This window comes from Hevea brasiliensis, chromosome 9, assembly GCF_030052815.1.
Source record: "Hevea brasiliensis isolate MT/VB/25A 57/8 chromosome 9, ASM3005281v1, whole genome shotgun sequence".
Taxonomy (NCBI): Eukaryota; Viridiplantae; Streptophyta; class Magnoliopsida; order Malpighiales; family Euphorbiaceae; genus Hevea; species Hevea brasiliensis.
In genome coordinates, this window is record NC_079501.1 from 33351696 (window position 1) to 33495874 (window position 144179).

The window sequence follows — 144179 nt, forward strand, 5'->3', positions numbered from 1 at the left end:
ATAGTGCAGTGAATAGTAACCCGAAACACAAAATTTTGAGAACGTCGAATTTAACACGTTAGAGCTAGGTAAATGTGAAGTTAAGTTTATTTTGGATTTATTTTATGTTTTATTAATGAAACATTTTAAAATTGTGTGTTTCAGTTGAAAAAATATCGGAAGGAACTCGAGGAACCGAGTCGAGGCTAAAGGACGACTCGTTTGAGGTTTGTGCACAATATTACTATGCTTTAAAAAAATTCATTGATTAAATGAATGAAATATGCATTTTATTGTTGCTTTGAATTGCTGAAAGTATTGTGACCTTACTTATGATGTTTTGATTCAAATTGTGAAATTTATTGTGTATATTTGAAATGATAATGTTTAGCAAATTGTTAAGATAAGTTTTAAAACCACAGTATCATGACCATATATTTGAACACCTCACTAGCACGACTAGTGGGGGTAATTAGTTTTGAATTTTGATTCCTTCTCTGGAGAAGTGTTGAGGTGTGCCAGTAGAAGAGGATGTGAATGGATATCCATATATTTGAGCTAGCTAGCCTTGTGATATGATTTCTCTTTAGCCTCTGGCTATTGAGATTCATGTGATTTCTCTTAGCCTCCGCTATTGAGATTCTATTTGTTTCAATGGCATGATCTAACTGTGGGTTTTATGAAATGTGTTTTGATACTTTGAAAAAAAATTGGTTTACATGAAAAATCATACAATGCATGATTGTATAAAATTTTCATTTTTAGTCAAATTTTGAATGAATGTGCTTTAAGTTTTGCATAAAGATTATTTTAGTATATTGTGCACCATCTGAGTCTTAGTACTCAATGATAGCTTTATTCATTGCCGCAGATACAGAGATTAGAGGAGCACAGATCGAGTCACTGAGGTGTGTGAAGTCATCACTTGAAGTCTTCGGTATAATTTATACCCTAACTGTAAATATTTCTTTTGATGTATATATTGCACATAAATGTATGGACATGTACATGGGTCTTGAGCAGCTTGTACAAAGTTTGTATAAAAGTTGTAATAAATTTTAGTTTGGACTTCCTGAATGTAAATTTTAGTATGATGAATATATAAATTGTTTATCTTGAATGGAATACGAATAAATGATATTGATGGACAGTATTTTGAAGAAATTATTGAACTTGTGAATTTGAGAAATTGATTGAGATTGAGTTTGAAATTGAAGTAGTGGTTGAGAAAAACTTTTAGAAGTGCTTTTTACAGGTATTCGAAGAACTGTTTTCTCAAAATACAGAGGAAACTCTGTCAAAATTTTTATAAAATTTGCGGAAAACTAAAATGGCCAAAAATATTAATTAGTTTTAATTTCAACTAAATGTTTTAAATACTTATTTGAAATACTCACCACTTGTCAAAGACAAGAAAATTGTTTTAAAATCCCTTGTAGGGTACTTAATGAGTTATCGGTAGGTGAAGTTCGGTAGTTCATTAGGTATTCTACGGGATCATGTTATGCCTTACAGAGGGTAAGGTGTGACATGTTTTAGTGGTATCAGAGCAAGTTTTTGAATTATGTTTTAAATTGTGAATTTGTGTTTTTCTTTGTTAAGTACAACTGCTCAATGTCCATAATTGTTACATACAGTGCATTACATCATGAATATGACCTAATGGAGGGAAATCTCCTTGTGTTATTTGTTCAGGAGATACCCTAACTTCAGACTAAAATGGAAGAAGGAGATCGCTCAGTTGAGCAGTCTGTTGAAGCTGAGGCACAAGGGGAAGCCCCAGCTTTACCGAATGTCGTGGGTCAAAGCACAGCCACAAATGCCGCAAATTCTCGCAGTTCGCAGACAGATAGCGGCAATGTTTCAACAAATGGTCGGGGGTATGCTCGCCAAGCTCCACCCCAACCATCTGTGGCACAACCATCGCCTCCACTGCATGGGCTTTGATAAATTGCTAAAGTATGGGGCTGCATAATTTAAGGGTACAGTGGACCCTTTAGAGGCAGAGCAATGGCTTGAAAGAATGGACAGAGTATTTAAGAAACTGTACTGCCAAGATGAGCTGAAGTTTGAATATTACGGTCGCCATCGCAAGGGGATGCGTATGATTGGTGGAAGACCATCCCCACGGCTTGGCTGAACCACGATCTTGACACAGGATGACTTCATCGAGAGTTCGCATGCAAATACATCCCAGATGCATATGTGGATCAGATACTGCCAGACTTTTTGAGTTTGAAACAAGGGACTCGAACTGTAGCAGAGTATGTACGAGATTTCTCAAGGCTTCGCCTCTATGCTGGAAGCTTCGTCTCCACCCCCCGTGTGAGAGGCAAGAGGTTTGAGTCAGGGCAAAGACAGAGTCTGAGAATGCAAGTTGTGGGTTTCAGACATCAGAATTTTTATGAATTGATCTCACAAGCCTTTGAATAATAAAGGATATAATCAGAAGTGGCAGTTAGGAAGGGTTCACAAGAGAAATCAGAAAAAGACAAGGGGGAAAAATCAGTTGAACAGAGTTCTGGTGCTACCTCTGGAAAAAGAAAGAAGTTTAGTGGACCCAGTAGGGGTCGGGGTGGAAGATTTAGTAGAGGCAGATTTTTCGGACAAAGACCCCATAGGTCTGGCCAGCCAGCGCTGTGGGTTCACACCGCCTCACTGTGAGACTTGTGGCAAGATTCATGGGGAGTGTTATTGGGCCACTGAGCCTATTTTAATCTGCGGAGGCAAGGGTCATTTAGCAAGAGACTGCACTAGTGCTCCGAGATATGGTCCACTCCTACTACGCCGAGGGATCTATTGCAGTCCCGCTCCTGCAGGTTCACGATCAATTGGCAGAGGAAGAGGCAGAGGTAGAGGCACTGCTTCAGGCAGTCAGGGCACAATTGGTCAGTCAGGACAAGGAAGTGCTTCAACCAGAATCTACGCAATGAAACAAATGAGAAGAGGCCGAGACTTCGATGTGGTAGCCGTACATTCTCTATCTCTCGATCAAGAAGTATTTGTATTATTTGATCCGGTTCAACCCATTCATATGTTAGTGCTAGCATAGTTTGTTCACTTGCCGCTCCATGTGTGCAAATGGGTTTTGAAGTGCTAGTAACTAGTCCGTTAGGACAAGAGGTCCGGTCAATGAATCTATAGAGACTGGCCCTTTGGTGATCCAAGGACATGTTTTCTGTCGATTTGATTGAAATGCCCTTTAGAGAGTATGATATCATCTTGGGCATGGATTGGTTAGCGAGCATCATGCTATGATTGACTGTAGATCAAGACGATCACTTTTGGTCTCCTTTGTACGGTGATGTGGTAATACACGGGAGAGGCATTTATCGCCATCAAACATCATTTCGGCTGCACTAGCTAGAAGGATGATTAAAAGGGTGTGAAGCATACTTGGCACATGTGATAGACACCCAAGTAGGGAGTCCAAAGACTAAGGGACATCCCTACGATATGTGACTTTTGGATGTGTTTCTGATGAATCGCCAGATTACCTCGAGAAAGAGAGGTGCGATTTGAGATTAATGTTATGCACAGTGTGGACCCAATCTCCATAACGCCATATAGAATGGCACTGCAGAATTGAAAGAGTTGAAAGTGCGATTGCAAGAATTGCTTGACAAGGGCTTTATCCGCGATGTGTCACCTTAGGGAGCACCGGTGTTGTTTGTAAAGAAGAAAGATGGCACTCTCCGCTTGTGTATTGATTATCGGCGATTGAATAAGGTGACAATAAAGAATAGATATCCATTGCCCGCATTGATGACTTGTTTGATCGGTTGAGGGGTGCAATGTTCTCCAAAATTGACACGAGATCGAGTTATTATCACCGAAAGTACAAGAGCAAAGTATTTCTAAAATCGCCTTGAGAACCCGCTATGGCCATTATGAGTTCTTGGTCATGCCATTCGGGTTAACTAATGCTCATTTGCTTTTATGGATCGATGAACACTATTTTCAGACCATACCTCGACCAGTTTGTTGTGGTATTCATAGATGATATATTGGTCTATTCGAGGAATGCGTAAGAGCATGATAGACATCTGCGGATTGTATCGCAGACTTTGAGGAGAAACGACTATATGCCAAATTGTCGAAGTGTGAATTTTGGCTGAAAGAAATATCTTTCTTGGGGCATGTAGTATCGAAGAGGGCATTAAGGTAGATCCAAGTAAGATTGAAGTCGTCCTTACTGGAGGCCACCCGAAATGTCACGGAGATTCGCATTTTAGGTTTAGGATACTACCGTCGATTTGTGAAGGGATTCTCCATGTTGGCATCTCCATTGACCAAGCCGCTTAGAAAAGATGTAAAATTTGGTGGACGGATAAATGCCAGTGAGTTTTGATGAATTGAAAAGATGTTTGATCAAGCTCCAGTCCTTACCTTACCTACTCGGGTAAAGAATATACGATATATAGTGACGCTTCTCACAATGGGTTAGGTGTGTATTGATGCAAGATCGAAATGTCATTGCCTATGCATCACGCCAGCTAAAACCGCATGAGAGGAACTATCCAACACATGATTTGGAGCTTGCAGCTATTGTGTTTGCTCTTAAGATCTGGAGGCATTATTTGTATGGGGAGAAGTGCTACATCTATACAGATCATAAGAGCTTGAAGTATTTGGGCACCCAAAAAGAGTTGAATTTGAGACAGAGGAGATGGTTAGAGTTGATAAAAGACTATGATTGTCTGATAGACTATCAGCCAGGGAAAGCTAATGTTGTGGCTGACGCCTTAAGTCGTAAGACTATGGCAAATCTACAAATTACTCCTTTGTCTTTGGTACATGAGTTGAGATCATTACATGCCAGTTTAGAGATTAATGATGATGGGCAGGCAGCAGTTGCATGGCATGTACAGCCAGTATTGATTGATCAGATTAGAATGGCTGCTCAGAATGATCAGAAGTATCAGAAGTTGATGGAAGAAGTCCAGCAGGGCAAGAAACCAGAATTCTCAATCAGAGATGATGGTCTATTGCTACACCAGGGCAGAATATGTGTTCCTAATGATGTCAACTTGAGGCAGATCATTTTGAAGGAAGCGCATGAGTCTCCTTTTGCCATGCACCCTGGTGGCACAAAAATGTATAGAGGGCTAAAGGAGCATTACTGGTGGATGGGTATGAAAAGGAATGTGGCAGAATTTGTATCCAAATGCCTAACTTGTCAGCAAGTAAAGGCAGAGCATCAAGTACCCGCTGGGTTGTTACATCCACTACGATGCAGTGGAAATGGGAGAGAATAACGATGGATTTTGTGATGGGACTTCCGAGGACACAGAAGAGTCATGATGCAGTATGGGTCATTGTTGACAGATTGACTAAATCTGCTCATTTTCTGCCAGTCCGGATGGACTACAGTTTAGAAAGATTGGCCAAGTTATACATCGATGAGATTGTGAGATTGCATGGAGTGCCAGTATCTATCGTATCAGACAGAGATCCTAGGTTCACTTCTAGATTCTGGGGTAGTCTTCAGAGAGCCCTAGGAACTAGATTGAACTTCAGTACTGCATTCCACCCACAGACAGATGGCCAGTCTGAGAGGGTAATTCAGATCTTGGAGGACATGCTACGGGCTTGTGTGATTGAGTTTGAGGGTAGTTGGGATACACACTTGCCTTTGATTGAGTTTGCTTATAACAACAGCTATCAATCAAGCATTGGGATGCCTCCATATGAAGCTTTGTATGGCAGAAAATGTAGAACCCCGTTGTGTTGGGATGACGTGGGTGAAAGAAAGATGATTGGACCCGAAATTGTTCAGCAAACTGAGGAGAAAATCCGGGTGATCAAAGATCGACTTAAAGCTGCATCAGATCGTCAGAAGTCCTACATTGATTTGAAGAGAAGGGATATTGAGTATGCAGTGGGTGAGAAAGTTTTCCTCAAGGTTTCTCCTTGGAAGAGGATTATGAGATTCGGCAGAAAGGGGAAACTGAGTCCTCGTTTTATCGGGCCATATGAGGTTCTGGAAAGAGTGGGTCCTTTGGCATATCGTTTGGCACTACCTCCAGAGTTGGAGAAGATACATAATGTCTTCCATGTGTCTATGTTGAGGAGGTATCGATCAGACCCATCTCATGTACTACCAGTAGAGGAAATAGAAGTGAATCCAGACCTCACATATGAAGAAGAACCCATAAAGATTCTGGCTCATGAGGTGAAGCAGCTGCGGAATAAGCAGATACCGTTGGTAAAAGTGCTGTGGAACCATCATTCGGGCCAAGAAGCTACTTGGGAACGAGAGGAGGACATGAGGAGACAACACCCACAGCTATTCAGAGATTGATACCAGGTAAAATTTCGAGACGAAATTTATTTAAGGGGGGGAGAATTGTAACACCCCTATTGGTATAGCCTGGTATATTTCACTGTTCCGGTGACCGGTGTCGGTCCGGACAAATAAAGAGATTAGAGCCACACTTAAGACAACATGAGAAGCCATAAACACAAATAATTAGTAATGTTTAATTAGTTAACTACAAATAAGAAAAACAGAACATAAGAGGTTAAACGAGCCGAGAGTCACAGCGATGAGTGACCTCCTCGGGAACGACTGCGAAGTCGTTTTAAACTCAAATTTCGAACCGTAAAAAGTGACGTTGCGGTCCTTAGGACCCTTATGGACACAGTGGAAAAGAGAAAATCACGAAAAAGAAGCGTTAAGTCGGTCAAATAATTAGGTCGAGGAGGAAGAAATATTGGATTATTTGCAAACCGGGATGAACCGCGAGGGCAATTTGGTCAATTGACCCGAGAGTGACTCTAACCTAATCACAAATAAAATCGGAGAAAAGAAAATTTCGGAATCGATAATTAAATTAAAGAACTAATAGAAAAATATAAAAAAAAAGAGAGAGGAAAATGAAAAAGGTGATGACATCATGCATGACCTCATGCATGATGCCATAAAAAAATTAATTAATTGAATTATTAAATTAGATTTTTATGGTCTTCCATAAGCCAAAATTTATAAAAGAAAAAGAAAAGAAAAAAAAAATAAAACACAAGTCTTCTTCTTCTCCAAAAACGTCACTCACTCTCTCCCTCACCCTCTCCCTCACTTAAACCACTTAAACCACCATTAAAGCTCATTTTTGAGCTTAAAGAACCAAAATCCAACCATAGAAAATTGTCCTACCATAACTAGACTTTGTTTGGGCAACTAGGAAAGAAGATTCAAGGAAAAGAAAGAAGAAAAATTTGAAGAAAAGGGAGAAGAAAATTCTGCACACAAGGTTAGTATGTTAAACCCTTCATTTATCCATTCAAATGCATATGTGAGGGTTGGAAGTGAGCTTAGAAGTTATGAAATGAAATAAAAACATGGGAGAAGGACCAAACTGAAATTTGGGCAGCTTGAGAGGAGTATGATTTACATGAATTTGATGCATTAGAATAAGTTTAAAAGCTTTGATTAGTGAATGGTTAAGGTTAAGTGCACTAGTTGTGATTTAATGCATGAGAGGGAAGAGCTAGGGTTTGAATGTTAGGGTTTTGAGGCAAAATTTTGTAGAAATGCATAAATAGCATGTTTAACCTATTGTGAAATGAAATAATGGTCAATTATGACCAAATAAGTTGTGTGGGAATTGTTGGAATAAAAATCAAATTCGTAGGTCAATGGTCATGCTGCTGGCAGCATGACCAAACCCACTTTGAAGGACCAAAACTCAAATTTTACAAGTCCAATTGATATGCTACCAATTGGAGATGAAAATAGACATAAAAGAGCACAATTTTCATTAAGGAACCATTGCCAAAAACTGACCAAAACTTGGTGAAACAATTGACCAAAGTGAGTTGATAGCAGGCTGCCACTGCACTAAACTGACCAAATGAACAGTAACTGTTCATTTGGTCATAACTTGAGCTAGGTAGGTCAAATTGACCTGAAATTTTACCAGCAATTAGATATGATATAGACCTAAAACTTTCATGAAGAACACTAACCCAAATTATGCCATTAACTCATTCAAATCATTGAGCAAAGTTAAAATTTCTGTACTGAAATTCTGCAGATTTTTAGTTGAGCAGCAATGTTTGGATAGCTATAACTCTCTCTAGAAAACTCGGATTTAGGCGATTCTTGAACCGATGGAAACCTAAGACATAGTACAACATTTCATATGAAGAAAGTGAGACCAAATTATGAACTTAACTTGATCAAACAATTGACCAAAGTTGAACCAAAAATCTGACAGCACCTAAATTGCAGTATGAACAGTGCACGTGAACAGTAAACTTATTTTGGCCATAACTTGAGCTACAAAACTCCGATTGAGGTGATCCAAAAATGAGAATACACTTAAGACAATAAGGAACATTTTCTATGAAGGAAGTTTTGTCAAATTCCAACAGTAGATCGACCAATGGAATAGTGCAACTTCGGAGAACCGAAACCGAAAATTGGCAATTTTGCCAAAATGACCTAAGCTTTAAACAAATGACCAAAACCAACAAGTTTGGTGACCAAAATGTGGTATGTGGGTGAAGTTGGAGTTCCCATACCTATTAAGCCTTAGAAAGTCAATAATTTGACTTGAATAGTGCAGTGAATAGTAACCCGAAACACAAAATTTTGAGAACGTCGAATTTAACACGTTAGAGCTAGGTAAATGTGAAGTTAAGTTTATTTTGGATTTATTTTAAGTTTTAGTACTGAAACATTGTAAAATTGTGTGTTTCAGTTGAAAAGAATATCGGGAAGGAACCCGAGGAACCGAGTCGAGGCTAAAGGACGACTCGTTTGAGGTTTGTGCACAATATTACTATGCTTTAAAAAAATTCATTGATTAAATGAATAAAATATGCATTTTATTGTTGCTTTGAATTGCTGAAAGTATTGTGACCTTACTTATGATGTTTTGATTCAAATTGTGAAATTTATTGTGTATATTTGAAATGACAATGTTTAGCAAATTGTTAAGATAAGTTTTAAAACCACAGTATCATGACCATATATTTGAACACCTCACTAGCACGACTAGTGGGGGTAATTAGTTTCGAATTTTGATTCCTTCTCTGGAGAAGTGTTGAGGTGTGCCAGTAGAAGAGGATGTGAATGGATATCCATATATTTGAGCTAGCTAGCCTTGTGATATGATTTCTCTTTAGCCTCTGGCTATTGAGATTCATGTGATTTCTCTTAGCCTCTGGCTATTGAGATTCTATTTGTTTCGAATGGCATGATCTAACTGTGGGTTTTATGAAATGTGTTTTGATACTTTGAAATAAACTTGGTTTACATGTAAAATCTTACAATGCATGATTGTATTTAATTTTCATGTTTAGTCAAATTTTGAATGAATGTGCTTTAAGTTTTGCATATAGATTATTTTAGGATATTTTGCACCACTGAGTCTTATTACTCAGAGATAGCTTTTTTTTGTTTCGCAGATAGAGAGATTAGAGGAGCAGCGTGAGATTTCTTGAGGTGTGTGAAGTCATCACTTGAAGTCTTGGGTATAATTTATACCCTAACTGTAAATATTTCTTTTGATGTATATATTGCACATAAATGTATGGACATGTACATGGGTCTTGAGCAGCTTGTACAAAGTTTGTATAAAAGTTGTAATAAATTTTAGTTTGGACTTCCTGAATGTAAATTTTAGTATGATGAATATATAAATTGTTTATCTTGAATGGAATACGAATAAATGATATTGATGGACAGTATTTTGAAGAAATTATTGAACTTGTGAATTTGAGAAATTGATTGAGATTGAGTTTGAAATTGAAGTAGTGGTTGAGAAAAACTTTTAGAAGTGCTTTTTACAGGTATTCGAAGAACTGTTTTCTCAAAATACAGAGGAAACTCTGTCAAAATTTTTATAAAATTTGCGGAAAACTAAAATGGCCAAAAATATTAATTAGTTTTAATTTCAACTAAATGTTTTAAATACTTATTTGAAATACTCACCACTTGTCAAAGACAAGAAAATTGTTTTAAAATCCCTTGTAGGGTACTTAATGAGTTATCGGTAGGTGAAGTTCGGTAGTTCATTAGGTATTCTACGGGATCATGTTATGCCTTACAGAGGGGTAAGGTGTGACAAGGCCACCCATAGAGGGGCTTGAGCTGGGGCCCCCTAAGCCGGGGTGTGACAATAAAAAGGCGCCTTTTATTGTCACACCGGCACAGCTCAAGCTCTATATGGCCTTCTTCTGTGCCCTTCTAGAGGCCGGACCTGCGACTCACAAGGTACTGTCCGCTTTGTGGAATTAAATCCCTTCGCTTCTGCAGAGCTAGGATTCGAACCCTTATCACTCACGGGTTTGCTTCGCCTCTCACCAATTGAGCTGCAGCTCAATTGGTGAGAGGCGAAGCAAACCCGTGAGTGATAAGGGTTCGAATCCTAGCTCTGCAGGGCGAAGGGATTTAATTCCACAAAGCGGACAGTACCTTGTGAGTCGCAGGTCCGGCCTCTAGAAGGGTACGCTGGCAAGAAGGCCACCCATAGAGGGGCTTGAGCTGGGGCCCACTAAGCCGGGGTGTGACATAATGAATGATGTATTAGCTTTGACACTCTGAGCTTATTAATGCGTTTCTAACATACATTAAAATATTTCACGTTTCTCATGATTGTGTACACATAATAATTAGAGTGAATGATAACAAGAAAAAGTGTTTTAAGACATTATTATGGACCATGATGTGATATACATATATCTATTATGAACCTACGATGATAAGTTGCTGGTGTTGCGGTATATGAAAGGGAGTATATGATTAAACAATGTACAACTGCCATAACCCACACTTGGTAGTTTATCATAACACGTTAATTATGAAGTACATTATAGAAAGAATTTGTTTATTTTATGTGCACCTAATGTTTATATTATTAATGTTTATATCACTTGATTATCATGCTAAGTGAGAGAATTTAAGATTTTGACCAATTATTAAACTAACCGAATGGGCCAAATTCATTTAACGTGGCCCGATCAGTTTAATAAAAACAAATCCTAATCGTACATGGGTTACTTGAAGGACGTACTAGATTAAATCTTAAAACTACCCATAAGGTTATACACATTCTCTTTTATAAAGTTTGAGATATTAAGGTTATCTTAAGAATGCCTTCCATTAATAAAATTTTGTGTGTGAATCAAAATAGGTCAAGAGAGAGAAATTAGTTTATTTAATCAAATAGTCTCTACTAATTATTGGTATGGCTTAATTGAACTCTGCATCTGGTGCGCTTTGTAGATCTATGAGAATTTAATTTATTCAAGATCTATTATTAGGATGATAGTTCAATCTTATGTTTATGACTCACATCAGGTTTATGATTTATTATAATCTATTAAGAATATTTTGCACCATCATGCACCATTGATCCAAATTTCAGACCAAACCAACACTCTTAAATCCACAATTTGCAATATCAAAATTAAAACTCAATGATATGAAGAAAACTTAGGCACACAAAAACCCTATTAAAAAAATTCTTAAAACCTCAAAGAATGACAAAGAGCCAAAAAAAAAAAAAATTAAGAACTGGATATTAAGGAATTACTTGTGAGCGATCCAATTAAGAGCTAGTGGGACATGTTTGTGCTGTCCTCTTCCTTTCTTATGCTTCTTATTAGTTCGCACAAGCAATTGAACAAAGAAATGATAACAGAGAAATAAAGAGATTCGAGAAACATTTTTTTGGGCTAACTTTCATATATATATGAAGGATTTTTAGCAAGATAAAAAGGAATGGAAGAATAATTATATAATTGATTTGTACAATTATTTTCGTTGGAGAGTTTTTGCAATGAAGGAGAAAAGGAAAAACAAAAAATAGTAGCAAAATGATTTTTTTTTTTTTTTGTTCTTGAATTCACTCTAACAGATAATATCGACCGATCCGAAGAAGAGGAAGATTCCATCACCCTTAGATGTCTTCAAAGATTGTTTAGAATGAGTGTGTGAGAGAGGGTGTTGACTCATTTTTTAAAAAAGTATAAGAGCCTTCCAATCAATGTTTAGGCCCATAAGTATTTGATTATGGGCATGAAAGGAATATGTTTGAGATAAGAATAATGTGTCCCTTATAAGATTTTGGACACTCCTCTCTCTTAAACTACCTTTTAAACATAAGTTAGGCCTATACCATTTTCTTAAGATTTACCATCCACCTAATTACAACATTTCCCATTCTTACATAGTAGCTAACCAACTTGCACTTCTATTGGGTAATAATTTGGCAATTTAATTAACATTGGCTCACAATTTGGCAATTTAATACATTCTTTAGCATATGTATTATCACAACTTAAATCAATTAGATTCCTTTATTGTAGTTCGAGCTTAACTCAATTACTTGTCTCAAACTGTTTATATTATATAAATAAGTGATTTCTCACTATAAACAAATTAAACTTAAAATCAATTACAATTCATTAATATTATTATATTCAATTAAAATTTAATTTCAATTAAAATAATTTAATCTAAAAATTTAATTTAAATTCAAATCTAACTTACAATTTAATTTAAATTTGAATATAAATTTAATTCAAAATAATTATTTATATTAATTCTAAATAATACTTATTAATATATTATTTTATAAAATAATTATAAATAAAATTAATATATTTAAAATAATTAATATTTGACGTGGAAGGTCAAGCTAAACACCTTAACTTAGCACTTCTTGGGAGGCACCCCAAGCTTTATCTTTATAGCTTGATGAATTTTTCTTTTGTTTAAGTTTTAAAATTTTCAAGTTTTATTTTAGTTTTTACCCCATTCAACTCAAAAAGTAACATTTGTTTATCTTTTGTAGGTCATTTATGAAAATTGGGCAAATTTAAAGTTGTTACAAAAAGACAAGAATTGTAATGCAACTATCTAAGGGAAGAATTTTGCACTTTCGTTTTCCTGTGAACAATAACTTTCCTGAATTTTTGTCAAATTGCTTATATTAAAAATTTAATTAATGAAGCAAGTTCATTTGTATGCTTTTGTGTATTTGGTTGAATTCAACTTTAATGAGAATTAATTTTGATATTTTGGAATGATTTGAGCTTTATTAATGTGCCAAAACTTATTTGTTGCAATTTTGATTTTCTGCAATATAAAGAGTTTTTGTTTGAAAATGTGTTGTTTTCATTGCTGTTTATGTTGCTCATATAATTGCTAATGTAAGTTTTCTGGCTTAATGTGAGCTTTCGATGTTGCTGATGTAGTTGCTTGAGTTTCATTTAGGTTTGTTTTGATTTCATTAGCTGCATTATTCAATCTGTAGAATATTTTTGAATTTTAAGCTGTTTAATTCTTAATTTTTGCATTTCAGAATGTGCTATCTTGTTTTTGAGAGTTTTTGGGTTAAGTTTTTAGTTTTTCTAGTGTTAGTGTGCATAGGGTGTTTGCTGATGGTCAAGGTAACCTTATGGTAGCTTTTAGAGTGTTTTTAGTGAGTGAAATTTCAATTTTTAAGAAAACTAGCCAAAAGTTGCTAAAGATGTTGCTTACCCTATGTCGCTACCCAATGTCAACTTGCTTACCCTAAGTCATTTTATACATACCCAGTGTTAGCACCCCATGTCATCACTTAGGTTATTTTTCTTTAAAGCCTGATACTTTCTCTCTCTTTCATACATCTTTTCAACTTACTTACCCTGTGCCATTACATTCCCTTCTTCCTCCTTCCCCCGACAGTTATCAAAGGCAATTTAAGGTTGTTTTCTTTGCTATTTCATAGTAGGCACTAAAGAGTGGTCCACCCACAAACCCCAAAAATTCAAAAACTACTCCAAATCAACCATGGCAGAAGCACCCCATCGATCTCCATCTCTAAACCTTAACGCACCTTCTCATCAACCCTCTTCACCACCACCTACAAACCCACCCATAGGCAAATCCTAACCATTAGTTCTACCTACCCCAATTTCTCCATAAAAAACACCACTCAAAAGCCCGAATTTATAGTCTCCACCTGCAATTGCCCTACAAAACCCTAAACTATAATGGTCAGGCTCCAATCACTAGAGAAATTATTTGCTTTGGCCATAAACCTCACGGTTTTGTCCCATAGGTGGAATGGAGAACTTCCTTCCCAGGAGGTCACCCATCCTAGGAGTTCTCTCAAGCGAGCACGCTTAACCCTAGAGTTTTTCCAACTCTCCAGGCTATTCCACCAAAAGGCGCCTCTAATGATTTGTTTTTCCATTTTATATATCATTACTTTTCACTCCCATTTCAATGTGGGACGAGTTTCCCATCTTTCAGGGAGATTTTCACCTCGTCCATCCTAAGTGAAGTAACAAGTCACTGGCTCACCCCCTTAAGACTCGAGTGTCCTCACTCGACGCATCGTACTGAGGGAGCTTGTGGCTCTGATATCAATTGTAATGATCAGGCTCCAACCACTAGAGAAATTATCCTCTTTGGCCATAAGCCTCATGATTTTTTCCCATAGGTGGAATGGAGAACTTCTCAGGAGGTCACCTATCCTAGGACTTCTTTCAAGCTAGCAAGCTTAACCCTGAAGTTCTTCCAACTCTCCAGGCCATTCTATCAAAAGGCGCCTCCAGTGATTAGTTCTCCCATTTTATATATCATTACCTTCTACTCCCATTCCAATGTGGGACGAGTTTTCCATATTTCAGGGAGCTTTTTGCCTAGTCCATCCTAAGCGAAGCTACCAGTCATTAGACCTTACCAAATTTCTAGAATCATTACCAATTTTGCAAGAAATTTCTGAACATGTTAGGCTCAGAATTAGGTTCAGGTCCCTAAAATAAAGTTTTAGGCCTTTGTCTTACCTTTCCAAATCATTTTGTTTTACTCCAATTGGAGTTTTTTAGTAGAAGTTATGATCTAATTAGTATTCGAGTGTCAATTGGCAATTTCCTCCAAGTATAGGAATTCTAGGATTGAAGTTCCTAAATTATCCTAGCAATTTCCCTAAGTTGCATTAAGATTCAGGTTCTGATCAAAACATTAAAGTTGTAGTTTTAGGTCTTATGAAGATTTTGGCTTTTGAATCATTGCATTCGTAGTTTTATAGACTAAGTTATGGCATTTTGACCACAACTGGTCGGGTACCTTGAAATTCAGGATTTCTAGGTCAGGTTTGGTTCATGCAGATTTGATGGACTAAGTTTACCTAGCAATTTGAATTAGTTAGGGTCAAAACTAGGTCTCTTAATCTCCATGAAAAATGTTATACTATGTATCAAGTTTCCATGAGTTCAAGAATCAGGTCATTTGGAGTTTCCTAGAATAAGTTATACCTAATTTACTAAATATTGTTTATATGGTCATTTCTGGCCAAGTCCAGAACATCAATTCCGGATTCAAGCCTAACTTAGGGCAATTTGTGGTCAGTCTTTGAACAAACTTTCTTCATGTGATTTCTAGGATTATTTCTAATGTATAATCTCCAATTAGCCTCTCTCTAATTGGAGCTATGTAACTCAATTTATACTCATTCAAACACACTAGATACAAGCTGTCCATAATTTCCAACACAAGGACCACACTTCCAATTCATTAATTCACCTCACTAACCATATTCGTTTCACATTCAATACACATCAATTAGTCAATATTTGACCTCAAGAACATTGATCACACAACCTAGCGCAAAATCCCCAATTTTCCTAAAACCCTAATTAACCATTTTCTCAATTTCATGCAATTCATGCAATCAACTTATAATTCATATGTATCACCATAACTAAGCTAGAATTCAAGTTTAAATTCAATTAAACACATCAACCCTCCTTCCATACAAGTTGGCCGAAATTTTACCTCACTTATACATACACAATTTAATCATTTCTTCCTTCTATTTCTCATATTTAAACTCAAATTCAAGAATTAAAGAAGTAGAAAGGGTGGATTAGGCACTAACCTCACTTGAGAGATTTCCAAGCCTTCCAATTCTTCACTTTCTTTAATTCTTTTTGCCACCAAACTCTTGATCAAGGCCTAAAATCAATTTTTAGTGTCAGCTATGATACCCCATTGACTGGTTGCTTCGCTTAGGATGGACGAGGTGAAAAGCTCCTTGAAAGATGGAAAACTCATCCCACATCAGAATGGGAGCAAAAAGTAATGATATATAAAATGGGGGAACTAATCACTAGAGGCACCTTTAGATGAAATGGCCTGGAGAGTTGGAAGAACTCCAGGTTTAAGTGTGCTTCCTTGAGAGAACTCCTAGGATGGGTGACCTCCTAGGAAGTTCTCCATTCTAGCTATGGGATAAAACTGAGAGGCTTATGGCCAAAGCGGATAATTCCTCTAGTCATTGGAGCCTGGCCATTACAATTGGTATCAGAGCCAAAAGCTCCCTCAGTACGGTGCGTCGAGTGAGGACACTCGAGTCTTAAGGGGGTGAGCCAGCGACTGGTTACTTCACTTAGGATGGTGAGGCAAAAAGCTCCCTGAAAGATGGGAAACTCGTCCCACATCAGAATGGGAGTGGAAGGTAATAATATATAAAATGGGAGAACTAATCACTAGAGGCACCTTTTGGTGAAATGGCTTGGAGAGTTGGAAGAACTCCAGGGTTAAGCGTACTCGCTTGAGAGAACTCCTAGGATGGGAAGTTCTCCATTCCACCTATGGGACAAAACCGTGAGGCTTATGGCCAAAGTGGACAATTCCTCTAGTGGTTAGAGCCTAATTGTTACATAAACCTAGGATTAAGATTATAGCAAAGAAACATTTAAAATACCAGTCAGTGTATAAAAGGAAGCAAACCCCATCTACTCCTACTCAGTCTAGTGTATGGCCTCAGGTTTCTTCTTCAGAACCAATCAGCAAAAAGACAAGGTCTTTTGTTTATATTTCTACATATGAACTTGCTCCTCAGTCACCTACAGGACCTCAAACCACTCCCTTACAGCTTACTGAAGGTTCAACAGCACCCTTAGCACCTATAGATGACATTGAAGAGGTAAACTCCCCTTTGCCATAGGCTTTTAAAAATGTTGAGATGAAGCAAAAATATGAGAACCTAGTTTCTAAGTCAGTTCTAGCCATAAAGTATATGGATGATGAAATTTTAAAGGAATTAGGAATTTTTGATGCTGTATTTGAATATTTGGATGTTGTTAGTTGCAGAGAATTTGCTAGAATTAAGGAATTTGCTTACACAGATTTTATTTTTGAGTTTTTGAGTTCTTTGAAACTAGATTTCAAACCTGATGTGGTGGGGCATAGGGATTTAATTCATTTTAGGTGAGCTGGTGTTGATAGAGAATTAGACATGGGTGCTTTAAATGCGATTTTTGGTTTTAAAGATGAGGGATATAAGCAGATTGAGTGGCAGGACCAATCTTGCCAAATTTTGGAAAGAAGTAGCTCCATATAGAGACTATTATAGACCAAGAACTACTAAAGCTTCCAAAATTATGGACCCTATCTTGAAATACCTACACAAATTTATTTCATACACTGTTTTGGGTCGAGGGCATAATAATAGTGTAGTAGGTGCTAAGGATTTATTTTTATCGTGGTCTATGAGAGAGAGGAAGTCTTTGAACACTACCTACTTCTTAGCTAAACATTGGGATCAGACTATCAACAGGCACTCTACTTGCAGTATTGTGTTTGGAGGCTATATTATAGTTATAGCAAAATCATTTGGCTTTTTAGTTACTCCATATAATCTGATTCCAGTGTCTGAGGAGTCATTTATTGATGGCACAATGCTGCTACATATGGATTTGTGTGAAAAAAAGGGGTAACACATATGTGTTGATAGGTCAACCTAATAATGCTAGTGGTTCTACAATCCCTGATGCTCATCCTACAGCAGGCCCTATGTAAGAACCACAAGCACCTTTTTCTGTAGCATAATAGCCTAAAGCTAAAATTTTATCAGTTTTGAAATCCTTTGAAGCCAAAGTGGTTGTGTTGTCTGCATAACCACTAGAACCTACAGCAAATCTAAGTGATATTCTTGCTGCTTTAAGAGTTTTAAAGAGCAAAGTGGATGCTTTGGGTAAGCAATAGCTCAAGTAGGAGAAAAGGTTGAAGAAAAGGTTCACTTCCTTCAAAAAGAAGCAAAAAAAGCATAAGATTAAGATGCTAGAACTTTACAACAAACTGGCCCAATCCTATAATAACCTTTATCAATGGGGCCAAGATATGTTCTAGCAAATGAAGGACTTGATAAAGAACCTGTACCCAACTTATGAGCATTCTGAAGACTAAGATTCAGTAGCTGAAGTAGTAGCAAAACTTAAAGCAGTAACTCCAATAGATCCTACAGCAGATTAAGCACACTAGGAATTACAGCAGTAGGTACAGATGACATTATTTATTTTTAGTTTTAGTTTTTAATTTTCTTTGCGATTTGTTTGTTAGTTTTAGAACTTTTGTGATGGTTTTTACAACTTTTTAGTTTCATTTTATGTTGATGATTATGCTTTTGGATATATATTTTGGTTTGTTCTATCTATGAGTTTGTTTATATAGTTGTGAATAAATGTTTTGAATACTTTTATCTTTTAGATTTCTATGTAAATATTAGTTCTATTTCAAATTTCCAGAATTTTGTTTTACTATTTTTGCACTATGCTCTATTTAGTCATTATTTTTGTTGAAGTTGATGAGCAGTAAAGCTTTATTTGAATTAGACATGATGAAAATCATCATTAGGTAATAGCTGACCTTTTGTACTTAAGCTTATGGCATGCTATTATTGCTTATGATATCGCTTACCCTATGTCACTACTAACACTGGGTAAGCAACTTCTTAAACTTTGCTAATCCTTACATTTGGGAAACTTTACATAGTTTTCTCTTTGAAATACATTATTAATATCTTTTTGAGCTTAATTTTGAATTTCTTGTGCTTACTTAGATTCAATTCCCAATTATACATATTTTATGAATTAATCGGTTTATTCAATTTTACTCATCTTTTTGTTTTTTTCAGACATTAAGGACAATGTCTCATTTGAGTTTGGGGGTAAGGGTAAAATTTTTGCAAAAATTTTGAAATTGTTAAGCATTTTCGTTCATTAATTGCATTTCATTCATTCATACATATTTAGCCTCTACACTTATATCACACCAACACGCATACACTTGCATATAGTTTTCATATAGAATGCATTTAGTTTTTATTTAATTTATGCATTCATTTTAGAAGCATGCATATCATAAAAATAAATTTTTACCTTGTCCTTAGAGGAGTGAGAGTTGCTTTGAAGAGCAATTGAGCTTACCTTTAGAGTTTTGATGGACTGAATGCTCTAGATAGGTGCAAGGTTATTAGATTCTTGCCTTAGTTTATGTCTTCTTAGCCAAGGGCCACCCAATCAATTGCATTGAGTTTGAGTGCTTAAAGAAAGCTCTAGGGTAAGAAGTAGTTAACTATGTCTCACCAATCCTAAAATAATCCTGTTAAACCTTTCAAGATGAAATCCTTGCATGCACTTGAGAAAGAAATGACCCAGGCATTCTTTGAATTTCAAACCCACATTTTAGCCTTAGCCAACCTCATTTAAAATTTCCCTTTAGAAACAATTTGAGTCTAAATTTATTTCCTTTTCTTTCTTTGGTACCCACATTATCCCCTAGCCATAAACCTAAACACTTACCTATCCTTCACGAGAATAATTCTTTAAGTGATAGATACACTATAAAAAATAAAAATAATAATAATAATAAGATGGGAGAAGTAACTAAATTAAAGAGGCTAGCAAATTCAATCATGGTATGTAAAGTAATGCACCACCCAAGTACACAAAGAAATGAGTTTGGTGGATGAATTAACAGGGACAATTATAATTCAAAATCAATGTTATTTATGTAGCCCTTCTTAGATCTTCAAAATTATATGCTAGCACTGATGATTTATTGTAAAGTTCTTTCTCCCATTTGATTTAATAAAAAAAAAAGAGAAAAATTATGTATCTTGATCTTTTAATAATTTGATTGTTCACTTGCTTTGTTACATTTATCTTTTCCTTGTTAGCCATATTATTACCCCCTTAGCTCCATTACAATCCTTAAAAATTCTTTTGATCTTTTGATAGTGTTTTGCTATATTAGTCAAGATTGGAATAGGAGGATTGTCTATGGGATTGGGATATTGTTCATCCATTCATTTATTTCTATTATCATTTGAGACACTCTAGTCTATGGATTGCTCTAGAGCCTATTTGAGTATGATTTCTTTTTGTACTTGATTGGTTTGGGTTTGAAAAGATGATAATTGACCCTAAGCTAAGTGGTGATAGCTTTGGAAGGATTGAATTCTTTGTACCTTGAAATTGGATATATGGTTTGTTGGTGGTTAAAGGTAAGCTTGAGAGCTTGGATAGGTAGTTTTCATGAATCTTAGGAAGGTACCCCAATTGCATAAATTATTTTTAATTTGCTTAAGGATAAGCAAAGGTTTAATTTAGGGGGAATTTGTTACATTTAACTTATATAGGCATTTTAAGATAGTTTTGCATCCATTTTTTTCCCTTATAATTGAGTACTTTTATGTTTTTGGCTTTATTTTAGCTAAATTGTTAATTTTAGTTACTTGATATTTGATTTTTGGATTTTTGATGTTTTTAATAGGTTTTGAAGTTAAAAGTCAATGATACATTAAGGGATGATTTGAGGAGGTTTGGATCTTGAAAAATGGAAAAGTTGAAGAAATCAAGTTTTGAAATTAAAACCTGCCGAGATTTGCTTCAGATATTGCTTATGGCATGTCACATTACTTAGCCTATGACTTTCGGGAAGTCGCAAGTCAAGCACAGTGAAATTTCAATATCTTCAAAACTTGCAACACAAAACCTACCGAGAATTACTTGAGAAGTAGCTTAAGATCCTGCTTATGGGATGTCGCGATGCTTAAGCTGTGACACGAGTTGTGTTATAAGTCAAGCGCAGCAGAAATTTAATGAAACATAAAACCTAACGATATTTGCTTAAGAACCTACTTATCCTTGCTGCTAGGCAATGCAGTGCCTAGATCCTTACTTAAGATGTTGCTTAGGAAAAGAAAATCTATTAAAGGGTACCTCAGAAGCGTGAAAAGGCATGTTGACTTGGAAATTTTTATACCTCATCTCCTGTGCACTCAGTTGTCCTTATCCTCTTTTAGCTTATTTTAGAGTAACTTTAGAGACCATATAAAATCATCATTTTTTAGTCTTTTCCACAAGAAGGAAGAAAAAGAAAAATGTAAGAAAAGAAAGGAAAAGAGGACACCATTAATTTTCTAGGCATCAATGGCTGCTGGAGATGTCTAAAAGCTACAGAATTCAAAGATTTTGGATTCTTCCTTTTGGGTTTTTCTATTTTTAGTCTATTTTCAAGTTTCTTTCTTCTTCTTCTTCTTCATCATCATCATTTTCTTTTGTAAATATTACCATGAGTGAGTAGAAACTTTAGATTTCAAAATTGCAAACTATGTTTTAGATTAATTTGTGGATTTGGACTAGTTTATTCTAGATTTTATATAAATATGAGTTTTGATTCTTTTCTTGTGTGCTTTATGACTTGCCTAATGTTAGATCCCATTGGGTCTAGTTTTTAATCTTTAATTAAATGACCAAAAGGTGAAAATCATTGATAGATAATCAAGGATTTAAACTTAAAAATACTTAGATTTAGAAATAAACTAGAGATTTAAGAGGATTCATTGATTGATTACAAAACTTAATTGGTTTTAAGTGAATCAAATATCGTACGAAAATAGGTTTGGTTTTCTTAAAATACTCTTTGGTTTACTTGGAAAAGATATCAAAGGATTTTAGAATCAATGACCTTCAAACTTTATTTTCTCTTAAATTTAGATAAACTAAGACAAATCCTAATTAATTTATGCATAAACCCTAACTTTAAAATCATTTTCACCATTAATTAGTCTTTGATTTTAATTTCCCATTGTTATTCAGTTTAATTTCATTTAGTTTAAGAGTTTACTTACTTTGCTATTTGCCTACTTTGCATAGATATATTAATTTTACCAAATTTATTTACATTTATGCTTCATTTTCATTATCATTAGCCCAAATAATCTCTTCATTCATAATTTAGTACTCGAACATAATTCCTTGTGAGAACGATACTTTACTTATCACTTTATTATTTGATATGACCCATATACTTGCGAAGTCCACATCACATTTGTCTAACAAAAAATAGCACAATTCAACTTCATAAAAATCCATCAAACATAAGTATGCATCAAGTTGCAATAACATCGAATCAAGCATATCACATCAAAATCAAGAATTTAATACTCAATGACCTAATCATGCACATAATGAATTTTATCAAGGCAATAAAAGATTAGACTCACTTGTCTTTGATGCATGCCTTTTCCCTTTGCTCTACCAAACTTGATCTTCCATTGTTTCTTATGAATAGCAAGCGTTTTTCTTTTCTTTTTCGTCTTTTATACATATAACCAAAAGAAGATAATACCAATCAAAATTTGAGAAAACATTTCAACTAAATTTGAACTAAAATTGAATGAAACTAAATGTGAATAAGACTTAAAGAAATAACAAAAAGAAAGGATAACAAAATTCTTTTGCTTGGGTTGCCTCCCAAGAGTGATTGTTTTAGGTCTTTAGCTAGGCCATTTCTTCCTCCTCATGGAGGTTCAAAAACATATTTGTCTTTTTTGCTAAGAGTTTTTTCAATGAATTTGTATTTCCATTTCTTTCCATCTATAGTGAAAACACTTGCTATTTTATTTAACATTCCTACATCATTATGAGAAAATTTTATTTGAAATTTAGGAGAAAAAGATTTTAGTTTAACTTTTGGAATCTTAAACTGAGATGGAAGTTTTTAACATTCATTTTGCTTAAGCTCAATTTTATCTTGCACTTTCTCAACACTATTTGTCACTTCATCATGCTTAACTAATTGTGCAAAATCCTTCTCAATGCTAACCTTATCAAAATCATTCAATTTAAGCTCACTAAACAAATTACTCAAGCTTTCATCAATAACTTCTATTCTAAAACATTCAACCTTTCCCATGGAAATTTTATAAGTACTAGTGACACTGAATTTTACCTCTTCATGCCTAACTCTAAATGTCAGTGCACCTCTATAAACATCAATTAAGGCCTTGCTAATGGCAAGGAATGGGTGCCTAAGAATTAGATATACATCTTTATCCTCCACCATGTTCAATATAACAAAATCTGTAAGAAAGATGAATTTATCAACTTTTATGAGCACATCCTCCATTGTACACCTTGGCATGACCATAGAGCAGTTTACTAATTATAGAGAAATAATAGTGGGCTTGACCTCTCCTAGTCCCAATTTCCTAAAAATTAAATAAGACATGAGATTAATACTTGCACCAAGATCACAGCTTTATCAATTTAACAATTGCCTATTTTACAAGGGATAGTGAAACTCCCTGGATCCTTAGAATTCAAAGGCAATTTGTTTAGGATAATGGCACTACATTCCTCATTAAGCATCACTTTCTCATAATCCTCCAACCTTATTTTCTTAGACTAAATCTTCTTAAGAAACTTGACATAATTAGACATCTATGTCAATGCTTCTGCAAAACATACATTGATATGCAATTTTTTAAACGCTTCAAGAATTTTAGAAAATTTTTATCCTCTTGGTGTTGCTTGAGTCTCTATGGAAATGGTATAGGAAGCATGTAAGGCTTTAATGGTTTTGAGATTTTCTCCTTTAACTTCCCTTCTCCCTTCTTCCTTCTTCTTATTATCAACAACTTCTTTTTCAACTTTCTTTCCCTTCTCTTTCTTTTGTGGTTCCTCCAATTGCTACCCACTTCTCAAATTAATTGCATTACATTGCTCTTTGGGATTAGTCTCTATGTTGCTAGGCAAATTACCTTGATTCCTTTCAGATAGCATGCTAGTTATTTGCCCAATTTGCACCTCTAAATTCTTAATAGTAGCTTACAGATTTTGTGAAGTCACATTTTGATTCTAGAAGTTCATCTTAGTATCATTCATGAAATTTTCAATTAACTTGGCTAAATTTGCCACTATATCCTCCAAACTTGATTTCTCCTCTTGGTGTGAGAAACCAGGTGGTGCTCTTCTCTAATAGTTAGGCTGCTGATGTCGTTGTTATTGTTATTGTTGTTGTTGTCCTCCCCATAAAAAATTTGGGTGATTCTTCCAAGCAGGGGTGTATGTATCAGAATATTAATTATTTTGTTTTCCAGAATAGCCCACATATTGAGCTTGCTTTTACACTAGTTGGAAGAATGACTCATCAATATAGCAGTCCCTTATTACATGTGGCCCAGCACAGTTCTCACATACAGGTGTTCTAGTGCTAGTGGTAACTGCATTCATTGACATCATGTCCAATCTTTTGGAAATGGAATCCATTTTGGCATTCAGTGTAGTAATGGAGTCAACCTTATGAACTGCAGCAGCTCTCCTTATTGTGTTCCTCTCATTAAGCCATTCATAACAATTACCTGTAAACTATTCCAACAGCTTATAACCCTCATTAATTGATTTCTCCAATAGAAATCCTCCTGCTGCGGACTCTACCTTGCTTCTAGTGTAACCATTCAACCCATTGTAGAAACTCTGAATCAACAACCATTTAGGTAATCCATGGTGTGGACAACTTCTCACCAAATCCTCAGATCTGTCTTCATAAAGTGTTTCCATATCCATCTAAGAAAACATCTGGATATCATTTCTCAGCTTCATAGTCTTGGCTAGAGGAAAGAACTTAGCCATGAACTTTTCTGCCAAATCTTCCCATGTTGTGATAGACCCAGGAGGCAAAGAATTCAGCCATGCTCTTGCTCTATCCCTTAATGAAAATGGAAAGAGTCTCAATCGAATGGCATCATCTAATACTCCATTAAACTTCAATGTATAACAAACCATGAGAAAACTCTATAGATGGACATTAGAATCTTCATTTGTTATGCCTCCAAACTGACATGCAGTTTAAACCATCTGAATAAGAGCAAGCTGCAGCTCAAAATTATTAGCTTACACTGGAGGTCTTGCAATGCTATTAGTAGAACCAAACACTATTGGCCTTATGTAATCCTGCAAAACCCTCTTTTAATGCCTTTGAACTTGCGGCTCTTGTTCATCATCCACCACTTCCTCAATCACAACTCTAGGATTAATGTCATCCATTTCAATATTAGCCTTTTTTTTTTCAACCTTCTTCCTTTCTCTAGCTTGTTTTCTATTTTCATTACAAGTTCTCTCAAATTAAGGATCAAATTACAATGCACTTGAGTCAACCAACCTTCTCATAAACTACCTGCAAATAACCAAAGCACAAACACAAAAATTAAAATCAACAAAGTAAAAATGCCTAGATTACTAATAAAATCAACTATTTTGATATTAAAGTTGCCAATTCCCGACAACGAAGCCAAAAACTTGGCATGCGTCTGTAAGTGCATAGAATCGCGCAAGTAATATAGTATGAGAAGATCTCGTTCCCATGAGAATTATCTTTAATTATCAAAATTTATGTTAATTTTACTAATATCTAGACGATCGAATCAATTTGAATGAAAAAAAAAATTGTAACAATTTAAGCTAAGATTAACTACAATTAAACTGAAATTAACTTAATTGAAAATTAACAAAAGAAACAAAGATAAGAGTTAAAATTCAATTAAAAAAAGGCTAGAGATTTTGACTTCACTTGACCCATTATGCAATTTTATTCAATTTCATCACACCATCAATTTAACTATCTTAGCAAGAGTAATAACATAAAAATATCCAATAATCCTTTTGAGACATTATTAAACTTTCAATTAACCAAAATAACCCAAATTTCCCAATAAGAATTATTTGATTAACCAAAGCATTGAAAATCCAAGTTAACAAAATACCTCGTAGTAATTAGCCTTAGTTTCCACTCTTAGCTAAATAATTAAATTAATGGTTGCTCTAACAAGACTCATAAAATGCTTCCCAGCCAAGTTGTGAATCAAGGATCATTCGAGTATTATTTCAACACCTAAAAGCATTAAAATAAAAAATAACCATTAATTGCTAAAATAGAGAAAATGGATCAAAATTGATAAATCACTTAGGTCAAGCTACATCAAAATCTCTAGCTAAAATATTTAGCTACTCATCATGTCAAAACTCAAAACAACCTTAACAAAATTGTATTTAAACATAAAAATAATAAATGAATCTCTAAACAAAGGTAGAAGGAAAGAAAAGAAAGAACTCCAAGAAGCTTGAAGACTTGATGAAAAACACTTCTCCAATCTCCTCAAAACTCCTCCTCCAAAAGCCTTTCTCCAGCTCCAAGATACTAATTCTAGAGTGTTTGGATGATAAAAACACGTTTCTCCCTTCATCCCAATGCAGAAATCCTCAACAACCCCCTATCTTGGACTCTTCTCCTTCTCTTGGTGAGGTGTCACAAGCTCATTGGGAGAGAAAATATCCTTAGACATCATCTCACAATTAGCCATGTGTATAGAGATGATTCCTATAGCTGGTCATGTGCCTTTCTTCAATCCCACGACTAATAGTGCAAGTTTCTTCAGTTTAGCAGGCAACTATGAGAATCTCACAGTTGGTGGTAAGATCTTTTGCCTATATTAGACTTTCTCTATTTTTCATCATTTTTTCACCAATTCTTGCATAAAGCAGATAAACTTCAATTACACAAAATAAAATTACTTTTAACTTAATTAACTATAACATGTAAATAAAAAATAATTAAAAAATTAAATATTTATATGAACTAATAAAATTTACTCTATGAGTATACTATATATCAAAGCTTTTTGGCTCCACTGATGTTCTTGGTTATTAGGATCAAAAGATACAGTCATGCACCATCCATATACAGCATAAAATTGTTATGACTTACAAGTCTCAAATAATATTTTATTTTTTTTCTCACTTACCTAGAGTGACAGGCCACTATTTAACAGATTCCACATTCATATAACTGCACGTGATTAATTCGGACAAAATTAAATTGAAGTTGAAATGTGTAGGATTAATTACTCTTAGTTAAACGTTTAGCATTTAATTGATTACAAATGAAATTAAGTGGTCACATTGAGTACCGAGTCAAAATTTGAACATTTATTTGAGCATTTGATCATTTATAAATGAAATTGTATAAAATTTATTTCATTTATAAATAAATATTAATGGATTTAGATTTTTATATGCTTGTATCAAAATAAAACCATTCAATTTGATTATATTTAAGAACCATAACCACTAAAAAAGAAACAAAACCATGGCATTTTATTTGGATCGGGTTGAATTAAATCTGTTTGTTTTTCCTTTTACATATTCCTAATTTTTCTAACTTTTTCATCTTCTTTTTCTTTTTCTTGGTCTTTTATAATTTTTTTCTTCTTTTTCCCTTTTTTTTTTCTTGAATTCTTTTAGCCATAGCTCAGCCAAGGCCCTGAATCTTGCAACAAGTACTTGGTGAACTCTGATATTAAGGAAAGAAATGCTGCTGGCAATCCATATATTACGGATAGTTCAAACGGAGAAGCCAATCTACCCAGCCTCTGAATCATCCCCAGGCAGCTCTGCAATCTTTGTGGAGCTGGCAGAAGTGAGTTGAAATGTAGAGCTATTATACTGCTGCACCACCAGGACAGATGCCGAAGTTGAAAAATCATTAGAAGTCAAGAGGTTGCCTACAGGACCCAGTTCAGGACATTCAACCCTTTCAGTCAAAGCTGCAGCTACAGGACCCTCAGGCATTCGACCTACAACGAACAGATTGCAGCGACAGAACTCCTTAACTACTTCAATAATTTCTTTTGCACTATTCACTTCTCTCTCTTCAAAAATGACAGAGTCGTCATCTGAATTCTTCTTGAAGCTAGCTAGAAATGTTTTATCAGCTGATTCCGATGAATTACTAGATTCCTCAACTATATCAATTTTGACCGTCTGCCGCATAATATCATTGCTTGCTGTGAAGTGAATGATAATTAAACTGATTCCTGGGTGCTCAGCCATTCTGGCTCCATAAACAAGGGCTTCACGATCATCATGTCCCCCCAAAAATAAGACAGTTACAGTGTAGGAAACATTGCTTGCAGATACATGTGTGCTTCCACCCAGCCCACGATCCACCAAAATCCCAACTGAGCATGGAGCGTGCTCAAGAACCCTCATATTGACCCAACGAAATTCATTTCTAGTTGTCTCTAATGTCCCATCCAACCTCTGATGCTTGTGGAACGGGAGGATTATAATTGCAGCCCTTTTCCTTTCCGCACTGGCGCAGATATCCTCGTGCATATCATGCATTGCTGAGATTGCTGTCATTGGACGAATAAACACACGGCTCAGCTGCCTAAAAGCCTCAAAAGCAACAACTACTTGGTTGGTATCAGACTGCTGCAACTTATTCCAAAAGGGAAGTCCATTCTTTCTTGCCTTATGGACCATAAGGATTGCAGATGTCCTCTCAGAAAGCTCCATAAGATGCAGCGCGTAGACACATAGCCCCTGCCTCTTCTCAGTTCCACGTGAAGCCTCAATGAGATTGATAATTGTAGGAATGTTCATTGTACTATGGAAACATGCCAAAATTCGAAGCTGATTGTCTGGGTCTTTTCTCTCAATTGATCTGTGCTTGTAATCAGCACTCATCTTTTGTTTAGCCGGCTTATACACTGCTAAGACTATAGGAGTTGTGATAAAGGTTGTGAAGATAGCCATTAGAACACAGATAGCAAATGTTTGATCATTCAGGACCTGCAAGGTATCAGTTTAAAAAAATTACACTCATGAATTGGAGATGTAAGAACAAATAACTTTAATCAATAAATTTCTGAATTTGAATTTACCTTTCGATCTTTACCTATGTTGAGGACAATGAGCTCCACCAAGCCTTTAGTATTCATCAAAAACCCCAGAGTTATAGCTTCCTGAACAGGAATTCGGCATAACAGAGAGACAAATACAGTCCCAATTATCTTTCCAAAGCAGGCTGTACATATGACTAAAACAAGTAAACCCCATGATTGAGCACCTCGAATTGCAGCTACATTGGTCTTCAATCCGCTAGAGACGAAGTACAACGGGAGGAAGAGACCGGATACAAGATCTTCAACTTTTTCAACAAGAGCACCAGCAAATGGTCCCTCTTTTGGGATAAGAACTCCAATTACAAATGCACCAAAGAGGGCATGAATTCCAATAGAATCAGTGCAGAACCCTGCTGCCAAAACAATAGCTAATGTAGCACAGACATAAATTTCATTTACTGGCTCACCCTGAGGACAACGATGCGCCATCCATTTAAAGACAGCGGGGATAACCGCTATGCAACAGATAATAAATCCAACCCCAGACAAAAGCACCCATAAAGATGTGAGGGGTGAATGCTCAGATCCAGAGAGGGCAATGGCAAGAGCAAGTAAAATCCATGCTGCAATATCATTTACGGCTGCTGCTGTCATTGCCATTCGACCAACATCAGTGGTTAAAAGCTTGAGTTCTGCCAAAATACGAGCCAAGACAGGGAAAGCAGTGATTGAAAGGGCCACTCCCATGAATACAAGGAATGGAGCTGCTTTAACACCTTCAGAGATAGTTTTACGGAGTAAAAATGATACTCCAATTCCCAACAGAAAGGGTAAGCTAATTCCTGCAACAGCTATGCCTAAAGCCTTTTTCCCCGTCCGTTGGAGGGACTTCAGATCTAACTCAAGGCCAACAAGGAACAGAAAGAAAAGGAGACCAAGATTGGCTAAAGTATCTAACACTGTGAGGCTTCTGGATGGGAAAATACTATTGAGATAGTGCTTGTTCCGACCCAGAGCTGATGGTCCCAGCAGTATGCCTCCCTATTCAAATAAGATTACAAGTCAGAAACCTTTTAATTTACATAAAGCCATGCGCCCAGTTTCTTTTGCATAGAAGTGGAAATATAATAAAATGCATAACACACTTTATGTATCCGCAATGATTTACCAATTATATATCCATAACTTTTTGTAGCATCCAAGTTGCTTTACTGATGCTTTGCATTAGAGATGCAAAGAAAGCATACATATACCATTCAAATTAAAGAACTAATGAATCATATAGAAAGCGTTTTAGTTGGACCGTGAACGAGGAGATTTCCTAATGCTTGCTGGTTTAGTGGAATTGAAATTTAGAAAAGGAAATAACACATGTAATTGATATCTAAATGACAACAGCAGATACTGCTGGCTGTGGATTGAGGTGTGAAGTCAAAAGTGCTGGTTGTCTGCTACATCCTTTCTACAAACACTCGAGATTGAAGCTACTTTAAATCAACTCATATGGCTTGTGAGCTTGTATCCATTTTTCTCCTATCTTGTCATTTACGGATTTCAACATCTAGTTTTACATGGTCAATTTAAAGAATGGCATGAAATCAACCTGTCCAGGAGCCAAGAATCATTAAGAGTGGAAATTGCAGGATTTTCTGCTTCCCCAATTATACAGAATTCTATTTTTAAAATCACTTTAAATCCCCAAAATTTCCCTGTTCCACTTACCGGTTAACCCGATTAAAGTCACTCAACAGAAAAAAAAAAAAAAAAAAAAAAAAAAGAGGAAAAGAAGGAACTTTGTGGGCTTCACTCTCTACCAAAATAAAGAAAGCGGAATTGTAAGTGGAAAATAACCGTAGTTTTCTCTGTAAATGTATGATGTGCTGTGATATTGTCGTGGCATTTATAATATGAAGATACAAAGCAAGTGGAAAATCTAAACCCATCAATGTGGCCACCATATTTTTGAAGGTAGATGTAGTGTAGGTGAAGGGGCCATTATGGGAGTATATAGTTGATTAAATAAAACGTAACATCATTGAACATGCTTGATAATATCAAGAAACAAAGTATACATGGAAAAAGTGAAAAAGAACTGCAACTGACATAAAAACAGATGTAAAGGAGGAGGGAGAAGGGACATACAACAATCTCAGCGATGACACGCGGCTGTCGCAGTGGCCTTAGAAGAAAAGCAAGAATACGAGTGAGCACAACCACTAGAACAATCTGTATGATGGCAAGTGGCAGTGCAAAATCAATAGGATTATCCCCCTGGAAGATCCCGTTGGATGTAGCTTTCATGGGTGTGGGACACGATGCTTCTGTTGCATTGGAAGCCATTTTTTCTTTTTTTCTTCTTTCAAATGATCACCAAGAAACACAGAAATTCACTGCAAGAAAAAGATTGATTTCTTAACTGAATGCCTTAATCAACCTGCACGAACATATCCCATAAATCTTTCACGGTTAGATGGATGGAAGAGTTGGAAATTTTGACTTTTCATCTAAATATAATTAGGCGAAGCTTTTCAGGGCTACTTTCATGTTATCCTTGCTAACATAAGGCTACCTCTCCAAGATTTATAAGTAAAACAGGATAAAAAATGAACTCGCATTATTCAATTCTTCCATACCTATTTATAGAAAGTTCTACCCTAATTTTTTGTTTTTCTTGAATTTTTATGTTCTAATTAAAGAAAAGGTTTTAAATTTTATACAGATGAAAGTAGACCTTGTTTATTTTCTAAGAAGAAACCGAAAATTGGATAAGTTCATCAAATAATTGTACATTTTTTTTTATCTTTCAATTTCATCAGTTTTAGTTTTAAAGAAGCAATTGCTAAGAAATTTGTGAAGCAAATATATTATATAAAAAAATCCTTAGAAATTAATAAGCATTACATGGAGAAAATGAAGAAGAAAGGTGGTATATTGACTTAAAAGGGCCACGAAACCAACTTTGATTCTCAACTTGTTGGCTTCCAATCCTACCTAAAGAGCGAAAAAATTGACTATTGTGATAGTTCTTGTATGGTAGGCTTGATTCAGTTCAAATATGTAACTCTAATGTGGATGCTTCTAGGGGAGTCATCCACTGACAGACAGATCGCATCCCACTTCACCCCATCATTTTTTAGCACTTATCAACCTTTAAATAAGCATAAAACTATACATTAGCCTACACCTGCACGTCTATGACCAAAGCAAAAGACTATTTAAAGTTATAATAGTAGCACAAGAAAAGAAAAAAGGCAGAGAGACAGGATTCCAAAGATTTTGCGGGTCAACGTGGCATTTATCGGATTCGATGAGCGGGAATTTTCTACCGTGGATTCCATGGTCAGCTGTTTCTTACACGAGCAATAGGGACCGGAGGGCATATATGTCATTCCAAAAGTTTCCATTCAACGTTCATTAATTTGAGATTTTATAATTTGAAAATTACTCCAGTTGAATTTTCTATGAGATTTCTAATCAGAAGCGCGAAAGGTGTGCTCTGCGGGATGATACAAAATTAAGAAATTAAACATTGTTTTGCTTTGTGTTCTGGGTAGCAGGAGGATTCTTTAATTTTCCTTTGTGTGGCGTCATGATGGGACGTCTGAATAGTTCAACTCGAATTATTGGTGACGGCCCATTACAAACTGAATAGTTCAACACCTTCAAAGTTTAAGCTAACACGCACAACACAAATTCATTCGTCCCATATACCGTCAAAAATTTTCACTTTGAAATGAATTTTACTTTTCAAAGAGAAGAAAACAACAGAGAGAAAGAGAGCAAAAGTATCATTTTCACATGCACAAATACTTTGGAATCACGAAATTAACTTTAAAGAAAAGTGGATCTAACATGGGTAATGTCAAATTCTAAGCTTTTTTCTTTGAAAGAAAGGGAGAAGGGTGGGGAGGGAGAGAGGGAGGAGGAGGGGAATGGAATCACCTGAAATTGCTTCGTAGGCAAGAAAATGGCACCCGATTTCTTTAATCGTCTTCGTTTTCTCTTCATCACTCTGTTTGTTCCTCCTTTCAAAAAATCAAGAAGAAGAAGAAATGGGAAGATTTGTAGACATATGGAGAAGCTTTGAAGAAGGTGTGAAGAGATTGCGGAGTGATACGGTTAAGGACCGCAAAATGAGCAAATGCCGTAAGTGCTATCGGCATCGACAGTGAGTCTCCTATCTCAAAATTACACTGCTACCCATCCAAGTCTAGCATGAATTAAACAAGGACTAGACAATGCTTTTTTCTTCTGTTTACCAGATAATTATTGTACACACCCAAACCCCAGCACTAAGAGATAATGGGGGAAAAAAAATTAATTTTTTCTTAAATTTGAAGAAGTGATATCCATGTAATATATTATATGTATAACGAGTGTACTGAATATATTTTATTTTTATTAAAAATATAAAAAAAATAAATTTTAGATAATTATATAACGTATTTATACTTCAAAAATATTAAATAATTATTTTCTTCTTTTTTTATTTTAAAGTTTTATACATCAACTTAAAATTTATTTTTATTAAAATTAGTTTTTGAAGAAAATATTCTTTGTTAGATAGATTAACATAAAAAAAAGGATTATTTCTAGATTTAGAAATTAGATATAATTTTCAAAATTGTATCATGTATTTTAGTTATGACATAAAAGTTATATTTTGATTAAATTAGAACCATGTAGTTTTATTATGTTATATTGTCTTTAAATTTGTTAAAGGAATGCCAACAATTTGTGGATAAGCACAAAATTTTTTATTCTTATACAATGATTTAATAATTATGATTTATGTAATTCTTACCTACACTCTCACCTAAATTAGTTATTTTTATTAAAATTATAGTGAGTCTCATATTACAACACATATTTATAATTTTTTATTAATTAAGTGTTTATATATTTTAGGATAAGTAAGAAATTTCCTTATGCTTTAATTTTTTATAGATTGCTTTACATGACTTCCACTATATTAAAAAATTTTAGTCTAACTGATCTTCAACTACAATTGGTAGAATAAAAATAATCAAAATCTACATCTAGAAAAAAAAAATCAAGAAAATTAGAAAATTATGTCATGATGACCAAATTAACATTTAGAATTATTTATTTATTTTTTGTGCATTTAATTAACTTTCTGACATATTGAACTTTTTGAATCATAAAAAATGCCAGACCAATAAAAATTAGATGACTTTATTGGTTTGTCCTACTTTTTCTAGATGTTTTGATAGGCTAGCGCACGTTTCTTCTCTCATATTAAAATAATAAATATCTTATAATTCATAGAATAATTAAATTTTTATGGGTATATAATATATTAAAAATTAAATTTATCGAAAATATTTTATAATTTTTCTTCTTGCTGGTGGTAATATCTAGAAAATACATGTCTGTCAGATTATTGGAAAAAAAATTATATTTAAATGTATAACTTAAAAAAATGTATAACCACATGACAATTGTGAGTTTTTATTGTCAAAGTAAAATATAAATAATTTGATAAACCCATCATGTAAGTACTGCGTATATTATAATATAACAAAATGGAATCTAAAAAAATGCAAAAGTAGTTGAAAGAACACATAAAGAAATATAAAATAATCAAATAATTAAATTAATTTCAGCTATCCAATCTTGATTTTTATAAATAAAATTTAATAATAGATTTACGTAATTTATCCAGATAATTTTATAAATATAATTTGATTTTGTAGGTTATAAATATTAAATTTAATTATTTTTATTAATTCATAAATTGTTCTTCTATTCGTAATTTTATATAAACTCTATTATAAATAAATTGAATAAATATATTTTTTTAATTTTGATATTTTTTCATATTAATTTCTAGTAATTCTCTCTTTCTTTCTTTTTTAAGTTGATTTTAATTGAATAAATCTTGAACACTATATTTCATGAAACCTTCATTGAAAGGATTGACCATATATGACTATTTTACTTTTATAAAATTAATAAATTAATTACAGAATTTATAGTTAAAATTTTCTGTTAATATACTATTATTTAACTTAAAGTGTGTGTATATTTATAGAAAAATTATAAATAAATAAAAATATTATTCTTTTTTTAATAATAATAATAATAATAATAATAATAATAATAATACCCAAAGTTTAATTCTAGCTAATGTCAATGTTTTATTTATTATTGACTTATAACTACTAAGAACGAAACTATCATTAAAAAAAAAGCACTTTTAACATAGGTTTATGTATTTAACAAATTTTTAAAAATAAATTATAATTTTAATTTCTAATAAATTCCTAAATTAGTTAATACAATCCTATGGTGTATTTTCAATTATATTTATTTATATTACAAATAAATTAAAATTCATAATCCTAATTTTATAAATATTTCTAAATATATAATATTAAATAAATTAAAATTTTAATTCTATAAATATTTATAAATATAGTCATATTTTTTGTTTGAAACAATATATAATATACGATATCGTTTAAATTGGAATTTTTGTAGGCATGCATGCCATGAACATGATTTTTTTTAATGTCGCAAGGGTTTTTGCGATCGCTTGGACGAACACTCACCGAAGTGGAAAAAGTAAGGAATTGCCACTTTAATTTTGAGGGAAATTAAAAAAAATCATTTGTAATAAAAATTTTAAAAGGAAACCACTTCGAAAACAGAAATTCTAAATTCGGGGTCCGTATGCGGGTGGGGAAGGTGTTAAGCACCCCACCTCGTCCCTTAATGAGAGTAAGCAGATTTAATATTATACTCTTTATAAATTAAAATTGATAATTAGGGGGTCGGGATGACAATGTTAATCATTTGTATAGATAAAAGGAATGTTTGATATTTCACTATTCAAGGCTGCTCCAGAACATGAGTGCATGAGATGACCCTTAGTGAGTAGGCGTCAGGTAGCGGATCTTTGTTTGGGGGTTACTTCGTATATTATGATATCTTAATTCGGGCTTTAGTTAAGAGAATTCAGGTAAGGACTTTCTCCCGATCTCTTAATGTATTTCGTTTAGAGTTTTTAAGCGAAGGATTTCGAATAAAAACTCTCCTCCGATCTCCACATATTTTATTAAAATTTTGGTTGAGAATCAGGTCAGAACTCTCCCCCGATCTCTACACATTTTATTAAAATTTAGCTGAGAATCGGGTAAGAACTCTCCTCCGATCTCTTAGAATATTTGATTTAAAGTTTAAGTGGGAGATTTCGGATAAGAACTCTCCTCCGATCTCCGCCTATTAAAATTTTTTACTGTGAATCGGGTAAGAACTCTCCCCCGATCTCTTAAAGTATTTGGTTTGAAGTTTTAAGTGAAGGATTTCGGATAAGAACTCTCATCCGATCTCCACATATTTTATTAAAATTTTGGTTGAGAATCAGGTAAGAACTCTCCCCCGATCTCTACACATTTGATTAAAATTTGGCTGAGAATTGGGTAAGAACCCTCCCCCGATCTCTTAGAATATTTGATTTAAAGTTTAAGTGGGAGATTTCGGATAAGAACTCTCCTCCGACCTCCGCATATTTTATTAAAATTTTGGTTGAGAATTAGGTAAGAACTCTTCTCTATCTCTACACATTTTATTAAAATTTGGCTGAGAATCGGGTAAGAACTCTCCTCCGATCTCTTAAAATATTCGTTAGGATCGCATATCATGAGGACTTTGAACTAAAGATTCTAGCTGAGCTGGGGCACAAGAAACCGGTATAGAGCTTCTCCTAACCCACAGAGCCTTATAACTAGAGGGTGAATACAAAACCAAACTTCTCACCGATCTCCTATGTGATCGCCTTATCAGAACTCTTTGGTTAGCAATATCCGATCTCTTTTAGTTATTAGTTCGGGGCTCGATCCTATCTCGATTCCCGCTGTATTATGTTATCTCCTGGGCTCATCTCATAGCCCGACCTCATTACTTATTTGTTTGATTTACTATTTGACCTATTGTTACACCTATCCTTTTTGTCATTTTTATTTGATTGAAAATTCTCACAATGGAACATTCCTGCTTACGTTCTTTTGAGTACTTACAAGCTGCCTGTGAATTAAACGTCTACTCTTGAAGGAAATGATAAATAAACGAAGACACAGGAAATAACTGTTTGACTGGACAATCTATTTTGAGATTTTAATGCAATTGAACATAGAAGAAATTTCAAAAGAAAGCTGGAGGAAATAAACAAGGGTATTCGAAAAAATGATAGTTTAGATGCTTACCTATAGGGAGTTAAGGAGATGGATGGAATGACTCCAGAATCCTCAAGTATTGCAGAGCTGAAAGCTGTCAGCCAAAAGACTAATGCTTACTTCAGAGTAACGGGAACCAGGTCAAATGCAGTTGAGTTGAAGCAACGAGAACCAGGTCAGAATGCAGTTAAGCTTGGAGAATAATATACTGATGTTAGGGCAGCGAAGACGAAAATGTACGAAAAAGGAAAAATAGTCTCACAGAGTAATGAACAAACACTGAAAATGAAGAATTTCAGGGTCCAGAACTCCTTCAAAGAAGATACTTAAGAAAACTGGTTTCTAAAGTTTCTCAAAAGCTCAGAATGGCAAAGTAGTAAGACTGAATCAAATTTCAGAGTCTTTCCACTATAATCACCACCACCTTTTTTTGCCCGTCCCTTCTATAGTATTGCATGCAGGTATTTATAGGGAACGGGTGATCATTATAGAGGGTCAGGATCTCATCAGGGGAGATGGAGGGTTTAGATTCAAAAGGACACAATCCAATGCCTTAGAATTAAAGAGAATCAAAATGGAGGGTTGGGATTTTATTCAGAATATCCGTCCTTTCTTCTCTTAATCCAACGGCTTAAGGTCTTGCCTTACAATGTCACGACCCAACCTATGGGCCGGACCGGCACTAGGACCTGGGCCAGCCTAAAGCCCCAGAGGCCCGTAGTAAGCCTAACTATTCCTTAACCCAACTCTAAGGCCCATTTGGACCCAATTTCAAGAATTTAATTGGACAGAGTCCGGCCATAAAGTGAACCTTTCAACGGGGAGTTTTTGACTCACCCGACCTGTAAACACAATATATAATCAATTGGGGAGCTCAGCTCACCCTCCACACACTCAATGTCATAAAAATAAATGGGAGCTCAGCTCCCTCATCCAGTCTATCAAACATGCATATAATAATACGTTTACAGGTCCAACATGATAATTATATTACAGACCCAAATCAAATAAATACTTCTAACACATGCGAAAATTCTAAGAGTTAACAGGTTTATGCAAACATTAATAAACGACCTGCGAGGGAGAAAAGCAGGTTAACCTCAAAAATATCCTCCTATGGCCTGGAAAAATATTGAACAGGAGTGAGCGTTTGACTCAGAGAGTAAAATATCAATTTTAACCATAATCTCTATAACTATCTAAAGCTAATGCACCCTGTAGATTGAAATACAACATTAGCAATATTTTCACATCATAACAGCAAAATGGTAAATTTGGAGCATTCACACACCTAATAATATCAATCATAATATATGGGAGCTGATCCCCTATACAGCTCTCTTAAATCCAACCTGTGCTAGCGAAGAACTCAAGCCGGACTTTCTCTTAATAAACCAAATTGGGGTCCCAGCGAAGAACTCAAGCCTTGACTACCCCCCAAAGGACCGGGTCCCAGCGAAAATCTCAAGCTGTGTCTACCCATCCTGTCCATAGCCAACACCACATCACACGCACGCCAACGCACGCATACTGCTCTAAATTACCATAACAACATCCATGGCATTTTAACAGTTGTGAATGCAACATAAAACGTGCTTAGAGTTTAACTACACACACACACACACACACACACACACACACACACACACACACACACACATATATATATATATATATATATACACATTATGCATGGGCATGCTTGAACATATAATAATATCGAAATTACAATTAAAATTAATATTTTACTCACAGACTTGACAACAGTCACTGTGGCGGCTGGGAGGAGGAAGAAGGCTGTCCCGGCTCACCTGATAATTTTATTATAATTATTTAATACAATTGACTCAATGCAAATCAAGAAAAGACCAAATACGTCCTAAGTCGTGCCGAAAATCCGGCAGAGTCTCCCCTATACCTAGGACCTACCCAACCTGTAAAAAGGGCTCAAAACACACTTCTATATTCACAACCCATATATCTACAACTCAATCACATTACACAGCCCCTCCTAGGCCCATCCAAACAGTCATCCATCACAATATGAAAAATTTCAATTTAGTCCTTATAATTGACCCTTTTTGCAAAAACCACCCAAATAAACTCTAAAAATTCTAAAACTTTGCCCCGCGGGCCTTAGCAATATTACTAGGCTAATGCAAAAAGAATCATAATTTTCTGAGCTACCACAAATATTTTATGAATTTTTAATCCCATTTAAGCACTAGAAAATTATGAAAAAATAAGGTTCGGGTTTACCTATGTCGATTCCGACTCTGGGGACACACTCGGGACATCTGACAATGGTGGGGTAGCCAAAATCTCGATCCAATTCGGAGACTTTTTGGCGATGGTCTGTTCGGCCGAAATTCATGACCTGCATAACTGTCGAATTTCTGCGAATTGAAGATACCTACACGAAGCCCACAACACGGGGGTTAGTATAAAATTTTTACGAAATTTTCTAAGCTCATTTAATACTCGGAAAAACACTACGAAGTTCCGTGGGACCCATCAAAAAACGGTGTCAGAAAAATTTGAAATTTATATTGCCACAAAGCCCTCGACGTGTGGAGTGCTCTGATACTCTCGGTTTTCTCATGGGATTCATGGTTTGCGAGAAATCTAGCCCAAAAGTCAAAATGGGCTAAAACTTCCCGGACAAAAATTGGACAAACCGCGTGATGAATTTTAATGTTCTTGGTGTATTTGGAAAGCTTTCGAGGTATAGATGGGTTTAGACAAAAGACCCGGCCCAATCGGTGACCGGATTGGCCGAATTTCTACCGGGAAGACGAAACGGCGCGCGCGCGTCGGGTGTTCTTCGCGCACATTTTCTGGCCACCTGAAACGTCGACCGGCCGTGGGGAGGTGGTGGGGAGGCGCGCCGGCGAGGTGGGTAGGCAACGGCGCGGCCTGGGGGTGAGGGAGGAGAGAGAAAATGGGAGAGGAAGGGGAGAGGTTGGGCGTGCAAGTGAGAAGGAGGAAGAAAAAGAAAAGGGCTGGTCCGATTCGACCGGTCCGATCCGGTCATGTTCGATTCAGTCGGTTTGATTTAGGATACAAAATTTTAAATTTTTACTCTGCCTTGGAATCGAAAACAAGGCCCAAAAATTTCGAAAAAAATTCTAGAAAACTCAGAAAAATTCGTAAACTCTAAATATATTTTTAGTTTTGCCACGTAGTCTTTAAATTAATTTTTAAAAATCATCAAAGTTTTATATTTTCGGGAAATCAAACTCGATTTTGAAAATTCGAAAAATTTCAAATAATTTTCTAAAATTTAAATAAAAATATTAATATTACTCACAAAATAATAAATTTAAAATTTTGGGGTGTTACATTCTTCCCCCCTTATAGAAAATTTATCCTCGAATTTTTACACAAGGCAAAATAAGGTACTGAATTATACATTGAATAGATAAGGGTACTTGCTACGCATGTCCCACTCTGACTCCCAAGTGTACTCTTCCATTGACTGGCTCCTCCATAAAACCTTAACCATAGGGATCTGTTTTGATCTTAACTGCCTCACTTGATAGTCCACTATGGCTACAGGTTGCTCCTCAAATGTCAAGTTTTCTTTCAGCTCTACTACATCCGACTGTAACACATGAGAAGGATCAGGAATGTATTTCCTAAGCATGGACATGTGGAATACAGGATGAACGTGGGAAAGGTTGGGTGGTAACTCCAACCGGTAGGCAACTGCTCCAACTCTATCAGTAACCTCAAAAGATCCAATATACCGAGGTGCCAACTTGCCCTTCTTTCCAAATCTCATGACTCCCTTCATCGGAGAAACCTTCAGAAATACATAGTCGCCTACTGCGAACTCTACATCCCTCCATCTGGGGTCTGCATAACTCTTCTGCCTACTGAAAGCTATTTTCAATCATTCCTTGATTAAAGGAACTATCTCTGAAGTGTACTGCACTAGGTCTACATCATGCACCTTCGCTTCTCCCATTTCCGTCCAACACAGAGGAGACTTACACTTTCTTCCATATAGTGCCTCATAGGGTGCCATCCCTATGCTGGAATGGTAGCTGTTGTTATAGGCAAACTCCACCAAAGCTAGCTGATCATCCCATTGACCTCCAAAATCCAAAACACTCATGCGAAGCATGTCTTTCAATGTTTAGATTGTCCTTTCGGACTATCCGTTTGTTTGAGGGTGGAAAGTAGTACTAAAGTTCAACTGTGTGCCAAGTGCCTCCCGCAACTTCCTCTAAAACCGAGAAGTGAATTGGGGCCCTCTATCAGATATTATGGAAGCAGGAACTTCATACAATTTGACTATTTCTCGAATGTAGAGTCGAGCGTACTGTGCCACAGAATATGTAGTCTTTGCAGGCAAGAAGTGAGCTGATTTAGTTAGGCAGTCTACAATTACCCATATCGAATCATATCCTCGCGTGGTACGAGTCAACCCAGTCACAAAATCCATAGTAATCATTTCCCACTTCCATTCTGGGATAGGGAGCTCTTGCAGCTTCCCTGACGGTCTCTGGTGTTCAAACTTCACCTTCTGACAAGTCAAGCACTAGGACACAAAGTCTGCTATGTCTCTCTTCATGCCATTCCACCAATAGCTATCTTTCACATCATGGTACATCTTAGTGGAGCCTGGGTGGACATTGTACAGTGTATAGTGTGCCTCTCGCATGATTTCATTTATGAGATTGTTCACATCGGGCACACATATCCTAGAACCTTGCACTAGGGCGCCATTATTGGCAAATCCAAACTCACCACCTTCACCCTGCTGTACTCTTTCTATGATCTTCATCAATTATTGGTCTCTATGTTGGGAAACTCTAACTCTATCTCGCAGGTCTGGTCTCACTGAAAAATGAGCCAACAATAGCCCCTCATTTGAAAGATCTAGGATTAGACCTTGATCCATCAACTCATGTACTTCCTCAATCAACGGTCTCTTCTCCACTAATATGTGAGCTAAGCTGCCAGAAGATTTTCTGCTTAAAGCATCTGCCACTACATTGGCCTTCCCAGGGTGGTACAGGATGGTGCAATCATAGTCCTTCAGAAAGCTCCATCCATCTCCTCTGTCTCAAGTTTAAATCCCTTTGTTGGAAGATATACTTCAAACTCTTATGGTCGGTGTATATCTCACACACTTCACCATACAGGTAGTGTCTCCAGATCTTTAGTGCAAAGACTACAGCCACCATTTCCAAATCATGGGTGGGGTAGTTCTGCTTATGCCTCTTCAGCTGTCTTGAAGCATAAGCCACTACTTTTCCATTCTGCATCAAAACACACCCTAAGCCAACTCTGGAGGCGTCACAGTACACGGTATATCCTTCACCACTCATCGGTAGTGTCAACACCGGGGCGGTGGTTAGACACTCCTTAAGATTCTAGAGACTCTCCTCACATTCATCTGTCCAAATGAATAGAGCATTCTTCCGAGTTAACTTAGTTAGGGGAGCTGCTATCCTGAAAAAATCCTGCACAAAACGCCTGTAGTAGCCAGCTAGGCCCATAAAACTTCGCACCTCAGTGACTGTTGTAGGCCTAAGCCAATCAGTCACAGTCTCAATTTTCTTGGGATCCACTTGAATGCCTTCACTAGAAACCATGTGTCCCAAGAATGAGATGCTTTCTAGCCAAAATTCACATTTTGAAAATTTGGCATATAGTTGGTGCTCCCTTAAAGTCTGCAACATCATTCTCAAGTGCCACACGTGTTCTTCCTCAGTCCGAGAGTATACCAAAATGTCATCTATGAATACGATGACAAAACGGTCCAGGAATGGCTTGAACACCCTGTTCATCAAGTCCATGAAGGCTGCTGGTGCATTAGTGAGTCTAAAAGACATCACCAAGAACTCATAATGACTATATCTTGTCCTGAATGTTGTTTTGGACACATCCTCATTCCTGATTCTCAACTGATGGTAGCCTGATTACAGGTCTATCTTGGAAAAGAATCTAGCTCCTTGGAGCTGATAAAAAAGATCATCAATCCGAGGAAGTGGGTACTTGTTCTTTACTGTCACCCTGTTCAGCTGTTTATAATCAATACACAACCTCAAGGACCCATCTTTCTTTCTCACGAATAAAACAGGAGCACCCCAAGGTGAAGTACTCGGACGTATGAAACCCTTGTCAAAAAGCTCCTGTAGTTGCTCCTTTAACTCTTTCAATTCTGCTGGTGCCATCCTGTAAGGCGGCATTGATATGGGGTTTGTACCTGGCACAACATCAATGCAAAACTCTATTTCCCTTCCTGGTGGCAATCCTGAAAGCTCCTCAGGGAAGACATCCATGAATTCTCTGATAATAAGAACATTTTCCATATTGACACCTTCCACAGATGTATCTCTTACCAATGCCAAATACCCTTGACATCCACACTTCAACATTTTTCTCGCACTAATTGCTGACACCAAATTATATGGAGCCACGCTCCTGTCACCATCAAAGCTAAACTCTTCCACACCAGGTATGTGGAAATACACCTTTTTGTTCCTGCAGTCTAAAGTGGCATAATGAGTTACCAATCAATCCATCCCTAAAATTACATCGAAATCTATTACTGGTAGAGGAACTAAGTCTGCTGGGAGGATCTTTTCATCCACTACTACTAGGCTACCCGAAAAAACCATGTCTACATCTATGTTGTCACTAAGTGGGGTAGCTACAGACAAAGGACATTCTAAAGTTGTGGGGTTTCTACCCAATCTTATGGCAAACACTGGGGAGACAAATGAGTACATAGCACCCGGATCTATCAAAACATGAGCCTCATAGGAACAGACTAGAAGAATACTTGCCACAACTGCATTGGAAGCCTGAGCATCCTGGTGGGTCAGGGTGAAAACCCAAGCTTGACCCCTACCCTGGGTGGCAGAACCCTGATACTGACTTCTACCTCCTGATCTACCTCCAAATCCACGTCCCCCTTGTCCTCGTACAGTGGCATCGAATTGCTGCCATCTTTGGAAGCACCAGGATACAACTGGCAAGGAACATTTGCAACAGAACCCTGTGACTTATCTGTGGCTCGCTGAACATGGGGCATTCCCTAGCAAAGTGACTTGGTTGGCCACACCTGAAGCATACTCCTGAACCCATCATACAAGGTCCTAAATGTCCTCTTCTGCACTGTGCACAAGGTGCAAAGGAGGATCCTGAACCAGACCCAGAATCGCTGTATCCCGAACTATGACCACTGCTGGATCCGTACCCTGGCCTGAACCCTCGAGGTTTGTGTCTAAAACCACTCTTCTTATTCCTACTTCTTCCTCTGTAATTACTCTGGCCACCACTATCCAGAGCACCCAGGTGGGGAACACTTGAAGAACCCTCTGCTCTATTTTTCTTTGCCCTTTCGCTGTCATCCACAGCATAGCTAATCTCAATCTGTCTAGCTCGATCAACCACCACATCAAAAGACTGGTCCGACATCATGGCCAGGTTTGCATACCTCCTGTCAAGCCCCTTTAGGAACCTCTTCACCTTCATAGTTTCTATAGCTACTGCTGTAGGGGCATACCTGCTCAATTCCAGAAATTTTGTAGCATATTCATCCACAGACCTACCATTCTGTCTTAAGGCCTCAAAGGCCCACTGGTTTTGATCACTGAAACTTTCTGGTACAAACCGGTTGATGAACAGTTCCACAAACTGAGTCCACGACAAACCCTCCATCCGAGGTAATATGTAGTCATTCATCCATTGTCTAGGCCTAGGCCCCATGACATGCTGTATACACTCTATAAGTCTTCTATCAGTCAACTGCAATTCTGTTCCTGCCTGTCTGCAAGAATCCAAAAACCGATATGCATTGTCTGACATATCATAAGTATCGGGCACCAACTTCTTGAAATTGATTATCTATTTGTAAGGTTCCTCTCTTGGTGCGGTGGACTACAGCTGCTGGGGAGGGTGGACCATATACTGTGCCATCATATTGATGGTTCTCTGCAAACCAGCTAGAGTAGCTACCATTGGGTCCATGGGACCCTATGCCATAAAAGACTGATCCTGAATTAGTGGCAGCTGCTCTTCTACTTGAGCAGCTCTAGGCCTCCTACCCCACCTCCTCAGGGTAGGCGCCTCATCCTGTGCTGACACCTCGTCAGGCACATCTGGTTCTGGTGTAGTGGCAGCTCTCCTGCTTCTACGCATTTTCCTGAAATTCAGCAGCATTAGCCCACAAAATTCAAAACAGCATGTTACACAGCTCTATAGACTCATATTACACACAATTATATGAAGCAAAAACTAGAAGCAAAGATGACAATGCAAGACGAATGTGGACCCTATTTTCCGCATGTGACTCCTAGTAGACTCTTCCCAACACTTTAGACAAATATTCCCTATGAATTTGGAACTTAAGCTCTGATACCACATTTGTCACGACCCAACCTATGGGCCGGACCGGCACTAGGACCTGGGCCAGCCTAAAGCCCCCGAGGCCCGTAGTAAGCCTAACTATTCCTTAACCCAACTTTAAGGCCCATTTGGGCCCAATTTCAAGAATTCAACCGGACAAAGTCCAGCCATAAAGTGGACCTTTCAACGGAGAGTTTTTGACTCACCCGACCTGTAAACACAATATATAATCAATTGGGGAGCTCAGCTCACCCTCCACATACTCAATGTCATAAAAACAAATGGGAGCTCAGCTTCTTCATCCAGTCTATCAAACATGCATATAATAATACGTTTACAGGTCCAACATGATAATTATATTACAAACCCAAATCAAATAAATACTTCTAACACATGTAGAAATTCTAAGAGTTAACAGGTTTATACAAACAATAATAAATGACCTGTGAGGGAGAAAAGCAGGTTAACCTCAAAAATATCCTCCTGTGGCCTGGAAAAATATTGAACAGGAGTGAGCGTTCGACTCAGAGAGTAAAATATCAATTTTAACCATAATCTCTATAACTATCTAAAGCTAATGCACCCTATAGAGTGAAATACAACATTAGCAATATTTTCATATCATAACAGCAAAAAGGTAAATTTGGAGCACTCACACACCCAGTAATATCAATCATAATATATGGGAGCTGATCCCCTATACAGCTCTCTTAAATCCAATCTGTGTCAATGAAGAACTCAAGCCGGACTTTCGCTTAATAAACCAAATCGGGGTCCCAGCGAAGAACTCAAGCAGTGACTACCCCCGAAGGATCGGGTCCCGGTGAAGATCTCAAGCCATGTCTATCTGTCCTGTCCATAGCCAACACCATATCACACGCACGCCAACGCACGCACACTGCTCCAAATTACCACAACAACATCCATGGCATTTAAACAGTTGTGAATGCAACATAAAACATCCCTAGAGTTTAACTACATATATATATACATATAAGTGATGCATGGGCATGCTTGAATATATAATAATATTGAAATTATAATTAAAATTAATATTTTACTCACAGACTTGACAGCAGTCACTGTGGCGGCTGGGCGAAGGAAGAAGGCTGTCTCGGCTCACCTGATAATTTTATTACAATTATTTAATACAACTGACTCAATACAAATCAAGAAAAGACCAAATACGTCCTAAGTCGTGCCGAAAATCCGGCAGAGTCTCCCATATACCTAGGACCTACCCAACCAGCAGAAAGGGCTCAAAACACACTTCTATATTCACAACTCAATCACATCACACAGCCCCTCCTGGGCCCATCCAAACAGTCATCCATAACAATATGCAAAATTTCAATTTAGTCCTTATAATTGACCCTTTTTGCAAAAACCACCCAAATAAACTCTAAAAATTCTAAAACATTGCCCCACGGGCCTTAGCAATATTACTAGGCTAATGCAAAAAGAATCATAATTTTCTGAGCTACCACGAATATTTTATGGATTTTTAATCCCATTTAAGCACTAGAAAATTATGAAAAAATAAGGTTTGGGTTTACCTATATCGATTCCGACTTCGGGGACGCGCTCGGGATGTTTGTCAATGGCAGGGTAGCCAAAATCTCGATCCAATTCGGAGACTTTTTCGGCAGCTGGTTTGTCTGATCGGAAATTCACAAACTCGGACAACTGTCGAATTTCCACGAATTGAAGATACTTACACGAAGCCCGCAACACAGGGGTTAGTATAAAATTTTTACGAAATTTTCTAAGTTCATTTAATGCTCGAAAAAACACTACGAAATTCCGTGGGATCCACGAAAAACGGTATCGAAAAAATTTGAAATTTATATTGTCGCGAAGCTCTAGATGTGTGGAGCGCTCTGGTACTCTCAGTTTTCTCATGGGGTTCACGGTTTGCGAGAAATCTAGCCCAAAAGTCAAAATGGGCTAAAACTTCTCGGACAAAAATTGGACAAACCGCTCGATGGATTTTGGTGTTCTTGGTGTCTATGGAAAGCTCTCGAAGTGTAGATGGGTTTAGACAAAAGACCCGGCACAATTGGTGGCCGGATCGGCCGAATTTCGGCCGGGAAGATGGAACGGCGCGCGCGCGTCGGGTGTTCTTCGCACGCGTTTTCCGGCCACCTGAAGCATCGGCCGGCAGTGGGGAGGTGGTGGGGCGGCGCGCCGGCGAGGTGGGGAGGCGGCGGCGCGGCCTTGGGTTGAGGGAGGAGAGAGAAAATGGGAGAGGAAGGGGAGAGGTCGGGCGCGAGAGGGAGAAGGAGGAAGAAAAAGAAAAGGGTCGGTCCGATTCTACCGGTCCGATCCGGTCGTGTTCGATTTGGTCGGTTCGATTAAGGATACAAAATTTTAAATTTTTACTCTGCCTTGGGACCGAAAATGAGGTCCAAAAATTCTGAAAAAAATTCTAGAAAACTCAGAAAAATTCATAAACTCCAAATATATTTTTAGTTTTGCCACGTGGTCTTTAAATTAATTTTTAAAAATCATCAAAGTTTTATATTTTTGGGAAATCAAACCCGATTTCGAAAATCCAAAAAATTTCAAATAATTTCCTAAAATTTAAATAAAATAAAAATATTAATATTACTCACAAAATAATAAATTTAAAATTTTGGGGTGTTACATACAAGTTGGATCCGAAGGCTGAGAATAAAAAGCTTTGAACCTGTCGTCTGCTTTTTGATCCAAGGGCTCCAGGTCTGTCCTTACAAGTATGATCAACGGTGGAGATCGAGGTGTACAGGACTGCCATAACTATTTTGGTGTCTGTCAGCTAGGTGGGCATTTATGCAAATGAGGCGTGCGGTGAAGATTTGATTACGACTGCTACACTTTAACTAACTCGGCTCTAATTACGAAGAGAGTTATTTGAAAGCTATTCAACCTCTCTGTGCTTCCCGATCTCTATTCCTTCCGACCTCTCTATTATGACCTTCTTTTTTTCCGATCTCTTCATATCAGGCCCCCCATCGCTTCCCGATCTCTCCCATTCTAGATTTTTCCTTTTTATCTGACTTGCCTTAGTCAAAGCAATTAATTCTTCAGTTACCGATGCATCCGCCTTGGCTTCTGCATGCAATAAATGGTCAGGCCCTATATATATACACCAACGAGAAATCCCCTTCACACTTTACTTCTCCTCCTTTAGTTTCTCCATTTCTCCAATTCTAGCGTCTCAGGTAATAATTCTGATTATGATGACTGCTTTTGATCTCTTTCCAACTGTTTTCTCCACCCTTCGCCTGAAAATTTATGATCTCAGTGATCAAAAAGCCATGAGGACAACATCTAATGACAATGAGAGAACCGGACTAATTTACCAATCAAGATCGAAAGTGACGAACGTGCCGATCTCAAATCAGTCTACTGATGTAATGGGTGGATCGATTTTGGGCAAGAGAACTACTAATTTCAATCTTAATGTCGGTGACTGCCTCTTGAAGTTCATTTGGCCCCTCACCGCATAGGGTGTCCCGATTGCAGCTCGGTTCTGGTCGATGACATCGACGATGACTCCGCTCACTATCATGAAAGTCATAGTCACTCTATATGAGCTGCACATCTATCTAATATTTGTGGCTGGCTTTCTAATCAAACACATCTTTTGATTCAGCCACAAGACTAGGCTTTAACATAGGCCATTATTATGTAAGATGTAGTGCTGATCTTTAGAGATCGCCCAAATGATGTAACCTGATATTTAAAGATTTCCCAATGATGTAATCCGATCTCTTGAGATAGCCCAGATGATGTAATCCGATCTTTTGGAAATGAAATGATATTTTATTTGAAGATTTTTATTTTATTATTGCATTAGTTTCTTTTTCGATCTCTTTTATGCATATCCGATCTGATCCCTAAACGAATCGCCATTAGCCGATCCATGATTTAGGAAGTTTGTTAGATCCGAAGACCTCGGCTAATCGATCTTATTTATTCGATTTTTTTATTCTGTTTCTAAAATCTTCTTGCGATGTGTCGAGAAAGCGGCTAGTTCCGCTAACCGATGCGTCGCTTGGGAGTTTGCGAGCATTTAATGCTCAGACGGGTATAAATAGGGGTGAGGTGAGTTAGTCATTTCCTTATGTCATTTTCAGAATCTCTCTTAGCAATCCCAGAGTTTTCTCTCATTTTCTCAAGTTTTTTTCGGCACCAATCACATTTCGGTAAGGGTTTTGATTCTCTTCTTGGTTAATTTCTTTTGTTTTCCCTGAAAATGAGCGGCGTTGAGGGTCAGAGAGCTGCTAGCCCGCCTTCCGTTCACATCTCGTGAACATCGAACGAAATTGAGGTAATTAGGCCAAGTGGATGACCTGAACCTTTTGCAACCTCTGTCCCAGCTCGTGGTCAGGTGGCTCAATCCAAATGGGCCTCTACTTCGGGGAAAGAAAATCTCTCCCTAGATGAATTGCCATCGGTCCTTAAAGAAACCGACCTGCAGTTTATTAGTCAAGAGTATAACCTCCGAGCCGACTCTTTTGAGCTTATACAATGCCATAGCAATCTCTGAGCCGATCATTTCTTTGAAGAAAATGATGTGATCATGGTGTATGAGGAGCAATTGAAGGCCAGGCTTCGGTTTCCCTTAGACGATTTCTTTAAGGCCATTCTGAAGCTTCATCATGTAAGCGTAGCCCAAGTGCACCGTAATTTATAGCGGATCCTAGTGGCTTTCAGAGGGTTATGCCGAGCCAAAAAGCTCGAGCCTACAGCGAAGGTTTTTGCTGATCTGCATAAGCTTACTCGTCGGAAGGATGACGAATACTGGTTCTTCCAAGCCAAGCCCAGCACTGTGGGCTTTTTACCGACCTCCTCTCTTCGCTGAAGAACTGGAAGAACCGGTTCTTTATATTGAGGAGCAAGATTTCAAATGGTTTCGAGGGTTTTCCATGCAGTTGGCAGTACCTGGTCCCTTTGGCTCCAAAAAAGATTACTTTGAATAGAGACAAGGAGGCCATGGTGAAGGAATTGAAGGAGCAGGCGGCCACCCATAAGTATTCTTACCCATATGCCATAATGGCCGAACTGAGGTGGTGGCTAATGTAGATGATCGTCAATGAGGACTATGAACTGCAGCTCTCTGACCTCGGACCACGGATCAGTATAACCTAAATCTTTAGCCTCCTGACTTAGGTGATCTCACTAATTATTTTTCCTTGCAGGAATGGCTGGAGGTGAAGGCACAAAGGAGAGCCGCAAGCGAAAAAAAGAGGTCTCCTGGAAGGTACGAGAAATGAAGATCATCGCGGCATCCCAAACGCTAAGGCAAGATTCAGGAGAAGTGCCGAGCTCTTCATCCCATCCTTCGGAACAACCGCTCCCAGAGATGGAGATCGCTCCTTCCCATTCTCGACAGGAAGAACCGCCACCTCCACCTGTTCCCTCAAGTGCTGAGGGAGGATTTTCTCAACCTACTGTAAGGACCCTTTCCCGGGGTGCCCAAGTCCTCATTCACTCTCTAGAAAAGAACCGATCAGTTCGGGGGAATCTGGGCTTGGCCAAGTTCTGGGTGCCACCATATACCTCCAGGATGACCAGAACAGGCTGACCCCAGATAGCCTTGATAATCCCTTGGCTCAGACGATGAGCTTGAGCGTAGAGAGCCTAGTGAACCAACACATAATCAGGGAAAAGGCTCATCTCCTGAGGCAGAAAATTCTGAAGGCAGTCCAGGACGTTGCTTCCTCCCAAGCCCAACTTTCATTCGCCTAGGACTATATCACTGAGATTGAGGGTCGGATGAAATCCTATGAGGACAAGATAGCCTAACTGGGGTGGGAATTAGAAGAAGCTCGGGCCCTTCGAACTGCCAATGTCACTCGCCTTACCGAAGAGATCAGAGTGAAAGAAGAAGAGGCTGTGATGAGGGAAGCTGGCACCTATGTGAATGCACATGGCGATCTGCTGGCCGAGCTCGAAAGGCGTTATCCCGGGGAAGACTTCTCCTGGATGGTGGATCTTCTCCTAGAGATGAAGAGAAGAGCGAGGAAGAGCCCGAGAGAGAGGGAAGGGATGAGAGAATTGATAATGTATCTAGGAAGCAGGCTGGGGGAGACCCTCCTGCCGAATGACTTATAAATTTTTATTTTGAAATGAATTGAAGCCCTTTCTTTTGTTCAATTTCTTGATGAGATCGGAAAGCGTCCCAATTGTAAGAGTACTTGATTTTTTGAACGTATTAGAAGATTAAACTTTAAAGCAACTATTAACCTAAGTATAAGAGATCGGAAAGACATCACTCGTGAGCATAAGATCGGACTAAGCCATGACCAAACACCGGGGTAAAACTTTAGAACATTAGAATTGGAAAGACTTAATTTGATTTCTTGAGGTTGGGATCATCATTAGACCGGACAGAAATCTTAACTTTATTTTAAGGAATATCTGGGACATTCAGGTGAGAAGCCCGATCCTAACATTAGCTAAATGAATTTCCACAATATTTATAAAGAGAGATCGGAGGCAAGACTGGATGGTCCGGAGACCCGTCATTTATTCAAACCCCTCTGATAAGAGATTGAAAAATAATTAACTAAGTGTGGGATCAGTTTATTTCATGGTCGAGCAATCGATGTGTTCGGAAAAGTCATTTGTGATCGAAAGACGTCGGCTAAGAGTCGATTTTAAAATCCCTTGACTTCGGTGATCGGCCAAAATATGGTGTCAATAGCTGCCCCTCTTTACATAATTTCTATTGAAGGGAATGAAATTTTCTCGTATAGGAATTATGTAAAGATTTAGACCCATATTTTGGGTGGTCGGAGTATGGAAAATTAGAATGCCGAGAATTAAAATTAATCTTGGATCTAGGAACCAAAGGTTGAGGGCAGGAAATTGAAATGCTAAAAATTAAAAATCAACTTGGATCAAGGAACCAGAAGTTGATGATGTGAAAATTGAAATCAACTTAGATCAAGAAACCAGAGGTTGATAACAAGAAATTAAAATGCTGAAAATTAAAATCAACTTAGATCAAGGAACCAAAGGTTGATAGCAAGCAATTAAGATCAACTTGGATCAAGAAACCAGAGGTTGATAGCAAGCAATTAAGATCAACTTGGATCAAGGAACCAGAGGTTGATAGCAAGAAATTAAAATGCTAAAATTTAAAATCAACTTAGATCAAGAAACCAGAGGTTGATAGCAAGAAATTAAGATGCTGAAAATTAAAATCAACTTAGATCAAGGAATCAGAGGTTGATAGCAAGAAATTAAGATGCTGAAATTTAAAATTAACTTAGATTAATGAACCAGAGGTTGATAGCAAGAATTTTAAAACACTGGAAAATTAAAAATGCTGATAAAGCAAAGCAAACCTGACGCAAGACGTTCTTCCGATCGAAGTGTACTTAACAATGTTTCGAAGATAGATGATTAATGGAGGACGAGCACCAAGACTTTGGCCTACAATTTCCTTCTCTTACTCACTTCCCAAGACACCCGTTCTGGTTCCTTTCTCATTTACAAAAAGTGCCTTGGCAGGTTTTCACTTTCTCATCTTTTGCTAGGAGCGCCCTTTCGAGTTTTCACCCTTAGTTTTCTTTTTTCTTTTTTTTTAGGCAATCGATCTTTTCCTGCAAATCTTATAGCAAAGTACATGAGGTTATCAATATTCAAATCCTAATCTTATGACAAAGTTTTAACAGATTAATAAAGCATAAATAAAGGTGTAGAAGAAAGATAAAATTAGAGTGTGGGTATATAAGAAATATAAATTAGAGTGTAAGTATATAAGAAAGATAAATTAGAGTGTAAGAATGACTTTATTATAGCTTGAGAAAAAAAAAAGGTACGATTTCAAAGAAAAAGGGTACGAGAATGGATCTCACAAATTCCTCGTAGTTAACTTTGAACTCCCTTAACTGCTATTATTTCAAGTAACATTTTGACGAAGATTCGTGCTGTGGTGACTTATCTCCTTTCTTGGTCTCATACTCCCTTCCTTATTTCTAAGTTTTTCTGGTTCTAGGGGCGCCCTTTTGGGTTTTCACCCTAAGATTTTTTTTTTGGCTCGCTTTTTCAGGATGCCCTTTTGGGTTTTCACCCTTCACTCATTTTGCAGAGAGCGCCTTTGCGGGTTTTCGCCCTCTTCCGCACATTTTGCTAGGATCGCCCTTTCAGGTTTTCACTCCTACATTTTTGTTTTTTTTTTAGGCATAATACCTTTTGACAGCATCTACATTTATGGGTCTTGGGAATTCTTCACCCTCCATGTGAGTCAAGATTAGTGCCCCGCTAGAAAATGCCTTTTTAACCACATAGGGTCCCTCATAAGTTAGCAACCATTTGCCCAGGGCATCATTTTGACTTGGGAGATTCTTTTTCAAAACCAGATCTCACGGTTGGAATTCGCGCGGGCGAACACCTTTGTTAAATGCCCTTGCCATTCTTCTTTGGTACAAATGCCCATGACATGCTGCTACTAGCCTTTTCTCATCCAGCAAATTCAATTGGTCCAACCTTGATTGGATCTATTCTGACTCATCGATTCCCGATTCTTTCAAAATTCTCAGGGAGGGAATTTCTACTTCGATAGGCAAAATAGCCTCCATTCCATAAACCAATGAGTATGGAGTTGCCCTAGTCGATGTTCTTACGGAGGTCCGATAAGCATGAAGGGCGAAGGGAAGCATATCATGCCAATCCCTATAAGTGATGGTCATCTTCCTGATTATTCTCTTGAGGTTCTTATTAGCGGCCTCCACTGCTCCATTCATATGGGGATGGTATGGGGAAGAATTGAGATGCCAAATTTTGTACTGGTCACATAAACTCCAGATCTTTAGACCATTCAAATTCTTAGCGTTGTCCGTGATAATTTCGCTGGGGAGGCCATGTCGGCAGAGGACATTATTTTTTAGAAATTTGAGGAATGTAGTCTGCGTGATGTGAGCATATGATGTTGCCTCGACCCATTTAGAAAAGTAGTCGATAGCTACCAAGATGAACCTGTGCCCGTTGGATGCTTTGGGATTAATGGGACCAATCACGTTGATGCCCCACATTACGAAAGGCCAAGGTGAGACAAGATTAAACAATTGATGAGGTGGGACATTTATCAGATCCACGTAGATTTGACATTTATGACACTTTTGAAAGTACTCAATGTAGTCTTTCTCCATAGTAGTCAAGAAGTATCCCCATCTCATGATTTGCTCGGCCATCATATGCCCATTAGCGTGGGTTGCGCAATTCCCCTCATGAGTCTAAAAAAGGATCCTCCTCGCTTCTTTTACATCTACACATCTCAACAATTCGCCATTGGAGCTCCTTTTGTACAGAATTTCACCGCTGGGGAAGTATCCCAAAGCTAATCTCCTGATCATTCTCCTTTCGTTTCTGCTTGCCCCTGGAGGATATTCCCTGGTTTTGACATAGACTTAGATACCATGATATCAGGGTTTACCATCAGTTTCTTCTTCGACCATGAAGCAATAAGCATGCCCACTCCTTGCTTTGATTTGCAACACCTGCGGCTCACCCCTTGCTTTGATTTGTAACACTTGCGTTGCCTGTCCCTCTTCCATCTAAGCCATGACAGCCAAGGTGGCTAAGGCATCGGCAAACTGATTCTTGTCGCGATTGAGGTGAGTGAAAGAAATTTCTTCAAATTTCTTAATCAATTCCAGTAGGTACTTCTGATATGGGATCAGCTTTGGGTCCTTGGTTGGCCATTCTCCTTTAACTTGATAAATGATCAAGGCCGAATCTCCATACACCTCTAACTTTATGACCTTCATTTCAATGGTGGCCTACAAACCCATCACACAGGCTTTGTATTCTGTGATGTTGTTGGTGCAGTCAAACCTCATCGGGGATACCAACACAGCTCCGATCCCATTACTAAACAAATTGACAGCTCCGTCAAAATACATTTCCCATACATCAGTTGGTTCCTTATTCTCGCTACCGACTACATTAACATGCTCATCGGGGAATTCGAAATCCAGGACTTCATAATCTTGGATCGGGTTTTCTGCTAGGAGATCAGCAATTACATTCCCTTTTACTGCCTTTCTAGTCATATAGATAATGTCATATTGAGAGAGTATGACCTGCCATTTTGCTATCCTTCCTGGCATGAATGGGCTTTCAAATACATACTTGATGGGATCCATTCGGGAGATGAGCCATGTCTTATGATTCAACATGTAGTGTTTGAGCCGATTTGCGGTCCAGGCCAACGCGCAACAAGTTTTCTCTAGGAATGAATACCTTGACTCGCAATCATTGAATTTCTTACTCAAATAATAAATGGCCCTCTCTTTTTGCCCTGTGTAATCGTGCTATCCCAAAACGCACCCCATCAAACTCTGTTGAACTGCTAGGTACAGAATCAACGGCCTTCCTGCCACTAGAGGGACCAATATTAACGGGTTTGATAGATAATGCTTAATTTTCTCGAAAGCCTCTTGAAAAACTGGATCCCATCGATTGGTGTTGTTCTTTCTGAGTAGCTTAAAGATGGGTTCAGCTTTAGCAGTGAGGTTGAAAATGAATCTCGAGATGTAGTTCAGCTTTCCCAGAAAACTACGCACCTCCCTTTCTGTCTTTGGGGATGGCATTTCTTGAATGGCTCGAACCTTGTCAGGATCTACTTCTATTCTCTTTTCACTCACTATGAACCCCAATAGCTTACCTGACCTAGCCCCCAAACACACACTTGGCTGGATTCAATTTCAGCTGATACTTCTTGAGCCTTTCGAATACTTTTCTCAACACTTGTACATGACTTTCTCCCTCTCTAAACTTGATGATCATATTATCCACATACACCTCCACTTCCTTGTGCATCATGTCATGGAATAATGTGACCATGGTGCGTTGATAAGTAGCTCCAGCATTCTTTAACCAAAATGGCATGACCCGACAATAGAATACCCCCTACTGAGTGATAAAAGTAGTCTTATCTTTGTCTTCTTCATCCATGGGGATTTGGTTGTACCCGGATGCCTCGTCAATGCATGAACATCTACCCAAACCCGCAACGTTGTCTACCAGCATGTCTATATGAGGGAGAGGGAAATCATCCTTCAAGCTCACCTTGTTGAGGTCCCTATAATCAACACACACCCTGACTCTTCCGTCTTTCTTTATTACCGGGACAACGTTGGCTATCCATTGAGGATATTTGACCACTTCTAGGAATCCAGCATCGTATTGCCTCTTGACTTCATCCCTAACTTTGAGTAGCGTGTCAGGGTTCATTCTTCTCAACTTTTGTTTTACTGGAATTGTCCCAGGAATTAGGGGGATCTTATGTGTCACTATCTGAGGATCTAATCCGGGCATATCGTTATAGCTCCATGAAAATATATCCAGGATTTTTTTGAGCAAACTGACCATACCCTCTAACTCTCCACTTTCCACAACCTTAAGTTCCTTCCTTATTTCTTTAGTGCCTAGATTTAATGTGTGCGTTTCATCCCCACAAGGCACTAGGGAAGGTTCATCTCTTTCACCCCTTTCTTCTATAAGTTCTTCTTCAAAATCACTTGAAGTATTGGCAGTTATGGGAGTTTTAAAATTAATATAAGGAACTTCTGAGTCAATTGAATTATTGGGTGTGAGTCGGTCAATGCTCCTAAAGAGATGAGAGTGAAGTATATTAAAAGAATGGATTTTAAGGAAAAGGGAATTGGATGCGAAATGCGTTATTAATTCGTTAATTCATTTATCATAAAAAAAGGGGTCCATTTACAATATTAAATTTGTCACCATGGATAAAATGATCAAGTGTAGATAATAAAATGTACTTTACTCGAGATTGAGCACATGAATGTCTTCTGCTGCCTAATTATCTAGCTCTCACCCATTAGCAATTGGTAAGATCAGGGCTTCATATAGGGAGTCCAGTTGTATGACATCAATGGACTGCTCTTCGGGAAATTCTTCACCTTCCACTGGATTCTCAATGGTCAGTTTGGTGAAAACATCTATGATTTTCGGGACAACTTTCATTTTCCCTATTCTTTGGTCAAACCTTTGATCCCAGAGCGTGTTCCTCATCCAGAATTGCCCATCCATAAGGGCATCTTTCTCATATCCTAGGCCGAAGTGGCCGATCTTCTAAATAGCCGATATGGGTTCAATAATTCCCTGCAACGCGGCGCCCAATCCCTTGCCCTTTTCATATCCGCTCTTAAGCATCACCTTTGCAACCATAGCCGTAGCCCCTTCTCCCCTCAGGGTAGCTTCTTGTAATTCTAGTGCCTAGAAAGAACTTTCCAAGGACTTTTCAATTGTTTCCACGTAAGAAATTGATTGCGGCTTGGTAACTAGCATGGCTTCCTCCCCCTTTACAGTGATGATCTTGCCGCCCATGATGTATTTAATTCTCTGGTGCAGGGTTGAAGGCACAGCATTTGCCGAATGGATCCAGGGTCTCCCCAGCAGCATGGTGTAGGCTGGCTCAATATCCATCTCTTGGAATGTGATGTTGAAAGTACATGCCCTGACCTGGAGTGGCAAATTAATGTCCTCGAGTACTTCCTTCCTTGTACCATCAAAGGCTCTTACCACCAAGGCACTTTGGCGTATATTTGATCAGTTAACAGGTAGTCTTATCAAGGTGACATTGGGCAAGACATTGAGAGCAGAGTCGTTGTCAATCAGAACCTTAGCAACTATACATCCTTTGCATTTGACAGTCATATGTAGAGCTTTGGTGTGCTTCAAGCTAGCCGGGTCTATCTCTTCTTCCGAGAAAGTGACAAAACTGGATACTTGAATTTGCCCGACTATTTTCTCAAATTGCCCCAGTGTAATATCGGAGTTCACAAAGGCCTGATCTAGAATCTTCTGCAAGGCCTGGCGATGCACCTTCGAACTCAGAATCAACGACAGTAATGAAATCTGAGCAGGCGTCTTTCTCAATTGTTCAACGATGTCATACTCACTCTTCTTCATTATTTGGAGTAATAATTCTTCCTCTTCCTATGGTTCAGCTGGTTCCCCTTTCTCAATTCTCGTGCCCCATTCTCCATGTTCTCTTGTGGCTCTCCCATTTTTACTTTCCCCTTCTTCTTTTCCTTCTCATCATTTTCGTAACACCTCCCACTTCAGGTCATAAATTCTACCTCTTTATCAGGTGGGGAGGAGTTAGTGGTCATGACAGGTTTTGGGTTTGATTGGGGAGTAGCTTCGTTGGAGGGTCCAGCATAAGTCATTTTAAAGTGCTCATGAGGAGCAAAACACAGTTTAAGAGGGGTTGTAGGTGGAGAATGTGTATAGTTGAGGTTAGGAGCTGAGGTGCTAATGGATGCCTCTTGAGTGAAGACTTGGAGATTGTAGTTTCAAGGTACTGCATGGGTGTTTGTGACTGAGAGTTGAGGCAGGGTTCGAATGACTGTTATGGGTGGCGGTGGTGTTGCTGTGCTGGGAGTAGAAAAGGTTAATCTGGGATGGGGAGTGGAGGCATTCTGGCCAAATCTGGTTGTGTTCACTTCACCCTCCAACCTCAGTCTCCGCTGACATCTTAAAGTTTTGAGTGACAGCATCCTTCAGACTTCCTGTTTGAACTCCTCATAATTTTGCAGCTCATGGTTAGTCGCTCCTCCGTTATAGGGGCATCCTGTATCACCTTCTGGCCCCTATGTCTGAGGGCAGAGGTAACCTTCCCTTACTGCCATTGCAAAAATTCCTCGAAGTGAGGAATCAGTCGATCTACCTCCAAGGTTGACCTTTCTTCTTCAGAGTCTATCATGTTCACGCCATTGCCCGTACCATGATTGGGCAATGGTTTTGAAGTGACATTGGGGAGAGAACTATTCTCTTCAATCTTTAGCCACCCATTTCTGATGAGGGCTTATACTCTTCCCCTGAGAGCTCTACAGTTGTCAGTTGAGTGCCCGAGTGCCCCACCATGATATTCACATCGGGCACTAGCGTCATACCACCTAGAATATGGTGGCTAAATCGGGTCCAGGGGAATAGGCACTATTTGATTTATACTGAGGAGGTATAGGTATATTTCACTAAGTGGAAGGGGGAGAGGTAGATCAGGATTTCTCGGTGGTCTAAGATTATTTTGGGGAGAAGGTGGTCTAGGTTGAACAGGTTAAGTAGGCAGTCTAGGTTGGTAAACTACTTGCGGTGGATATTGTGGGCAGGGGTGAGGATAATTTGGGAAAGGGGGTGGAATGTTAGCTATCGTAGGGCCTTGAGTAGGAGGGTATGGCGGAAAATTATTTTAAGAGAATGGAGGTTGGGTTTGTTGGGTGATGGAGTGTACATCACCCTCTTTCTTTTTTCCAAAACTGGCAGTTTTCTTTATAGGATTCTCAGTCAACTCCTGCAAACGTCCTAACCTTAAGTTAGCTTCAATTCTTTCACCAGCTTGGATGATATTTGAAAAGCTGTTGGAGGTGTTTCCAATCATCAGATTGAAATACGGAGCTTTTAATGTCTCAATGAACAGAGAGTAGAGTTCATTATCAGTAACCGGAGGATATACTTCTGCTGCTTTCTCTCTCCATCTCTGGGAATACTCTTTAAAGCTTTCCCTCTCTCTCTGCACCAGATTTTGCAGGTCTCTCCTTATGGGGGCGATGTCACAGTTAAATTTGTACTGTTTCAGGAAAGCATCGGCTAAATCTTTCCAGGAGCACAATTTGCTCCTATCCAGTTGAATGCACCATCTCAGAGTTGCCCCGAAGAGACTCTCATGGAAAAAGTGGACCAGAAGTCTGTCATCTTCTGTAAGGGCAGACATCTTGGCGATGTAAGTTGGCAGATGGATGCGGGGATCTGAATTTCTGGTATACTTATCGAAGTCTAGAACTTTGAACTTTGAACTTTGGTGGCACCACCACATTTGGTACCAATCTCAGTGATGATACATCTACTGAGCCGTACATATTCAGTCCCTCAATCCCTCTTAATCTCTCTTCTAAAGCAGATAACTTCTCATTCTCTCTTGTTTTACTTTCCCCTCCTACTGCATGAGCTATTCCCCCAGTTGGGAAATAAGGAGTAGTGTGGACTGGAGGGATTGGGATAGAATGGTGTAACTCGGCATTTGAGACAGCCGGGTAATAAGGAAAAGGTAAGTCATTATTTGGGAGAGTGGAATTGACAGTGATTGTTAGATCTTGAATGGGTGGTTGAAAAGTGAAAGAGGTTGAAGCTTGGTGTGAATCAACGGTTGTAAGAAGTGTGGGAGGTAGTAGCAAATTAGGTTCTGATGCAGGTTTATTTTGGGATATCTCCTTCATCAGTTTCATGAGCTCTGAGACTTGGTCTCTTAATTCGGAAACTTGTCCCTGTAGGTTCTGGACTTGTTCCTGGTCTTCCATTATCTTCTTTGTTCGAGACCTTGTTAAGTACACTCGTCTTGGTTGAACTACTTGCTCGGTCAGGCTTACTTTGCTTGGAGCAATGTTGATTGCCTGTGGGGAAAAATTGTTAAATGAATTTTAAATTCTGTGAAAATTAAAGGTCCTATCTTGGACAAAGGATACAGTGGCATATGAAATCCAAAAATGGAATCTTTAGAAGGATAATTGCATTAATTTTATCATGGCATTGCTTGATAGTCTGACAGTGAATGACTGGATCGAATACGTGTCTATGATACTTGTCCATATGACACATTCGTCTTTTCGTACAACCCTAGCGAGAATAGTTCCTATGTAAGTTATACTATTCATTCACATTTTGCTAAACAGTGGTCCAGAGCAATTCATTAATCAAACAGTTCATACATAGCATTCTTTACAATTGTCTAGGCTCAGGGAGACTTTTAGAATGCAATGGCATCTTTTAAGGTACTCGTAGAGTCTTTCTTCTTATCGGGCAGGGTTGAATGTTTTTAAGGCGTATTCAGATTCTGGCAAGAGCTATTGTTTTCCTTGCGCAATCATTCTTTTTAGCTGGTTAACATTTCTCTCAGCTCTTGATGTAGGGTTACTTACCTTTCTTTTTCTTTTCTTTCTTTAGCACACTCTTTTAGAATATTATTGATGAGCTGTGATTATTCCTTTAGTTCAAGCTTCTTCTTTTTGCCCTCTTGTTAATACTCTTCCATGAGTATCTTCTGGTATTCCATTTTCTCTTGCAAATTGCCATTCTGAACTCCTGCCTCTCTTATTGTACCTTGGAAGGAGGTCTTTTCCTTTTCCCATTGTGTTTCTTGTTCCTCAAATTTCGCCTTTTCTGTCGTCACTTCTTCCTTAAGCCTTTTCACCTCCTTTTTTAGGATTTGTTGTTGGTCTTCCAACTGCCTTATCTGTTCTAGCAATCATTAGTTCTCAGCATCCGATCTCTGCAGAGAGCTGACCAATTGAGCATTAGCTTCTTTTGAAAGAATTTTCTGATGAAGGGTGCTGCCTTTAGGTTCTATTGGTTCAGCAATTGGGTATCCTTGATCTCTGCTGGCCCTCCATCTGAGATAATCTTCTGTGGCTCTCAGCCCTTTAGGCGATCGTTCAATTATAGTAACGCTCTCCCAGGATTTGCGGAATACTTTCAATTCTTCTTCACTGCCGGGCTCATGGTAGAAACGATCTTGATGGAGTTCTTCAACCTTGATCGTGGATTGGGTTAAACCGAACTGCCTCATTACCAAAGCTGGAGTGTAACTCGTGTATCCAGTCACTCAGATTAAAGATACTGAATGAGTACTCCCTATACTGAACAAAATAGGCTGACCGAACGTCCATAATTTCCTCCAACAGTAGTTGTGACTGTTGAAGCTTAGAATCTGCTATTGCCATTGCAGCTCGTTCTTTGGACTGATTGCTAATCTAGCCATTTTCTCAATAAGCGGCTGGTCAGGATAGCAGGTTAACCCCTTAGTCTCTAGAGGACACATGTGATTGAGGATCCAAAGGTGTAGCAATTGAGAACAGCACTTAATAGATCCCCTACCTTGTCATCAATAATAAGTAAGAGTCAATAGGGTCTCTGCAAGGATCACCGGTATTAGGTTGACCTTTTGCTTTTCTACCACCCAGAACATTTCCATGACACTGCAAGTTATAATTCCCAAAGGCCTAGGAAATAAGATCAGGCCGTAGATCCCTAGAGCCAATGCCAACAAAGCTTGTTCCCATTGTCTGTTCTGGATGTACAGATCCAACTGCTTTTTGAGGTAGGTCCAATACCACCCATGTGTGTTTCCTTTGACAGTTTCTCTTGCCTTTGCTTCCTCAGCGGAGACCCCCAACATATGTGCGAACCATTTCCAAGTCTGCCTATGCTCGAGGTGTAAGTAGATCCGATTCTGTGCCTCATAAGGGATTTCTAGCAGCTACTGATATTCCTCCATGGTGGGGGTCATATCAACGTCATTAAAGGAGAACACCCTGTACTTGGGATTCCAAATTGACAGCATGGCTTTTAGCGCCGAAACTTGGACTCTGACTCATATCAAGGTGGAAATCCTTCCATATTTTTCCTCGAACTTTGCCTTGACATGATCGGAAAGCAATTTCCAACTGCTGGATAGACCCTCTAGACCAGTCATTCTGATTTTGACCTTGCTTGGATCTAATGAAGGTAACAGGCCCGTGTCTGACCCGGTGGCATCATTCTGTGGGAACTCTGAACTATGAAGTGGTTTGGACCATGGTCTAGCGTTCTGTTCCTGTCTAGGGACTTCTTCCTTTGACTGACTCAATGATGCCATGTTAAAGTTTCCGTTTATCCTCTTACAGACCCCAATTTGTAACGCCCGTAGAGAAAATTTGTCAGCAGAACAAATTTAGGTAATTTTGAATTACACTATTGGCATGGCAGTATCTATACACCCATCAAAGTAGGAAGGTGTTTAAATCATTCTAACAGTATGATTCAAAATTACCCTTATATTAAAAAAAATTCAAAAATACAAACAGAGTAAGGTAAAAGTAAGCATGTCCCTTTTTGTCCTAAAATAGGGAGAGTCCTAGTACCAGGTAAGTACTATCTAATTGGATAGTTCTATCTTACGAGGTAGTTTGCTACCACTTTCAGCTAATGTGATAGTTTAGCTCAAGGTCTAATTTTCTAAAAGCCACAGGTTCCCAAATCATCCCTACTGTAAATAGTAGAGCCCCATTCCACTACCATGATACTAACGGGAAAATTCCATGGGTATCATAGTAAATGGAACAAGTTCCAATCTGAGCAGAAGCCTTCACGGATACTAACAGGGTAAAACCCATGGGTACCACTACATGACTCCTTCCTATTTCTTAAAAGGGTAAGAAAGCCTAGGTATAGGGCTGAAGTGTGTGAGGACATTGTGTAAGTATTCAGTGTGTGGAGGGACACATTTACCTCTTCCCTTTATGGGTGGGGGGGGGGGGGGAAGAGTTTTTTGGATGAAGATTTCTGTGGGATAAATAAGAAAATCAAAACAAGCAAAATGGTTAGAATAGCAATAATTAATATATAAAGACTTTTGAATTTTATATGTTAAGCCCCCTAATTACGATTTTAATTTACAAGAGCACAAAATTAAATATACTTTTAGACCTCTAAATCGGGGTTAGGGTAAAATGTTCACTCCCCAATAGAGTCGCCAAGCTATCGCAAGGGTTTTTGCGATCGCCTGGACAAACACTCACCGAAATGGGAAAAGTGAGGAGTCGCCACTTTAATTTTTAGGGAAATTAAAGAAAACCATTTGTAATAAAAAAATTAAAAAGGAAACCACTTCGAAAACAGAGATTCTAAGTTCGGGGTCTGTATATGGGTGGGGAAGGGGTTAGACAGCTCACCTCGTCTCTTAATGAGGGTAAACAGATTTAATATTATGCTCTTTATAAATTAAAATTGATAATTAGGGGGTCGGGATGACAATGTTAATCCTTTGTATGGATAAAAGGAATGTTTGATATTTCACTATTCAAAGCTGCTCGGGAACATGAGTGCATGAGATGACCCTTAGTTAGTAGGTGTCAGGTAGCGGATCTTTGTTTGGGGGTTACTTTGTATATTATGATATCTTAATTTGGGCTTTAGTAAAGAGAATTCGGGTAAGGACTTTCTCCTGATCTCTTAATGTATTTCGTTTAGAGTTTTTAAGCATAGGATTTTGGATAAAAACTCTCCTCCGATCTCTACATATTTTATTAAAATTTTGGTTGAGAATCAGGTAAGAACTCTCCCCCTATCTCTACATATTTTATTAAAATTTGGCTGAGAATCGAGTAAGAACTCTCCCCCGATCTCTTAGAATATTTGATTTAAAGTTTAAGTGGGAGATTTCGGATAAGAACTCTCCTCCGATCTCCGCCTATTAAAATTTTTTACTGTGAATCAGGTAAGAACTCTCCTCCGATCTCTTAAAGTATTTGGTTTGAAGTTTTAAGTGAAGGATCTCGGATAAGAACTCTCCTCCGATCTCCACATATTTTATTAAAAATTTGGTTGAGAATCAGGTAAGAACTCTTCCCCGATCTCTACACATTTTATTAAAATTTGGCTGAGAACCGGGTAAGAACTCTCTCCCGATCTCTTAGAATATTTGATTTAAAGTTTAAATGGGAGATTTTGGATAAGAACTCTCCTCCGATTTTCGCATATTTTATTAAAATTTTGGTTGAGAATCAGGTAAGAACTCTCCCCCGATCTCTACACATTTTATTAAAATTTGGCTAAGAATCGGGTAAGAACTCTCCCCCTATCTCTTAAAATATTTGTTAGGATCGCATATCACGAGGACTTTAAACTAAAGATTCTGGCCGAGCTAGGGCACAAGAAACCGGTGCAGAGCTTCTTCTAACCCACATAGCCTTATAACTAGAGGGTGAATACAAAACCAAACTTCTCACCGATCTCCTATGTGATCGCCTTATCAGAACTCTTTGGTTGGAAATATCCGATCTCTTTTAGTTATTAGTTCGGGGCCCGATCCTATCTCGGTTCCCGCTCTATTATGTTATCTCCTGGGCTCGTTTCATAGCCCGACCTCATTACTTATTTGTTTGACCTACTATTCGACCTATTGTTACACCTATCCTTTTTATCGTTTTTATTTGATTGAAAATTCTCACATCAAAACATTCCTGCTTACGTTCTTTTGAATACTTACAAGCTGCCTGTGAATTGAATGTCTACTCTTGAAGGAAATGAAAAATAAACGAAGACACAGGAAATAACTATTTGACTGGACAATCTATTTTGAGATTTTAATGCAACTGGACATAGAAGAAATTTCAAAAGAAAGCTGGAGAAAATAAACAAGGGTATTCGATAAAATGATAGTTTAGATGCTTACTTGTGGGGACTTAAGGGGACAGATGGAATGACTCCAGAATCCTCAAGTATTGCAGAGTTGAAAGCTGTCGACCGAAAGACTAATGCTTACTTCAGAGTAATGGGAACCAGGTCGGAATGCAGTTGAGCCGAAGCGACGGGAACTAGGTCAGAATGCAGTTAAGCTTGGAGAATAATATACTGATATTAAGGCGGCGAAGACAAAAATGGACGAAAAAGGAAAAATGGTCTCACAGAGTAATGAACAAACAACGAAAACGAAGAATTTCAGGGTCCAGAACTCCTTCAAAGAAGATACTTAAGAAAATTGATTTCTAAAGTTTCTCAAAAGCTCAGAATGGAAAAGTAGCAAGACTGAATCAAATTTCAGAGTCTTTCCACTATAATCACCACCACCTTTTTTTGCGCGTCCCTTCTACAGTATTGCATGTAGGTATTTATAAAGAACGGGTGATCATTATGGAGGGTCAGGATCTCATCAAGGGAGATGGAGGGTTTAGATTCAAAAGGACACAATCCGATGCCTTAGAATTAAAGAGAATCAAAATCAAGGGTTGGGATTTTATTCAGAATATCCGTCCTTTCTTCTCTTAATCCAACGGCTCAAGGTCTTGCCTTACAAGTTGGATCTGAAGGCTGAGAATAAAAAGTGCTGAACCTATCGTCTGCTTTTTGATCCAAGGGCTCCGGGTCCATCCTTACAAGTATGATTAACAGTGGAGATCAAGGTGTACAGGACTGCCATAACTATTTTGGTGGCTGTCAGCTAGGTGGGCATTTCTACAAATGAGGCGTGCGGTGAAGATTTGATTACGGTTGCAACACTTTAACTAACTTGGCTTTGATTATAAAGAGAGTTATTTGAAAGCTATTCAACCTCTCAGTGCTTCCCGATCTCTATTCCTTCCGACCTCTTTATTATAACCTTCTTCTTTTCCAATCTCTTCATATCGGGCCCCCCATCACTTCACGATCTCTCCCATTCTTGATTTTTCCTTTTTATCTGACCTGCCTTAGTCAAAGCAATTAATTCTTCAGTTACCGATGCATCCGCTTCGGTTTTTGCAATGCAATAAATGCTCAGGCCCTATATATATACATCATCGAGAAATCCCCTTCACACTTCACTTCTCCTCCTTCAGTTTCTCCATTTCTCCAATTCTAGCATCTCCGGTAATAATTCTGATTATGGTGACTGCTTTTGATCTTTTTCCAACTGTTTTCTCCTCCCTTCGCCTGAAAATTTACGATCCCGGCAATTAGAGATTTATGAGGACAACATCTAATGACAGTGAGGGAACCGGACTAATTTACCGATCAAGATCGAAAGTGACAAACATGCCGATCTCAAATCTGTCTACCGATGTAATGGTGGACTGATTTCGAGCAAGAGAACTGCTAATTTCAATCTTAATGTCTGTGACTGCCTCTTGAAGTTCATTTGGCCCCTCACCACATCAGGCGTCCCAACTACAACTCAGTTCTGGTCGATGACATCGATGATGACTCCGCTCACTATCATAAGAGTCATAGTCACCCTATTTGAGCTGCACATCTATCCAATACTTGTGGCTGGCTTTCTGATCAAACACATCTTTTGATTCAGCCACAAGACTAGGCTTTGACATAGGCTATTATTATGTAAGATGTAGTGCTGATCTTTAGAGATTGCCCAAATGATGTAACCCGATATTTAAAGATTTCCCTAATGATGTAATCCGATCTCTTGAGATCGCCCAAATGATGTAATCCGATCTTTTGGAAATGAAATGATATTTTATTTGAAGATTTTCATTTTATTATTGCATTAGTTACTTTTTCGATCTTTGATATGCATATCCGATCTGATCCCTAAATGAATCGCCATTAGCCGATCCATGATTTAGGAAGTTTGTCTGATCCGAATACCTCGGCTAACCGATCTTATTTATTTGATTTTTTTATTCTGTTTCTAGAATCTTCTTGTGATGTGTCGAGAAAGTGGCTAGTTCCACTAACTGATGTGTCACTTGGGACTTCGCGAGCATTTAATGCTCAGATGGGTATAAATAGGGGTGAGGTGAGTCAGTCATTTCCTTATGTCATTTTTAGAACCTCTCTTAGCAATCCTAGAGTTTTCTCTCATTTTCTCAAGTTTTTTTTGGCACCGATCACATTTCGGTAAGGGTTTTGATTCTCTTCTTGATTAATTTTTTTTTATTTTCCCTGAAAATGAGCAGCACCGAGGGTCAAAGAGCTGTTAGCCCACCTTCTGTTCACATCTTATGGACATCGGACGAAGTTGAGGTAATTAGGCCAAGTGGACGACCTGAACCTTTTGCAACCTCCATCCCAGCTTGTGGTTGAGTGGCTCAATCCAAACGGGCCTCTACTTCAGGGAAAGAAAATCTCCCCCTGGATGAATTGCCATCAGTCCTTAAAGAAACTGACCTGCAGTCTATTAGTCAAGAGAATAACCTCCGAACCGACTCTTTTGAGCTTATACGACGCCATAGCGATCTCCGACCTGATCATTTCTTTGAAGAAAATGATGTGATCATGGTGTATGAGGAGCAATTGAAGGCCGAACTTCGGTTTTCCTTGGACGATTTCTTTAAGGTCATTCTGAAGCTTCATTATGTAAGCATAGCCTAAGTGCACCCTAATTCATGGCGGATCCTGGTGGCTTTCAGAGTGTTATGCCTAGCCAAAAAGCTCGAGCCTACAGCGAAGGTTTTTGTTGAGTTGTATAAGCTTACTCGCCAAAAGGACGATGAGTACTGGTTCTTCCAAGCCAAGCCACACTGTGGGCTTTTTACCGACCTCCCCTCTTTGCTGAAGAACTGGAAGAACCGGTTCTTTATATTGAGGAGCAAAATTTCGAATGACTTCGAAGGTTTTCCATGCAGTTGGCAGTACCTGGTCCCCTCGGCTCCAAAAAAAGATTACTTTGAATAAAGACGAGGAGGCCATGGTAAAGGAATTGAAGGAGCAGGTGGCCACCCATAAGTATTCTTGCCCATATGCCATAATGGCCGAATTGAGGTGGTGGCTAATGCAGATGATTGCCAATGAGGAGTATGAACTGCAGCTCTCTAACCTCAGACCAAGGATCGGTATAACCTAAATCTTTAGCCTCCTGACTTAGGTGATCTCACTAACTATTTTTCCGTGCAGGAATGGCTGGAGGCGAAGGCGTAAAGGAGAGCCATAAGCGAAAAAGAGAGGTCTCCTGAAAGGTACGAGAAATGAAGATCGCCGCGGCATCCCAGACGCCAAAGAGAGGTACGAGAAATGAAGATCGCCGCGGCATCCCAGACGCCAAAGAGAGATTCAGGAGAAGTACCGGGCTCTTCGTCCCGTCCTTCGGAACAACCACTCCTAGAGGTGGAGATCGCTCCTTCCCCTCCTCGACAGGAAGAACTGCCAACTCCGCCTGTTCCCTCAAGTGCTGAGGGAGGATCTTCTCAACCTGCTGTAAGGACCCTTTTCCGTGGTGCCCAGGTTCTCATTCACTCTCTAGAGAAGAACCGATCAGTTCGGGGGAATCGGAGCTTGGCCAAAGTTCTGGGTGCCACCATATGCATCCAGGATGACCGAAATAGGCTGACCCCGGATAGCCTTAATAATCTCTTGGCTCAGACGATGAGCTTGAGCATAGAGAGCCTGGTGAACCAACACATAATCGGGGAAAAGGCTCATCTCCTGAGGCAGGAAATTTTGAAGGCAGTCCAGGACATTGCTTCCACCCAAGCCCAACTTTCGTCCGCCCAGGACTATATCACTGAGATTTAGGGTCGGATGAAATCTTATAAGGATAAGATAGCCGAACTAAAGCGGGAATTAGAAGAAGCTCGTGCCCTCCGAACTGCCAATGTCACTCGCCTTATCGAAGAGATCAGAGTGAAAGAAGAAGAGGCTGTGACGAGAGAAGCTGGCGCCTATGTGAATGCACATGGCGATCTGCTGGCCTAGCTCAAAAGGCATTATCCTGGGGAAGACTTCTCCTGGATGGTGGATTTTGCTCCTAGAGATGAAGAGGAGAGCGAGGAGGAGCCCGAGAGAGAGGGAAGGGATGAGAGAATTGATAATGTATCTGGGGAGCAGGCTGGGGGAGACCCTCCTACCGAATGACTTGCAAATTTTTATTTTGAAATGAATTGAAGCCCTCTCTTTTGTTTAATTTCTTGATGAGATCGGAAAGCGTCCCAATTGTAAGAGTACTTGATTGTTTGAACGTATTAGAACATTAAACTTTAAAGCAACTATTAACCTAAGTATAAGAGATCGAAAAGACATCACTCGTAAGCATGAGATCGGACTAAGCCATGACCAAACACTAGGTAAAACTTTAGAACATTAGAATTAAAAAGACTTAATTTGAATTTTTGAGGTCGGGATCATCATTAGACCGGACAAAAACCTTAACTTTATTTTAAGGAATATCTAGGACATTCAGGTGAGAAGCCCGATCCTAACATTAGCTAAATGAATTTCCACAATATTTGTAAAGAGAGATCAGAGGCAAGATTGGATGGTCCAGAGACCCGTCATTGATTCGAACCCCTCTGATAAGATATCGGAAAATAATTAACTAAGTGCGTGATCGATTTATTTTTTGGTCGAACAATCGATGTGTTCGAAAAAGTCATTTGTGATCGAAAGACGTCAGCTGAGAGTCGATTTTAAAGTCCCTTGACTTCGGTGATTGGCCAAAATACAGTGTCGACATTTAAAATACTAAATATATCATTTTTTTTCTAGAAAAGCATAAATTTTCAAATATATATATATATATATATATATATATATATATATATATATATATATATATATATATATATATTTTATGGAAATCAATCAATCAAATATTGATAAGTTTTTTTGAACAAGTTACCAACCTTTTTAAGTAAAACATAAAATTCTGAACTTTCTTAGCCTTTTTTTTATACAAATCAATCAAACTTTGTTAAAAATATGAAAGTTACGATTTTAATTTAGAAATCATGAATTCCTAATTTTATTTTATTTTTTTATAAAACTTTATTTTGAATTACAGTAAAAAAAACTTAATTAAGTAGAAGGGGTTAAAAATTTCAAATTTATATAAACTCTAAAAAATTAATTTAATTAATAAAAAATAATATAATTATAAATAATATAAAAAAATTTAAAAGTATTTTTGTCTATTTAAAAATTTGCTCCCCTCATTCGTACGTTTATATATACTAGTTTTTATTTTAACATGCATTGCACGTTAATTTACTCGTTATATAAAATCATGATTTAAATTTTTTTATATAATTCTCTTTTAATTTTTGTATATAACTAATATTATCATAATATATTATTTTTAATAGCTAATTAAGTTTAGTTATTTATTAGTATGATTGTATTTTGTTTCTAATTAAAGCTAGTTCAAAAACTTATAAGAAAATAAAACTAATAAATTATATTACTTTAGTCAATTAAAATATTATAAATAAAATTCTTGAAATAAAAATTTTAATGCATATTACTTTAGTGATTAAAATATTATAAATAAAATGCTATAAACATATATTTAATTGTATTTTTTTATTTATTAATTTCTTATTTTATTTAATTATTTCTTATAAAATTTTATATTTAATTGAAGTTATAGTCTAAGTAGTATTAAAAATTTTAAATTTATTCAAACATAAAATTAATTTAAATAATAAAAATATAATTGTATTTAATTTGAAAAATGGAGGCCATTTTTGGCAAAACTAATCTCTTCCCACATTTATGTATAGCATAGGAGTACGTATTATAAATATATAGATAGATTTATTATAGATTAGGAATATCAATTTTTTAAAAAATAATAATATGTCATAGACTTTGACCAGAAATATGAAGAGTTCAACCAAATATATACAAATATAAATTAATCACTATTAAAAAAATTTAAGTATAAATTAATCACTATTAAAAAAATTTACTTCTTTGTAACAAAATAAAAAAAAAGGTTTCTTTCCACTACTTTCATTATAAATTAGCTACTGGCAATTTTTTTTTTGGTTGGAATAACTTAAAATTTTCTTATTTTATTTATAAAAATATTGAAATTTGAAATTTTTCTAAAATTGAATTATAATGATTAAAATGAGATATTTATGATTTTTATGTGGGATGAGAGGTTTGAAAAGTTAGTCGAATAACGCCAAAAGGAAAAACACATTCCACTTTAGAGATATCTATAAATGTGTGGAATGGTAATGAAGTAGCTAGAATGTAAATAAACTGATGATAAACATGTTGAAATTTGGGCTAGTGTAAAATGACTTGAACATATAAAGCAGATTGAAAGCATAACTTTGTTTCTCTGGTCTATATAGCTGTGAGAGATGATAGGGAAATTACCTATATAGTTGTTGAGGTCCACACTCGGTATTGTTGACTCACAATTCACAAAGCTGTAACGCATTTGGCATACATCTCCTTCCCTATTGTCAAAACACGGTAATAAATCTGTTGGGTCAGTTGAAAAGAGTAGTGCTAATACTCAAGCAGTGCAGAAAAACTTCGCAAAACCAACTGAGTCCATGCAAAATAGAAATGGGAAGTAACATATATCAAATGTGGTACCTTTCTTGTTTACCAAATTTCTTTTTTTTTTTTTAATATCAGTGCGAATTAAGTCTTATTTTCTCATTTTTATTCACATCGGTATGATATATTAAAAAATATTGACGCGGATGGGAACAATCAATGCATCCTAGGAGAACTTGTTTCATCTCAACTCCTTAGCACACCTTCACCTTCTCCAAAATACAAGAACACTTGGAAAAAATTCTAGCAAATCAATTTTCAAAGAAAACATGCCAAATGCTAGAAAACTAAACTATATTATTTGTTATTCTTTTTAACAAAGGATATATATATATATCTTCTATTTTTATCCTAATTCTAACAGAATTTTAATATAAAAATATTTTACTAAGCAAATTTCAAATCATTAATTACTATTAACTATACTTGCAAAAACTTAATTTAAAAGAAAAAAAAAAAACCTTCTATACAAACTCATGAGGAGATAATTTCATAAATAAATAGATTAAAGAACAATATATTTATTTATTTATTTATTTATTTATTTTCTCTACTGCAAAACCAAACAGATTTACAGTAGAGCGAGAGAGTGAGAGAGAACTAGCCATACACTAGAATTGCAGTGAGGAAGACAGCGCAGTGAGATCACTCCTACAGAAGGATGGGTTCAGAAGAAGGAGTAGAGAGATAAGAGTAAGAGAATGATGAGGTGAATCGGGTATGTGTATGGAATTGTAGAATCACACTGTCACTTACGAAAAAAGAAGAGAAAATGAAGAGAGAGAATGACAAAAAAGACAACAGAATCAAATGAATCAGCTTTGCCTTCCCTTAGCCAAAGGCTTCCCTATTTATTGGACGCGCAACAGGCCAATATACCATTGCCTCGTGTCAAACCATTGTGTCTTGTCACATACTTTATTCTTTATGTCAAATAATTCAAATATATAATTTTTTTTTAAAATTTCTCCTTTTTTAATTTTAATATTAAATTTATTTATGAATGATTCAGTTCAAAATGGTTGGTTGCTAATTATTTTATATTTAATTAGTAAATAATTATTTTTTTATATTTTTTTTAATTTTATTATTTATCATTGCCATCCTTCATATACTCCCTCACCATGTGGTTCTAATTTTTCTTAATTTTACATGGTTCTACTTTCTCCCCTTTCCTTTGTCTACTTTGTTTTGCTTGTCCCATCTAACAGTGACTTCGATTTAGTGGTCAGTTCCTTTTTTTAATAAAGGGGAATTTTTCCCTGTACAGCAAGAGATCATTAAACTCATAATTATAAAGAGGAATAATGTCTAATTTTTTTCATATACTTTTCAAGATAGCTTAATTTAATCCATTTTTTACTTTTGAGTTAAATTAGCCTTTAAGTTTCATTAAAGCTCAAAATAGTCCAACCATTAAAAAGTGAGATACACGCACCAATTAAACAAATATTTAATAAATTTTTATTTTTAATAATAAAATATTATTTTAAAAATAATTAATGGAAATTAAAAATAAAAAATGTTATTTTTATACTCTCATATAATTAAGTAAATTTATAAAATTAAAATTGAAATTGAAAACCAAATTTGTTATATTTACAAATAATTAAATTAAAAAGTATAAAAAATATTATATTTATATTTTAATATAAATAATTAAAATTCAAAAAATTATAATAAGTGTTAACTAACTAAAATTAAAATATAAAAAATATTATTTTCATATAATTACTTAAAAATAAATAATAAATAATAGTTTCATACTTTCATATAATTAATTCAAAATAAAAATAAAAATTAAAATTAATTATAAATAACTAAAATAAAATATAAAAATATAATGTTTATATTTTCATATAATTAACTAAAAATAGAAAAATAAAATAATTGTATTTATAATTAATTAAAATTATAAATATAAAAAACTCTATTTTATATTTTATATAATTATTTAAATTAAAATTAAAATTCATTATAAATTAAAAATATAAATTAAAATAAAAGAAAAAAAAAAAGCTTATCACGCGCCTTGAAAAGGCTGTGGATTTCATGCATTATAATTTTGGGACAATTTGAGCTTTAATGAAAACTTAAGGGCTAATTTGAGTCAAAAATTAAAAATAAGTTAAATTGAACTTTCTTGAAAAGTACAGAAAAAAATTTGGACATTATTCCAATATAAAAAAGACCAATTTAATTCAAATTTGACTCTAAATAAAAATTTTAATTTAGGAATTTTTAAGAATTAAATAGTAATTTAATTAAGGATAATAATAAAATTTTCTTTAATAATTTAAGCTACTCCTCATTTTCTTTCACACGCATATTTAAGATAAATTAATTAACCTATTTTGTCCAGGTTTTATTTTAATTTTTTTTAATAAACATAAATACCTCCTAGTTTACTAGAATAGACCTAATATACCCTTTATGAGGATAAAGCGCTTTAAGCGAAAATTTTTTTCCATTCACAAAGATTCAATATTCGACTTTGCTTAAAGATGTAGACCCTTTTATCACTCATACAAATCCGTTGGTTATTAAGACTTGAATTTAATTGGTCAAATTATGGTTTTAAGATTAATTATTTATGGCTATCAATATTAAAGGGTAAAAGGACTTTTAATTTGTTTTTATTTTGTTTAGGTTAATATTAATTTTAAAGATAATTAAGGTTTCGTTTGTATATAAAAATATTTTTTTATAAAAAATATTTTTTATTATTTAGTTGCAACATTAAACTAATAGCATATATATATATAAGTATTTAATTTTTTTAAAAATATTTTTTATTAATATTTATTCAAGTATTTTAAATACTAAAAATATAAAAAATATTTTTTAAGAAAATATTTTTATTTGTTAGCCTAAAATATCAAATCAGATTAGATTTATCCCACTAACAATTAATTAAAATATCAAATCAGATTAGATTTTTCCCACTAACAATGCCAGTTCTTCTCAAAATAAGTTCTTTTTAAGATCATTGTTTGATATGCTACTAAAAAGAAGTGCCTTTAATTCGGGGACATCTGATAATAAAAGGAAAGTATGGACATATTAATTAGAATTTATAAAAAAAAAATTAAGTTAGAATATAAAATTTAAATAATAAATAATAAGTTTGAATTTTTTTTAATAATGTTTAAATTAATAATTAAGAGAAATGTCTCAATCTTAATATTCACACCATTACGGATGTGCAATAAATGGTTATTATCGAGAAATTAAATCAAATCATTTAATTTAAATTTGTTTCTTTCCTTTTAGTTTTTTAGTTCAATTAGAGAAATTTAATTTTATTTATTTAATTAATTATTTAATTAAACTAATTGAATTGATAAAAGTTTAATATCCATATATAATAAGTTAAGAAATTACTATTTCATTTTATATTCTTTCTTTTTGTTTATAGATCCCTTATTACCCTTTGATTTATTCATTTGTCTCACTTTTAGCCTTTCTTAATCTCGAGACCTAGGGTTGTAGTCGTTCTTGTCATTGTCGCCAAATCTCATTCCTTGGTCTCGTGTGTCGCAAAATCTCCATCCTAAGTCTCATTGTACCTTCATTTCTCTATTCTTTCTTCTCTCTTAGTCACCCTCACTCAACCACTACTCCTTCACATAGAGACAAAGTCACAATCACCTTAAGTTATTATTTCTTGATTTGTTATTTTAATTTTTCTGAATTTGAGTAATATCATGTCACATCTATGTTTGGATAAATTCTATGATTTCTCTAATAGTTAGAGGAGAAGGACCAAATGCACGAGAGGGGTCCTAGTGCTCCTCTTGTTAGTAAATGTCTCTTGATATTTGGTGGTTGCAAAAAATCTTCAAATAATAATGATGAAGTGTATTACAATGATCTTTACACATTAATTAAGTGGCAACATCTGAAACTCATCTTCTACATGTGATCATTGGTATGAACCAGAAAAGAACCACAGAGAAAGAGAGATTAAGAAGAAAAAGGAGAGAACAGAGAAGAAACTCAGAAAGAGGAAATTCTCATTAACAACCAAAAATCAAGCATGCGCTACAAAGCATCAATTCAGCTGATTATAATCAACTATAAGAGTAATTATACTTGTCTAACATCTGCAGAAATAGTTATAACTTCCCCACAATTCTCACCCATCCTAACAACGTCTCTCTCAGTGGCTATCTGAAGAAGAAAAGAAGATCCAAAATGTACCAGATCATTTATCCATAACAAAACACCCCATATCATAATAATACCCTACTCTTAAAGAACTTCCTTGTCATCAAGGAAGGAACAAAGAAAATCGCATTTGAATACCATCTGCTCATTCCCTTATTGCATTTGTTAGAGAAGAATTACCCTAGTGAATAAGCCATTGAGTAATAGCTTGATTACCATGCTTCATAGTACATTTGTCTAAGATAGCTTGTGGAAGTGGGCTTTATACATTAGGCAAAGGGGGAAGAGTTAGAGAGGCAACAACATCAAAATGAGCAAGCTTAAGTAGAGAAACATAGAACACATCATGTATTTGAGCCCCATTTTGCAATTGAAGTTTATAAGCTACTTCTCCAATCTTATCTATGATTTTGAAGGGACCATAGCATCGGGATCTCAACTTGGTATGACTCCTTGGAATTAATAGTTGCATAGATGTCTTTACTTTAAGATGGACAATATCACTAATCTGAAACACCTTTTCAATGCGATGTTTATCAACTTGTGATTTCATCCTTTGTGCTGCCCTTTTAAGTTGTTGCTTCAGTAACTCCACTGCGAACTCCCTATCTCTCATGTAAATGTCAACAATAGCCACATTTGATTCACTAGGCAAATATGGAAGATGAAGTGGCGGAGGAATACCATAAAGAGCATCAAAAGGAGTAAGATGAATCGCAAAATGGTATGTAATGTAGTATTATACCAGAATTCTGCCAAAGATAGCTGTTGAGTCCAAGTGTTAGGAATCTACCCTGCCATACATCTCAAATAGTTTTCCAAACATATGTTCACTACCTCTATCTGGCCATCTGTTTGAGGATGGTAGGCTCTAAATAAATTCAGTGAAACTTCCTACAACTTGAAAAGGTCTACCAAAATTAACTAGTAAAAATGGCACCCTGTAAGTCACAATGGTAGATGAAAGACCTTATAACTTAAATACACTGTCTAAAAAGGCTTGAGCTACAGCCTTAGCAGTGTAGGGATGGGCAAGAATAATAAAATGTGCATATTTAGTCAACCTATCCTCCACTATCATAATGACAGACTTCCTATTGGACTTTGGTAATGCCCCTATGAAGTCCATTGTGATATCAGTAAATATGCTTTGAAGAGTGGGAAGTGGTTGCAAGGAACCTAGAATAGCTACTGTCTCATATTTATTTTGTTGACAAATGAGAATTTTTGATGTAATCCTTGACATTCTTCTTTAAACCTTTCTAGCTAGTCTTTTAGTTGTAGTAGAAACTCCAAAGTGCCCACCTATAGCTAAAGCATGATATAGCTCCATAAGTTTAAATTTCAATACATCATTGGAGCCAATGACTAGTTTCCCATACCTTCTAAGCATGTCCTCCTACCAAGTGAACTTAGGATGAGAAGCAAGATTGGCATGCAAGTCAGAAATTAGTTTTTGCATATATGGATCTATCTGCCAAGTTTCCTTAATAGCAGCTAGCAATTGATTAAGAAGCAAGTGAGCTATAATAGCATTAAAATTGACAATAGGTATCCTTGACAAAGCATCTGCTACTAAGTTTTCTCAACCTTTTTTTATATTGAATCTCATAATTGAAATGTTGTAATTTTATAAGCCACAACTACTGAGTTGGAGTATTCAACTTCTACTCCAATAAATATTTTAGGCTCTTGTGATTAGTTTTAATCACAAAGTGCCTTGGTAAGAAATAATGGGACCACTCTTTGATTGCAAAAAGAATTGCTAGAAGTTCCTTTTCATAAGTATACAATCTCGTATTTCTTACAGAGAGTGCCTTACTGATATAAGTAAGAGGGTGGCCACCTTGCATTAAAATTGCTCCAATACCTTCCCCCCATGCCTTTGTATCAACTACAAAAGTCTTATTAAAGTCTGGCAAAGATAAAACTGGAGCATGGATCATTAGATTCTTCAAATTTTCAAAGGACTATTGTTCCACATCAATATACTGAAATGGTCCATTCTTAAGTTATTCTATAAGCGGCTTGGCCACTTTGCCATATCTATTTACAAATCTCCTATAATAACCCATAAGCCCCAAAAAAAACTTCTAAGTTGCTTAATATTTTGAGGAATTGATCATGGTTATACCACTTGTACCTTTTTTGGATCAGTATGAATACCATCAACTGTTATAATGTGACTCAAATCTGCACTTACCTTATTTTGCAACCAATTGGTTATCCCTCAATATCTTTAATACAACATTCAAATGCCCCCAAATGTTTCTTCCTTGGATTTATTGTAAATTAGTATATCATAAAAAAAAAACCTTCCTGAGAAAGGGTTTGAATACAAAATTTATGAAGGACTAGAATGTTACAGGAGCATTAGTTAACCCAAAAGGTATAACTAAAAACTCACAGTGGCCTTCATGGGTGAGAAATGCAGTCGTAGGCCCATTCAATCTTCATTTTTACTTGCCAATACCCAAATTTAAGATCTATTTTAGAAAATATAGCATCTCCTCCTAATTCCTCTAATAACTTATCAATTAAAGGAATAGAAAACTTATCCTTAATTGTAATATTGTTCAAACCCTTATAATTAATGCACATTCTCCAAGAATTGTCTTTCTTTTTAATCTATACCATAGGACTTGCAAATGGGCTATAGCTTGGATGAATAACACCAGATTGTAACATTTATTTAACCATATTCTTAATAATAGTTTTCTATTCTGAAGCATACCTGCAAGGCCTTATATTGACAGGCTGAGATCCAGGTTTGAGTGGTATGCCATGATCATGAAGTCTCTGAAGAGGTAGACCTTTAATATCTTGAAAAACATCTACATGTTCAACAAGTAATGCAGACAATTTTTGTCACTTCTCCTTTTCATCTTGAGCAACATGCAACTGCAAAGAATTGCTCTTGTAATTCCCATTATACATCATAAATCCATCAGTAAACCTAATATTCAATACATTAAGCAACTATTTATTAACAAGGAATTGTTCCACTTTCAACAAATGAGGCACGCCTTCTATTGTAAAAGTCATTGTCAAAGAAGCAAAATTCCAGCCGATATCACCAAGAGTTTTGAGCCATTGAATATCAAGAATGAGATCATAACTTTCCAAGGGTAGAATGCACACATTAACTTTAAATTCTTATTTCTATACAATCCACTAGAAACCTTTACACAGTAAATTACAACTAAGCTCTTAACCATTGGCAACTTCAAACTAAATACCTGCAACTTGGGTAATTAGACATTGAAGCACAAGTACAATCTTCTCACTAAGGAAGTTATGAGCACTTCTAGTATCAATGAAAATATGCAATCTCTTCTTTCTACTAGTTCCCTTCACCATTATAGTTTGATTACTACCAGTACCCCACAAGTGACAATTTCCCTTCTTGCATAACACACTTTTCTATATCTTCTGCTGCCACTGCTTCCAACTCATCCTCATTAAGAACTTATTTTAATTACAACACATATAATTGTTTTTTCTTATATTAGTAACTCGGCATGCACTTTTCATCACACCAATAGCATAAGTGCTTTGCCCTTTTCTCATCAATCTCTTTATTGGTTATTTTTCCTGCAAATCTTGGTTGAGCTTGGTTTTGCGTCTAAGGTATTTTTGGTAAATTTGGGGTTAGCAAAAGGCCTTGATCCTTTGAAACAAAAGAATGTTTATTCTAAGAGAAGATTTGCAAAAGGTTATTTCTGGATTGGTTTGTGTTAGTAAAATTGTTGAAAGGTAGTTTAGATAAGGGTCTGGGCTTTTTTTGAATGGCAGTAACAATTAACTCTTACAATCTTATAAGGGAATATGCTTCAGCTAGAGATTTTGGTCTAAACATTCTCATAAGTATTTTTATTTCATTATTAAGCCTTGAAAGAGGGAAAAAAAAAAAAAAAACTAAGAGCTTGTTCTTTAGTATACTTGCCTTAGGGTACAATTCATCGATAGCATCCAGGTACTCATGTAATGTGTCAAACTATCTCAGGTTCATCAATTCAATAATAGGATCATCAAATGCATGACTCCCTAATCTTGCTCCCAATGCTACAACATACTCTTCCCCACTCACATAAGCTTTATTTCCTTTAACCTTCACAAATCCTTGATGCCACTGTATAGGCCTACCCTCCAAATGCAATGTAGCTACCTTCACACAATTCTCTGGAGCAATTTTCCCCACTTCAAAAAAATACTCCGATAGCAATAACCATCCCTCCAATCCATCCACATTGAAACGAGGAAATCCCAACTTAATGTAACTTCCATAAAGGTTTTGGTTTACCGATACTTCTTTTGGTGAAGTCCCAACACTTCCGCTATCCTTGTTTCCCATGTTCTCAGTATTTTGTTTACACATGCTTGCTATCAAACCATATCTTGCAATCTAGCTTTTTGATGATGCTTAGATTCAAGAACAAATGTAGTTACCCCCTTATGCCATTCTTGTGAATGCGTACCCTCAGCCATTTCCAAGGATCGATGCTCTGATACCAATTGGTATGAACCAAAAAAGAATCACCGAGAAAAAAAGATTAAGAAGAAAAAGGAGAGAACATAGAAGAAACTCAGAGAGAGGAAATTCTCATTGATAACCAGAATTCAAACATTTGTTACAAAGCATCAATCTAGCTAATTATAAGCAGCTACATGAGTAATCACATGTGTCTAACATCTATAGAAATAGTTATAACTTCCCAACAATTCTCACCCATTGTAGCAACGTCTCTTTTAATGGCTATCTAAAGAAGATCCAAAATGCACCGAATCATTTATTCATAACAAAATGCACCAAATCATAACAATATATAGCCATACTTGCTCATCTTGGAACAATAAAATCGTTATGATTGGTGGTGAAGTTGGACATGATTATTATTTGTCTAATGTACACATCCCAAATGTAGGCATACTTATTCTTGATATACTTATATATGTATACATAACACAAATGCATGCAAGGGTTAATTTTCAGGTTTTTTTCTAAAATGGTGGGAGCTAAAAAAAAAAAAAAGTGAATTGCAATATATTTGCTTAACAGGGGTAAATAATAAAAAAAACTAATCACAAAAAATTAAAAAAAAAAAAAAGTGGCCAGACGCGTTTAGCTACTTTTTTAATTTTTATTTTTTTTTTTAGCATTCTCCACCCTAAATTGCAACCAGCACCTGAGCACTGACACTAAAACGATTCTGATTGCAATTATTTACGAAATAATTAAAGAATATTAGGAAATAAATTAAAAATACAAATATTTATATGCAAAAATTGATTAGTATTTATTGTAGCAAATTAATAAAGTCAAAGAATTATATTAAATATATCATACATATTTTAAAATTATTATTATTTAGTATTTATTAATTTAACAAAATATTAAATTATGGTAATTGTTATGTGGATTTGTATTTAATATAAATCAATACAAAAAATATATTAATAAATAATGTTGAGATTAATTAATTAAAAATAAATGCAATGATTTTTTTTATTATTAAATTTAATATTTTATGAAATATGACATTAAATAATTAAAATAAGTTAAATAATAAATGCAATATATAAATATTTTAAATATAATTTAAATGTCTAATAATATAAAATTTTCATCATTAGTTTTTAATGGTTAGTGGTTATTAATTATTATTCAATGAATTATAATTGTTAATTATTATCTAAGTTGGTAATTAATCAATAAAATATAAACAAAATAAATAATAATTGTAACAGTTGTATGATATAACTGGAGACATAGTTTTTTTTTTTTTTTTTTTTTTTTCTTTTTTTTAGCTTATAAACAGATGCGAAACAATTAGCTAAAGACAACATTCATCGAATATAGGAATGACATTTAAAATATTTAAAAAAAATTCAAAAAAAAATATTTTATACAAACAAAGATATATAATTAATAACAGTACAATGAAAAATAAATAGAATAATATAAAAAAAAATAATAATTCCAGTGCTACAACCTGGCCACCTCCTCTATGCTCCTACCTGTTATGTCTGCGATATTCTGCGTTATGTTGCGGGTTAAGGTCATCTGGTGTCGACAATATTCAGGTTTTGTTTGTTGCATGCTTGACGATGGATCGACATAATCAGGTTTTGCGTTCTGCAGCATAAAAGAGGTGGTGGGGTTGTGGCACTTGAATTTTTTTTTTTTACATTGTTTCTTTATTTTTCATTGTACTTTTATTAATTATAAGTCTCTTTTTTTTATAAGATATTTATCTTTTTTTTTTATTCAATTTTTTTTAAATGTCATTCCTATATTAAGTGACTGTTGTCTTCCCCTAATTGTTTCACAAATGTCTATAAATATTAAAAAAAAAAAAATTATGTCTCAATGATTAATAACTACAATTCATCTATTAATAATTAATAAATACCAACTATTAAAAATTAATAATGAAAATTTTATATTTATTTTGAGCATTTTTTTAGCTATTTATTTTTAATTTTATTAAAATATATTTTTAATTTATAAATTAATTTCAAAATAAATAATTTATTATTCAATAAAATTATTTAAAATTAATTTTTAAATAATTTAGGTGTTTAATTAAAAAATATTTTAAAAAAACTTATTTATTAAAATAACAAAAAATATTGCGTGTTATTATTTACATGATGATATTAATGATATTTTTTTTAATTATTAAAATAATATAATTTTTTATTTGATCGAATAGATTTGAAATAAGTAGATAAGTTATAAGATGTATCTTATTCATAACTTTTGACTTATTTTAAATAATTTTGCTAACTTATAAGGTAAATCAAATACTAATAATTTAATTATAAATTCATACTTATAAATAGATATGATTTACTTATAAGTTAAACCAAGAAATGCTCTTCTAAAAAAAAACATTAGTAGCATGTGTATTTCTTGTATTTTTTAGGTTAATATAGATCTTTTATTTGAAAAATCTCTATTTGAAAAGGGTACAGGAGCATAGTTGTTGAATTACCTGAAGACTGATTCTTCACACTGGAAATTCGAACCAAAATTTTTTTAATTTGGTGCGATTCAATTATATCTTATATTATAATTTATTTTTATTTTCATAATTTAATAAATCAAATTTTTGGCTAGTATGGTTGATTGAGAATGGAATTGACTGAAATGTTCAGTCTTCCGTATTTCATCTCCATCCAAAGAATTAATAAACCTATAATTTACCTGTATTCATTAGTTAGATACAAGGGCAGAACTTTTTAGAGGCAAGGGATCATGGCGGCTATAAAACACACACACATATATGCGTGTAAACAAAATTATGAAATTTATTAATAGATGTAGAAGAAAGTGCCAATAAGATGAATAGCTAAATTAACCTAAAGTCCTCAGACAAAATAAATATAAATCCATTCCAATTAAGAGGGTGTTTGGTTTAATTTATAAAAAATCATTTTATAAGCATCTAATATTTATAAGCTAATATGAATTTATAAGTATTTTAAATTTTAAGCAGTTACGTATTTCATTAAAGTGTGAAAAATTACTGATAAATAGTTAATGAGTTTAGTAAAAAAGAACTTATAAGCATATTTATTATAAAAATGACTAAAAAAGATGTTAAATGAGATTTATGCTTAAATTTTTAATAAAATATTTAATTAAACTAGCTTATAAATATACAAAAATAAAAAATTAGGTACCCAATTTATTATTTTTAGCTTATAAAATTAACTTAAAAGTCTAAAAATTGAACGACATATTTATATATAACAATTTTTTTTATTTATAAGTTAGCTTATAAAACTAAAACGAATACTCTCTAAGCCTCAGCTGAGAGTCAAATCTGCACCATTATATTTTGAAGGTCTTAATGTTATCAATAATGCAAGAAGGAATCAAAAGAAATTATCATATTTGCATCATCTAACTAATAACAAATGTCAATAAAAAAAAAAATCTACAAGCTCCAAATCAACCAGCAATTAATATAAAGGGCGGATTCAGGTAAAAGTCATGAGTTCAAAAGAAAATCAAAATGCAAGAATAGAAGGCCACTTTCACCTACCAACACCCACTACTCAATCTTTTCAAAATTGAGGTCTTTTTTTTTTAACCTATATACTTATTTGTTTTTGTAAATACATCTTATATTTAAGCCCTCCAAAAAAAATAAATAAAATAAACTTTTCAGTTGCCCCCAAATGTTGTAAATTTTTTTCAATTGACTTACAAATGTTTTACAATTTTCTTTCTATATGTGTATTTTTATCCTATTAATGAAGAAAATTTTGATATTAGCCTACTAAAAATTAAAATATTCTATAATGACCTCATACTTTTTAAATTCTAAGTTTTATTTATGCATTTTTTTACCCATATATATATATATATATATATATATATACCTTTAACCCCTTAGACTTTAGTACATATGTCCTATCTTATACTTTCTAAATTGTCCTTTTATATGAACAACTTTTACCTTATTTATTAATATTTTCCAAAACTTCAGAAAAATTTTTGTAATTAGATGTCTTGAGTAGTCAGCCTGAATTTTATGAGAGTAAAAATAAGATAAAGATGGACATATTTATTTTATAAATACAATTATCTGCCTAAAAATTTTAAAGTTGAAATAATAAATTACCAAAAATTATTTAAGATGTTTAAGTGAAAATGATGATTTTATTGCTTACAGTTTCACAAAAGTTTTAACACTTAATATTCAAAATACAATATAATAAAATTTTTATTACAACTCAGTCATTACAAGCGAAATTATTCACAAGATATTGCAGATTGTTATTATTATTTTATTTTATAAAACTTAATTATTTAATGATAAAAATAAAATAATTATTAAATAAAAAATTTTATTTCCTGTTTTATAGAGATAGGTTTTTTTTTAATTGGTCTCAAATTATAATTCACTTTCTTTTTTAAAAAAAATATATTTTTATTAACAAATATACAATAATCAATTGTAAATCATCTATTTTTAGTGGAATGCATGGTAGAAAAAGAATAAGCAAAATTATTACTTTTATATATTGAAGTCAAAATCGTTTTTTGAAAAGTATATTTTAAATGTTATTGAAAAAAAAAATAATATGAAAAAGTTCTTTAATTATTTTAGAGTTTTTAAAACTAAAATATGAAAAATTTAACTTCAAATTAATTTTTAAAGTTATGTATAAAGTTATTATATGTTAATTTAATTCTCACTTTGTTGTTATTATAATAAAATATATTATCATAATATATAAATTATAAATTATATTTATAATTATAATTATTTTTTAATATTCATTTATAAATTTTTCCATTATTATTTCATATTCTTTATATATAATTTAAACAAATATATGAAAATTGAATTTAAATTAATTTATATAAATGTATTTATGTTAATATGTTTTCTTCCATTAAACTCTTTAGGATGTCTATTATGTAGTTTTTTTTTTTTTTTAAATAGTATTGCTTTGGTAATTTGGTGAGAAGTGGCTCATTCACATATTTACGAATGTCTAGTTTTAATGTTTGAATTCCATTTTAAGGAATTAAAATTTATAGAATATTTTAAATTCATTAGAGTGAAAATAAAATCCTAGTGCATGTGAGGCACATTCATTGAAACTATCAAAAGCAAAGCAACAAAGAGACAACCACACATGCTTCCACTGCCATACATGACTCACCAACTCAGTTATGACCATGAGAACTCCATTCAGATTGTTGCTCATTCATGTTCTGTGAATGTGGATGTTGAATTCTTGCTTCCGTCTTCATTAAAAGATAATTTAACTTTATGTAGAAAAGGGAGATTATTACCTCCCATTATAGAACCATTAGTTGTTACTAGGTCTAATGAGTTTCCATGGAATTAAAAAAAAAAAAAGTTGCGCTTATAACGTACCCCCAGCTCAATTTGACCTGAACTTTTTCTTTATAGCAATCCAATTGATGACTTAAGTCGTGGTCATAGGTGATGGTTGTGGATTCCACCAGAAATTAAATTAACTGAAATTATCAATTGTGAAATATTTTCTGCAATAAGTGGTCAATCCAGATCAAACCCTAGAGACTGAATTACTAAAATTTCGTGTACTTGTGTAATGGAAAAAGAAAAAAATAAAGTTTGGGTGGGGGATAATTTGCAGTCCAAAGAAGAAATCAGAAATTAGAAATCAGAAATTAAGAACTAAAATTAAATATAAAACTCTCAAATTAAACAAACTTCAGTCCAAGGTAATTCACATTTCAATGCATTGATTCGATCATAGACAAAAGAAATACAATCATCTCTTATTGAATACTTAACGTAGATTTACCAAACAGCGAGGTAAACCCCTAACTTCCCTATACTAATCAATTTGAGCACAGCACTCTTATTGACTCTAATTATTAACTGAATTGGTATTAAGCAATCCTCATCAAATTAATAACTGTTTTAAGAATAGGAAGTAGTTAAGCTGAACAATAATTTATAAAGCATAAATTATTTAATTCACCCTATTGTTTCCTTAGGTTATTATCGAAAACTGGGATCATAATCAATAAAACCTAATTGCTACTCATGTTCAATCTTATACAATAATTACGGATTATGAAGATGAACTAACAATTGATCTCATCAAACAATTAACTAATAGGCCTTTTTAGCAAATCATTCAATAGATCAAAGACAATGAAATCAGAAAATAATAGATATTCAGAAAGACATAAATTAAATTAAGAACTTGGTCTCACAAATCAAGCAAAAGAACTTGAATTGAGACACCCCTTACCCGTCTACAGTATAACCGAGTAAGATATGTCACACAGTGTACCGGAACACCCTATTTTATTTTAATCTTTTTTATTCTTCCTAATTTATTTCTTTCATAGTTATGAAGTAAAGTATAATTCATTTAAGTCATTTATTAAAATCATAAATTTATTTGAGGTTGCGCAAATTTTATAGAAAATTCGACAGAGTACCGACTAAAAATGGAGAAAACAGTTCTTCGGAACCTGTGAAAAACACTTCCAAAATTTTCAATTAATCCCAAACTCCATTTCATCAACAAAATCTCAATATTTTTCAATAACATTTCCATTTCTCAATAATTCATCTCATATGATATTCATGTAAGAGTCATAAATAAATATTCACTTTTTCATTCATAAAAACAATTTCTGCTATTTACATTAATACTAAAATACATTACATAAGTTTTAATTACATATGAGAAAATAAAAAGTAATTACAAAATACCCAAAATGAAACCTAGTGTCCTACCAATGCACTGACGTCGGTGAGGTGACACGGACACTATACAGAGCTGCAGATGATCTCACACAGTCTGTGGTTTACTAGGTTCTCGGTCGGTCTCTCCAGAACCTACGCGTGACAAAAAGTAATGCGCTAAGCAATAATGCTTAGTGGTGCCAATAATAAAATAAAAAGAAATAACAGAAAATAAATATGTAGTGCATGTTCTGATATCTTATACAGACAATTTTTCGATCATTATTGGTAATCTTATTTATTTTGTACTCATTATATTCATAATTTCATTAAATTTATTCACTTTCATTTTTTTGGTTGCCCAAGTAACCTATACTGGATGATTGGACTGGATAAACGGGTAAACTGGCACTGGGTATTAAGTGCCTCAGGCCGTCATACCATCAGTCACATATGTATCTCCCGGTGTGCAACAGAACAACTAATGAGCTGTAATAAATATTAGGCACAAGGCCAAGTATCATCACAATATCAGAATGGCTAAAAGCTATGAAATCACAGAATGGCATAATGTCATGTGCAGTACTGCTAACTGAACCCTATTGGCATGCCAACCTATCCAACCAATCTTGCTAGATGTACTAGGGCATGTTACACTTTTAAATTGTACAATTCTTGAAATTTAAGTTTAGGTGTTACTATTCATTTCATTAGTCAACTTAAATGTTGACTTTTGCATAGACAATAGGTACATTGGTTCTAATACTCTCAACATACCACATTTTGCATTCTAAAATAGTTGGTATTGGTTGCTAATACCATTTCTAAGCTTAGTGTTAGTTATTCAAAATTTTCAGATTTCAAGCCTCATATTTACTATTCCATTGATTATTTGTACAGTAGAAATTTAGCAAAATTGTCTTAATGAAAGTTGTTCCTTATTTTGTCTAGTTATATTTCTTTTTTTGAATCACTCAATTTGGAGTTTTTTAGCTCAAGTTATGGCCCAAACACCATAACTGGCCAGATTAGACAGAATCCAAAATTCTGGGCAAAACTGATTCTACTAGATTTGGTAACCTAAGTTTGGTTGGCAATTTAACTAGGTTATGGTCAGAATTTGGATTTGTGTTCCTCATGAAAGTTGTAGGTCTATGTCTTAGCTTTCTTCTGGTAAAATTTCAGGTCAATTGGACCTTTCTACACTGAGTTATGACCAAATGAATAGATACTGTTCATTTGGTCATTTTGCCCAGGTAGAATGCAAGTCATCCGGATTAGGGTAATTTTTAGGTCAACTTGGTTTGGTTTTCTGGGCAGGGTTTCTTCACCAAAGTTGTGCCATTATATGTCTAGTTTCATGTTCAATTGGCCTTGCACCAATTGAACCTATACAACTCCATTTATGGCTACCCAAACCTGCTGGACTCACAACCAGTCCTGCAGGTCACCAAGGGCAATATGCCTAAGGTCAACTTGGTTATCCTTAGTCACTTCAATTCCTCCTCACACACATTCAAATGGTCACTAATTGACCATTACAACATCATTTTGTGTCCAATTATATCTACTCACATATTTGAGTTTCAAACCCTAACCCTAACATTCCAAAGTTACATTTTCTTACACTAAACTCATAAACTAATGTTTTGAGTGATACAATCATATCAAGGGCAGCCCATTCACTCATTTAATCCAAAGAAACCATCAAGACCACAACAAATCCATGGCTACCAAAAATAGGGTAACACCTTAACATGTTTATCTTCAATGAACTTACACATATCCTAGCTCAAATTTGCATTCTAACAAAAATTTAAAGGAAAGAATAAAAGATTTGGACACTAACCTCTTTTGCTAACTATTCCAAGTCTCCAAAACTTCCTTCTTTCTTCTTATTTTTGCTGGCTAGAGGTTGTTCAAGATGCAAGATCACTTTTTTGTGAAGCAAGGTAGTGGTTTCAAGGTGATTTGGTGGGTGGTTCCAAGCTTACCTTAAGCTTTCATGGAGGTTGGGTTGGGGAAATGGGTTACGGTTGAAATGTTGAGGAAGAAAGGAGCAGATTGCTTTTCCAATTTTTGGTCTCATTTATCCTCTTTTATTAGTTAATAGAGTGGTTATCTAATGGGGATTGGTGGGTAAGTATTTAATGACATCATATGATGTCATAATTAGCATTTTTTTTCATTTTCTTTTCTTCTCTTCTCTACTCATTTTTATTTTAATTTTTAGCAATATTTATTCACATTTTATGTCATAATAATTATTTACTTAACTGGACAAGTCGGCCAAAAATCACCTCTGAAGGCAAAATGACCTAAATGCCTTCCGTTTGGCTTAACAGACTAAAATTGTCTGTATCAATTGAAAAATTTTTCTAAGCATTTTATTTGTATTCTAATGCCATAGAATCCTCAATAACCCTTTTTTGGAGTCCCAAAAATTATTTTATGAATTTTCCCCCTGGTTTAGGGCTCCTAGTTACGAGAACCATAACTTCTCACTGGATTACCCATTGCTAGGGCACCGGCTCATTTAACTTGGTTGTATTTTATTTTTAAATTTTTTTTAAATTTTTCTTATTAATATTTGAGTTAATTATGATTTTTCAGTTTAGTTTAAATATTTCTCCGGACGTTCTAGCTGTCCGGACCGACACTGGTCACGGAACAGTAGAATGTACGGAGTTGCTACAAGTAGGGTGTTACATGAATCCCTTGAACTGAATTAAAAACTTAACCACTCATGTTCATGGCTTACAGAAAAATAAAGAAAGATAAAGAAGAAATCTAAAAAGAGAATGGAGAATGAAAGTCTAAATTGGATGTGTTTTAGCTTCTGCCCAAAGACATATTTATAATAAAAAACCTAATCTCAAAGATAGGAACTAAACTAGGAAAAGTTTTGAAATTCAAAAGACAGATTTTCAGCCTGCATTCACATTTCTGAAATCAAGGTCGATTTTCAGGCTTGATTTATGGTGAAATGATTAGTTATGTGTGCTTTAAACTAGTGTCATGCATATTTCAAAACTTTATTTAATCTATCATGGCACTTTATAATATATAGATGCATAAATTGAGGGAAATAAAAGATTCAACTTAAAAATTGCTCCGCTATTTTAGTTAAGCAAACTAATCAGGGGTCTTCATGAATCTCATGTTGATTCTCAAGCCAAAAGCTAGCTAGGATATGAGAAAGGTACTTTTCTGAAGGTGACGGTTGCAAAAAAAAAAAAAAAAAAAAGTGGTAACTGTGATAAGAAAGAAGTACCAATTTCAAAATTTTTTTAAAAAAATCTTCTCTAAGATTTGCAAAGAGCTATAATTATTGTGCCTTGATAAATTAGCCTTTTGTTTTGGTATGTATTGATTTAAAATTTTATGAAACTTTAATTGTGTGAGCTTAATTGATTTCAAGCCTTTTGTTTTATGTTGGAAAATTATTGATATATTGGTATGGTGTTGATGGAATTTGTTGTGATGGTTATTACCTTACTTGCCTCTTCTTTCAAACTTTTAATCTTTTGTTAGAGAATGTTGTGATAGGGTAAAGTTAAGGAACTTCTAATTGGAGTTGATTGAGAATTTAAGTCATGCTTGAGGATAAATATGAAATAAGTGTGGGGGAATTTGATAAGTGCATAATTTATTAATTTTATTCCCATCATATTTAGTGTTTCTAGTATTTTTTTTATATTTAATTCAGTTGATTAAAATATATTTATCATTTAGGCATATTTTTAGATAGTTGTGAAATAATTGTGTTAACTGAAAAAATTTTCAGCATTTGACCTTTGCTATATTTTTTAGATGTTTCTAAAGTTATGGGTCTCCAAATTGATTGCTGTTTAATCCATTGAAAATATAAGATAGAGTACTTCAAATGATAAAAAAGGGACCAAATCCCAAATCGGTCTCCAAGGTTGACAAAATGAGCTATGGATCTATTGCAAAAGCCCACACTTGATTGTCAAGACTAGTTTTAGTATTTATTTTATATCTAGAGTTCCAGAGGTCCAAATGAAGCAAGCCCAAGCCTAATTGAACTTTAAGAGCCACCTCTACAACTTCTATGAAGGGCTGGAAGTAAGATAAGGCCATTTTAATTATAAAAAATGGCAATGAAGTCATCACTATGGGCTGGACCGTCTATCTGAACCAGTCCTGGTTTTTGGGCCATAACTTGGGCTGTAGACCTCGTATTTGGGCAAATGAGTACCCGTTGGAAAGCTAAGAAATAGGGCTACAAATGATTTATGCAGGAAAAAAATTGCTCTATGGTATGAAGAAGAGGAAAAATCCTTCATTAAAGTTAGTATTACCTTGCCTAAAATCTCAAAAATTCAATCTAAAATAGAAAAGTCATTTTAAGGACAAAGCACTTCTCTTCAAGAGTTAATATAAAATCATGAATCAAGCTTATAAGAATAATTTTTTTTTAAACAATTAAAAAGATTGCAGTAATAAATTTCTCCTCCCCCACACTTAAAACTTACATTGTCCTCAATGTAAAGCCCAAATGCAAAAGAAAAGGAAAAAAAATGGTAGAAAATAAAATAAGATAAGGGAAAGAAAACAAATCTAATTGTGGCTAACAAGCCACCCATGGCTTGCCTCCCAAGTAGTGCCTTTGTTTAACGTCGTTAGCTCAATATGGCAAAGCTCCTTAATCCACTGAATGCTCTTGAAACCCCTCATAAAATGGCTTGAGTTCATGACCGTTGACCTTGAACACTTTGTTAGTTTCTAAACTTTGAATTTTAACTGCACCATAAGAAACCACATTAGTAACAACAAAGGGTCTAATCCAACGAGAATGCAACTTACCAGATATTAGTTTCAATTTGGAATTATACAATAAAACTTTTTGCCCAATCACAAACTGCTTCCTTAGTTTGTCATGGAATGCCTTTTTTTTTTTTTTTATAGATCCTAGAATTCTCGTAAGCCTTAAGACGAATTTCCTCTAATTCATACCAATGTGATTTTCTTTCTAACTCATCCTCCATGCTTAACTCAAAAACATCCTGCACAAATGTATCAACAACATCAATAGAAAAAACAGAATGATTATTAGTAGGATACTTTATGGCATCAAAGATATTAAATTTGACAGTCTCCATCAAACTCCATAGTTAAGGTACCCTAATCCACATCAATTTTTGTCTTGGCAGTTTTTAAGAAAGGTCTTCCAAAGATGTGGGAACACTATCCTCCATGTCCAGAATGTAAAAATCTACAGGAAAAATCAATCCTCCAACCTGCACCAACACATCCTCAACTACTCCCAATGGGTAAGCATTAGAATGATCAGCTAATTGAATAATGACACTAGTTTCTTTCAAAGGACCCAAATTTAAAGTTTGAAAAATTGAATCTGATATAACATTAATAGATGCTCCTAAATTTGCCATTGCATATTCAAATTTAAAATCACCTATTCTGCAGGGAATAGAAAACGAACTTGGATCATTACACTTAAGGGGTAATTTTCTCTGAATTAATGCTGACACATTTTTCCCCACACTGATCTTCTCATTATTCCTCAACTTATGCTTTGTAGTGCATAATTCCTTAAGGAATTTAACATACCTAGGAACTTGTTTGATAGCATCAAGTAAAGGTATATTAACCTCTACCTTCCTGAAAGTCTCCAAAATTTCTTTCTCTTGTTCTTCTTTCTTATTTTTAGCCAACCTGCATGGGAATGGAGGAAGAACAGAATTATTAACCTTATTCAGTTTAGGTTCAGTATTTATCTCAACTTCAGGAACTTCATACTCTTTTTCTTCTTGCTTCTTCTTTTTCATTGCCTCATGTGGAGTCTGGTTATCAACTTCTTTCCCACTCCACAACACTATAGCACTCACATTTTCTCTGGGGTTCATGACTGTTTGTGATGGAAGTTTTCCAGAACCTTGAGCTTCAAGTCTGCTCACAGATGAAGCTAATTGACCAATCTGCCTCTCTATGTTTTGAATGTTATTTCTAGTCTCTTATTAAAACTATTGTGTATTGCTAGCCAAAGCTTTAACAATTTCATCAAGTGACATACCTTGATTTGAGGGAGGTGGAGGTGGAGGTGAAGGTGGTTGATTCACTTATCTCTGCTATTGGTATCAGTTTTGCACCGGTTGATTCCCATAACTCAAATTGGGATGATCTTGCCATCCTGGATTATAAGTACTAGCAAAGGGATCATACTTGCGTTGTGGCTATCCATAATGTCCTACGGCATTAGCATGTTGCATTGATTCATCCTCTTGTAACGCAGGACACATGTCAGTAGCATGACCCGAACCCGAACAAATCCCTCAAACCTTAATAGTTTGCATATTCCCTACAGCTAACTGCCTCACCAAAGAAGTTAAATTAGAAATTTGTTTCTCAAGGTTTGATGTACTTACCTCATTAACCTTCTTAGGTGTGTGATCTATTCTTATTCCAAACTGCTGAGAATTTACTGCCATGTTAGCAATCAGCCTTCTTGCTTCTTCTGGGGTCTTGTCAACCAAAGCTCCTCCACTAGCAGCATCTATCATATTGCAGTCCATTGGTAAAAATCCCTCATAAAAATACTGAATCAAAAGCTGCTCACTTATTTGATGATGGGGACAACTTGCACACAGCTTCTTAAATCTTTCCCAATACTCATACAAACTCTCTCCATTGTACTGCTGGATGCCACAAATTTCTTTTCTTATGTTAGTAGCACGGGAAGCAGGAAAATACTTCCCCAGAAATATCTGCTTCATCCCATTCCATGAGTTAACAGATCCAGAAGGAAGGTAATACAACCAATCCTTAGCTGTACCTTCCAGTGAGAAGGGAAAAGCTCGAAGCTTAATTTAATCCTCTGAAACTCCTTGAGGTTTCATGCTGGAACACAAAACATAAATTCCTTTAGATGCTTATGTGGATCCTCACCTGCAAGACCATGAAATTTAGGCAACAAATGGATTAGTCCAGATTTTAACTCAAAAGCAACATTTAAAGCAGGGTATTGAATACACAAAGGCTGTTGGTTTAGATCAGGAGCAGCCAACTCTTTCAAAGTCCTAGCAGCCATGGTTTCTTTTTCAGAATTTGAATCTGAATCCAAATCCGAACTTAATTCCCTTGGAGATTGGACTCCTTTAGATGCACTCAAAATCTGCCTAGCTTGCTTAGCCAATTTTCTCAACCATTTAGCTATTTTTTCTACTTCTGGATCAAAGATCAACTCACTAAATTGAGAAGTTCTTGTCATAAACAAAAAGAAATCAAAGTAAAAACAGAAAAATACCTCAAAACCCTAGAAAACAATCGAATTTGGCCTCAAGAGGGTGGGGCTAATGAATCACTTGTCTTGATCAGAACGTCATTTCCTTCAAAATAGGTATAGGCCGCCCTCTAAATTCAACCAAAAATCTGTTGATGAATAGTAACACCATAATTTTTCCAAAAACTTGAAAATAGCAACATTCCACAAACAAAATTAGTAACAGGATACCCTAACACTAAAAACACGAAATCCAATGAATTTCAATCCCCGGCAACAGCGCCAAAATTCTTGATGGTTGTCGATTCCACCAGATATTAAATTAACCGAAATTACCAATTGTGAAATTTTTTCTACAGTAAGTGGTAAATCCAGGTCGAACCCTAGAGACTGAATTACTAAAATTTCGTGCACTTGTGTAATGGAAAAAGAAAAAAAACAAAGTTTGGGTGGGGGGGTAATTCGCAGTCCAAAGAAGAAATAAAAAATCAGAAATCAAAAATTAAGAACTAAAATTAAATATGAAACTCTCAAATTAAACAAACTTCCGTCCTAGATAATTCACATTCTAATGCATTGATTCGATCATAGACAAAAGAAATACAATCATCTCTTATTGAATACTTAACGTGAAGGAGCGAAAGCATAAAAAACACAAGTTTAGATCATTGAATTCAAAAATTTTTCATCTAGGGTCACATGCATCATGCAAGATTCATTTTTATCTATTTGATTTTAATGATAAACAACATATTAAAACTCTTTTAATATATTTTAGGATCTACATTTGCTATTTAAGATTTTAAATTAACAGATTAATTCATTGGAACCTTAGATTAGATCAAGAACAAGTACACTAATCTTTTTGATACACTGCAGTGTGTTTGGCACTTTTGGGATGCGCCTAGGACACCAGATGTTATCCCTCTAGCTTGTCTACACCAAGATTACTAATAGCAGCCCCTTGAATAGCTTCTAAAGCTTTTCCAATCAATTAGAAAATTAGGTTTTGCCTTTTGAGAGATTACAGATGTAAACAGGATACTAGAAACGATTTCTAGTATTTTTAATTCAAGAGATTGTTGGCTAGTCTCTTTGAATTGATGAGAGATGAAGAAGATGAGAGGGAGAGCAAGGCAAGGGTGGCGGCACCTTTGGATGAATGAGAAGATTGTCTTTTGTTATTTCATCCTTTCCCTTATATAGCTAGGTCACCACTTAAAACCCTTGCCACATGTCACCTTCTGATTGGCTCTAGGTTTAATTAACCCAATCACATTGTGCCAAGTGTCAAACCTATATTTAATCTTGAATTTGATTATCTTACATGATTAAAAGACATATGGCAATCTTACGTGTAGTACCATGTGTCACCATCTCATGGTGCTACATGTCACCCTGTGAAATGACCAAAATACCCCTATGTCTTAATTTTGAGTTCCAACCCAAAATAATTATTTCTCTTCTTCTAATCAATTTATATCAAATATAAATTAATTAATTAATCTCTATTAATTAATTTTTCATTAATTAAATTTATATTTAAACACTTTAAATATAAATTTAACTTATATTATACATCCAATAACCTAGATTTGGTTTCAAGCCATGCTAGGGACTTTGCAATCAATTGCAAACTAAACCTATTTAATTAATCAATTAAACTCTTTAATTATTTAATTAAATCATATTTAATTTGGTGATTACTTGTATATGTGTGTGACTTACTAGGCTCATCATTAATTGGCAATGAGACATGATATCAACTCTTAATATCATCAGAACTCTTTTTTACCATAAATAATTTCTCTAAATCATTTTATGCACCTCATAGACCATGGTTAACACCTAGCATAGCATGCCATGGCCACCCAATTAGTAATAAGGTTTACCTTAAATGAACCTATAATCATATGTTACCATGCACTAAAATCTCTCTATTACAAAATCCCAATTCGAGCTGGAGTTATGGTTTATGTCAAACTCTATTTTCTATGAATATTATATTCTCTTTTAATTCCAGTTCTTGATTAAAAAGATTTTCTCATTAGAAATTTTTTTCTGATTAAATCTATCTTAACTGGCCAAGAACTTGAAACATCAAGAACAATTAAATGAACATAGGATTTTATCCCTATTTACTTAGGGTAACAGATTCTATCTTGATCAACACCTACCTCCATATATAACTAGTAGGAGCCAACACATGCCCATATACCCATACACAGTACAAGTATGAAAGCAGTATCAAACTCAAACCACCTATATACAAGATAACTATGCTATCTCAGGTCTAAAGATTATATGCACTGATATGATTTATGACAATATATTAACAAGAGTAAACTCTATGTGCTTGTCATAAATGTCACTGGTTCAACCTACTTATCATGTATAAGTGCCTATCATGTTTGTTATATGGCATGAGACTCACCATTCCATCTTATTTACATCTCATATAAATAACTTGAGAACAAACATGATTACAATCTTTCTGGATAAGTCATGTCCTTATTGTGAAGTATCCTCGATTGTGAACCAATTTATGATACTTTGTGCTAGAAATACTGTCACTCATATTCTTAACAACTTAAGAATAGAATTTCTAACAAAATATCAATGGACCTTTTCTATTACACATAAATATATTATGTAAACAAAAAAGTGAAAATGCCTTTTATTAATAAAACATGTACAAGATACATATTAAATGATATGCTCTAGGGCATACTACTAACAATCTCCCACTAGCACTAGAGCCATTCATTACAATATCTTAGACCCATCTTCTCAAGATGTCGGTCTAGCTGAGTTTGTGACATAGGCTTAGTGAATGGATCAGCTGGATTTTCAGCTGATGCTATTTTCTGCATGGCTACATCGCCTCGCCCAACTATTTCTCTGATAATGTGGTAGCGCCTTTCTATGTGTTTGGATTTCTAGTGAGACCGGGGTTCCTTAGCCTGTATGACTGCTCCATTGTTGTCACAGTGAAGTGGGACTGCTGACTTAATGGAAGGAACTACTGCAAGTTCTGTCACGAACTTCTTTATCCAAACAGCTTCCTTTGCAGCATCTGATGCAGCAATATACTCAGTCTCAGTAGTGAAACTCTGTTTGGAACTCTTCCAACTGACTGCCTCCATTACAAATGAACACATATCCAGAGATAGACTTTCTATCATCGATATCTGATTGGAAATCAGAATCAGTATAACCATCCAATTGTAAGTCTCTACCTCCATAAATCAAGAATAAATCCATAGTTCTTCTCAAGTACTTAAGGATATTCTTGACAGCTATCCAGTGTTCCAAACCTGGATTGGATTGATACCTGCTAGTCAAACTAATAGGATATGTGATATCTGGCCTAGTACATAACATTGCCCACATCAAACTTTCAATAGCCGAAGCATATGGAATTCTGGCCATTTTATCTCTTTCTTCAGGTGTCTTTGGAGACATCTATTTAGAAAGGCGGATACCATGTCTCACTGGTAACAATCCTCTCTTGGAATCAAGCATGTTAAACCTCTTTAACACCTTTTCCAATAGACTTTGGGATAAACCAATTATCATTTTTGTTCTATCTCTATAGATGCGAATCCCAAGAATATAGGTTGCCTCCCCTAAGTCTTTCATGAAGAATGTATGTGACAACCATACCTTTACAGTTGTCAACATACCTGTGTCATTACCCATCAACAGAATATCATCCACATATAAGACAAGGAAAGTGATAGCACTGTCACTAACCTTCTTATATACACATGGCTCATCCTCATTTTTGATAAAACCAAATGACTTAATGGCTTCATCAAAACTGATGTTCCAACTCCTCGAAGCTTGCTTTAACCCATAAATGGATCACTTTAGCTTACATACTTTGGAACCATCTTGGGATTCAAAACCCCTAGGTTGTTCCATGAAAATATTTTCTTCAATGTATCCATTGAAAAAAGCTGTTTTGACATCCATCTTCCAAATCTCATAATCATAGTATGCAGCTATGGCTAATAGAATCCTAATTGATTTAAGCATGGCAACATGCGAGAAAGTCTCCTCATAGTCGATTCCTTGCCTTTGGCGAAACCCTTTCTCTACTAGCCTTACTTTATAGGTCTCTACCTTTCCATTAGAACTAATTTTCTTCTTGAAAACCCATTTATTCCCTATAGGTACAATACCTTCAGGTGGGTCAATAAGATCGCAAACTTGATTCTTATACATGGAATCAATCTCAGATTTCATAGTATTAATCCATTTTGAAGAGTCTATATCTAATATAGCTTCTTCATAGGTAAGTGAATCATCTCCATGATCTACTTCTTCATGAGTAGATAACTCTTGTTCTTCTTCATAAAGGAAACTATATCTTACTGGTGGGTGAGATACCTTGGTTGTTCTACGAGGAACAGCTGTAGATGTTTCATCAATAGGTGTAGGTTGACTAGATGGATATATATCCATCTGATCTGTTGGTTGTGGTCATAATTCTCCAATTCCAACTCTATTTGCCTTCCTTTGCCTCCTTCTTGAACAAATTATTGTTCAAGAAATGTGGCATCTCTACTTATCACAACCTTTTGTGATGTAGGCAAATAAAAATAATATCCAAAACTATCTTTTGGATATCTAATAAATTGACCCTTTTCTGATCTGGTTTCCAATTTATCAGTGTTCAGCTTTTTGATATAAGCTAGACAACCCCAAATCTTAACATGCTTAAGACTTGATTTCCTTCCATGCCATATCTCATAAGGTGTGGAAGATACTGATTTTGATGGAATCCTATTCAGAATATACAAAGCTGATTCTAATGCAAATCCCCAAAAGGAGATTGGCATATCAGTATAGCTCATCATACTACGTACCATATCCAATAGGGTACAATTTCTCCTTTCAAATACACCATTCAGCTGTGGTGTTCTTGGAGGAGTCAGCTGGAAAATAATGCCATGCTCTCTCAAGTATTCATCAAATTCAGTACTCAACTATTCACCTCCACAATTTGATCGAAGAGTTTTAATATTTTTTCCTGTTTGATTTTCTACTTCAGATTTAAATTCTTTGAACTTTTCAAACGATTCATGTTTGTATTTCATCAAATACAAATACCCAAACCTTGATTTATCATCAGTAAAGGTAATAAAATAATGAAAACAGCCTCTAGCCATTTCTTTAAATGGACCACATACATCACTATGTATTAGCTCTAAAATATTTTCAGCTCTTAGCCCTTGTCCAACAAAGGGTGATCTAGTCATTTTGCCCTGAAGGCAGGATTCACAAGTTGGAGTAGGTTCAGAACCCAATGAGGATAGAATCCCCATTTTCTCCAGTTTTGTAATCCTATCTTTTGCAACATGACCTAACCTTAAGTGCCAAATATATTTTGAACTTGAGTTTATTTTCACTATGGCATTGCATTCATTTAGATCACTTGCATTCATTTTGTGTTTATCATTATTATCCAAATAATAAAGACCATCATTCATATAACCTGAACCAACATATTTATTTCCAAAATAAATATTGCAAACATCATCTGTGAACTAAAATTCATAGCCATTTCTAATTAAACTAGATATAGAAATGATGTTCTTAAAAGCATCAGGTACATATAAAATATTATCCAAACACAAAACATGTCCATACATGTAAAAAGATTTAGATCCTATGGCTAAAGCTTTAATAGTTGAGCTATCACCAATCCGGAGTCTAACATCTCGAGAACGCAAGCTGTTACTATTTGCTAGTTCTTGCATATCATAAGAAATGTGAGAACTGGCACCAATATCTAAAACCCAAGCCGTAGATGAACTATGAGTATCATTAGAATCTAAATAACAAGATATGGACATACCTTCCAAAGGTGTATCCTTCTTGTCCTTCAGAAAAGCAAGATACTCTGGGCAGTTTCTTTTCCAGTGCCCATCCTACTGGCAGTGGAAACACTTTTCTTTGCCTCCATCAGCATTAGTCTTCCCTTTCTATTTAGCTATTTTCTTGGAAGGACCAGGAATCTGATTTTTCTTTTTCTTATTGTCCTTCTTCTTGTTGGACTTTCCAGCAGAAGAATATGCAATCAAAGCTGCCTCTTTTCCTTTATTGCTTGGCATATTCTTTTGGGCAATAACTAGCATTTTGAGTAAACTAGCCAAGGTGAATTCCTACTTAGTCATATAGAAATTTGTCACAAAATTCCCAAATGAATCAGGAAGGGACTAAAAGATCAAATCCGTCTGCAGTTGGAAATCCATGTTAAAGTCAAGATGTTCCAATTGCTCAATCAGCCGAATCATCTTGTGGACATGATCCCTAACATTCTGTCCCTCAGACATCCTCATGCGGAACAGTTGTCTAGATACCTCATGCCTAGCATTCCTACTATGCTCTCCATACAACTCTTGTAGGTGAAGGAGGATCTCACTCACACTCTGCATGTTCTCATGCTGCTTTTGTAACTCATTACTCATAGAAGCAAGCATGTAACACTTAGCTCTTATATCATGCTCCTTCCATTTGTCCAAAGTTTTATGTTCCTCTTGAGTGGCCTTTGGAGGTAAGGGACTAAGAACATTTGAATCTAGAACATATCCTATATGTTCAAGGTTTAGGATAAATTTTAAATTTCTTAGCCAATTAGATAGATTAGGTCCTGTTAACCTATTTCGATCAAGTATGCTTGCAAGGATATTGGATGGTGGTGGTTGTTCTGTACTCATTATTATAAGAAAATTAACTATAGAAAATAACCAGATTAATTAGTAAATGTATCATGTGTTTAACCAAAATGATTATGGTCTTTTAATCAAATTGGTCCTCCAACTAACTTAGCTAATCCTACACTTCCAAAGTAGAAAACGGAAATCCTAGTTGGATGGATTTCTAGTGGGTGATTGAATTCTTATAATTCTATTGATCATGCTTAGGTAATCCATTATTGGAATTACAATAAACTATAAGTGAGCAACTCCTTGCCCATCACATCTCATATGAGGTTCAATCCTTTACCTAGCCCATAATACTCAAAATCTCAAGTACATCCATTATTGACTTATCTTGTATTAGTTAAGTTGATCCCATTGAGCTAGTAATTATGCAAATAATTTTAATATCCACAGGTACATCCAATATTGGCCACCAAACCATTTACATATTTACAACATCTCATGCTTAATAATTATTCTTAAGAAAATCTCTTAAATTAATTGCATCTTATGCAAGTATTTAAAATTTCTTAAAATAATTGCCTCAATGGAGAGCCCATATTATAATTACTTTAATTATACCATTTCCAACTTAATCGTTTATTTGGAAGATTTTGTGGTCGTCCTAATTACTATTAAGGTCTCACTTTGCACATTATCCAATTAGCATGCATATATCATATACTTGCATACATTCTCATATATCTCATGCATTCATGGATAATAAATATGGTATGATCATGAACTTTCTAAGGGATTCAATTCTGAGCCACCAAGAATTGAATCAGGGCATTCCTAGGTACATTTCATTTATTCATATTACAAGAGTTGCTGAAGGAGTACATAATCAATACTTGATCTTGAATTCCTCCTACTGGTCCCACCAATGCTCTTGACCTCCTTGATCTTCTTGTAATCCTATTACATAATAATTCTTGGCATACCAAAGCGAATTTACAAGAACTAAATAAATGAAATTACAATCCAAAAATATTACAACCTTTATAATACATGCCTAAAATATATTAAAATAAATTAATTAATTTACAACCCAAAGAAACATAAAAGAAATAAATCCAATCACATTGGTCTTTTATAGTCTATGATCATCTATCATGCATATCACTACTTAACAATTAAATAAAACATACATACTTAAATTAAATTAAATATCTCATATTCAACTTAAAAATCCAGGTTTGAATATGATTCAAACAAATTTAAAATTCAGATTTGAATTACATTCAAAAAAATTTTAAAATTCAGATTTGAATCAAAATTTAATTGTGTGATTAAAACTCCAAATTAAACACTTTAATTAGTCATGGGCCTCATTATGGGCCTTGGAACTAAGCCCACAAACAAACCCAAACAGCCATGTGCATGGTTGAATGGATCAAATCATGCGCACCATGGTGTTCTTCCCCAAGCCGCCACCTTTGTTGGCCCAACCAGCAATGAAACAATCATCTCATGATCAAATCACACAATTAAATCATATAATCAACAATCTAAATGGCAAATATAGTGGCTCTGATACCAATTGAAGGAGCGGAAGCATGAAAAACACAAGTTTAGATCATTGAATTCAAAAATTTTTCATCTAGGGTCACATGCATCATGCAAGATTCATTTTTATCTATTTGATTTCAATGATAAACAACATATTAAAACTCTTTTAATATATTTTAGGATCTACATTTACTATTTAAGATTTTAGAATTAACAGATTAATTTTAATTTATTAGAACCCTAGATTAGATCAAGAACAAGTGCACTAACCTTTTTGATGCATTGTAGTGTGTTTGGCACCTTTGGGATGCGCCTAGAACACCAGATGTTGTCCCTCTAGCTTGTCCACACCAAGATCACCAATGGCAGCCCCTTGAACAGCTTCCAAAGCTTTTCCAATCAATTAGAAAATAAGGTTTTGCCTTTTGAGAGATTACAGATGTAAACAGGAAACTAGAAACGATTTTTAGTATTTTTAATTCAAGATATTGTTGGTTATTCTCTTTGAATTGATGAGAGATGAAGAAGATGAGGGGAGAGCAACGCAAGGGTGGCGGCACCTTTGGATGAATGAGCAGATTGTCTTTTGTTATTTCATTCTTTCCTTTATATAGCTAGATCACCACTTAAAACCTTTGCCACATGTCACCTTCTGATTGGCTCTAGGTTTAATTGACCTAATCATATTGTGCCAAGTGTCAAACCTATATTTAATCTTGACTTTGATCATCTTACATGATTAAAAGACATATGGCAAGCTTACGTGTAGTGCCATGTGTCACCATCTCATGGTGCCACATGTCACCCTGTGAAATGACCAAAATACCCCTTTGTCTTAATTTTGAGTTTCAACCCAAAATAATTATTTCTCTTCTTCTAATCAATTTATATCAAATATAAATTAATTAATTAATCTCTATTAATTAATTTCTCATTAATTAAATTTATATTTAAACACTTTAAATATAAATTTAACTTATATTATACATCCAAAAACCTAGATTTGGTTTCAAGCCATGCTAGGGACTTTGCAATCTAATTGCAAACTAAACCTATTTAATTAATTAATTAAACTCTTTAATTAATTAATTAAATCATATTTAATTTGGTGATCACTTGTGTATGTGTGTGACTTACTAGGCTCATCACTAATTGGCAATGAGACATGATATCAACTCTTAATATCATCAGAACTCTTTCTTACCATAAATGATTTCTCTAAATCATTTTATGCACCTCATAGACCATGGTTAACACCTAGCATAGCATGCCATGGCCACCCAATTAGTAATAAGGTTTACCTTAAATGAACCTATAATCATATGTTACCATGCACTAAAATCTCTCTGTTACAAAATCCCAATTCGAGCTAGAGTCATGGTTTATGTCAAACCCCATTTACTATGAATATTATGTTCTCTTTTAATTCCAGTTCTTGATTAAAAAGATTTTCTCATCAGAAATTCTATTCTGATTAAATCTATCTGTCCTATCCAGGAACTTGAAACATCAAGAATAATTAAATGAACATAGGATTTTATCCCTATTTACTTAGGGTAACAGATTCCATCTTGATCAACACCTACCTCCATATATAACTAGTAGGAGCCAACACATGCCCATATACCCATACACAGTACAAGTATGAAAGCAGTATCAAACTCAAACTATCTATATACAAGATAACTATGCTATCTCAGGTCTAAAGATTATATGCACTGATATGATTTATGCCAATACATTGACAAGAGTAACTCCATGTGCTTGTCATAAATGTCACTAGTTCAACCTACTTATCATGTATAAGTGCCTATCATGTTTGTTATATGGCATGAGACTCACCATTCCATCTTATTTATATCTCATATAAATAACTTGGGAACAAATATGATTACAATCTTTCTGGATAAGTCATGTCCTTATTGTGAAGTATCCTCGATTGTGAACCAATTTATGATACTTTGTGCTAGAAATACCGTCACTCATATTCTTAAAAACTTAAGAATAGAATTTCTAATAAAATATCAATAGACCTTTTCTATTATACATAAATATATTATGTAAACGGAAAAGTGAAAATGCCTTTTATTAATAAAACATGTACAAGATATATACTAAATGATATGCTCTAGGGCATACTACTAACATAACATAAATTTACCAAATAGTGAGGTAAATCCCTAATTTTCCTGTACTCATCAATTCGAGCCCAGCACTCTTATTGACTTTAATTATTAATTGAATTGGTATTAAGCAATTCTCATCAAATTAATAACTGCTTTAAGAATAGGAAGTAGTTAAGCTGAACAACAATTTATAAAGCATAAATCATTTAATTTACCCTATTGTTTCCTTAGGTTATTATCAAAAACTGGGATCATAATCAATAAAACCTAATTGCTGCTCATGTTCAATCTTACACAATAATTACGAATTATGGAGATGAACTAGCAATTGATCATATCAAATAATTAACTAATACGCCTTTTTAGCAAATCATTCAATAGATCAAAGACAATGAAATCAGAAAACAATAGATATTCAAAAAGACATAAATTAAATTAAGAACCTGGTCTCACAAATCAAGCAAAAAAACTTGAATTCCTTGAACTGAATTAAAAACTTAGCCACTCATGTTCATGGCTTGCAGAAAAATAAAGAAAGATAAAGAAGAAATCTAAAAAGAGAATGGAGAACGAAGGTCTGAATTGGATGTGTTTTAGCTGCTACCCAAAGACATATTTATAATAAAAAACCTAATCCCAAAGATAGGAACCAAACTAGAAAAAGTTTTGAAATTCAAAAGACAGATTTTCTGCCTGCATTCACTTCTTTAAAATCAAGGCCGATTTTCAGTGGCTTCCTTTTCGAATCTGGCTCTGCCCTCTTCAGGAAAGTTGTAGCCCTATTTCTTAGCTTTCCAACAGGTACTTATTTGCCCAAATCCGAGGTCTACAACCCAAGTTATGGCCCAAAAATCGAGACTGGTTCAGACAGACAGTCCAGCCTATAGTGACGAATTCATTGCTATTTTTGATAATTAAAATGGTCTTATCTTACTTCCAGCCCTTCATAGAAGTTGTAGAGGTAGTTCTTAAGGTTCAATTGGGGTTGGGTTTGCTTCCTTTGGACCTTTGGAACTCTAGATACAAAATAAATACTAAAACTGGTTGTGACAATCAAATGTGAGCTTTTGCAATAGATCCATAACTCATTTTATCAACCTTGGAGACTGATTTGGGCTTTGGTCCCTCTTTATCATTTGAAGTGCTCTATCTTAGCTTTTCAATGGAGTAAAAAGCAATCAATTTGGAAAGCCACAACTTTAGAAATACCTGAAAAATACAACAAATGTCAAATACTGAAATTTCTCAAGTTAACACAATTATTCCACAACTATCTAAAAATATGCCTAAATGATAAATATATTTTAATCAACTGAATTAAATATAAAAACATACTAGAAACACTGAATGTGTTGGGAATAAAATTAATAAATTATGCACTTTTCAAATTCCCCCACACTTATTCCATGATTGTCCTCAAGTATGACTTAAATTCTCAATCAACTCCACTTAGAAGTTCCTTAACTTCACCCTATCACAACATTCTCTAACAAAGATTAAAAGTTTGAAAGAAAAGGCAAGTAAGGTAATAACCATCATAACAAATTCCATCAACACCATACCAATATATCAACAATTTTTCCAACATAAAACAAAAGGCTTGAAATCAATTAAGCTCACACAGTTAAAGTTCTATAAATTATGCACTTATCAATAGGTCTAGACACTTGGCATGAACCGAGAAGGTGTATATTATTCACGGGAAATTTTTGCCTATACCTAATATATTATGAACTCAATACATAAATATATGCGTGATATGAAAATCCACAAGTATACGGGCTAAATCAAAATAGTAAAGTAAAGATATCGTCCCGCAATAATTTGTGCTTAAATAACAAACTAGGATTGAGAAGATCATTTGGGCTAATAATAATGTAAATAAAGCTCAAATATAAACAAATTTAATAAATTTAATAGATCAAAGAAAAATTGACAGCTAATAAAGCAAATAAATTTTTAAACTAGGTAAAATCAAACTAAAATAACAATGAGTAATCAAAATTAGAGACTACTTAATGGCGAGAGCAATTCCAGGGTTGAGGTTCATGCTTAAATTAATTGGGATTTTTCTTGTTTCATTCAATTTTAAAAGAAAATAGAGTTTCAAAGTGACTGATTATAAAATCCTTTAATTTCTTTTTTAAGCAAACCAAAGGATGTTTTAAGAAAAGTAAAAGCCACTCTCGTATGATATTTGATTCACTTAAAACTCATTAAGCTTTTTAATCAATCAACGAATCCTCTTAATCCCTAGTTTATCTCTAAATCCAGGTGTTTTAAGTTCAATTCCTTGATTATCTATCAATGATTTTCACCTCTCGATCTTTTAATCAAAGATTAAAAACTAGATTCAATGGGATCTTACATTAGGTAAGTTAAATAAGCAAAATAATAAAACCTCGTATTTATATAAAATCTGGAATAAACTGGTCCAAATCCACAACTTAGTTTAAAACATAGCACCCAACTATGAAATATTAAATTTCTACTTACTCATGTAATATTTACAAGAAAACAAAATGATGAAAAAGATGAAAGAAACATGATAATGAGCTGAAAATAGAAAACTTAGATGAAATAATCCAACATCTCTGAAATTTGCATCTCTAGATTTGTCTAGCAGCTTTCAAAATCCAACAGAGAAAATGGCATCCTTCTCTTTCTTTTCTTTTCTTCCATTTCTCTCTCTTACTTCTTATAGAAAAGACAAGAATATGATGCTGTTAAATGATTAGAAATCTCTCCTAGAATAGGCCAAAAAGGGATAAGAATAATTGAGTACATAGGTGATGAGGTGTAAAAATTTTCCAAGTTAGTATGCCTTTCACACATCTAAAGTATCCAGTGTCAGATTTAGTGTATTTTGACATACCCATTGTCATATCTTAAGCAAGATTTTAGGTACTGCACACCTTGCAACAATGGACAAGCCAATCCTTATGCAAATCTCTACAGTTTTAAATTTATCCATTTCACTGTGCATGACTTGTGACATATCTAGTGTCGAATCATAAACTCTGCGACGTGCCTTGTGCTAGATTCTATAATGCCCCAAATTTACATACCGTATTCAGTATATTTTAGTAAGAAATTCAAATAGTGAATATGGTATATAAATTAGATTAAATAAAGAGTTCAATTAAAAGTTTATAAAAGATACCTATGGACTTTATTGTAAAGTTAATGAAGTTTGGGGGAAATTTTAAAATTTTTTAACTTAGCATCTAATCGAGTTTAATTAAAGTCATTAAGTGTGATTAATTAAATTAATTAACCACCAATTAAATGAGTAGAAATGAGACAAATGGCAAAGTGACACATGGCAAAAGAGGATAAATATCTTAGAGCACTTAAAATTGACAAAAAAATTGTCTTCTTCTTCATGCTCCAGCTGAACCACCTCTCCCTCTCTTATTCTCCATTTTCTTTCATCCAAGCTCATATAAAAACCCTAATTCATGAATCTAAGATGATGTTTTGTGATGGAATTGAAGGAATTGATGATCAACACATGAAATCAAAGTGAAAGACAAGGAAGAATCAAGGATTGGTGAGCTGAATTCAAGTGGGCAGAATTGTTGGTGTGGATAACCAAGATCATACACTGAATTGGCTTGGGATTTTTGATGAAAAGTTGTTGCAATTGGGAGTAAATTGTTGGAACTAGGTTGAGGTAAGTGCTTGTCTAAGCTTGTTAGCCAAATTATTACTTTATGAACCATTGAATGGTGACTGCCAGGATTAGTGAATCTAGTGAGTAGTCTATACTAAATTGTCTATAAGTTGAGTTATAGAGCTCCAATTGAGATCCAATTTGAACCAAAATTTTCTTAAGACATAGACCTATAATTTTTATGTTTCGACTCGGACTTAATTTTTAGGGTAAAATGGTTGTTATTTTAGAGTAAATTGGTATTGCAAAACTAGAATTTTAGGAATTCCAGCAAATCCAGTTCTGTGACCTTTATGTAGTAAATAGGGCATAACTCCCTCCATACACCTCCAATTGAGGTTCTGCAAGATGTATTAAAAACTTAAGACATAGGCCAAAAATTTTTCTTCGAAGACCCTTTATGAATTATGGCTGTAAAGTACTTGAATGTTGAGTGCAATCCTGAATTGCAAATCTAGAAACCTGGAATTTCTAGGACAATGCATCCGTGAACAGTAGTTGGTAATTTATTTATAAATCATAATATAAGTCTCCAAATTAGGTGATTCTTAAACTGTTGAAAACTTAAAACATGTAGAAAAATATCTTATGAAGACTACTTTGATTGAATCTGTTTTTAAAATAGTCAAATTGGCCTATAAATAGGAACCATGAATCCTGTCTGTAACTAGAACTAGTCAGGTAAAAATTGGACAATATGTAGAAATTGGAGCATAACTTGAGATCTAGACCTTAGAATTGGGTGATTCTTGATTTACATAAAATGTAAGACACTAGGTTATAAATTGTATGGGGACCATAGGAGTTAATTATGCCTTTAGAGTACCCAAAAAAATTAATAGAAAATAGGATACCAAATAGGTGTTCCTCCCAAAATAATAACTTATCTTTTTGAATAGTTTGCAAATGAAGGGTTATAAATGAACCCTTACATGTCTAAATTAGATCAAACTAATTTCTAATTAAAGTTAAGACATAAATTGACATGTTTTATGAAAGGAATTGGTCTTGAAAATGTCTTTCTCTAGGTTTAATTGTGATTGCAAAATGAGTTGGGAAATCTATCTTATTAGAAAGTGATTTGATTGATTCTAAATGCTATGTAATGGGGTGCTACTACTTTGCTAAATAAAATGATAAGTTATATAATTACGTTCTTGTTTGGAATATGCAAATGATTATGTAATGATAAGAATTGATATTATGATAGTAAGTGTCAATTATTTTCTTGATATAAGAATGTTGGAAATATGCATGATCATGTTATGAGATTGTTAAGGCCTAAAATTCCATCTAGCTTGAAAACAAAAACTGGATAGTTTGGCATGTCAAATAGGAAAGTAAGTTAGCAGATCTGCAAAATGAATTGAACCTATATCTTTGATGATTTAAAGATAGCATCTGAAAGACGGTGTTGCAATATACCTACTGATTTTAAAAAGGGCACGTAAGACGACACTTGAGAGAAGGTGTTCCAATGGTGAAAAAGACACGTAAGACAGCATCAGAAAGAAGATATTACAGTAGTAAAGAGAAAATACAAGACAACATCTGAAAGAAGGTGTCACAATAAAATCCTAGTGTTTGGTATAAGGAAAGTTATACTAGAAAGGAATTGGGCTATTAAATAGAAATAATAAAATGACTAATATTCATGTCAAATAAGTTGCTCATTTATTTGTAAACTTGGATCTTACCTTGGTTAATGGATAATTGGTTTCTATATGCATATTTCATGAGCAAGATCAGTTGATTTCAATTAAATAATTATAGTGGAATGCTTTATACATTTTTGCAAAGTTGTTATGAATTGTTACTTGTTTGAAATTATTTTAATTAGTTGTTAAATGCCTATAGCATGTATAGTCACAGACGACTATTAATTAGTTGTCTTAAGCTAGACATGCTCCACTAAACTATATGTTTAGCATGATGGATTTTACCTTGTGCAGGTACTAAAGCTTAGAGTCCACAGAGGGTAGATCACTAGAGTCTGCATTAGAGGAGCAATATTTTGTCAAGAGTTTAATTAGGGTTGGCTTTCTTTACTTTTAAATGATTTTTTTATATAAGTTGTATAAGTAATTAATGATGAAAAGTTATACCTAAATGAATGAAATGTTATGTAAAGTTTGTATTTTGCTTAAATCACTTTTAGTACAATTTTTATGTGATAAGTATGGAATATTCATATGAAATTAAGATATATTTCTTAATATAGGTTGTGAAAATTACAGGTAATGCTCCCGGTTCAGCTGTTACGCTGCCGGATCGAGGGTTGTTACAAATTTAGCATATCCCATGTCATACCTCAAGCAAATTTCGACGGGTTGTAATCTTTAAACATAATTTCTTTAACTTTTTCACATCTTTAAGCTTCTAAACTACATTAAATCATCTCCTATTACACCATTAGCCTTCGAATCACCTTAAAAAAACTATTAAAAAAATCAAAACTCAAAACATCAAATATAAAGTAACTAAAATTAATAATTTAACTAAAATAAAGACTAAAATCATAAAAATTATTAAATTATAAGGACAAAATAAATGTAAAACTACCTTAAAATGTTTATATGAAATGAGTGTGTCAGGGGGACTCATTTATTTAATAGGCAAGTACCACCATATATCTTGTGTTTTGGGCTTATAGTAGACCTGTTCTAGATAAGAAAAATATATTATTCACTTATATCAAAAGTATTTAAATCTATGAAAAGGTATGGCAATAAAGAAATTGATTTTCCTTCTATAGACCTAGTTCACCATAGACCCAAGACATAAAATGTATGGTAGGACCCACCTATAAATTTATAGGTCCCTCATGTTTATATTTTGAGTCTATGGTAAATTAAGTCTAAGTAAGAATTTTCCAAAATGGATATGGTGTTGTTCAATTATAGCAAAGTACAAGTAATCATGGCCTGGATCTTCTTACAAGTAATCTAATCCTAGTTTCCCATACTTTGTTCTAGATTTTCTTATAACTTCTTCCTCTACTAAATCATAGTCAAATCCTTTGAAAACTCAATCACCTATATATGTTAGATTGAGTCTAAGTAAGAATTTTCCGAAATGGATATGGTGTCGTTCAATTATAGCAAAGTACACGTAATCATGGCCTGGATCTTCTTACAAGTAATCTAATCATAGTTTTCCATACTTAGTTTTGGATCTTCTTACAACTTCTTCCTCTACTAAATCATGGTCAAATCCTTTGAAAATTCGATCACCTATATAGTGGGCTCCACCAATAGCTAATGGAATATAGTGGAATGTAGATGGTCCGTCATTGGGCAAACCTGGACCATCTGCGATTAAGGGTGTACTTCATGATTCTTAAGGAAATTTTCTCTATCTTTTTTTTTTTTTTTTTTTTTTTTTGCACAATTGGTATTGCTAACTTAAATACGGCTAAACTCAATGCAATTCTTAATGCTTTGGACCTCTCCTCCTCTACACCTTAGTACACTTCTGAAGCTATGGGAATTATTATTAAATATGACCCAAAAGTGGTTGTCTTTTGGGTTTAGAATTTAAATGTTGCACATTGGTTCCTCTCATCCATGCTAAAAGCAATTATTAGTCATCTTAAAACCTTGTCCAGTGTTAGCATATCTCATATCCTCAAAGAAAGCAATTCAATTGCTGATTCTTTGGTTAAGTCAGAGGCGTCACACTCTAAAGATTTTCTTGCATGGTTTTAAATTTTTTAATTCAATATGTAATTTTATTGCTTATCTGTCTTACTTATTTTCCATCCTAACAGGTGCTGGTGGGTATTTTATTTATTTCTTGTTGAAATTTTGGTATTTTGGAGGCTTTTTTGGAACTCTTGGCTGGTGGATCTTTGTTACGCTATTGTGCCTACTGTTTTATGCCTATTATGTTATGGATATGGCTACTGCTATGCTATCTAATTTGCTAGGTTCCTTGGTTTATTTTGTTGAGCATTGCAATTATGTCAAGTTGTAATTTTCGCGTTTTTTTGGAAGCATTCTTTTCCAAATTTTAGTTGTAGGCTTTTGTCGGGTTGTTCGAGCCTTATGAGTCTTATGATTTTTGTTGATTTTTGTCTTCTATAGCCTTGGATTTTTAATTAATTATTTGCCGCAATTTCTCATTTGGTGGTTTGTTGTATTTTGTTGTACTCATCTGGTTCTCTTTAGTTTTTGAGCCTTGGTTCTTCGATGTATCTCATGTTTCAGGCTTTTTCACTTAGCATGTCAAGTCTTAGGAAGGGTGTATTGGGTTGGTCTATTGACCTGGGTTAAGATGACTTGCCATGCTAAGTTTCTCCTAAGTTGTTTTTATTAATAAAATTTTTTTGCTTATAAAAAAAGTAATAGTGGAATCTTCAAGCAATTAACAGGTTTAAACTCCACTAAATATTCTAATAAAATTATTTTTTCATATCACTAGTAAATGCAATTTTGCTCGATTTTGAAATTATGACATTGTTATTGCCATGAAAATCTTTTAATAATACTATATATTGCGATATGGATCGAGTCGAAAAGTGGAGCATGCTGTTTAATTATTGGCCAATTTAAATGCTTTATCAATATTATCAAAATATTTCAAATTCTTATATTATTTTTTTATATAAGTGATTAATTTTATTTTTGTAAAAATATAATATATGATACAATACCACCCTAAAATATCCGAGTCTTAATTCAATATAAATATTATCCACTAAGAATAATTATTCCACCTTGTTAGGGATTATGAATCCCACTCTTATTAGACTTCCTCCAAAATAAGAATCTCATCTCAAGTACTAAATTTTACTCCAAATAGGAGTCTTCCCGATGCCTATATAAGGAGCACAAGCCTCCACATTTAAGTACATTGTTCTCTTTAGTAAATTTTATATTCTATTCAGTGCTCATACTGACTTTAGAATCAAAAAGGTTGCCCAAGCCAACCCACCCGGTGTTCTCTCTCGTCTTGCAGGTTCATAGCTATAAGAAAAATCCACAAATAGCATCAATGGCGCTGTCTGTGGGAAACATGACACAAACAAGAAGCTGTCTATTTCTCACATTTTTCATATTAATCAAATAAGTAGATGGTTTGTGTTTTGAAACAACCCAACAGAAAAATTCATTATCTTGCCCAAATAATTTCTTAGAAGAATTATGAGGTAATTAAATTCAAATTTTTGTATTCTATATGTGTTTTTAACCTTTCGTGTTAATCTCTCTCCACTAGCTTCGTCCCAAATGAGATTTAAAAAAAATTAGTTTTGGCTTAGTTCAATTTGGTTTTATGGTTATGAATATGTATAACTAATAGAGGGAAAATATGGTTTTTAAAGAAAACCACAGTGTTGTCCTAAATTTAAGTCGTAAAAGTTTCCATCAATTACTATTTATTGAAGATTTGAGTTCATAAATAATTGCTCAAAATAGTCCTATATTAGACAAGATTTCAATAGCATTGGTACAATTATGCCACCGAATTTTAATGATTTAAAGTAGACTTTTTTTTTTCCTGTCTTTATTACACAAAAGTGTCACTCTTTTTTCTTTTAATTGAGAGATGGGGCTAATTTTCTCAACCATTTTTATAATTATGCCACCATTAGTTGGCTAGTAAGAGAAGCCCTTATTTTTTATTTAGAGTTACATCTATGCCACCATATAATGGTTAACCAGAATTTGGATTAGTTAAGCTTGAATATCAAGAAGTAAGAAGCTTTCATCCCCAGTCAAGTTTTCGAAACTTTCATCTCCAAACCAAGTTTTCAAAACTTAAATCTCTTATACTTTTAAGATTAGTCTGTCTTTACCCTTCCACCTTAGGTAAGGCTCTTTCAAGTTTCATCCAACCTAATCAATGTACAAAGCACCAAATATTTCAAGTTATGAAGATATTTAATTTTAATACCTAGCATGCAATGCAGTGAGCTTGTAAAGTCATATCTACGTGATGGTTCGAGTACATGAAGATAGATTCTATGACAATATGTTTAATAGCATAATAAGAAAACTTTTGAGTCTTGAGCAACAATAGCCCATAGATATTAAATAGTTTATAGTATTTGATAAGTAAAAATACTACATGAAACTCAAGTTTGAAAGAACTCAATGTTGGCATACCTTGCTATTTCAACTTTTCTAATTTATTACTATAAATCTTTAGTTTTATAGTATGATATATGCATGAGCATATGCAGTGGAAGAAAAGGAAATATTTCATTACAAGAGACTTTATTTGGTACATGAAATAATATAAAATAACTATTTTATGCCTCCCATAATTTCTTGTTATTAAAATTACCTTTAGTATGCCACCATTTTTTCTTCTTTGGCTGCCATAGTAGTTTCCTTATTTACAAGCATGCTATCATCATCCATGCACATGTTTTTTAGATAATACAAGTATGCCACTGCATTCATGATTGGAAAAATGCTCTAGGTTTTGACAATTTACAAAAATGTCATATTGCTAAAATTGGCATTCTGTTTAAAAAAGAGCTCCCATGTTCTAGAGATTACAGGATGCCATTGTTCTCCCCTTGAATTATTTATGGATGCCATTACAAGAATTAAATAAAAGTAATTATAGATATTTAATTAGATTAAATTACTTAGTTCAATATTATCATCAATGATAATTAATTAATTGTGGGGTTATATATACTCTTTTAAGAGTTTATTGTTTTAAATTTCTCTGTTTCAATATGACCCTTCATCTTCAATAAAGATATAGACTTTTAATTGAAATTAAATAAATTTTTATGCACATACATGCATAAATATTTCAATACAAGCATAATGTGTTAATTCCAAATATGAAGGCCTTTTATTATTGGTCAAGATCAATACTTAGACATACTTGAAATATGAAATATACAATTGATGTATTATATTATTTATTATTTGCAACAAAGTTTGCACAAGTATTATTTTTGCAAAAAAATCTCTAAGGGCCACAATGCCCACTAAAGAGCCAACAGCGGCAATTAATCTAGGTGTCGATCTACCTGCAAAAAACTTAAGGTGTTTATTCGCCTGTAAAGAAATTAAAGGCACACATCCATCGAAAAGGCATCGATAAGCCAATCAAGGGCACACGTCCGTCTAAAAGGCATCGATAAGCCAATCAAGGGCACACGTCCGCCTGAAAGGCGTCGATAAGCCAATTAAGGACATACGTCTGCCTAAAAGGCATTAACAATCTAACAAAGGGAACACGTCGACCTAAAAGGCATTGATCAGCCAACAATAGACGTACTTCTACCCATGAGGCGTCTATAAGCCATCAAAGGAACATGTTCGCCCATGAGGCATTGACAAGCTAGCAAAGGCACATGTCCGCCCATGAGGCGTCAATAAAGCCATCATAGGCACACGTCCACCCATGAGGCATCGACAAGCCATTAATGGCATACATCCGCCCATGAGGCATTGACAAAACACTAAAGGCACACACCTGCCCTTGAGGCATTAACAAGCCATCAAAGACACACATCTGCTCATAAGGCATCGATAAACCATCAACGGCACATGTCTGCCTGATTGTATCAAATTATATAGATATTTAAGGTTAATATGCATTACATTTTGTTAGCATTTAGTATCATTTTATGTTTATTTTTATATGTTTTCATTATTATTTTAGAAAACATGTTAATCCAACTCAATTCATTGATTTTTATATTTTATCAGGTGTTTTTATGTGGTTCTAGAATTAAAGACGAGTTTGGAAGAGATTTGGAGGTCAAAACGTGAAGAATACAATGCCAAAAATATTACACGGGCCGTGTAACTTACCCCGTGTAACTTCCTGAACCCCGTGTAACCTTTTCGACAAAGAAAACTTGAAAAACAAGAGTGGCAGAAAGTTACACAGGGTAGGGTCGTGTAACATTACACGAGCCATGTAAAGTACCCTGTCAGCAATTCTGATGCGACTTTTCTTCGTTTCGACCCGACCCGGATGAACTTCTAATGCTTCTAGGACTCTGAAATTAGGGTTTTTATACCAAATATAAATATAACAAGTCAAGAATTGAGGGAAGAGACAATTTACATCGAGGAGAAAGAGAATTTACATCCAAGGACAAAATTTACATTCAAGGGGAGCTGATTTACATTCAAGGATGCACATCAACTTCAAGGGAGGCAAGCAAGAAATATGATTTGCAAGATTGCTAGAAGGGATTTTCAGCTGAAGTTCCAAAAGTCCAAGGCTGCAATTCTCCTTCTGGGTTCTTTCACTCTATTTTCTTCTCATGTCTTCTCTTTATCTTTTTATAAACTTGATTGTAAAGCTCACCATGGGTGAGTAGGTTCTTCGTTCTAGGGTTAGGGTGTAGCACTCAATTTCATTATGGATCTAGTTTGATTTTATTTAATACATTAGGTATTTTATTCTTTGATTCAATCTCTTGTGATCTTAATGCATGCTATGTGTTGGTACCCACTTAGTATTGATTATAGATATTAATTAAAGGACTGAAAGGTAAAGATTAATATTAGAAAATCGAGATTTTGACCGTAGGAAATCTGACCTAGAGATAGGCTGATGACCTTTGTAGAGTTCCAAAATTAATCAAAGATCTTAAAGGGTTTTAATTAATTTAATCACCACAAAAGTAGGGTTTATATTAATTAAAATACACCTTGAGTGCCTTGAGAGAGGACTTAAGATAACTTATGATTAATTTCCATCAAAGTAATAATTTCCCATTCATTGAATGAATCAGATTGATTCTATAATTGATTGAAGTGTGAACCCCTAGCTCTAAAATGCCTTTGTCCATTAGTATTTTATTTTAGTTAATTATTTAGATTTTATTTCTTTCAATTTAGATATAATTATTATTTCTCTACAATTCGATCATCTAGATAAGTAAAATCACTATAGTTTGGTACTCAACACGGTCCTCATGGGAACGATACTCTACTCATCATTTTATTATTTGTTAGTGATCTGTGCACTTGCAGTGGTTGAAAAACCAGCAAACACTGCCCATAAGGCGTCGACAAAGCCATCTAAGTATAAGTCTACCAAAAGGCGTTGACAAGCCACTCAAAGGCATAAATCTGCCCTAAGAGCGTTGAAAAAGCCATCTAAGGTATAAGTCCGCCCAAGGGGCGTAAACAAAGTCATTCAAGGCATAAGTTCACCAACTAGCATAGACAGCCTATCCAAGCCACAAGTCCGACCAAAGAGGCATCGACAAGCCACCCAAAAACATAAGTCTACCATAAAAGGTGTCGACAAGCCATCCAAGACATTAATCCATTTAAAGAGGCATCAACAAGCCACTTAAGGCATAAGTTCACCATCAAGGCATTAGACAATCCACTTAATAATGGCAAAAGTTTGCCACATTAAGGCATTAGAATGCGCTATCTTAAGGGCAAGTCCACTACTCTAATGTTTTTAAGACAATAATTAGCCACTCTTAAGGCAACAGTATGCTAATAAAAGTATTTGAGGCGATAATTTGCTCAAAATTTTAAAATAATAGTTTTCCTAAAAATCTCAAAAGGCTTTTTGACATGGTCAAAACTCTATCATCTAACACATTATTAGACAATGAACCTAAAGATTCATACTCGAGTTGGGACTAATGAAATAATACCTCCCTAAAATATTCGAATCCTAATCCAATATAAACATTATCTATTGAGGATAATTATCCTACCTTATTAGGAATTATAAATATCATTCTCACTAGACTTCCTCTAAAAAAAGAATTCTATCTCAAATACTAAATCCTACTCCAAAGAAGAGTCTTCTCGATGCCTATATAAAAAGCTTCGGATTATACATTTAGGTATGTTGTTCTTTTTAGTAAATTTTATATTATACTCAGTACCTATATTGACTTAAGTATTGGAGAGATCGCTCAAGTCAACTCACTGGGTGTTCTCTTTTATTTTATAGGTTCATACCCACAAGAAAAATTCACGAACAGTATCAATATGTTAATTTATATTTTATTTTATATTTTACTTTTAACTAATGAAATATTTTTTTATTTTATTAAAAAATATAAATAAAGTAAATAAAGAAGTAAAGTAAATAAAAAAAAACAAAGTAATAAAGAAGGGCGGTTGATAATTACGTTACACAAAAAAATTAAAAGAATAATTGAAAAAGAAGTTTTCATTTAGATTTTGCAATGTTTGGTTGGCAGTCGATTTTGACCGACATATATTATAAAGAAAAGCAGCCCATTTGATCTCAGTAATCCATTGAAAAATAGCATCGACACTTTAGACAATTCCAGGCCGCTGGTTCTCAGGAACTATAGGTATCCACTCGTTCTTATCATTGACTTTTCATATACTCACAGGCCTTTGACCAAAAAAAATTTTAATCATTATTTTTTGACGTTTCTTTGAAAAATGTTTTAATAATATTATACTAAATATTTTTATATTTATATTATTTAAAATAAGTGATATTGATTTATTTTTGGATTTTTTTTTATTTTAAAAAATTTAAGAATTTCAATACGGTAATGCCCACCTTTCTCTTGAAAGAGACATGCCTTAGGATGCAATAACTTGAAGCTTCAATAATTTATAAATTTAAATTTTATGTATAAAAATTTTGTAATATTAAATATTCAGATGAAAGAAATCTCAAATACAAAATATATGTTAAGTATTTAGATAAAATATTTAAATCAATTAAATAGTTTTATAATATATATAATTTATTTATCTATAATATATATAAAAATATAATATATTTATTTATAATATATATAAAAGTATGATTAAGAGAATAAATTTATAAATGAAATAATTTTTATTGTTTATATTATTTATAAAAATACCATATAAGTATTTTTAGAGATAGATATATAAATTTATTACTAATAATATGACATAACAATAAAATAATTTATTGCTAATCTATATTAATTCATAGCTAATAACTTTTATTATGCGACAAACTAAATATGTAAATAAATTTAATTTTTAATATTATTATAATTGATATAAATTAATTTTTTATATTATTTAATAGTAATCTATTTATTATGAAAATTCTATTATAATTACTAATTTCAAAAGAAATATATTGATAAAATTTTTGTTGGTAATCCAATAAATTTTATAGGTAAATTTGTTTACCGATAAAATAGCGATGCTTTCACAATGCATCAGTAATTAGCTTCTCCGTAAAATTTACCGATGATCTATGTCGTTGTCGATAATTTACCAATTTCAAGGCCGTAGGTATTTTTTTTTTTCTATTAAAAGATAATATATACACCTTATCTAATCGATAAAATTTATTGTAATTTTTTTAATATTTATTTTTAAGTTTACATTATTTTAATTATTTTTAATTATAACTTTATATAAAAAATGCTAAAAAAATATAATTGATAATAAAATTTACATACGCTTAAAATATGCCAAAACTTTACATCAAAATTTAATATATTTACTTGACTTAATAACTTGAGTCCTTCACAGCTCATAGGCTAAATAATATTAGTGGTCTAGTGACTTGATTCAACAGAAAGAGGGTTCTGCCTAGTTCGACATAGCTCATTCAGACATATGATTCAACCATTATAAGACTCATCCAATAAAAAGAAAGAATCTCGATCAAAGATAGCAATCCCTATTTTGATTGGATTGTCAAAGATAATGATGTCCACAATTACACACTACAAATAGAAATATATCCTTGCAATTATATTAGCTAATAATTATATAGATGACTTTCTATAACCAACCTCTATTTATGGCCTATATAAAGAAATGAGATCATCTATGAATGTAGTTCCTTTTTTCCTAATCAATCTTATTCACTATTTTCCTATACCAGCTCTAATTTAAGCATCGAAGGATTCTCACTAAAAATACCTTGGTGGACCTCTGACCCATGTATTATCTATTTTGCAGGTCCATACTAGCAAGAAATTTTCATTGATCGCAATAGTGGTGCCGTCTGTAGAAATTGACATGAAAATGTTATGTTTTTCCCTCTTTATTTATATTGGAAAACCCAACTTTGGCCATCTTTCTACTTTTCATATTCTGAGATAAAAATGGAAAAGTGCAAATCAAACAAGTGGATGGCTTGTGGTTTACAACAACCTAGTCAAGAAAATACTTGATTTAACAAATTTCTATAAGACTTAAGAGGTAATTAACTCAAATTTGTATACTTTGTACGTGTGTTACGCTTTTTGTTTTAATTGTCTTCGTTGAATTTCTATCCATGAGAGATTTATAAAACCATTACTATTTTTATCAGTTTTTGTTTGATTTTTTGAATCAAAACTTGCATAAATAAGCATGGTGCATGATAGATGAGGTCATCAACTTGTGTTGGCCATGAGATAGGTGAAAGTCGACCAATTGGTTGTGAATGTGTTAGACAAGGCATTAGTAGGGCAACGGTTCTTGCACGCACGAAATTGGCTCGGAGAGGAAGAATGAGGCCTATATTCAATTGGCCTTGCTTTTGCGAATTATGTACAAAAGAACCACTGGATTTTGATAATTGAAAGTCCCTTAGTTTTTGGCTCAAAATCACAAAATTACCAACCTTTGTTAATAAAATTTCACTCGTATTATTTCAAGAGAGATTAATAGAACTAACATAATTCTTATTCCCAAATGTAAAAATCCCCAATTAGTTAATCAATTCAGGCTTATAAGCCTATGCAATTTCATTTATAAGGTGGTGTATAAAATTATAGTTAACAAATTGTAACCTTGGATTAATGTTCTCATTTCTTAGGATAAAGCAGCCTTCATTCTGAATAGAGCTATTCAATACAACATTATTTTAGCTCATGAATTGCACTTTAAAATCCAAGACTCATAATATGGCTATCAAGTTAGATATGCATAATGCATATGATTAAGTAGAGTGGGCATTCCTTCACAAAGCTCTGTTGCAATTTAGGTTTGATGCTTAGTGGGTTCATCTGGTGATGCATTGCATTTTTACAATTTCATATTCAATTCTTATTAACATATCTCCCTCTTCCCCCCTTGTGCCATCAAGGGGAATTCACCAAGGAGACCCCCTCTGCCCATAATTTATTCTTGTTTATATCTCAGGCTTTATCTTACCTTATCCAAAAAGAAGTTCAAGGAAGAAATTTTAAAGGGATCAAACTTGCTAGACATGCACTGATACATACATTTTGCATAGTCATTTAGATTTAATTTCATGGCCATTTTATTTTATTATTAGTCACTTTTAGCTAATTTCATTAGTTATTTAGATAGTTTTTCATTATTGCTAATTTTTGGATTAATTTGTAATTTTACTTTATTTTGTAGGTAAAATAGTATTTTTGAGGGACTAAAAAGAAATTTTGCCTTTGAGGAGTGATTTCTACAGCCAAAGATGTCAAAAACAAGTTTCAAAGTTGAAGTATGCATTGGCCAAATTGCGCATAACTTGCTGCATAAGTTGTGCAGTTCTGCACAGGGAGAAAAAACAATTTCCCAAACCTGCCGAAATCTGCATAAGTTATTGCATAACTTATGCATATTCATGCCTTGCTTATGCAACCTCACGGAAAACTGCATAACTTATGCAGTCTTGCACCCTGCTCATGCAACTTCACACAGAGAGCCCAGGAACCATCCGAAAACTGCATAAGGGATTGCATAACTTATGCAGTCCACTTATGCAGTTCCATAAAGTCTTCATAATGAGCTGGCAGAAAATTTCCTCATAAAAATACACCTCAAACACACCATTTTAGGGCTACTTGTTAGAGAAAAAGATATAAATAGGCCCTTATCCCATTTTAGAAAGAGAGGAGGAAAAAGAAAAAGAAGAGGAGCAGCAGCTGAAGAGTCAAAAAGGGGAGCTAAAACGTCACCCCCTCTATTTCTAGACAGATTTGGAGTTTTCTTTCCTTTCTTGCATATTTCCTACCTTTCTTGTATTGGGTTTCTTAGTTCTTAGCTTAGATTAAGGTTTTATTTCCATATTAACTTAGAATATCTTGTAAATATTATGGATAGTGAGTAGTTTTCATTAGATTCTGGAGTTGGGATGTAATATTTGAGATATTTTGTGGGTTTTGATTTGGTAATCCATATTTTGTGGGTTTAATGAGTTTTATTCATTTCTTGTGTGCTCAATGACATGCTTAGTGTAGGATCCCATTAAGTGTTGTTCTTAATCCATAGTTGAAGCACTGAAAGGAGAAAGCCTTGTGATAGATAATCAAGAAATTGGACTTAATTAACTTAGATCTAGAAATAGACTAAGGATTAAGAGGATTTACAGATTAATTAAGGAACTTAATGGGTCTTAATTAACTTTAACTCCACGAAAGTAGGATTAGATTGATTATGGCACTCTTTGTCCCACTCGAAAGGGTATTCAAAGGATTTAAGAATTAATCTCCTTAAAACCCATAAGTTCCACAAGATTGGATAACCAATTTAAAAATCCCAAAATAGCTTGAATATAAACTCCCGAACTCCGGAATCCCCTCTTTTATTATTGTTAATTTCTAATCAAATTTAGTTACTTACCATTTTAAATATTGCCATATTTCAATTTGCTTATTTTTATTTGATGCAAATTTAGTTAAATCATTACATTGTTGAATAGATTATTAATTTTACACATATAGAATTCACACTTCAATATCTATCAATTTATTACTTTAATTTCAAAAATAGTTCAAATTAGTCAGAATTTTTATATCAAAAATTCAATCATTAACACAACTCCTCGTGGGAACAATATCTTTTCTATATAACTTGTACGACCCGTGCACTTGCGGTTGGGCCACATCATGCACCTACAATCACCAATGTTCTTTTTGCTAATGACACATTTCCCTTCATTAGAGCCATTCATCAAGATGCAACATCTATAAAGAACTTGCTTGTTAATTATTCTATTGCTACAAGGCAGAGAGTATTCTCAACATATCAAGCATCAAGTTTAGTAAGAACTACTCGCATAATCTCAAGGTTGATATTATTTCAGCTTTGTGTATGAAGGAAATGAATCTCACAAACAAATATCTTGGGTTGCCATCAGTGTGGGGAAAGTGAAAACCTAAGCATTATCCTTTATTGAAGAGAGTATTTTAGCAAAGACTCAAGCTAGGAAGCAAAAATTGCTCTCCCAAGTTGGGCTAAAAGTTCTAATTAAGTTAGTTCAGAGTGCCATTCCCACTTATTCTATGGCCATTCTCAAGTCAACTAAATAGTTCAATATCTAGCTTCTGTTGGGGAAGAAAAGAGTAAAGAAAAGAGGCTTTGCTAGGTTAGTTGGAGGAAGGCTAAATACTCAAAATTTCTTAGAGGGATGAGCGTTAAAGATTTTGAAAATTTTAATCTATCTTGTTTGGCAAAGCTAGGGTGGAGACTCATTTCTAACCCATCCAACCTAAAGCAAGAGTGGTTAAAGGTTTATACTTCCTTATTTCTTCCTTTTGGCAAGCCTCAAAATCTTACAAAAGTTCCTGGTGTGGAATAGTCTACTAGCAGGAAGATATATCCTAAAAAAAGTGGTTCATTTTAATGTATGTAATAGAAAAGACATTCATTTATGGGAAGACCCATGGGTCCCTTTGGTGCCAGCTTTCTTTATCGAAAGACCAATGAATTGCCCTCCTAATATCAATGTAGTGGTTGATCTAATTGAGTCAGATAGTCTATAGTGGAAATCATATGTTATCCATAATCTTTTCAGTCCAAATGTAGCAAAAGCAATCCTGTCTATTCCTATTGCTTTGACAGTGTATACAGATTCCTTAGTGTGGCATTATAAGCAGAATAGGCATTACTCAGTTAGATCAGGCTACAAGCTTTTAGTTTAAGACTGCATTTTATCTCAAGCCACTTGGCCTATGCAATCCTTTCATACTCCTCTAGCAATATGAAAGCTCACCTGGAGTTTGGATATTCCCCCATAGGTCAAAGTGTTCCTATGAAAGCAATCAATAATGTTTTCTCTATTAGAGAAAATTTAAGGAATAGAGGGATTCTTGTTGTTGCTAATTGCCTTATTTGTAATCTTCATTCATAATCCACTAAGCACATGATCTTATGGTGTAACCACATGAAGGTAGCATGGTTCTTGAGCCCTTATAGTTATAAGCCAGATCCCATAGGCTTTTCTTCCTTCACAGTCTAGTGGAATAAATTGGTTAAAGAAAGCATATCTAGGAATTTTCGGAAGGATACATTAACAGCAACAACCTTCACTTGCTGGGAATTTTGGAAGGAGAGGAACAAGAATGCCTTTGATCATAGTGATCCTAATCCCCATTCCACTTTAATTACAAAAAATTTGGAAGAGATGAGTTTAGAAAGGTCTTGTAAGCCTTTCAACAAATCCAACAATCCTCCTATGTGAATTCATAACAAATGGTCCCCTCCAGGTTTAGGTTATATCAAGTTAAAATGTGATGTTACATGGAAAGGTCCTTATCATTAAGATTTGGTAGGGTCATAGCCAGAAACCACTTGGGGTTTATTGCCAATGGGTCTACAAAAAAGGTGTTGTGCCTTTCTCCTTTGGCTAAAGAAGCAAAAGTAGCTTTGGAGGCTATGTATTTTGCTAAAAATATGCCCTTTTCTTCCTCCATTTTAGAATTTGATTCAACAGTCTTGATTTTAACTCTCTGAAATTTCCAGACCAGTATTAATTTTAGGGATTAATTCCTACAATTTATCAATCAAACTTAATTAGATTAAAATTATTTAGTCCAATACTATTTTAAATAGCAAATTATCAAAACATCTAAAATAGCTTCAAGAATTCACCGCTTTAGATTTCATATCTCTATATTGCCTTTGATATTCTACTTAGCTCTTGCTTATAAAGTTACTACCTTTAACCTTTAATTAAATTCATTTCACAAATGCACATGCATGCATAAAGTACATGTTCATATATAACACATGGCTTCCAAGTCTTCTTTAAATTTGAAAACCTTTATTACTGGTAAAATGTAATATGCAAACCTTTCTGAAACATGCAACACACAATTGATATATTATATTATTTATTAAAAAATATTGAATAAATTTACAACATGTGTTATACAAAATTATTTTCTCAAAAATGTTGGCATAACCATTATTTTTTCAAATAAATCTCAAAAGTCCATAGTGAACACCAAAGAGCCAATGGCTTCAAGGTGATAGTTCATTTGAATATTATTAAGGCAATAGTCCACCATTAAAGCCTTGAAGAGGCTAACTCAAAGAGATAGTATGCCACTAAAGCCCTGAAGAGGCTAACTTAAGGAGATAGTATGCCACTAAAGCCCTGAAGAGGCTAACTTAAGGCGATAGTCTACCACTAAAGCCCGAAAAAGGCTAACTAAAGCTAATAATTCACCACTAAAGCCCTGAAGAAGCTAACTTAAGGTGATAGTTTTCCAAGTTAAGCAAATTGAAGGTGCAAGTCCACCTAAGATGATAGTCCACTAGGCTAAATAAGTTAAAGGTGAAAGCCCACCTAAGGCATAGTTTGCCAAGCCAAGCAAATTAAAGGCGAAAGCTCATTTCAGGCAATAGTCCACCATTATCAATGTAACAACCCAACGAGGGACCGTTACTGGTGCTAGAGATCGGGTTAGCTTAAGGCTATCGAAACCCATAGCAAGCCAAAACTTGTAAAATATAACTCATTCCATATGAACCAAAAACCTAAGCAACTCATAGATAATCACACTTTAGCATTTACATTGGGGCATGCATCATTTATTTTCTTTTAAAAATGGCTCAAAATTTGAACCCTTTCATTTCAATCATATATGCTAAAGTGTAATTCTCTCATACACTCATAATTATCACATGAGAATACTTAAAAAGTTAAGGTAAGCATCCATACAACTTAACTTAATTAAAACTTAATACAAATCCTTACAACCATGCACAGTATCTATCCATTTAAAAATTTACATGTCTAACCTAATACATCAGTTACACATAAGAGACTTTATAACTGTTCCTCTTGCTAGCTCTCCCAGAAGGCACCTCTATCCTTGTAACTCTGCATTTGGGGTTGAGGGAAAGAGGTAAGCTTCAAAGAGCTCAGTGAGTAAACTAACCGAACATAAATTATTCATTCCATACATATGCAATGCATCAAACACATGAGTTTTTTACATCACAAATATTTCACATAAGATAGACTTAACAATAGTGATTTCCCATATCCAATGTATTCAACTCATACAGATGCACCTCAGGACTTTTGCTTAAAGACATAACAATTCTAATGTGCCTAGTTCATATAGAGGCTCCTCATGGCTTCTGCTTAAAACATAGTGAGCCAGGGGCTTCTTAGTCCTTACTTGGTCTTACCAGATTATATCATATCATATCATGCATGATCATAAATATATAATGTAACTATATCATGGGAGAAACCAGTAGGTCATCCAATTTCTATTGACGTCAATAATAATTATGAATAAATGCAACATCTTCGTGTTCTAAATACCTACATCTTAATAAATAATAAAATGATGCATGTGGATGATTATGATTTCAATTAAGTTAGTTTCATTTATTATGGTTAGAGTTACTCATTTCTTATAGCCTATGAACCACCAACCACGAATGGTAGCTATCCTTGGATACTTAGCTCCCTGAGTCCCTCAAATCTGATTCTATAAACTTCGAACCCTAAAGAGTTTTTCAAAGCTCAAAACTCTATACACATGCTAAACATCTTATTTTAAGTCATTTTGGATCATAAAAATAAGTTTTTTAACCTTAGAATAAAAAGGGAAATAATGCTAACAAAACTAACTTCAACTGCTCAAATACTGAACTTGAAATGCCCTATTTGGGCAATGGCAACTGCGGTTGCCAACGTCTTGGATTTTGGTAGCTGAACCTGGAAATCTCCAGAGAATTGTAGTCACTTCAGCTACCAAAATAATAATCTTCGGCAACTGAACCTGGTAATTTCCAAAATTCCCAAGTTTAAATTCTATAGTAACTTTATCCTCAGAACTTCAAAACCAATCTCAAAGCTCCCTAAACATTTCAACCATAGAAATGCATACTTAGGACCTCTATCAACTTAAGAATCTCAAAGAAACACGCATGCATCTAAATCAATGAGTGAAAATTTAAGTGTTCTCAAACTTCACTAAAAAACATCAAAATACAAATCATCCAAAGAACTTAATTAGCATAATTTTCTTTAAAAACTAACTAATTCATGCTTATAAAATATTTCAACTTATCAAAAATTCTCATAAAAGAACATATAATTGAAAACAACATCAAACCCTTAAGCATGCAACACCCCTTCCAAACTCAAAAGCCTAAGACTACTAAAAAATCACAAGCAATTCAAACTATACCATCCTAGCAATGATCACTTACTATAAAACATATGGGAAAATAAATTAAGAGAGGAAAACTACCATTCTTCCTAGGAAAAAAGATAGCAAGAGAGAGAAAAAAAGAAAATTAATTTTTTCTTTGAAATCTGAACTGAAATGGGCTACTTATACTCATGTTGTCGAAGGGACTTTCAATTGCCGAAAGCCCAGCTTTTGATTACCAGAGTCCATTTGTTCAAAATGACATTTAAATAATAAAAAGACTTCGGCTACCGAAAGTCTAACCTTTGGCTGTCGAAATTCTTTCTGCCCAAAAACAACATTTAAAACTTTTCTTGGTCAAAACAATTAAAACATTATCACTCATAAATACATCTTTAACACATCATATCATACATATAAAACTTACCACTATTTTTCTTATCCATAAAATCCTAAGTTTCGTGAAAATTTCCCATCTATGATAAGAATTCCGATGTTGAAAAGTAGTGGGTGTTATAATCAAGTTCATCAAGACAATAGTCTACACTCTAAAAATTTTAAGGTGATGTCAAAACTTTGATGTCTAAATACAATGAATCTAAATATTCATACTTGAAGGGGACTAATGATATAGCTCCCCAAAATATACATACTTGACCCAGTAACTTGGGTCTCGGATAGCTCATAAGCCAAACCATATTAGTGGTCCAGCCATATGACTCAGCCAAAAGAAGGTTTGGCTTCTTTCGACAGTTCTCATCTAGACACATGATTCAGTCACTATAAGAATCATCCAACAAAACAAAAGAATCTTAATCAAAGATAGTAATCCTTATCTTGGTGGGAGAAAGAAACTACCTGCATGGATATCCTTACAATTATGTCAGCTAATAATTATATAATTGACTTTCTCTAATCAACTTCTATATATGCTCTATATAAAGAAGTTAGATTATCCATGCAGGTAGTTTCTTTCTCCCTAATCAATCTTATTCACTATTCTCTTATAACAACTTTAATTTTAGTGCCAGAAGGTCCTCACCAGAAATACCCTGATGGACCTTTGATCAATGTGTTCTCTATTTTACAGGTCCATATTTGCAAAAAAAATTTCTGTAGACTGCAACACACACACACACACACACATATATGAAAGCTAAAAACTAAACAATGATTAACAAAATGACACTTTTATTCATCACTAATTAACACACGGTATAACTCAAAATAATAATTTTTTTAAAAAGATATTTAAAAATTACAAATTTTAAATATTTAAATTTTGTTTTTAGTTTATCTTCTTTACAAATTTAATTACTGGTATTACATAATGCTTAACTTAATAATTTTATCTTAAAATGTATAATTATTTAAATTTGAAATATAAGATAAAATAAAAGGGAATATATATATGTGTGTGTCACAAGGATTTTGCGGACGCCAGACGATTCTCACTGAAGTGGAAAAAGTGAGGAGTCACCACTTTAATTTTAAGAGAAATTAAAGGAAACCATTACTGAAAATAAAACCACTTCCGAAATAGAGATTCTAGGTTCGGAGTCCGTTCACAGGTGGGGAAGGTGTTAGGCACCCCACCTCGTCTCTTAACGAGGGTCGACAAATTTAATGATATGCACTTTATAACTTACAATTGATAATTTTGGGGATTTTGGAGTCATGATGCCGGTCCTTACTATTGATGAAAGAAACGTTTAATATCTCACCATTTTGGGTTTCCCAAGAACACAGGTATATGGGATGACCCTACGGTGAATTGGTGTTATGTTTATTTGATTTGTTAAATATTTTATCTAATTTCTCCCTCTTAGAATTAGGACCCTAATTCTAAAGAAGTGTTATTTGGCCCCTAAGGATTCATAATGAAAGAGGACTTTCGGCTCACATATTATGTACATTGGTATTTAGATGTTAGTAATATTAGAATTTTGATTGAAAAGAATTCAAGAAAGGACTCTCTCTTGATCTCTTAAAATATTCTTATTAGAATTTTAGCTTAGAGAATTCGGGTAAGGACTCTCTCCCGATCTCTTAAAATATTTTTATTAGAATTTTAGCTTAGAGAATTCGGGTAAGGACTCTCTCCCGATCTCTTAAGATATTTTATTAGAATTTTAGCTTAGAGAATTCGGGTAAGGACTCTCTCCCGATCTCTTAAAATATTCTTATTAGAATTTTAGCTTAGAGAATTCGAGTAAGGACTCTCTTTTGATCTCTTAAGATATTCTTATTAGAATTTTAGCTTAAAGAATTCGGGTAAGGACTCTCTCCCAATCCCTTAAAATGTATATATTAGAACTTTCATTGAGAGGATTCAGGAAAGGACTCTCTCCTGGTCCCCTCCTAATTCGTAAAAAGTGAATTTTAAAAGGTCTCAGTTGTGAGACCAAACTCTTTTGACCCTATTAGATATGAGAGCGTCATATGCATCATCTCTCACTTTTCATATCATCCCAGACTTTTAATTTCCGATCTCATGATTTATTTATCCAAACTTTCCTCAACTTATTACGACATACTCATTTGGAGCCTTTTAGACATCTTACTTCGGAGGTTTTTCGTCCCAGCTTAATCCCAAATTTCGACCTCATTTCTATTTTCAGAGCTAGTCTGAATAGCTAACCTCTCAATCTGTCCATACTATTCCTAATCATTTTTATCCTGATCGGAGATCTCCATATTGTCATTTCCTATCTGTACTCCTTACGATACTTATAGAATATCAGGGTCCTAAACTATCCCTTTTTTTTTTACACGAAATAACATAAAGAAATTAAGGACAACGTAAAGACAAAAGGTAAAACTCACAAACATCACAAAAAAGGGTGAGATAAGTCCAATTCTATGTAAACTTATTCTGAAGATTCGTTGTGAGGAAGAATCTAACAAAGACTTTATGTCATGAACATTTGAGAAGGATAAGTTGAGTACTTACCTGTAGAAAAGGCTGAAATAATGAGTAAGCTGGTACCGATGTCTTTGTGAATCTAGAGCCACTAAAACTGAGACCATAAGGTGATTTTGAGGAGTCACAAGTGATTGAAATGAGATCTTCTTGACTGGCGGTGATTGAGTTTTCAAGATGGTGTGCAGTTGTTCAGGGTATGGATTGCAAGGCCTATAGCTTCCACTATAAGATTCTTTAGAAAATTTGTTTCTAAAGTCTCTAGGAACCTTGAAAGTTTCTGATTGAAAATAATAAAGCTATAGCAAAATTTTAGGGTTCTTCCTTAATAATCACTGCTGCCTCCATAGCATTGCATGTAGGTATTTATAGGAGATGGGTGCTCGGAGATAGAGGGTCAAGATTTCAGCAGGAGGAAATGAAGGGTTAGGATCTAAAAGGACATAATCCTACATTCCAGAATTAAAGAGGATCAAAACTGAAGATTAGGATTGCATTCCAAATTTTTGTCCTTCACCTTTTCATCCAACAGTTAGGAGTCACGCCTTATAGAATGGATCCAAAGGTTGGGAACAAAAGGTGCCGAATTAGTTATTTACTTTTGATCTAAGGGCTTCAAATCCGTCCTTACAATTATGATCAACGGTGTAGATTGGAATGTATTGGGCTACTTTAACTGCCTGCAATCTAATGGCAAGGGGCTAAACTCATAAATTAAAGGTTATGATTGGGAACGATTGGACTCCTCCATCACCTTCTATCTCTATAGGTTGTTCCATGTTTTACCCGATCTCTCTTATTTCTTGATTCTTACCTATACCAGTCAAAGTAATAAATCCTCCGATTATCAATGAACCGCTTCGAGTTCTGCACGTAATAAATGCCAAGGCCTTATATATATGCAGGAGAATTTTGTCCTTCACATACTCATAACCTCCCTTCTTTGGTGAATTTCCAATCTTTTATTTTCCCTCTTTTAGCTTTTCTGGCCAGAATTCTTCTCACGACAACCACCTTGATCTTTTTTCGAATGTTTTCTTTGTCCATCTCCTAAAAAAAGAAAATTCCGGTGATTAGAGGTTTATTAGGGCATCATCTGATGACGGTGAGGGAACTGGACTAATTGACCGATCAAGGTCTAAACTGACTAATGTGTCGATCTCAGATCGATTTATCGATATGGCTTGCAGACTGATCTCTGACAAGGGGCTCGCTAATTTCAATCTTAATATCGGTGACCGCCTCTTAAAGTTCATTTGGCTCCCAACCATATTGGGGGTCCCGATCGTTGGTCGGTTCTGGTCGATGACATCGACAAAGACATCGAGCCTCCCATAGTCTTTGCCATAGTTAACGAGAGCTACCCTTTCGATCTCCATGTATCTCTTGCACGGTATCTTGAAATCGGGAGTGGTCTGAACGGCAGGAACAAGATAGGTAGAATGTAGTGAAGGGAAATTTATAATTGTTTATCTTGAAAGATCACCCAAGTGATGTAATCTGATCTTTTGAAAATGAAATAAAGTTTTATTTATTCAAAATTGATTGTTTATTTTATTTTATCATTGCATTATTTTCTAATCTCTTATGACTGTGTCTGATCTGATCTTCACAATTCACACTCATCGACCGATCTGTCCTGACCGCTCTTTAAATATTCGATCTCCCTACAACATTTCTAGAATTCACCTTTGATGAGTCATCAAAATAGTCCAATCTCATTAACCAATGCATCTCTTGGGGCTTCATGAGCATTTAATGCTTGGCCAGGTATAACTAGGGAGAAGTATTGGCCATTTGCCTACTTACACCATTTTAAAATTCTCTGAGCAACTACGATGTTCTTTCCTGCTTTCTAAAGTTTGTCGGCATCGATTTACACTCTGATAAGGGCTTCAATCTTTTTCCAATCAATTTTATCTTTATCTTTAAAAAGGAGCAGTATTAACGGTCAAAGAGCTGCCAGTCCTCCTTTTGTTCACATTTCGTGGACATCGAACGAAGGTGATTTAGCCAGACCGAGTGAGCAACCTAAACCTTCTATGGCCATCGTCTCAGTCCATGGTCGAGCTAACAAGTCAAAACAAGTGTCGTCTTCAAGGAAAAAGAACTTACCCATGGACGAGTTGCCATTGGTCCTCAATGAGTCTGATCTCCAGTCTTTTAGCCAAGAGTACAACCTTCTGATTGACTCTTTCAAACTTATCAAATGTCATGGCGATCTTTGAGCCGATCATTTCTTTGAAGAAATCAACCTGATCATGGTGTATGAAGAACAACTAAAAGCCAGGCTTCGGTTTCCTCTTGACAGATTCTATAGAGCCATTCTGAAGTTTCATCATGTCTGTGTAGCCCAAGTGCATCCGAACTTTTGGCGAACTCTGGTGGCCTTCAGAGGTTTATACCGAGCTAAAAAGCTCGAGCCCACGGCCAAGGTTTTTGCTGAATTGCATAGGCTCGCTCAGCAAAAAGATGATGAATATTGGTTCTTCTAAGTCAAGCTAAACTGCGGGCTCTTCACCGATCTCTCTTCCTCGTTGAAGAACTGGAAAGATCAGTTTTTGATATTGAGGAGTAAGGAGCCGAATGGCTTTAAGGGCATTCCACGTAGTTGGCAGTATTTGGTTCCTTCAGTTCCTTAGAAGATCGCCCTAAATAAAGATGAGGATGCCATGGTAAAGGAGTTGAAGGATCAGGCGACCTCTCATAGATATTCATGTTTGGATGTGGTCATAGCCCAATTGAAATGGTGGATAATGCGAATGATCGCCCGTGAGGACTATGAGCTGTAACTCTCTGACCTTGGCCCTGAGATCGGTATAATCTAGATCCTTAGTCTCTTAACTTTGGTGATCTCACTAACTTGTTCTCTGTGCAAGTATGGCGAGAGGCGAGAGCGCAAAAGAGAGCCACAAGCGAAAGAGGGAGCTTGCCCAGAAAGTGCGGGAAATGAAAATTGTTGCTGCTGCTTAGACGCCGAGGCGAAACTTGGTAGAAGTACTGAGCTCTCCATTCCAACCTCCAAAGCAGCCAACCCCAAAGGTAGAGATCATTCCTTCTCCACCTCGATAAACAGAACCTCCACCTCTGCCTGTCTCTTCAAGTGCAGAAGGGGGGCCTTCCCGACCAGTCGTAAGGACACTCTCTCGAGGTGCTCAGGTCCTTATTCATTCTCTAGAAAGGAATCGTTTAGTTTGGGGCAATCCTGATCTAGCCAAAGTCCTGAGCGCCACCATCTATTTTCAAGAAGATCGAAATAGGATGGCCCAAGATAGCATTGACGATCTCCTGGCTCAGACGATGAGCTTGGGTTTGGAGACTATTACGAACTAGCATATGACAAGAGAAAAGGCTCATCTCTTGAGATAGGAAATTCTGAAGGCGGTCCAGGACGCAGCTACCACCAAAGCCCAACTCTCAACTGCTCAGGACCACATCGCCCAGATAGAAGATCGGGCGAAGTCTTAGGAAGAAAAGGGTTAGGAAGAAGGGGTAGTTGAACTAGAGCGAGAACTTGAAGATGCTTAGGCCTGTCGATCAGCTGATCTCACTCGATTTACTAAAGAGATCAAGGTGAAAGAAGAAGAGGCCTTGGTGAGAGAGGCTGGTGCTTATGTGAATGCTCATGGCGATCTTCTGGCCGAGCTTGTGAAGCGCTATCCTGAGAAAGACTTCTCCTGGATGGAGGATCTCATCCAGAGAGCTGAAGATGATAGCAAGGAGGAGCCTGAGAGAGAGGAGAGAGGGAATGATGAAACCGAAAATGTACCTGAATAGCAAGTTAGGGGAGACCCTCCTACCAAATGACTTGCATATTTTCTATTTTGAAATTAATTAAGTCTTTTCATGCTCAATTTTCTTAATTAGATCGGAAAACATCAAACCAAGTTGTATGAGTACTGAATAGAATTAACTCTTAATCAATTGAATAAAGTTGAACATTAAACCTAAGACTGGTTATTAATTATAAAACATAAGACCAGTTAGAGAGATCGGAAAACCATTACACATGAACATGAGATCGGATGATGTCGTGACCGAATATCGACTGAAACTTTGAAACATTTGAAGAGTGATTTTGTAAAATTGTAAAGATTTGAAAAGGACTTGAGCTTATTAGGATCGGAATCATTATTTAAGGATTGAATAAAACCTTAACTTTGTTAAGAATGTTTGAACAATTCGAGCGAGATACCTGATCACAAAACTATACACAAATTTGGAATTTTAAGGTATTTCAACATAGTGAGATCAGAAAACAATAGCATGTAAGATCGGATGGTTCGAAGATCCAATATCGATCCGGACACGTCAAATAAAGACGAAGAGATCGGAAAACAACCTAACTTAAACGTGAGATCAAGTTATTCCGAAGACAAACCATTGCTGAGTTCAGATAGGTGACCTGTGATTGGGTCATTAGTTGAGAATGGATAACATTAAGATGGAAAATTCATTCAAGAAAACATTTGAAATTACAACTTCATTACAACTTTAAAAGAAGATTGTATATTTATGCATTTGAGAGTCGACCAAAATATGGTGTCTACAGCTGCCCCTCTTTACATAATTTCTATTAAAGAGAATGAAATTCTCTTCTATAGGAATCATGTAAAAATTTAGAACCATATTTTGGGTGGATGAAATTTTGAAATAAAATACTGCAAATTAGAGCATTGGAAATTCAAATCAACTTGAGTCTTGGATTCAGAGGTTGATAAAAGAGGAATACAAGAAATTAAAAGCAACTTGGATCTTGAATCCAGAGATTGAAGACAAGAATTAAAGTGTTGAAAATTAAAGTTAACTTGGATCTTAAACCGAGAAGTTGATAACAAGAAATAAAATACTGAAAATTAAAATCAACTTGGATCTTGAATCTAGAGGTTGATAACAAGAAATTAAATGCTAAAAATTAAAATCAACTTGGATCTTGAATTCAGATATTGAAAACAAGAATGAAAGTGTTGAAAATTAAAGTCAACTTAGATCTTGAACCCAGAGGTTGATAACAAGAAATTAAATGCTGAAAATTAAAATTAACTTGGATCTTGAACCCAGAGATTGATAACAAGAATTAAAGTGCTAAAAATTAAAATCAACTTGGATCTTGAACCCAGAGGTTGATAACAGGAAATTAGAGTACTGAAAATTAAAATCAACTTAGATCTTGAATCCAGAGGTTGATAACAAGAAATAAATGCTAAAAATTACAATAAACTTGGATCTTGAATCCAGCGGTTGATAATAGGAAATTAATGCTAAAAATTAAAAGCAACTTGGATATTGAATCTAGAGGTTGATAACAAGAATTATAGTGCTGAAAATAAAAATCAACATGGATCTCGAATCGAGAGGTTGATAACAAGAAATAAATGCTGAAAATTAAAATCAACTTAGATCTTGAAACCAGAGGTTGATAACAAGAACTAAAGTGCTGAAAATTAAAATCAATTTGGATATTGAACCCAGAGGTTGATAACAGGAAATTAGAGTACTGAAAATTAAAATCAACTTGGATCTTAAATCCAGATATTGATAACAAGAAAGAAATGCTAAAAATTAAAATCAACTTGGATCTTGAATCTAGAGGCTGATAACAAGAACTAAAGTGCTGAAAATTAAAATCAACTTGGATCTTGAACTCAGAGGTTGATAACAGGAAATTAGAGTAATGAAAATTAAAATTAACTTGGATCTTGAATCCAGATATTGATAACAAAAAATTAAATGCTAAAAATTAAAATCAACTTGGATGTTTAATCCAGATATTGAAGACCAGAATTAAAGTGTTGAAAATTAAAGTCAACTTGGATCTTGAACCCAAAGGTTGATAACAAAAAATTAAATGCTGAAAATTAAAATTAACTTGGATCTTGAATCCAGAGATTGATAACAAGAATTAAAGTGCTGAAAATTAAAATCAACTTAGATCTTGAACCAGAGGTTGATAACAGGAAATTAGAGTGTTGAAAATTAAAATCAGCTTGGATCTTGAATACAGAGGTTGATAACAAGAAATAAATCTTGAAAATTAAAATCGACTTGGATCTTGAATCCAGATGTTGATAACAAGAAATTAATGCTGAAAATTAAAATCAATTTGGATCTTGAATCCAGAGGTTGATAATAAGAACTAAAGTGTTGAAAATTAAAATCAACTTGGATCTTGAACCCAGAGGTTGATAACAAGAAATAAATGCTGAAAATTAAAATCAATTTGGATCTTGAATCCAGAGGTTGATAACAAGAACTAAAGTGCTGAAAATTAAAATCAACTTGGATCTTGAACCCAGAGGTTTATAATAGGAAATTAGAGTGTTGAAAATTAAAATCAACTTGAATCTTAAATCCAGAGGTTGATAACAAGAAATAAATGCTGAAAATTAAAATCAACTTGGATCTTGAATCCAGAGGTTGATAACAAGAAATAAATGCTGAAAATTAAAATCAACTTGGATCTTGAATCCAGAGGTTGATAACAAGAAATAAATGTTGAAAATTAAAATCAACTTGGATCTTGAATCTAGAGGTTGATGACAAGAAATAAATGCTAAAAATTAAAATCAGCTTGGGTCTTGAATCCAGAGGTTAATAACAGGAAATTAGAGTGCTGAAAATTAAAATCAACTTGGATATTGAATCCAGAGATTGATAACAAGAAATAAATGCTAAAAATTAAAATCAGCTTGGATCTTGAATCCAGAGGTTGATAACAGGAACTAAAGTGCTGAAAATTAAAATCAACTTAGATCTTGAATCCAGGGGTTGATAACAAGAAATAAATACTGAAAATTAAAATCAACTTGGATCTTGAATCCAAAAGTTGATAACAGAAAATTAACACTGAAAATTAAAATCAATTTGGATTTGACTTAACCAATTGTTGTAAAGAAGCTTTGTGTATATACCTTAAATGTTCACAAAGAAAATTTGATGCAGGGTGTTCTTCTAGACAAAGTTTACTTAACAAGATAGCGAAGACAAACGATTGATGGAAAAGGTCAGAACTAGTTTCGAGGCTTGGCTCATGATTTTCTCTAGCACTCTTTTGGCTCTCTCCTTACTTTTTACCGTTTCTGACTAGAAGTGCTATTTTGGATTTTCACTCCTAGTTTTTTTTTTTTTTTTCGCTTTTCTAGGGCACCCTTTCGGATTTTCACCCTTCATTCATTTTGCAGAAAGTGCCCTTGCTAGTTTTTGTCTCCTTTCCTTCATTTTGCTAGGAGCGCCCTTTCGAGTTTTCACTCCTACATTTTTTTTATACATAATATATTTTTACAGCATCCGCATTCACCGTCCTTGGTAATTCTTCCCCATCCATGTGATTTAAGATGAGTGCATTGCCAGAAAATGTCTTTTTAATCACATAAGGCCCTTCATAAGCTGGTGACCACTGATCCCGAGAATCACTTTGGTTCGGGACGATCTTCTTTAAAACTAGATCTCCTGATTGGAATTCGAGCGGTGCACATTCTTGTTGAATGCTCTAGCCATTCTTCTTTGGTACAATAGCCCATGGCATACTGCTGTAAGTCTTTTCTCATCTATCAAATTCAGCTGATCTAACCTCGATTGGACCCATTTCGTCTCATCTAGTTCTACCTCTTTTAAAACCCTTAAAGAAGGAATTTCCATCTCTATTGGTAAAACAGCTTCCATCCCATAGACCAGTGAATATGGAGTTGCCCCGGTCAATGTTCGTACCGTAGTCCGATAGGCATGAAGGGGAAAGGGAAACATATCATGCCAATCTTTATAAGTGAATGTCATTTTTCCGATTATCCGCTTGAGATTTTTATTGGCAGCTACTACAGCTCCATTCATCTAGGGTCGATATGGCGATAAATTGAGATGTCGTATCTTGTACTAATCACACAACTTTTGAATCTTTGGACCATTTAGGTTCTTGGCATTATCGGTGACAATCTCTCCAGGAAGACCATACAGACAGATAATATTATTCTTAAGGAATTTCAGAAAGGTGTTTTGAGTGATATGAGCATATGAGGTAGCTTCAACCCATTTAGTAAAGTAGTCAATGGCCACCAAAATGAATCTGTGTCCATTGGATGCTTTTGGATTAATTGGACCAATTACATTGATACCCCACATTGCAAAAGGCCATAGTGAGACGAGATTGTAGAGCTGATGAGGTGGGACATTCATCTGATTAGCATAAATTTTGCATTTGTGATACTTTCGGAAGTATTCAATGCAATCCTTTTCCAAAGTGGTCCAGAAGTAACCCCGCCTTAAGATCTGCTTTGCCATCATATACCCATTGCTATGAGTAGCGCAGTTCCCTTCATGGGTTTCAAATAGAATTCTCCTTGCTTCTTTGGCATTTACGCATCTCAACAACTCACCATTTGAGCTTCTCATGTATAAGATTTCTCCACTGGGGAAGTATCCCATTGCTAATCTTCTGATCATTCTTCTTTCATTTCTGCTTGCCCCAGGAGGATACTCCCTATTTTTGATGTAAACTTGGACATCATGATACCAAGGTTTGCCATCTGTTTCTTCTTCGATCATAAAGTAGTACGCTGGCTCACTTCTTACTTTGATTTGTAATAATTGAGTTATTTGCCCTTCCTCCATTTGAGTCATCACAGCTAAAGTAGCTAAGGCATCAGCAAATTGGTTCTTGTCCCAGCTCAGGTGAGTGAAAGAAATCTCTTCAAATTCCTTGATTAGTTTAAGGAGATATTTTTAATACGAGATCAGTTTCGGGTCTTTAGTTTGCTATTCCCCTTTAACTTGGTAAATGATCAGAACTGAATCCCCATACACCTCTAATTTCTTTATCTTCATTTCAATGGCAACCTATAAGCCACTCACGTAGGCTTTGTACTCTGCTACATTATTTGTGTAGCCGAACCTCAACTTAATAGCTATTGGAAAATGTTTCCCATCTAGGGCAACCAGCACTGCTCCAATCCCATTATCGGCGACAGCTCCATCAAAATACATTTCCCATGCATCATTTGGACCTTCAGCATCATCGCCCACTGCGTTAATATATTTGTCTGGGAATTTAAAATCTAGGGCCTCGTAATCATTGTTGGGTTTTCAGCCAGGAGATCTGCTATCACACTCCCTTTTACTGCCTTTCTTATCATATAGACTATTTCATATTAAGAAAGTATGACCTGTCATTTTGCTAATCTCCCAGGTATGAATGGGCTTTCAAATACATACTTGATTGGATCCATTCTAGAGATAAGCCATGTTTGATGATTTAACATGTAATGTTTGAGTCGATTCGCTATCCAAGACAATGCACAATAGGTTTTTTCCAGGAATGAGTATCTCGACTCGCAGTCGTTAAATTTCTTGCTCAAATAGTAAATGGCCCTTTCTTTCCTCTCAGTGTCATCATGTTATCCTAGAATGCAACCCATCGAGCTTTGTTGAACTGCCATGTACAAAATTAATGGCCTACCCATCACCGAAGGAACCAATATAAGCGGATTTGATAAGTACTGCTTAATCCTTTCAAAAGCTTCTTGACAAGCTTGATCCCACTTAGCGGTATTATTATTCTTAAGTAAATTGAAAATGGGTTCAGCCTTGGCGGTGAGATTAGAGATGAATCTTGAAATGTAGTTTAACTTTCCCAGGAAACTGCGCACATCCCTTTCTGTCTTTGGGGATGGCATTTCTTGGATGGCTCAAATTTTGTCTGGATCCACCTCTATTCCTTTCTGACTTACTATAAATCCCAACAGCTTTTCTGATCTTGCTCCAAACAAACATTTAGCTGGGTTCAGCTTTAGCTGATACTTTTTGAGCCTTTTGAATAATTTTCTTAATACTCGTACATGGCTTTTGGTCCCTCTGGATTTAATGATCATGTCATCCGCATAAACTTCCACCTCTTTGTGCATCATATCATGGAATAATGTGACCATGGCACGTTAGTAAGTAGCTCTTGCATTCTTTAGCCCAAAGGGCATCACCCGGTAGCAAAAGATTCCCCACTAGGTGATAAAGGCAGTCTTTTCTTTGTCATCATTGTCCATCAAGATCTGATTATACCCTGAGACTTTGTCAATACATGAGAATCTCCCCAATCCTACAGTATTGTCTACCAGTACATCTATATGTGGGAGAGGGAAATCATCTTTCAAACTTGCCTTATTGAGATCCCTGTAGTCAACACATACCCTTACCCTGCCATCTTTCTTCATTATGGGGACAACATTTGCTACCCATTCTAGGTATTTTACCACTTCTAGGAATCCAGCATCGTATTACTTTTTGACTTCATCCCTAACCATGAGCAGTGTGTCAAGGTCCATTCTCCACAATTTTTGTTTAACTGGGACTGTTCCAAGAATTAAAAGAATCTTGTGCATGACTATCTGAGGGTCCAGTCCTGGCATATCATCATAGCCCCAATCGAACACATCGATGAATTCCTTTAATAATTAAGTCATGTCTTCTAATTCTTCATTATTCACGATTCTGAGTTCCCTTTTATTTTCCTCTGTCCCCAAATTTAAAGTGCTCATTTCATCTCCACAGGGTGCCAGGGTGGGTTCACCTGCTTCTCCCTGCTCTTTCACATGCTCTTCTTTAGGATCACTTATGTCGATGGCGATTATGGGACTCTCAAAGTTAACATAAGGGGTTTCAGAGTTGATTGGATTATTATGGCTGGGTTGGTCAATGGTCCTGAAGAAATGAAAATGAATTATATTAAAGATTGGATTTTAACAATGAACTTGTAAAAGAAAATATTGGACACAGAGCTTGGAAAAATGCGCTATTAATTTGTTAATTATTTAATCATAAGAAGAGGTCCATTTACAGAATCACACTTGACACCATGGACGAAGTAATCAAGTGTTGGTAACAAAATATACTTTACTCGAAATAAAGCATACGGATATCCTTGGCTTCCCAATTGTCAAGCTCCTGTCCCTCAGTGGTTGGTGAGATCAGTACTTCGAGGGTGGGATCCAAGTGCAGGACATTGATAGATGACTCTGAAGGAGATTCTCCATCCTCTTCTTCTAAATTTTCAATGATCGGCCTGGTAAAAACATCTGCGATTTTCAGAACGCTTTTTCTCATTTTGAGTGATTTGCCAAATCTCTGATCCCTGAGTATGTTCCTCATTTGGAACCTTCCATCAGTCAAAGCATCTTCATCATATCCCAACCCGGAGCGACCATTTCTCTATGCAGCTAACACAGGTTTGACAATTCCTTGCAGGGTGGCACCTAATCCCTTGCCCTTTTCATAGCCATTTTTTAGCATCACTTTTGCAACCATGGCTGCAGATCCCTCGTATCCCAGGGCAGTTCCTTGCAACTCTAATGCTTGAAATGAACTCTCTATGAATCATTCAGTTGTTTCCACATAAGGAACTGGCTGTAGCTTGGTGACTAGCATAGCTTCTTCTCCTCTCACTATGATGATTTTGCCATTCATGACATATTTGATCCTCAGGTGCAGAGTTGAGGGTACCGCATTTGCTGAATGAATCCAGGGCCTTCCTAACAGCATAGTGTATGCTGGCTCAATATCCATTGCCTGGAATGTAATATTGAAAGTACATGCCCCAATTTGAAGTGGCAAGTCAATGTCTCCTAACATTTCTCTCTTTGTGCCATCAAATGCCCTCATAATCATGAAACTTTGGTGTACTCTAGATTGGTCTATCGGGAGTCTTACTAGAGTTGCGTTGGGCAAGTCATTGAGTGCCGAGCCATTGTCAATCAGAACTTTAGCAACCAAACATCCTTTCCACTTAACTGTCACATGCAGAGCTTTGGTATGCTTCAAGCCATCCAGGTCTATTTCGTCTTTTGAGAAAGTGACGAAATTGGATGCCTGAATTTGTCTAACTATCTTTTCAAATTGCCCCAGTGTGATGTCAAGGGTTACAAAGGCTTGGTCCAGAACCTTCTGTAAGGCATAGCGATGCACTTTCGAGCTCAATATTAATGACAGTAAGGAGATTCAAGCAGGTGTCTTCTTTAATTGTTCAATCACATCATACTCACTCTGCTTCATGATTGGCAACAACAGTTCATCTTCTTCTTTCCTTTCACCGAATTCTCCCCTCTCTACTACTTTCCCCACCTTTTTCCCATTCTCGAGTGACTCTCCTGCCTCTACTTTCCCATTACTTTTCTTTTCATCAGTGTCGTAACACCTCCCACTTCTAGTAATAGATTCTACTTCTTGATCTGGTGGGGTGAGTCATTTGTTAGGGCAGGTTTCGATGTGAATTAGAAAACAGAGTCATTGGAGGGGCCCGTATAAGTCATTTTGAAGTGAGCATGGGGGGTGAAACATGGTTTAGGGGTGGTGATGGGTTGAGTGTAGGTATGGTTGAGGGTAGAAGTGGAAGTACTGCTAGTGGCACTCAGTCTAAAAACTTGGAAATTATAATTCCAAGGCACAGTATGGGTATTGGTAATTGGCAGCTGTGGTGGGGTACGTATAACTGTCAGGGGTGGTGCTGGCGATGTTGATGTGGTGGGAATAAAAAAAACCATTTTTGGAGCAGATCTTGAGATGTCTTTGCCATAGATGGTAGTGTTCACTTTCTTTTCTTCTTTTGACTTTAATTGACACCTCAAGATTTTAAGCGATATCATCCTCCGGATTTCCTCCTTGAATTCATCACAATTCTACAACTTATGATCGATTGCTCCAACATGATAAGGGCATCCTGAGCTCGACCGATCATTTTTAGAGTCAAGCCCATGTAGATGTATGTACCCTTCCAGTACTGCCATCGTGAGAATCTCATCAAAGTGCGAGATTAACTGATCCACTTTCATAATCAAGTTCTCATCTAGGGATTCTATCACACTCACACTGTTTCCTTTTCCCATATCATGGTGGGGTAATGGGTTTTAAGTGATATTAGGAGTAGAGCCATTCCCTTCAATCTTCAACCACCCATTCCTAATCAGGGATTGTACCCTTCCTCGAAGGGCTCCACAGTTATCTTTTGAATGTCCCACAACCCCACCATGATATTCACATTTGGAGCTGGGATCATACCACCTGGGATATGGCGGCTGGAGGAGGTCTAATGGGATTGACACTATCTGATTGATACCCAATAAGTAACGGTAGATTTCACTGCGTGGGAGTGGTAACAGTGGATCAAGATTCCTTAATGGTATTGGACCAGGTTGAGGAGTAGGTGGTCTTAAAGGAGTATTTTGGTCAAGTGGT

At 35.1% G+C, this 144179-nt stretch overlaps 2 protein-coding genes and 1 non-coding gene across 6 annotated transcripts; 1 reads left to right on the plus strand and 2 right to left on the minus strand.

Annotated features, from left to right (window-relative positions):
- Window positions 1-27178: 27178 nt before the first annotated feature.
- LOC110639257 (cation/H(+) antiporter 18) lies at window positions 27179-72889 on the minus strand. 4 transcript variants are annotated; one of them, XM_021790126.2, is made up of 5 exons: window positions 72696-72889; window positions 71897-71979; window positions 30879-31126; window positions 28776-29777; window positions 27179-28683 (listed from the first exon to the last, which is right to left on the minus strand). In XM_021790126.2, the coding sequence occupies exons 3-5, from the start codon at window positions 31074-31076 to the stop codon at window positions 27469-27471; spliced, it is 2415 nt and encodes an 804-aa protein (XP_021645818.2). In that variant the 5' UTR covers window positions 31077-31126; window positions 71897-71979; window positions 72696-72889; the 3' UTR covers window positions 27179-27468. The 4 variants fall into 4 exon arrangements, with proteins under 4 accessions (XP_021645818.2, XP_021645817.2, XP_021645816.2 ...); XM_021790125.2 differs by lacking the exons at window positions 71897-71979; window positions 72696-72889 and adding an exon at window positions 32679-33055; XM_021790124.2 differs by lacking the exons at window positions 71897-71979; window positions 72696-72889 and adding an exon at window positions 32679-33055 and having other exon boundaries at window positions 30879-31170.
- A 21188-nt stretch (window positions 72890-94077) lies between these two features.
- LOC131183554 (small nucleolar RNA R71) lies at window positions 94078-94184 on the plus strand. Its single transcript, XR_009151602.1, has one exon. It is a non-coding gene; the product is annotated as a small nucleolar RNA R71 (small nucleolar RNA).
- A 44655-nt stretch (window positions 94185-138839) lies between these two features.
- LOC131182874 (uncharacterized) lies at window positions 138840-139355 on the minus strand. The gene has a single exon (XM_058152224.1). It carries the CDS (start codon window positions 139353-139355, stop codon window positions 138840-138842), a length of 516 nt encoding a protein of 171 aa, XP_058008207.1.
- Window positions 139356-144179: the final 4824 nt, after the last annotated feature.

Bases quoted from the DNA above. Each gene is read 5' to 3' on its own strand.
- LOC131182874 (XM_058152224.1), bottom strand. From the start codon at position 139,355: ATGAGAAGCTCAAATGGTGAGTTGTTGAGATGCGTAAATGCCAAAGAA.
- LOC110639257 (XM_021790126.2), bottom strand. From the start codon at position 31,076: ATGGCTTCCAATGCAACAGAAGCATCGTGTCCCACACCCATGAAAGCT. The intron at 29,778-30,878 runs GTATGTCCCTTC...TTATTTGAATAG, and splicing joins GTGTCATCGCTGAGATTGTT to GGAGGCATACTGCTGGGACC. The intron at 28,684-28,775 runs GTAAATTCAAAT...GATACCTTGCAG, and splicing joins ACATAGGTAAAGATCGAAAG to GTCCTGAATGATCAAACATT.